Consider the following 144,179-nt stretch of genomic DNA (forward strand, 5'->3'; position numbering starts at 1 on the left):
ACTTAACAAACCTTAAAACTGTAATTATCACAGCTCACCATGCAGCACTGTTTGTCGAATTAGGAGGATCTGGTGAACCATTCAACAGGCATTCTGTAAAACAAAGGTATTGTGATCCAAGATAATGCAGAATGATGAAAAGCAATGGAGAAGCACCTACAGGTTTTATTGTATTCGTTGGACAAAAGACAAGACACAGATGATTGACAGGTGCAGTGTCATGCATTATATGTTGCCAATGTCGAGGCTCTTGATTTAGCCAATCAGAGTACTGTCTCCCTGAGAATTACAACCTGTGCAAAAAAAAAAAAACCCAGGTTGGGCTCTGATCCTTCCTGTCAAAAAATACAAATAAATTATTTTATTGACATTCCAGATTGATAAAGTGTAAAAAAAAAACAAAAAAAACATTCAGTTCTTCAGTATTATTTCCAAACAGTTTAAGTCCATAAGTAAGAGCTGTTTCATTAAAATTAAACCATTAAATATATAGCTTTATAATTTTACAATATTATGCAGAAAACAGAATGGTAGACATTAGAGTTAATGAAATTTCTCACATATAAATCAGTTTTAAATGATTTGAAGTTATGAACTTTCAACTGAGAACCGTTGTATATTACTTAATGATATAAAGTATCTTCTTTATTCTTTATTATACAGTAAAACCCTATTGTACGAGCAACTAATAGTATGAGCAAACGGAGAATCGAGTGACCGTGCTCGCAAGATTTTACCCTATTTTGCGAGCACATTTTGAAGGCACGAGCAAACCCACGCTGCCGGTTCCCAGCTTTTAGCCGAGGGTCGCATCAGTCCCTTAGTTGATGACGTATCGCTCGGTCGCTCTCGTTGTTCAGGGCAGCAAAAACTTTACTTTTTTTACATACATATGATAAGACATTTCTAATCCTAATGGGACTAGTCTCTTCCAGGATCACTCCACACTTATGTAGAGAGCACAATGGACCTCTAAAAATATTCTCAAAGATCTTAACGTAACTGCTTCTACTTCTACTATCTGCTTCTACTTATGGGACGAAGGATTCCCTTCGTCCCATAAATAGCATAATATTCACCCTTAGATATGATCTAATGCAAATGGTAGCACATAGAAACCATGAAGATAACTGTGGATGTTTTTCCTTGCATAGCCTTTGGACTGCTATTATAAAGCAAAGGGTTATTTGCACTCGTCTTTCTCATTTAACAGTCTTTTTCAATTTCTAATAAATACAGAAATGACTCTGATGCTCATACTCATATGCCTGCTAGCAAAATTACCACAGTTTGATTAGATTAGACATCTGCTGTGGTGAAGGTGTTCAATGGCAGGTAGTTGGGTGCCAATGATGCATTGGGTGGTTTTGACCACCCTTTGCAACCATGATGGAGTTGGTCAGATGATGCAATGGTAAAAACTTGTTAAAATCCCTGTGGACATTTGGACTTTTTTAAGACTCTGCAAGAATTATAAATGGTGCCAAGACAGCTCCTCAGAGATGTGGACTCAAGAACTTAAAGTTGGAGACCCACTCTACCTCAGTTCAGTTGATGGAGACAGGGGAGTGTTTCCAGCTGTTTAGTTCCTCCCCAATGAGGACGAGTTTCTTTTGGATTTTGGTTCCTCTCAAAGCTTCTTCATCATATCTTCTCCTAGCTTCTTTGTTTCTTTGTTGCCACTAGCTAGCTCGTTATGGACAAATTGAAATATTTCAAATGAATGTTTACTTTCTGTGCAATTGTCTATAGATAACGGCTCTATATAATAAAAAGTAATTGAATTGAATTGAACCAAATGAGATTTTAGAATGAGCTCTTATGATTTCAAAACACCAGCTGAATGAATATGTTTTGGATGAATGATTTTAGAATTGATCCCTCGAAAGCGTTTCCAGTGATTTCACCAATTCACACTGACTCTGGCCCAACACAACCAAAGACACATTATGTTGTTTCTTAATTATTTGCCATTTGTCTACATGCAACATACATATTTTAAAACAACGATGCTTAACACCATTAAGTCTCCAATAGAGTCATTCTGATTAAATGAAGGCAATACAATAGCAATAACTAGGAAAGACGTACCCTAATGCACAATGTTACTTAATGAATGATCCCATTTTGCGCTTTCTATTGTCATTATCATTATTAATTAGCAGCTCTCACAAGGTTTTAATTTCAAGGTCAGCTAATTCTGTTTATTTTTGATTGAAGATCCTTGAAGAGAAAATTGGGTACATGTGAATGTGGGTACCAGTGAGTGAGTGAGCAAGTGAGTCAGCTGGTGGAAGGGTTTAGAAGACACTGTGGCTGAGAAGTGTGGGGGATTCTAATTATCACATCATATCATCGCATTGCTGTTCTGTGCGCTTTTGTGACTATTAGTGATTGAGAGAATTGTTCTTTGCACATTGCTGTGCGTCTACCGAAATGCTCCTAATGTTCACTCCATGTTTTTGCTTTGCTTTCGCTAATTAGTGTAACATCTTCATATTATCTGTTACAAAACGCATTTCGAATGACAGATAGTACAACAAATTTTATTTCGATGATCTAATTAGGCTAAATAAATGAATAATCCATCTTATGGATGCATAAAAGAGTCTGGTGATTTATACTCCTTTATCCAATGAACAGTGTTTCTCGGAATGAATTAGCACTAAGAAGAGAAATTGTTCTTTAGATGGTGATGCATGGGGCCAGTGTATTTCTCATTTAGCAGTGATTAATGAATACATGCTGACCCACATTCAGCTTTCAATGAGGTCTGAGGAAAACTAAAAGTGCTGGAATTAAGTGGGAATTAGGTGTTTTTTAATTACTATCCTTTTCTGGATGAATTTTAATCTTTAGATTACCTCCCTGCCTGCCTCTCTCTCTCTCTCTCTCTCTCTCTCTCTCTCTCTCTCTCTCTCTCTCTCTCTCTCTCTCTCTCTCTCATTCTCTTTATGGCTGAGACACGTTCAATCGAGACTTGCCTAGTCTACAAGCTGCTAATGTGTACTTATAGCATTATGGATAATGATTACAGATTAACATTGTTGTAATTATGTAAAAACCAAAAATAAGCATAATTAAATATACTATTATTTTTGCATGTTCACTTATTGTGAATACAAATTTTGCTTTTGATTAGTTAAAAAAAATAATAAAAAAGTCAAAAAAGTGCTTCATCTGATACAGGCATAATTCCTAGGAGATCATGGAGCATCACGGACTTAAATAAATATGTTTACACAAAGATTCCCACTTACAGGTAACTTAGAAAAGACATAAATACTGGCATGTGTAAACTGTGATGCAACACCACTTGCCACCCCGATTTCTATATAGTGAGCGATAACCCCAGATTTTATGGTAATCATTTAGTTTACTACTATTACATTACATTACAACAAAATTTGTTTGCTACTATATTGCTTTACTCTATAGTTTATGCAACAATGTCTCTTTCTAGACAGGAAATGCTCCTCCATTTTTTCCACCAGTACAGGGCTATTTTACAATGTGGTGGCATGCTATTTCATATCTGTATGCATACTATTTAGTAAACCGGCACTAAGGGCTAAGTATTTTACAACCTGTGGACACATAGACAACTACCCAAGTAGCAAAGGCTTCTGGGGCTGAATTTGGAATGAAGCCGGCACAGTTGGCATTCAGTTGGCACTGGCATGAGGCATGTGAATCCAACATGGCCTGTTTATGGTGGAGATGGAACCGTCTTTAAGGCGGCAAACAAGATATGGGCCAGTCATTATGTGTATTATTTGGCCCAGACGCAAATTATAGAACTGCGGGCCACATACGTGTGGACAGTCGTATCCCACAGTTAAAATGTCATTTTAGATCTTTCAGATAGTAAAGCAATAATATTTTCAAACACACAGCTGTTTCATCTTTTCCTGCATGCAACAAGGTTTCATCAAACAAAATTTTGTTGATGAATAATGTAATAAAGTAATTTAAGATGAAAAATGTATGTAAATTTAATTATAAAACCCTTTATATTCTATAATAACATGAAACATATTTCAGATTTTCTCTAAACCTTTTTAATGCATAAGATAAGGCCAATTTTTATTTTACATATAATTCTTCTCTCTTAAAATGTCTATTATGGCAAATGAATAAAAAAAATAAGTAAATAAATAAGTACATTCTCCACCAGTCTAATCTAAATCTACCAATCAGGTCGAGTCTAGAACAGTGGACGCTAATGCACTCTTGAGGCAGCACTTCACCAACCATCGTGGATTTCTCTACTCTGGAGCAAAACGCACAAAGTTTGGTAAGTGATAACTGGCCTTGTTTTTATATAGTTAGTATGTGTTGCTGTTTTTGGATTGTAGAGTTAGTATGAGTTAACATCATGGAAAGTTAAATGTTACATGTATGTTTTAGCAGCTGTGAGGCGTAACTACCTGACGTCTGTGGCCACATAAAAGAAAATCGATTCCTGGCTATATGTGTCCCCGGATAGAGATGGGGGCAGGAGAGAGAGGATTCAGAGAAAATAGCATCAGGACAGTACAACAGGTTAAGTTGTGTGCACAATGCCACTTGTTCATGAACTTAATCATAGATGTTTAAGAGCTTTTTGAAACATCACATTGACATTAAAGGATTGTTTTTTGTTTGTTAAAATGTCAAATCTTTTGTTTTAATGCTAAGAACCGAGTTCTGGCAAAAAGACCTGGTCCAGTCATGTACCATAATTCATTGCTGTATTTGGGCCAATTAAAAGTGGGTTGTGTGGTCTATCACTGGGTCAAACCAATTTTGCTCTGTGGGTAATTACTGTAAATTAGCTTTGCTATTTATTAGTTTAATTGTACAAACCAAATGAGATTGTAGTATATATATAGTATTCTACTGTATAGACATGTTTTTTCACCTGATTATCATACCCATGTGGGTTTCGTAAAAAAAAAATTCAGTAGAATTACAGACCCCAAACCTGATCCAGACGTGCACAAGGTATGATCTACAAAGACATGGTTTGCCAAGTTTGGAATGGAAGAACTGGCACAGAGCCATATATATTTTCATAATTAACAGTATTTCCCAGACACCATTAACCAAAGTGACTTACAGAAGTGAAAAGGCACCACATTTTATATTTATCTCATTCATACAGCTGAGCAGTTTCGAGTTAAGGACCTTGCTTAAGGGCCCAATGTGATAATGCTTAGATTTGAACTCACAATATCCTGTCTTCATGCCACTCCTCCTCACCAAACATCACTGTGTGACCGCTAACACTTTTGTAGCAGAATGGACAAATCATCACAACCATTCTCCAAAATCTAGAAGAAAGCGAGAAGACTGGAGGTTATGAAATGAGATGTTCAATGAGCAGTTTTTAAGAAACATTTGCCTGTAACTTGTATGTAGTGTAGTATCAGTATGTGGGAGTGTATTTTTAACACATTTTTGGACAGCACTGACTTGGGTGTAGCTTTGATTATAGGTGAACGCCCCAATGGTACACCGCCACAAGATGCTAGACCAGGGGTCACCAACATGGTGCCCAGGTCGCTCGCAAAGACCACATGAGTCGGGGGCCTTTTCTAAAAATAGCTCACCATAACGTCATTTACGTGATCTGCATCTAATTTTTTGTTGCTATTCTTTTTTAAATCGCACTTGCATTGGTGTGAATTTGATGACAATATTAAAATATAGATAACTAGATATAGATAAATATCATTAATTATTAATAATAACATATAATTAAAGGGAAATTGAGCAAATTTGTTATTTCGACTTGTGTGTATCAAGCTGGTAGCCCTTCACATTAATCGGTACCCAAGAAGTAGCTCTTAGTTTTAAAAGGTTGGAGACCCCTGTGCTAGACACTATTTAGTACACTAATGGGGTCTTGCACCTTTGGCATGAGAACATCTCCATCTAAATACTTTTCTCTTTTGCTTCACGTGTTTCTTTTGTGTACTCCGGTTTCCTCTCTCAGGCCAACAACCTACATTGTAGTCTAATTGGCATTTCCGATTAGTTTGTAGCATATGAATCGGTGTATATATATGCACAATCGTGCCCTATAATGGGTAGGCGACCCCACCCAGGGTGTCTGTTGCCTTGTGCCCCAAGTTCTCCACAACTCCAGGCTTCCTCACGACGCTGTGTGGTATTTAAAAAACGAATTCAATGGATAATGCGATGTATGTCCTGTGTATACAGTAAGCATATGGTATAAATTATGTATCTTTATCTTTACATTTATTTATCTTTAAGGGCATAGTAGTCATTAGTAGACAACTCATGTGGTCTTCTTCTCTGGTTCCTGGTTGTATAGTGTTGTGTAAGAGCCTGTGGTGGCGTAGTGCTTCCGCATCATCATGTAGCAGGCAGTGTGGAAGGCATGCACGGGTTAATGCTGTGATGGTAACCGTGGGAAAGCGGCAGAGCAGCTCGCACATCACTACACAAACAATTCGAGCTGGACCCCTGCTCTTTCCGAGATGGTCCCTGATCGCTTCTGTGCCAGTTGTTTCCCCTCCACACACTGTTATCGGTCACCTCTTTGGTGAGCAGTACTTTCCTCATTACTCATTTGGATGTCCACAGCAGAGAGCTGTCACTTAAGGAGGAGGGGGTACCGAAGCCCACCCGAGACGCGTGTGTTTCCGAGGCGGATGTGGAGATGATGGAAAGCTGTCGCTTTTGACTGGATTTCGAGCTTCTGGATCTGGGACGCGATCTGGACTCATGCCACGCATTCTACTTCCGCGGAACAGACATTAAACCCACGACCAGTTTCCAATTTATTTATTTATTTATTTATTTATTTATTTATTTATTTATTTATGTATCCCTCTATCCCTGATCCAATGGATCGGATGTCGGATCGGATCTGAGCGCGCGCGTGACTTCCAAACACTGGATCTTACTTTTCAAGGTGAGCCTTCCAAAAAGTTTGACATGAAAAAATATGCTCAATAAAAGTAATTACGTGGGGAAAAAAATGGCGAAATCCTTCGACGGATCGCTTCTGAGCTGTTTTGCACCTGTTGTCTGATTCATTCTAACCTGAAATCAGACTGAAATCAAAATCATAGCGCGCGCGCTCTCTCTCTCTCTCTTTCTCTCTCTCTCTCTCTCTCTCTCTCTCTCTCTCTCTCTCTCGCTCTCACACACACACACACACACACACACACACACACACACCTACACACCTACTCACACACACACACACACCTACACACACACACACACACACACACACACACACACACCTACTCACACACACACCCACACCTACACCCACACATACACACCCACACCTACACACACACACACACACACACACACACACACACACACACACACACACACACACACACACACACTCACTTGTTCAGGTTTTGCATGCCATCTGATTTGGTTTCATTCCAAAGAGAAACTGCAAAAAAAAAGATTAAATCTCTTCTTGCATTTTTAATCCATATATGTTTTAATACAATAAATACAAATCAAACATAAAAATGTATTTAAATGATTAAATAATAGAGAAATAATATATCTACTGATACTACTACTTCTGATAATAATAATAATAATAATAATAATAATAATAATAATAATAATAATAATAATAATAATATTGAAATTATCATATCATCATCATCATCATCATCATCTATTTATTAAATGTCCTCGACAAGACTTTGCTAGTGGATGGATGTGTTTGAATTTGATGATCTGATGGAAATACAATGAATGAATAAATCAGTAGAGCATTGCTAATAGAATACACACCAGTATCGATTTCAGCACAGCTCACAAATCAGATTGCTGATGAGTGCTGCCATTTATACATTTCTGCAATCCAGAGTAAATAAAATCACCAAATTACAAAATCACGAAGCACAGGCTTGTTTTGACATTACGCTTGTAGGACTGTTTTCAGCAAATGTCACTGAAAGTGTGTGTTTTCTACTTAAAGATCAATCGTCACAAATCTCTAAAAGACACCGTTTCAGGTTCAGTTTCCAGACCTAACATTCAAACCAGTAAAAAAAAAAAAACATTCATGTCATTCATGTCAGACACATGTCTTCAGCCTCACTGGTGATTACAGTTGATGCTGATTCCCTTGCGAGCCCCCAGTAAGTGCGTCTGTCCGTAATAGTAATAGTGACTCAAGAGGCACTGTGTGCTGCGTAAGTGCTTTAAGGGAGCGCCTTCGCTCACAAATCACTATGGAGCAGCCAGTCTTGAGGCACTGCTGCAACTACACTCTGAACCGCAGAGTATGATCTGCTACTCTAATCATCCAGCTCCTGTAATGAACTTGCAGCTAGTGCGTTTTCATTTGACGGACTGTGGACGCGAACAAGTGACTACCTGCTGAAGAAATCGCCCTGGGATTTAACTCTTGCTCCATGCTCCTTCGGGAGAGGAGCCGAGACAGGAGGTGGTCGGGCTGAGCTGCCCGGTGCCTGCTTCTTTTTCTTTCTGATGGAGGATACCGATCCGAAGAGGGGGACGAAGGAGGGAATTATTTGGGACGGTGATGAAGAGAATGGGACACTGCAGTACCCCGAGGAGTGCCACCAGAATGGGTAAGATGAAGCAGAATGCCAGGGCTGAGCCTGAAGGATACTTTTTCTACCAAGGTGTTTTTAGAGGAGGTGGTAGAAGGTTACTTGACTATGTGCTTATGTTGTGCTGCTTTTATTGTACGATGTATTGATTTTCTTTTCTTTTTAGAGCTATTGTATATATATTTAATGAATAAATTTAATATCAATATTTTTTTTCTTCATTTTAATAGGGTTTTCAGTTTTACCTTTATATTAGCAAATATACTAGCAAATATTGACATTTGATTCTTCTAAGTGTTTATTATTAAGTTTTGCCTTTTACAAGCAGCTTATACTTGATATTTTTTATATTTTTTATATTTTACCATACTGAATAAGTTCCTTTCTTCTTGTCACTCTTCAATAAAAAAGGGCAGTTTCTTCAGGCTGTTATTTGTAAAAAGTTAGGAAGGTTTTTTTTTTAAAAAAAAGTCAGCACTGTTATCTGTTAAAGTTTAGTCCCTAGTCGGACAAAATGCTTGTAATCATTCTCTCTCTCTCTCTCTCTCTCTCTCTCTCTCTCTCTCTCTCTCTCTCTCTCTCTCCTCTCTCTCTCTCTTAATCTCTTTGTTAAACACACACCATCGCTTTTTCTTTCTTCTGTTGTCTCTTGCCACTTTTTCCACCTAGTCACAATGTGTTTTAGCAGTGCTGGGTTTTATTTTAATGTGGAAGGTGTTCTCACTGACCTTTTGTGCTTTTGCACAAAAAGAAATGCGATTTGAAAGGCTTTGCTCTTTAGTGGAACAGCAGTTGGATTAGTCATCCTCTTCTCAGCTCCAAGGTGTTCTCAAGACACCGCATGGGGGCTTCGTTTCAGTCTCCTCCTGTTTAGACATGCTGTATTAAAAAACGTAAAGAAATGGTCAAGCAGTCCCAAAGTACATCGCACATCATATTAAAATCGAGTATTCACTCAATTCTTTTCAGAATTTGGTTTATACCAAAGGATAACAGTGATTACAGCAAATGCTTTGGAGTTGCTTGTGATCTCAAATACTCTATTATTCACCAGTTATAATCTACAGTCGAAACAAATTCAATTGCAATCCCCTGGACAACTAGAGACATCGAGATAATTAGCTTAATTAAATGTGCCACATTGGACTGCTCAGCTGGGGCTGTTATAATTCCAGTACTGTGATTTATTCTGTCCTTTAGCTCTATTTGAATAAGATGTGCACAGTGTGTTTATTGAAATTTACATTGGAAAAAAAAAAAAAAAACCTTGGATGCTTTCAATGTAAAGGTTTTTTCATGTGGAAAATATGGACAGACTGGATAATTTAAAGGCCTGAAGCTTCAGTCGGTGCCAAAAAAACCACTGTTATGACCAGCCAAGCACTAGGGACCTCAAAGTGTAAGTTTAAAAAGAATTGCTGAATTGTTTTTGAAAACCTTATTCATGCTGCCACTTTGTTATTTGCTGATTACATCCAGTAAGTGGCGATTAAATTAATAGGTTGTAAATGAGTTGAAATGCACTCATTAATGAAACAGTACAAGCAGCTGGAAAATAGGCCGTCATAATCCATGTCCATATTACTGCGTCATTAATAAAAGAATATTATTGAAATAGTATGCAGACCCCGATGATGAAAGCTTACTGGAAGGAATAGTCGGTTTTCTCACCTCAGTGGAAAAATACCCGATCACTAAGCTGATTTCATTTCACTCGCTGATTTACAACCACCCATTTCATTACGGTTCACTTGGCTTGCTGTTGGGTTCACGACTGCTGGTCCCCCAGCAGCATCCATCTTTTACAGTCAGCAGCATGCAATCAGCTGAACGACCTTCAGTGGGCTGCACTTTAAATCTGGCCTGCTTGTATTAGCTCTGGTTTTCTTTTTCTCTTTTACAGCTGAATGTGACCAGGCGCAGGCTGTGTATTCACACCGTGTATAGGCTCCGATCCCAAAGTGCAGTGTCTCTGCTGAACTAGGGGAAATTTCATGCTGGGTGTCCTGGTGGTCCATGAAAATGTTACTGTGCCTTATGCATAAGCTTTAGAGTTGGCCAGGTTTTGTGCTAGGAAGTGAAATCTCGAAAATTGAGAACTGATTCAAGCTAAATAAATTTAGATGGATTTTTGCTGCTCATAGAGGGTTTTTAGCTCTGGTAATACGGGTAAAGAATTAAAATTTTGTATAATATTTTATGGTTTTTAAATATTTATTAGCTCTTTGGTGATACTGCAGCCTATGTTTCATTTATATAAAAGTAAAGACTCTCTGAATTACTTTTGTTATTTTTACACAGTGTTACACATGTCTTACACTGGCTGTGTTTATGCCGACTTTAACTCAGGGACATGATACACATTGAAATGATCAGCCTGATATGAATTTTGTACATAAAATGAATTTGTACTAAAAGAATGAATGGAATTTCTCTGTTTTGAAGATTAGACTCAATCTTTGGTCAATACATTTTTTAAAATGTAATGAAATTTAAATGTAATTATATCAAAGTCTTGTATAGTGATTTCCAAAATATCTGTACTTCCTTTTGCAGAATTAATTGTAATTGTAATACCTAATTGCATAATTTTTTACAAAATAATAACTACATTGAAATTGTAACAGAACACTACGCAAAAAAGGAATTTCCAGTTTTCTCCTCATTCAGTGCAACACACTATGAATGCTAATGAGCACTGGATGTGGCATGCTTTTTTGGAATGAATAAATGTTGGCACATTTATATCTCTTGTTTGTTTCCGGATTCTACTGAGAGTTTGCTGCAAGCAGAATTGCTAACTTTCAGTCTAACGTTTTCCATTGTTGTTTAGGGAGAAGATGCCCTTCCATCATGTGACGGCAGGGCTGCTGTATAAAGGCAACTATTTGAGCCGCTCTCTGTCTGAACGCAGCGATAGCGACCAGCTGGCTAGTATCTCTGCAGAGGAACTAGATGGTGAGTAAAAATCAGCTTTCTCCGAAGCACATATAGCACATACAAGCAATGCTCTCATTTACTGCAGGAGTGTTCAGTGATTTTATGAAATAATCTATGGGTAAAGATTTTGGCAGTTCTGTATGATCTACTGATCAAATAATTGAATATATATTATACTCAGTCACCCCAGATAATGGCTTTTGTCAATTCAGAGAGGAAATGAAATAAGCCTGGCAAGCCTGAACGATTAATGCATGTATAGACCACTAAATCTGGTAGGACCTCTGGAGTGTTGAGCTTTCGCAATTTGTTTTAAATTAGCAGCATGCAGAGTTCTTGTACTATCCTAATAGCCAAAAGTATATAGATTCCTGAGTACTGAACATCCCATTACACAACCATGGATGGTGTAGGTCTTCCCTTTTCAGCTATAATTATCTTTACACCTCTGAGATGACTAGATTTTGATAATATTTCACATGCAGACACATTAAAAGTAATTTAAATTTGAGTGAGCAGCCGTCACAAAGTTCTCAGTTTTCACCCATCCCATAGGTTTCAATGGTATTGAATTCAGGTCTTCCACACCAAACTTGGCCAATCCTGTCTTCATCGAGTTTATAGGAGTGTTTCATGCTGGAATAGTGTTTGGGCCTCTTGGTTCCAGTAAGGGGAAATTGTAATGCTACAGCATACAAATACATATGCAGTTTGGGGAAAAAAACCCTCTGTGGGTGTGGTGCTCAGGAGTCCACAAACATTTTACCTTATACTATATATTTGTATATCAAAATTGTAAAAATATGTCTTTAGTTAAGTCAGTTGTATGTTAAATACAAATGTGCTATTGGAAGAGAATCAGTAAATAGAAAATGTCACATTATGTTATTACATATGATCACTGTGGATACACAGTTCCATGTTTCCACCTCTAAAAAACACTGAAATATAATCTTTTTGTATTTTTTTTTATATTTCGATTTAAATATACTGTGTGAATTTACATTATATGAGGAATTGTTTGACACATTGTATGTGCTTTAAAAAAAAAATCCCATTCCACATGTAGTCCCCATTCGCAGTAATAATAATCTCTGGGATAATGTTCCATAAAGCTTTGGAGTGTGCTTGTGGAAATGTGTGCTCTTTTAGCTACAAGGGTGTTAGTAAAGGCAGATATTAAAGTAGGTCCTGGGTGCACTTAGCATTCCAATTCATTATAAAGGTGTTCAATAGGGTTAAAGTCAGAACTCTATAGCAGGCCACTCAAGATCTTCTTCCACTCCAACTCATGTAAACCATGCAGTATGTTCATGGAGTTTGATTTGTGTACCGGATCATTACTTCCTGAAAAAGGTTTATAACCTAGTTTGAATGAAAGAAAAATTTTATGCTACTGCACCCAAATACATCCTACACAACTGTGTGCCACTGACTGTGTTAACATGGCTGGGAAAGTCAGGTGCCCCAGTTTTTTGCCCATATAGTGTATTTCTAAAGATTTATTTCTAAGGTTGAAGTCGTCCTGGATATTTTTTTGCAGATAACTTCCCTTCTTTCTAAATATTAAAGGCTTGAAATGTGAAAATAATTTCTTCATAGAGCAGGACGTTTTTAACCTCATATTGTTTATGTTTTAATAATAATTTGTCTGAGCATATGAACAAGTAATATTACATTTATTTTTACTTGAATTTGCAACTATCAACATTCAATAATCATATTCAGATGATTTGCCACTTTACTCCAATGTTTTTACACTGTTTACCCTTTTACAATGTTTAGACTTTGAGAATGTTTGCATGGCCCTGCCATTTTATTTCACCGTGAGTCTGCTCTTGTATCAGCATTTACAATTTCATTGCACGACCACATCTATATCTGTCTGTCTGTCTGTCTGTCTGTCTGTCTGTCTGTCTGTCTGTCTGTCTGTCTGTCTGTCTGTCTGTCTGTCTGCCTGCCTGTCTGTCTGCTTGGCTTACTTGCAAAGATGAATATTTAATCAGTGAAGTAGAGCTCTCCTAGCTCATAAATCCAAATTTTAACCCCAGCATACATAAACAGAATATATTAAAAAAATTCATGAAATAAGAAATTTAGGAATGTACTACAAGAATAAATATTCAGAGATTGTACACCTTGAATCTTCAGAAAAGGCATTTTAAAAATGATTTATGAAATGTTTCATGCACTGGTGGTGTTTTTCATTCTAAAAAATGTTGTTTTTTCTGCTAATATAACAAACGTGATTATTTGCAGAAGTCAAACTGATTTATAAAGCGTCTCATGAAATCACGATAGAGCTATCATCTTTTTCTCTTATTTACTTATACTGATCTGAATTTACTGGTGTTCCCACTGCGCTTGGGGCATTTCTGTACTTTATTCCTTAGTCTCTTTTTAATTTTATAGAAATGTGCAGCATCAGCCTGATGTCACATCACAGCTCAGCATTCAGATCTTATAAATCAGCCATTATGGAGGAGCTGCATTTGTCAAAATGAGAGTTGTGTTCAGATCAGCCTTGGATGCAGAGAGACACTCAATAGCCTGACTCATCGGTGGCACTTATATATATTTATGAGTAGATATGCACAAAAATAAGTTGAATGTCTTAGTGGAGACACACTTGTCTGAACAGTAATGCACAGAATATTTAACTGGTCAGCTATAATCACTGGTTTTCTATCAGAGGATTCTGAGGTTTGCTGTGAAGTTGAATTCAATTATATTTCAAGTGCTTGTGATGATGCAGGATAATCAGTATAACTCAGGATGTTGCTATAAATAAGACACCTAACATTTGGTAATGGTCTTAAAAGCTGTGTGGATAATTGTTTTTTTTGTTTTTTTACATTTCTCACTGAAATAGTATACTGAGTAGTGTGTTAGATATATACTTAGAGTAAAACTCAACCCTGATTCAGATTACAGACGTTTATGGTGAAGTAGATGTGTTTACAAATCATGGTGCGAATTTGTTGACATTGTTACAGTTATGTTCGATAGAAAAAAATCCGGGATGTTTGTCAGGATTACCTGCTATTTACTGAACTGTGAGTAGCATGTTCGAAAGATCCTTCTTTTTAATCTATAAAGTTATTACATTAATTTTGAATATATTGTAGTAGATACAGCAAACTAAGTAATTTAATGGTATGAAGATTTACTTTGAACAAAAACAAATATATACAGTATCTCATGAAAGTGAGTACACCCCTCTTTTTTAGCAACCATTTTTGTATATCATCTAAGCAACAATACTATAGAAATTAAACTTGGATATGTACAGCAGTACAGATTTACTGTCCTCTAAAAAAACTTAACATACAGCCATTAATGTCAAAATAACTCAAAAAAAGTGAGTGCACCCCAAGTGATAACAGCTGTACGTCGCTTAACCATGCAAAGCCACTTGTCCTATTCATCATGTTCATGTTTTTGTCTGCTTGAAAGGACCATACAAATTTGTGTATCTTGTATTAGAGCAGTTACAATTTTGTGCTTTGAGTACAATTCTCTCATACTGACCACTGGATTTAAAAAAAAATGGAACCTCATCGCAAAGAACTTTCTAAAGATTTGAGAATTAGAATTGTTGCTCTCCACAAAGATGCCCAGACTTTAAGAAGATCAGTAAATCTCTAAAACTGAGTTACAGTAAAGTGACCAGGTCATACAGAGGTTTTTCAAGACGGGTTTCACTCGGAACAGATGGCGCAAGGATCAAAGAAGTTGAGTCCTCGTTCTGTGCGTGAGGTGCAGAAGCTGCTTTAAAAAACAGACGCATGAGTGCTGCAGCATTGCTTTAGAGGTTGCAGAAGCCGAAGGTCCACTTGTCAGTGCTCAGACCGTACGCCGCACACTGCAGCAAGTCGGTTTGCATGCTCATGAAGCTGGCTCACAAAGCCTGCAAACAGTTTGCTGTAGTAAACCTGTCCAAGAGTATGAATTACTGGAACCATGTCTTGTGGTCTTAAGCATGGTGGTGGTAGCATCATGGTCTGGGGCTGCATGAGTGCTACTGAGGAGCTGCAGTTCATTAAGGGAAACATGGATTCCAACATGAACTGTGACATTCTGAAGCAGAACACGAGGCCCTCCCTTCAGAAACTGAACGGCAGTTTTCCAACATTATAACGACCCCAAACACACCACCAAGATGATAGCTGCCTTGCTGAGGAAGCTGAAGTTTGAAGGCGATGGAGTGGCCAAGTATGTTTTCAGACCTATACCCTAATGAGCACCTGTACAGCATCCGGCAGCTCCGTGATGTCATTATGGACTAGTGGAAGAGGATCCCAGCAACAACCTGTGCAGCTCTGGTGAATTCCATGCCCAGGAGGATTAAGGCAATGCTGGATAACAGTGGTGCTCACACACAATATTACATTTTGGACACGTTCAGTTAGGGTGTACTAAATTTTGTTGGCAGTTATTCAGGCACATTGACTACTCTAAAATATATCGATGTTTCATTTTTATAGTATTGTCCCTTAAGAAGATATACAAAAAAAATGTGAGGGGTGTACTCACTTTTGTGAGATACTGTAAATAGATAGATGTTAATATTTATTTTCATTGAAAAATCCTGCCTTAGCATAAGTTTAAGCTTTACTCACTATTGGTATATGGACAGTTAGTTTCTTCAAACATTCAACTGAAATACTTTGCCATACCTCTTGTAAAACCTGCCAAAGGTGTTCTTCGATAGTTGGATATTTCTTTCTGACCTTGTGATCCAGATCATCTCAGAGTAATTTAATAGGATTTAGATGCAGTGACTTGGCAGGCATTTCATAATATATAACACTCTAGCTGACTGTTGTCTATTTATATAATGTTTACAGAGCTTGGACATTGTTGGTTACAGTTAGCTGCAGTCTAGATGGAATTAAGTGGTGTTGAAATATGGAATGGTTGCCATGTTGGTTCAGTTTTCCTCTTACCTAGAATAAGTTTCCAACCTTCCCTGCTCCAAAACAACATCAATCATTTAAGACTTCATGATTAACATCTTCTCTTCTGTCTGTTGTACATAAGTTTCTTTGTTAGAGCTGAAAATGTCAAATTTGGACTTGTCTATCTACAGAACTTTCTTCCAGTCATTCACTGTGCAATTTTTCTGTGTTTTTGCTTTTTACCCACTTTTTTCAAAATATATTTTTTTTAAACCATAAAAGACAAAGTGTTTTCAAGTCAGTAGACATTTAGGACCAAGTTTATGGTGAGACAATGAATAGAACGTACATTAACAATTCATACAGAAATAAAATAATAGCTTTTTTTTTTGCAACATACAGTGAAATCATGAAGAGCAAGTAGACTCAGAGGTTAGATGCCTCTTCATCCAAATATAAATTCCATAATTAATTTAGTATGGTTTATGGAGATTTCAGTTGGGCAATGGACTTTGTTCCAAAGCAGCTTCACAGAATTAAATACATAAATAAATATAATACTAAAGAACATACATCTTCTTTATTAATAATTATATCTCTTCCCAAATGATATTAATGTCAGTAATTACTTACTGTGAATAGTCTTTCATTCACCACAGACACCTATCTGTTTTCTTTTGGAACTACTTAAAATCAAATATGTACAAAATGTGAACAGCAGAATACAGAATAAAATATGTAAGTATGACTGTCTAGCCATGCAACCAGCACACCTTCGAGCTGTGCACTTAATGTGTGTGCTGCAGTTTGCTGTCATCCTGTAGTGTTCAGAATCATTCATTATATGCTTTTGACCTTAAAATAAAGGAAGTGTTGGTGTTTTGAACGGTATAATTTTAAACCCACTCAGTCAAGCCATTTCATCTGCCTTTTTTAAAAATGCATTTCGCATCATTCAGCAAGATTTTTCTAGCTAACCAGTTAGAAACGTTAAAGACAAAACAAAAAGCATATGGACCTTTCAAAAGACTAATGAATTTCCAAAGAAATGCTAATGGTTATCATTATTTGCTAATGACTGACTTAGTAGTTAATAGTAGATTGAATATTAAGTTGACAAATACAAATGAAATTTAGTAATTTTTTATGTTTTTAAGTTTATATATATATAATTAATTGATTAATTGACATTGTCTGTTTCACTGCTAGTCTGTTCAGAAATTATTATTTACGTGACTCAAAAAGTGGTGAAATTGGTACTAATGCCACATTAATTCTTGTATTAGATTTACATTTATGCCACTTGGCAGACTCATTCATACAACTTGAGCAGTTAAGGGTTAAGGGCCTTGCCCAAGGGTACAGCACTGGAGCTTGGTGTTGCTGGGATTTAAACTTATGACCTTCAGAACACAAGTCCAACACTTTAACCACTCAGCTGCTACTTCCCTTTTTTAATGTTGCATTAATGCTTGTGAGAATACCAAACACACTTACATACTGCATACAGACTGACAGACTGTATTTGAAGATGGTGTCCTTGATCCCAATACAGTGGTCCCCAACCCCCGGTCCGTGGGTCAATTGGTACCGGGCCGCACAACAAGAATACATAACTTTATTTCATTATCTGATTCTGAACGATGTTTTATTTTGGAAAATGACCGGATTCTCTCCGCCACATCTGTCTATGACTCACCCTTGATGCATGTCATGATGCCTCGGTCACATGTCTGACCTCCAGCCGCTACCTTCTTAAAGGGGCTGCTCCGGCCGCTAACACATAATACATTAACGATAAATTTTAACCCCCAAGCTAGCAAAATGAGCAAAAAACACCACAGTGGGTTCACGTTTATTATTATATTTAGTTTATATATAGTTTTTATGCCGGTCGTATCATTTTATTTTGTTGTATTCATCAGCCACTCCGTGAAAACGGACTCAGGCCAGTCCGTGAAAATATTGTCTTACATTAAACCCAAAAATATTGGGGACCGCTGTCCCAATAGACTTATTAAATAGACACATCAAGTGGCTTTTTTGTCATTTGAACCATATACAGCTCCTACACAATTCCTGGGAAGGTGGTAGCTCATGGATCAGTAGGTTAGAAGTTCAATCAAGATAAATTGAACAGTGTCAAAAAAATGTGAACAGAATATTGTGCAAAAGAACAAATAGCAGCAATCCCGGAAGATGTGCAAAAACGACATGTAAACATTTTGCGGTAATAATTAGTGTAAGTGGTACTGAATCATGTGTGTGCGAAGTGTATGATGTGTGTTGAGTCCGGTTTGTACTGATCAGTCTCACAGTAGCCTGATGGCTTGAGGGAAGAAACTGTTGCACAGTCTGGATGTGGCGGCCCGAATGCTTCGGAACCGCTTCCCTGATGGCAGGAGAGAGAAAAGTGTGTGTGTGACGGGTGTGTGGGGTCGTCCGCAATGCTGTTAGCTTTGCGGATGCAGCGTGTAAATGTCCATGATAGAGGTGAGAGAGACTCCGATGATTTTTTCAGCTGTCCTCACTATCCTCTGTAGGGTCTTGCGGGAGGGAGATGAGGGAGGGAGATGAGCTTTCCTCAGCCTTCTCAGGAAGTAGAGACGCTGATGGGCTTTCTTGGTGATGTAGCTGGTGTTAAGTGACCAGGTGAGGTTATCCGCCAAGTGAACACCAAGGAATTTCGGTGCTCTTGACGATCTCCACTGAGGATCCATTGATGATCAGTGGAGAATGGCTCTGTGTTCTCCTGAAGTCAACAACCATCTCTTTGGTTTTTTCCACGTTCAGAGACAGGTTGTTGGCTCCACACCAGGCTGTTAAACGTTGCACCTCCTCTCTGTATGCTGACTCGTCGTTCTTGCTGATGAGACCCACCACGGTCGTGTCATCGGCGAACTTGATGATATGATTCGAGCTGTGCGTTGCTACACAGTCATGAGTCAGCAGAGTGAACAGCAGTGGGCTGAGCACACAGCCCTGAGGGGCTCTAGTGCTCAGTGTGGTGGTGTTGGAGATGCTGTTTCCGATCCGGACTGACTGAGGTCTCCCAGTCAGGAAGTCCAGGATACAGTTACAGAGGGAGGTGTTCAGGCCCAGTAGGCTCAGCTTCTCAATCAGGTGCTGAGAGACGATTGTGTTTAATGCTGAACTGAAGTCTATGAACAGCATCCTTACATAAGAGTCCTTGTTGTCTAGGTGGGTGAGGGCCAGATGAAGGGTTGTGGAGATAGCATCGTCCGTGGAGCAGTTTGGACGATATGCAAACTGCATGGGGTCCAGTGGAAGCTGGGTCTTGATGTGCCTCATGACGAGCCTCTCGAAGCACTTCATCACAATGGGTATATGCCATATGCCATAATTGTAAAGTCCTGCAAACTGTGCAACTATGACACCCTTTCAAACGAATAAAATAAAATAAGAAATAGGCACAGTGTAAAGCAGTGCAGAGGTGCATTCTTGGCATTGCAATTTTTTTTTCTTGTTTATGCTGCTTGCATCTTTGCTTACAAGTATGCACTTGCTGTACACTGAGATGAGAAAATGCCACACAAATGGCAGATTTATGCCTGGACCTGGAGTGTTGTTCTGTTTAATTTTTTATTTTGTTCTTAGTTTTGACATTTACAGTTTGTAAGTGTTTATGTTGATATGTGGGAGCCACTTTTCTGAATGCTGCATCAGCTGAAAACAGGAAATTCTACTGATTACCTACTGAAAGTCCCTCCTGATCACCACTTCAGCGATGTTAATGAGGTATTTTGCGTTTAAAGGTGGTATTTAACAAGTCATGCTATTAGTAGAGTGAATAGATTTGACTACACAACCTTCCGATTCGAAGTCCAACATCTTAACCACTGAGCTAGTGCAAGTATGACAGAAACTCACTTCTACTGATTCCTGCTCTATAGTTACTATATCAGCACTGTACTTCTGAGATCCTGGGAACAATATTACTGATCGTCCACTAAACACTGGTTTAAAAGAATTCCTTCAGCTGGGACATATCCTGGCCTTTAATGCTGGATTAATTTGAAAATAGTTTCTTCATATATATATATATATATATATATATATATATATATATATATATATATATATATATATATATATATATATATATATATATATATATATATATATATACAGTGAGGAAAATAAGTATTTGAACACCCTGCTATTTTGCAAGTTCTACCACTTAGAAATCATGGAGGGGTCTGAAATTGTCATCGTAGGTGCATGTCCACTGTGAGAGACATAATCTAAAAAAAAAATAATCCAGAAATCACAATGTATGATTTTTAAACTATTTATTTGTATGATACAGCTGCAAATAAGTATTTAAACACCTGTCTATCAGCTAGAATTCTGACCCTCAAAGACCTGTTAGTCTGCCTTTAAAATGTCCACCTCCACTACATTTATTATCCTAAATTAGATGCACCTGTTTGAGGTCGTTAGCTGCATAAAGACACCTGTCCACCCCATACAATCGGTAACAATCCAACTACTAACATGGCCAAGACCAAAGAGCTGTCCAAAGACACTAGAGACAAAATTGTACACCTCCACAAGGCTGGAAAGGGCTACGGGGAAATTGCCAAGCAGCTTGGTGAAATAAGGTCCACTGTTGGAGCAATCATTAGAAAATGGAAGAAGCTAAACATGACTGTCAATCTCCCTTGGACTGGGGCTCCATGAAAGATCTCACCTCGTGGGGTCTCAATGATCCTAAGGAAGGTGAGAAATCAGCCCAGAACTACACGGGAGGAGCTGGTCAATGACCTGAAAAGAGCTGGGACCACCATTTCCAAGGTTACTGTTGGTAATACAATAAGAGTCATGGTTTGAAATCATGCATGGCACGGAAGGTTCCGCTGCTTAAACCAGCACATGTCCAGGCACGTCTTAAGTTTGCCAATGACCATTTGGATGATCCAGAGGAGTCATGGGAGAAAGTCATGTGACCACATGACTTTCTCCCATGACTCCTCTGGATCATCCAAATGGTGAGATGAGACCAATGGTGAGATGAGACCAAAATAGAACTTTTGGGTCATAATTCCACTAAACGTGTTTGGAGGAAGAAGAATGATGAGTACCATCCCAAGAACACTATCCCTACTGTGAAGCATGGGGGTGGTAGCATCATGCTTTAGGGGTGTATTTCTGCACATGGGACAGGGCGACTGCACTGTTTTTAGGAGAGGATGACCGGGGCCATGTATTGCGAGATTTTGGGGAACAACCTCCTTCCCTCAGTTAGAGCATTGAAGATGGATCGAGGTTGGGTCTTCCAACATGACAAATACCCGAAGCACACAGCCAGGATAACCAAGGAGTGGCTCTGTAAGAAGCATATCAAGGTTCTGGCGTGGCCTAGCTAGTCTCCAGACCTAAACCCAATAGAGAATCTTTGGAGGGAGCTCAAACTCCGTGTTTCTCAGTGACAGGCCAGAAACCTGACTGATCTAGAGAAGATCTGTGTGGAGGAGTGGGCCAAAATTCCTCCTGCAGTGTGTGCAAACCTGGTGAAAACTACAGGAAACCTTTGACCTCTGTAATTGCAAACAAAGGCTACTGTACCAAATATTAACATTGACTTTCTCAGGTGTTCAAATACTTATTTGCAGCTGTATCATACAAATAAATAGTTAAAAAATCATATATTGTGATTTCTGGATTTTTTTCTTTTTAGATTACGTCTCTCACAGTGGACATGCACCTACGATGACAATTTCAGACCCCTCAATGATTTCTAAGTGGGAGAACTTGCAAAATAGCAGGGTGTTCAAATACTTATTTTCCTCACTGTATATGTATATATATATATATATATATATATATATATATATATATATATATATATATATATATATATATATATATATTCATTGTTCTGTGCTTGAGTCTACTGTTCCTTTTTTCTGTTGGCCCCTCTTTTTTACACATATACATACACAAGTACACACACACACACACACACACACACACACACACACACACACACACACTCAGAGTGTTAAACAGAAATAAACATTGGCCACGGAGGGCTGGTGGAGGCTTTGAGGTGCGAAACAGCAGCTGCAGCAGAAATGGTTGAATTGATTTTGTTAACTTGAGTCTGTGCCACTCTGTGTACTACTCAGAGGCTGGGATAAGCTGTGAAGGATGAAAGGTTCAATGGCGGGAGAGTGCGGAGTGTTGAGTTGTCTGTTTGTTTGTTTTGGCAGAAATCCGTGAGGCCTTTAGGGTGCTGGATCGCGACGGCAACGGCTTCATCTCCAAACAGGAGCTCGGCATGGCCATGCGCTCACTCGGGTACATGCCCAGTGAAGTGGAGCTGGCCATCATCATGCAGAGACTGGACATGGATGGTGAGTTACGGATTCAGATGCACATACAGTGAAACCTTGGATTGTGATCTTAATTCGTTCCGGAAAAGTGCTCGCAATGCGATTTATTCGTAATGCAAAGCGAATTTTACTAAAGGAAACGATGTAAACTCAGATAATCCGTTCCACACACCCAAAAATATTCATCTAAACATGATTTTTAATGGTATTTTATGTACAAATTATTGTCCCTAATGTATCTGAAACAAATCACCTTCTATGAGAAAACACGTAGTCACTATAGTAAATAGTATGTTCGCATGGATGCTGCCTGTACGAGGGATACGTGCCGAATTAGGACGAATATGCAGGAAGCTAATCTAAGCTTCAACTGTTTAATGCAGCGAGAGAAAGAACCATCGTCTCAGTTGAGCATGAGCCGTTCACCTGATGCTCGATGTTCGCAATGCAAATTGAATCTGAATACAAAATTTGCACGTCCTACAAAGCATTCATAAAGCAAGTTACTCACTATCCAGGGTTTTACTGTATTATGTTTGGCCTTTATTGTCTAGATTTCTGGATTGCAAAATACTCTTTCATCCAACAGTTAGTGAATCAACAATTTACCAGTGGTGGACGAAGTATACAAAGGCATGTACTTGAGTTAAAGTAGAGATACAGTAGGTAAAATATGCTATGCAAGCTAAAATAAATATTGTTGCTCTATGAGTAAAAGCATAGCAGGCAACACAGCATAACCGAATTGATATACAGTTAGCATTCAATAAATGCATTAGCCTTTACTATCCTCATAACGAGATGAGTGATCGATCTGCATACACACCTTTATCTTTTGCATGTTTCCCCCCTACTTTTTTCCTCTTTCTTTCTGAATTGGGCTCCTGAGGGTTTAGACCTTTTTTTGTCATCCATAATTTTAATTTGGATTCAGCTCTTCTTACTGACGTGACGTCACTCCAGGTCTTATCAGTTCTCCCACTGGAAACCCTGAAGACTGAGGTGACGTCACCCAACCCCCTCCTCTCCTTTCTGAGTGTATGAGTGAGGGAACTTCTCCGGGCGGTGGGTGCACACTCCGTGTCCCGACCAGGTACATTCACCGTGACATGATATGATAATTAAAGCGACCGTGCAAATGAGCTGCCTTGAGTCCGCCACTGCCAAGCGGCAATCAAAACAAGTTTAAAACAGAGTGTGTGCTCGTCCCTGATTGGTGGATTGCTGTGTGCTTGACCAGTTAAACGTTTTTCCCACTCGTAAATAAAAAGGAAGGCCTGATCTCACTAAATGTAGTTGAGTAAAAAGTAAGATATTTGACTTTGAAATGTAGTGAAGTTAAAGTTAAAGTCTTACCAAATGGAAGTACATCGGTAAAGTACAGATACGCGAAAAAAAAATACTTACGTTACTGTCCACCACTGCAATTTACAAATTACACTATACAGTAGTCCCCTGGAACTCCGCAAATTTTGGACGCATCCCCACAGTCCCTATGGTACCTTAAGCAAATTCATCTAGTCAATGTAACTTTAATACCAAAATGTTATTCCTAACGCTCCTCAACATTCAGTCCCGCTACCGATTTCTGTGAATTTTTAAGATAATTCTCCACTTGCTGTTAGTTAGGTTTCAAATGAAAACCCACGAATTTTCCCAGCTGCGAGTTCTGAACCGCGAATCATCAGGGGTTGAGTGTACATTCTATAATGTGTTACCACCTGACAATCAACCCCTCATTTGCTTATGGGGTTAAGTTAGATCTATGCAAACCATGTCTTCGTAAAGCTTGCTTTGTGTTCAGGAACAATGTCATGCTGGAATAGTTTTGTTTTCTAGTGTTGTGTATGTGGAAATTTGTAGATTTTCATTTTGAATAGCAACAGTTATGCAAATAATTAATTAGACATTAAAGAGAAAACATGTCAAGAGTTAGAAATAGAGACTGAATAACACAATTCACACACCAAGAGAACCCTTGACAAAGGCTTCCTGCTATAAACACAATAAAATACATAATTTTATATTTATATAACAAGAGCTACATGCCATGGTTTAGACTTGCAGTTATTACAGCATACAGTACAAACTATATTTAATAATTTGTTTCTGAGGCTCGGTAAATGCTCATGTTGTGCTTTTATTAGTGCAATTGAATGCACATATTTCATTGTTTACTATTTATGTATGATTGCATTACAGCCAAACTTAATAGGTTGAATAACTTTGTTAGTTTCTTAGTAAACAGTCTTTACCCGGCTTATTCTCGCTCCATATGGTCATAGAATTCAATGTTTGTCTCTGAGAGCTTTTGAGATAATGTGCTTAATACCAGCTCCAACACTGAAAAACAATTCTGCAGTGTTTTTATAGGATACGATAGCGTGTGTAATGTTACTAAACATTTCAGTCATGTTCAAATCTTTTTTTGAGGTTGAGCCAGGTATCAAAAGAAGGTCATATTAGAAGTGCTAGCCTCAGAAAGTCTTTCCACTGTTACAACAATTTCTCCACAACTGACATGTGGATTACAGATAAAATACAAATAGTAAACAACTCCAATAATAAATGCAAGTCATGAAAATATAATTTTATTCTTGAATGGGAACTAAAAGGGGGGGGGGGGGAATTGTTTTGCTAGCTTATCTCACAAAAGGGCTGGAAATAGCAAACCAACCAAAACAGCAACATGCATTCTTCAAGCCACAAGTTAGACTGAAATGAGAAATCTCTATACCACTGATTTATGCTTATGTCTTAGTTCCTCTGGCTTCCAGAGTAATAAACCCACTATTTTTAATTTTATCAAAATAATACAAGATTGTCCCATGGTCATAGTAAATGATGGCAATGCAGTTATTGGACTGTAATTTCACATGCATTTATTTGATCTCTTAATTTCTCTAGAGCAGAGGAGACTAAACTTTCTCCTAAGAAGGGCCAAAAAAAAAAAACCCTATACATAATTAAGAGATGTGGGCTGCAAATAAAACTCAAATGTAATATTAACAAAATGAAAAATGCAATGGTTCCCCCTCATTTATATTTTCATAATACTTATAAATAAATAAATATAAAACATTGTAAGGCTGTAATTTGCTTAACTTGTGCATTTTTTCAGATTACTGAAACTTAGAGTACAATAAAAACAGAAACAATCCCATCTATAGTACAATAGAGTGTCTATTACAGCTATTTAAGCTATAAACAATACAGCTACATGTGTGTAATATCAGTGACCTCTAATAAAAGACATTTAGCTGGTCCTTTTTTAAAATATTTTTAATTAGGATAAGACAAATTCACTAATATACTCTACACTTAATTTCAATGTATATTTTTAAAATAAAAAAAAAAAAATAAAACAATACAAATATGTAAAATTATAAGTAAAGATCTGTGTCAATGCCCCCCCCCCCACCCCCACCCCCTAATATATGGCATGGCAGGCCAAATCAAAAGATCACCTGCCAACTAGTTTACATTTACGGCATTTGGCAGACGCGCTTATCCAAAGTGGCTTACATTTATTTCATTCATACAACTAGGATTAAGGGCCTTGCCCAGGCACCCAGGAATAGCAGATTGGTGTGCCTGTGATAAGAACTCATGACCTTTGGATTCAAAGTTCATTGCCTTAAGCACAAAATTCCACCTTCCATAGGTCTTGGGGATCTTTGGGAATCTCTGATCTAGAGCCAGGAGAGTCTAAATCTAAAGCTCTTAGTGCAGGATTAATTACCTTCCCTTGTAAATGGAGAACCTGAAGTGTTATTAGAGATAAAAGTTCTGTGGCAGTGAAAATATCCATTTCATTTTTGAATGTGTAAGTCAATATTGTATCCATGCTGTTTACATGTAAGAAAGATAAGTAAGTAATGTAAGTAATGGTTAAAATACTCGGGTAAAAGTTGAAGTACTGATTAAACTTTTTTACCCATGTGAAAGTAAAGAAGTCTTGGCTCTGACATGTACTTAAGTAAAAAGTTGTTTGTGTCGCCATTATGAGGGAAAAACCCACAAAACGCCACCTAGAGGGTTAATTGTTTAAAAAATGGCGGATTTTCTGTTTGATTTGAGACTTGGCGCATAAATAAAACAAAAGTTTACTGATTAAAAATATTTTTATCTGGAGTTTAATAATTAATTTTACATCTAAGTAAAGAAAGGACGTCGTAGATAAATGTATTTTTTCCCGAAGGTTTTAATTTCGCCTCTTTTATATTTAGAAATGTATTTATGTATTTACTTTTTTTTTTTATAAAAATGGTAAAAACAGAAATGCTGAATTGATGGCGCGTTAATAACATTTAGTGCCGTTTACAATAATTTTAATTTTGACAGCCAAATATATATAAATACAAATATATATAAATACATTAATACAAAACAAATTAAAAATGTTACCGAATAAATGTATCCAGGCGGAACATCCACATATAGAACACAAGCAGAGAAAATATGATGATGATCATGAATGTGTCTGTTCTCAGTCATGTTCTCATCACTGACTCCCTCTGTCTCATACACATTAACCCCAAACTTCTTACTGCCTTCTGCCTGCTGATTCTTATCTTCGTAAACTAGTCTACATCTGTGGTGAGTGAGGGTCAGGACTTTATACACCAGCGGATTGAAAAAGACACGCAGTAAAAGGAAATCGGTTGTTCGGCTGAAATCGGCGCGCAGTGAAAATAAAAAAAATATATTTCACCAAATCAGTGGATTAAAACTAAAGTAACGAGCCGGTTTTGAAAATGTAAGAAGTAAAAAGTACAGATATTTGTGTAAAAATGTAATGAGTAAAAGTAAAAAGTTGTCTAAAAAATAAATAGTGGAGTAAAGTACTGATACCTGAAAAATCTACTTAAGTACAGTAACAAAGTATTTGTACTTCGTTACTTCCCTCCTCTGATGTCTAGTGATGGTCTCATCTTTATTTTGATAACATTCTATGTATGTAAATGCAATCAAAATAAAATCATTCTCATTCTCACGCGCACACACACACACACACACACACACACACACACACACACACACACACACACACACGCTCAACTGTGTTACTGATCTGAACAACCTGGACTCAAACACTCTCATACTCATTACACACATCCATGTATTTATTTTCACCCATATTATATTACTTCATTATCACAAACTGTTTACATGCTGTTTTTGCACATCCTTTTGACTGCTGCTATTGCTGTTTTGCACAATCCTTTTGTTTACATTTTGTTTACTTACAAGTAGACTCCTGTACTCAGTTCTTTCTGCACACTCGTGTTTTGTTTATTTGTTCTACTCTGTCTTGCACTGTTTGCACCAGGTTACACAGGATGTTTAACCTGGTGCAATAGGATATGTGGCGAGGAAACTTACTAGTCCTTAGCTCTGTGTTTTCTGTTATGTAGCTTTATGTTGTTAATTGTAGCACCAGGGTTCTGGAGGAACGTTGTCTCATTTTACTGTGTGCTGCTTCAGCTATATATGGTTGAAATGACACTAAAAAGCTTCTTGACTTGACTTGACATCTTGACTTCTATAGGTGTGTGAGAACCTAAACTACATTCACATTTATGGCATTTGGCAAATGCCCTTATCCAGCGTGATGGATTACAATTGATTATTTACTGAGCAGTTGAGGGTTAAGGGCCTTACCTAATGGCCAAACCAAGGGGGTTTGAACTCACAACGCTCTGATCCAACATCTTACCCATTACCACTTTCATAAATAAAAAAAAAAACTAAAAATAATTAGTAAATTGCTAGATGACTCTGAATGACAAATATCAGAACTATATGATGGACTGCTTTCTCATTGATGTTGTCTATCACTGTAGATTGTCAGGGATCCTGCTGTTCTCAACTTTATATTTTTCATTGCATCCCTCTGTCCAACCAAATCTGCCATTTTTACCTTCATTACATTGCCCTTGTTCTTTCCAAAATATCATAAGCCATACGAAATAATGCATTTGTGATTTCATTTGCTATTTATTTTGAAATACTTTTTTATTGGTCTTCAAGCTAAAGTCATAACAAACATCAATACAAAACTTATCTGCTCATATCACACCTGTGCTGTAATTAATACATTGGTTTCTGTGTCTTCCTAAAACCAATATAACCTGCTTTTTAATATTTTCGAAGCCCTCCATCGTTTTGCTCCAGATTTTTTTTTAGCTTCTTTATTCTTATCCTTCACCCAGACCCCCAGCAGGCTTTCTGTCATAAGTGGAGATCCTTCAATGTTGTGGGACTGTGGGATAGATAAACCCAGTCTATCAGTAACCATGCTTCTAATGCCTCTTAATAATTTTAACTGCCAAACTTTTTCTGGCACGTGACTTTGTTCAAAGGTAATATTCATACTCTTCTCATTAGTGATTCTCCTGAACACCACATAAAAATAAGCTGTTTCTGTAGGATTTTCCTGACATCATCACTTTAGTTTTATCCATTTTCTGAAACCATTGTCCATTAACATCTAACTATGCAGGTACAAGAACTAACTGTTAAGATGCAAAAATTAAGATGCACTTGAACTTGAGTTCTGTTGCTATATCACAACAAAGATGGAATAAATGGTATGTCATTATGTATTAAAATTTTATTTTTTATGTCAAACCAAAGTGTGTTTTTTATATCCAATGTGTGACAAGAATGAAGAATCAATAAAGTAAAAAATAAATAGTTAAGTAGAATGATAGATGGATGAATTGATCCATTTTGGGTACCATTTAAATTCATATCAGAGTGTGTATACATTTTTATGTTTATTGAATGAAAATAATTTAACCAAATTATACAGTCAATAAAAAGATGGAAAATGGATAGATGGATGACTGAATAGATGGACAGATGTGCTAATGGCTGAATAATCTTGCTATGAACTGATAACAGGGCTTGTGCTAACTTTTTTTTTTCACGCTAACACTAGCGCTAGCTTAAACAGCTCATCTGCTTATCTCCTAAACTCTTAGCTTAGTAATAATTAAAAGACATATGGTCTTCTGTCAATCAGTGCAGTAAAATGGCTGAGTATCTCAGTGCCTGTGGAATTGAGTACAGTATAGGAATGAGACCAATTTAACTGCAATTGACTCAACTCTTAGGAAGCGAGAGCTGTGATTAGGCACTTGTGGCACAACGGCCGTTTGGTTTGAAAAGTTCTGCATTAGAAGAGAAAGATGCTTTACTGGCATTTGAAGAAAACACCTCACATTTGTGTCTTTTTCACTTTATAGACTTTTCTGCTGATGATTCATCCGAATGACACACTAAAGATGCATAAAGTCTGGGCTAGAGGTTTAAGTGACTGAACGAAAAACTTGTTTTTTTTAGTCATTTTTGTCTGTATGTGTGTTTATATACTCTTTCATGCATGTGACTATAAACGCTATACAATGTAAAACTCTCTGCCTAATTTATTGCATATCTACATGTTTTGCTTTTTTAATATTAAGAATTGATCGCTCTCAAAATCATTAGGAATAGTGTTTTGTCATATGAGACCACAACCCTCACATTTTTTGACCAAACACACTACTAATTTAGAAGAAATGACTCTCGACACCCGCTGGAACATATACTGGTAAGTCGCTGATGTTTTGATGGTGATAAGATTCTCATATGCAGATTGTGGTTAAGACTCAAGACCAGAACAAATGCCCAAATCGATACAGAAATGGTTGCTGGATTTGAAAACCTTATCTTTTTTTTTTATCTACAATCAGTCTATACCTAACATGCTTAGTTTGCTATTTATCAAATAATTGTGTGGGAAATGCAACTTATAGCGCGTTTTTTTTTGCAGGGGACGGACAGGTGGATTTTGATGAGTTCATGACGATACTGGGCCCCAAACTTCTCTCGTCTGAAACACGGGAAGGCTTTCTTGGGAACACAATAGACAGCATATTTTGGCAGGTATGTACCCATTGCTACTTCCTGCAAAAGGATTTCACCTGTTCTTGTATATAATTGTTATCCATGAAAGTATCCAATATCTGAATCTTACATGTACTTGATAAACCAACATTGAGCCATTATATAGTTCAGTTTCAGTACTTACTGCTGATACATGGTATGTGTAGCATAGACAGGCTTAGTAATGGATGTGTTAAGATGAAGAATGCTGGGATAGCAAACATGCAGATGATTACTCATGCAATGTAGAAATATAAAGTGCAGGCTCATGTAACCTTGGCTGGTTGCAAATGCAGATCTGCAAGGTCATGACCTCCTTCACACTTTTCTGTGATGAAACCCAGTTATTGTATGTTACTTATTGAGCAAATCCAGATCAGCCATTCAAAGGTAACAATTTCAGCATTTTAATTAGTAAATTAATATCTGCTTTGGTTTTGCAAAAGAAAAGTGCCAGAAAGTCACATGGAACACAATGATTTCCACTGTGTCCAAGTGCTGCGATTGACTCTCCTCTTTGTGCTTCCTGTGAAGGGCATCTGACTCATCCAGTCCTGGTGTTAATGGGCAATAGGGTGTACTGTGACTAATTTTCTCCTCCATTTAAGCGCCGACTACTTCACTATTCAATGTGCATTCTTTAGTCATGGTGAGAACTTAAAGACATGTCCCAAAACAGAAAAGGTCCGTTTCTGGTGTCTGCTTTTACTTACACCAGGGCCACACTTCAAAGACAGTGCAGTACATTCTTAAACACAGGAGATTGCTAAAGCTGATTATCCTCTCTCTTGCTTAAGAAAAAGGGTACGTTCCCTTTCTCTTATCTCACACAAGATATGCTAAGACACAAGGTACAAACAAACCTACCTTACATAAATAAGAGAGATGACAGAACAGGCTAAAAATTAAATAAGCTCCTCTTTAATGAGCGACAATTGTTCGTACAGACACTGTTTTTTTCATATATATATTATATTAGAATACATCACCTTATATAAAGTAATGATATAATTTTTCATTTTGGCACAGTGATGACTTCATAAGTCTACACGAGTCTGTGACGGGCTTAATTATGGTTTATGAATGAATCCCTGAGTTTCTTGGAGGACGTGACTGTTAAGTATTTATAACCTCTGCTGTACTGCATATCAAGTCTGTTCTTTGTTTCGCATGCTGATCTTATAGCTTGTGAGTTGCCACACCACTGTGATTTAATTCACACTATGTTTTTAGTCTATGTTCCACTTTACCTGTTTTTGCTGTCCTATAAAATTTCTGCTTATCATATCATATCATATCATATTGTATCATATAGCATGTAGCAGCAAAGTTTTTCCAAGTCTAGAGCTCAAGGTCAGTCTAAAAACCAAATCATTGAAGCCAAACATTTTTTTCTGCAAAAAATATTGCTTTAAGGTATAGTGCCATTCACTACCATTCAAATGCCTTATAACTTTATAGGTTTGAAAGTACTTAAGTCATCTGGTGCAAATAAGGTGCACATATATGCTTTATATACTGTAGTTATGTGGTAAATAAATTAAAGGTTAAATAAAAAAATGCAAGATGTGTACAAAAGTCAGCTTAAATATCATGTGTAAGCATTATCTACTAGTTTTAATCTGAATTTAACCCAACCTTATGATATTATAACATTTTGCCCGGTGAATTGAATAACACTGATTATCTCTTTATTATTTATTATCATGGCAACGTTTAGTGGGTGGGATATTTTAGGCAGCAAGTGAACATCTTGTCCTCAAAGTTGATGTGCTATAAGCAGGAAAAATGGGTGAGCGTAAGGAACGAGCGAGTTCGAAACGGACCAAATTTTGACGACTGGGTCCAAACATCTTCAAAACTGCAGCTCCTGTGGGCTGTTCCTGGTCTGCTGTGGTCAGTGTCTATCAAAAGAGGTCTAAGGAAGGAACAGTGTTAAACATGGCTTATTTATGCATGTGGGGCAGGTGGTCATAATGTTATGCCTGATCGGTGGCCATCATTTTATGCCTGGTCGGTTTACCTTATACTGTTTGTCAAATCAGAACCCCCACATTCTAACATGACACCCCCATGCAGTAAAATCTTGGTATTTGGGCTTAGTATTCATTTATTTGTTTTAGTGTGTGGATTGTAATTGAACTCTGAGGGAAAGATCTATTTGCTTGATGTTTTTTAATTGCCAGCTTTAGTGGACTTCAGTGAAAATATGCAATAAAAGAATATAAAAAAAAAAAAAAAATCCTTTGGTGATTCATTGAGATTTAAGGCCTTTGTAATACACATTTTCCAGAACAGGGTTAAGATTCTTGCTCCAGGGCCCAGCAGTAGCAGCTTCTCAGTATTGGGATTTAAACTCACAACCTTCCAATGTCTTTACTATTGGGCTACAATTTCCAATTGTTTTGTATTATACAATGTCATATTCATATTTTCTTGGGGCTTAAAAACCCATTTTATTACAATCCTTAAACAGCAGAAGAACAGACTTTTGAACAAATTCCTTTCTTACACATGACAGAAGGCCTCATTCTGAAAGTCACATCTGTTGTGCTACTCGACAAGAAGCCTGAATAAGAACTTCTGTGACACAGTTCACACCAGAACTATTGGCACCCTATATTTATGAAAATAAATGAAAGTGAATATTTAAAAAGAAACACAGGGAAAAAGGGAAAAAAAAAGATTTAATATACAGTATAAGGATGCTGTATAATTTAATGTTTTTATAGTATATATTATATATAGTGCAGGTTTTTTATTAAATAAAGAATTCTAAAATTAGCTGTATCACAGGTTTTCATAGGGTTTAAATCCAGCAACCATTTCTGTGTTTATTTGGGTATTTGTTCTGGTCTTGAGTTTTAACCGCAATCTGCATATGAGAATCTTATTACCATTAAAACATCTGTGACTTACCAGTATATTTTCCAGCGGGTGTCGAGATTTATTTCTTCTCTATTAGCAGTGTTTTATTGGTTTTGGTCCATATGAAAAAACACCATTCCTAATAGTTTTAAGAGTGATTCATTCTGAAGCTGATTTCATCATTTAACAGGTTTGTCTTTTAGACAAAACAGCTGCACCAATCCAACATGTATCCCATCACCCTTTGCTTTCTTAATCCTCCAGCATTCTACCTATTGAAGATTTAGATATCTGCCAAGGTACAAAGAGTAAAGCGAGTTTTATATTATAGAACTATGACACATTTATGTAATTTTAGTTACAGCATGCCAGGCTTATTAATTGCTCCCATAGGGAGAGACCATGCCTAGACTGTATAATAAGTAACTGCAACTATTTGGTTGCAATTCAATGGAAGATAATTATGTCTCTTACTGAACTGTGATGAGGAAATATAGCACACAACAAAGAGAACATTGTCTGCATTTTCTGCACTAGAAAGACTATGTGACAGGTGTATCTCGTCTCATTTGCAAGTCACTTCCGATGAAAGCATTATCCAAATAAAGTAAATGTCAAACAGATAAACATAAGTATATTTCATATCACTATGTAAACATAGTTTGTCTTGCTTTATCTTTCAGAAGGAATGGGATGTGTACTTTTTTCTAAATGAGTCTAAATACTTTCAAAATCATACTTTTCAATCTTGGTCTTGGAGATAAATACATTATATGAAATGTGTGGAAAAGAACACAGTCTTACTACAAAGTGCTTAATATGTTTGTGCTGTAGAATATACAATTTGTTGTTATGAGCCCACAGGGGCTCGGGCCTAATGGGTGTTCAGGAAAAATAATTAGGGATGGTAAGGGTCATCAATCTGTTTCGGTGCATCAGCATAAAGACTAACATTATGATGCATCGATTTAAAAAGTGTGCATTGGTTACATGTTGGCATTTGTATTGTGATGCATCGTTTTGAACGTATTTCCATTGGTAAAAAACTATTTATTAATATACAATTATTAGTAGATGCACTATGCTTTTATTATTCAGAAATGTACTAATAATTTGTGACCATTAATTTATATGTAGATCGAAAAACTCGCTAAATTGTTTTTCAAGCGCGTTTCTTCAGCATCACTGCTGCTACGTGAATATGAAGCGTTATAACACTACAGAAACCCAGAGTCACATAGAACATACATTAACATGGCAGAGGAAGAGCTGCATCTTCCTAGAGATAGACTTGGAAAAGAATGTCTACAGAACTATCTGTACCATATTGAATTGCATAGCATCATATTTGATCTATTGCATTATATTGTATTGAATTGTGTTGAATCAATCGAAATCAGATTAACCGGTATCGCAATGGTGTGAATCGTATTACGTTGCATAAGTAACTGCTTTATATGTATCCTTAATGTATCATATCATTGCCTAAGCATCAAAATGCGCATCAGCCTCAGTTCTAAAGATGCATATCCCAAATTTAAATGTTACAATTTGTTTGCATAAAAATGATAGAAATAATTAATAGGATAAGAAGTGAGAGGTATTTTTATTGCATTTAATGTTAAAGGTAGAAAATGAATGACACATTGACACATAACACTTATTTTCCTTCAAAACTGATTGGCTGTTCTTGGTTGCTGGTTTTCTATTAAAAGTACAAACAGTGATACTGTATATAGTATATAAAAGTTTTCTTTTCTGACTCCTATTTTGTCTCTCTTTCAAAATTAATTTTGAGAATTTAGATTTAGAAATCCTCTTTGTGATGTAAAACCCAGTTTCGGTGATCTGACTACAGGAATAAATAACACTTAGTACTGATTATAGGTACTAATTAGGAGCCTAAATCTTTGGATAGCAGGAGGTGTGGAAGATCATAACAACACCAAAAGTTTACTCGAGCACTGTAGTGCAAGCTCTAAACTAGGCGTATAAGATATGGATGATATGATCATATCTTCTGGATCTATATGAACTCTGCATGCCACATTTTGGACTAACTAGAAGTTTTTATGCACCTACTAGGGACATCCAGATAGCAGGGCAGGAGGTCAACCTATTAGTAACAAAAGTAAAAAAAAAATTTAATTAGTTACTGCATTTTATGTTGTGATTTTTGATATTTGACAGTATTCATTTTTCTATAGTTATAACTATATAATAATAATGAAAATATATTTTTTTTAGGGTACTTTAATTATTTTTCTTTTCTTTTTCTTTTTATCTTTAATATAGTGGAGGCTGCTCTAAAGGTGCTCTCTGATGGTGTTGTGAATTATCACAAAATACTATATTTTCCAACAGTTTTCCAAAAGAAATCAATAAAACCATGTGAAAATTCAAACGCCAATGTGGAATTTCTGTAAATAGTATTAAGTGGAAACTACTGAGTACACTTATTTTTTGCTATGTACAGTACTGCGTAATTATAAAGAAATTGTTTCAATTTTTGTTTAATGCTTTCAATATTAATATATATTACAGTACTTCTCCTTCTTTATTTAATGCTACATACTTATTAGGCCTAATCCACATTTCTGGTAAACATGCTCATTTTCCAGTGATAGTTTAATTTACACTAAGTATTTAGAATGTTTAAGATTTCATATTTAACTGTCTTATCTTGACCTCTGTGAATTTGAAATATACTATATTTATATAGATAACTTTTTACATTGCTCAGAAACAGGCACAGGAATCTGAGTGACATTCACTAAATTTTATAGGATCTTTATAAGATCTAATCAATCTATTTGGCAGCTGACTCTACCAAGCAATTACATACAGCATTCTATTGTGTCAGCATCTTTACAGTTTTTTTCAGTTGCTTTGGAGCGTTTCTCACTTCAGAAATTAAATTCTCAAAACTACTTGTACCTCAATATCATGTAGTCACTTGTACACATGATAAAAGCAATTCTAGTTGTTTTGATCAAGCTTTGGTACATTCATTTCTTTGATTGTTTACAATTGTCTGCTGTGTCTTGCCTTATCCTTTGTTAATCTAAATATATTATACTTGTTTCACCTAAATAGTTTTAACCCCAAAACATCTCGGCATCAGTTCATTGCATAAATTAATGAATGCAAATTGGTTAAACCAGTTGTCACTATCTGTCATCTAAAAATTTCAATTAAACTTTTTTCGTTCTCTAAAACAGGTCAAAGGTGAATCTTGTGAACGTTCAATTGGAGAGTGTTAACAGACAGAGCAAAACAAAGAATGATAAATTCTGAAAATGGATGAACAACTAATAAACAAATGAACACTTGTATAGTACAGTAAACGTGTCAATCCTATATTGTCTCTTGCAATCAATATCAATCAAATATGCAATCAAATAAAGGGAGTCAAATTTTGTTCATTTTCAGTGACTGTGATCCAAACCATAGTTTAGAGCAAGAAATCCTGAAACTGTGCAGTGTCATACTGACAACATGACTAAAAATGTTGATGATTTTGTTTGTGAACAATGAAAAAAGGACTTTTCATTCTGATGAGAATGAGATGTTCATTGATCAGGTACTACTGTAAGAAATTTGAGGAAAAAATAGGCTTTTGCAAGAAATCTAATGTTTTTTGCTGTTTGTACAAATTGTTTTGAGAAATGCTCAAATTGATGATTTACAAATTGATGATTCGAGAAATGCTCCAAAGCAACTGAGGAAAACTGTAATCCAAAACAAATTTTACATTTTGTTACCTAATAAATGTATCCAGGCTGAAAAACCACCATATAGAACACAAGCAGAGAAAGATGATGATGATCAGGTGATCAGAAATGTCTCTGTTTTCAGTCATGTTTGCATCACTGACTTCCTCTGTCTCATCCACGTTAGCAATTTTTGTTGCCTTCTGCTGTGCTTGTTCTACTATCTTCATGAACTAGCCTACATCTGTGGTGTGTGATAGCCAGAAAGGGTACACCAGTGGTATTGTAGGTTGAAAAAAACGTGCAAAGACAGAAAATAGGTTGATTGGCTTAAAGTATGGTATGAAAATGTAAGAAGGAGAAAGACATTTGTGTAAGGAATGTAAAGAGTGAAAGTTAAAAGAAGTAAAGTACTGATACCAGAAAAATCTACTTACGAATTAATGAAGTATTTGTACTTCATTACTTTCCAACTCTGATTGTAATCTAAACTGTAGTTTATATCAGGAAATACTGAAACTGTGCACTGTCATACTGACAGCATGACTAATCATATTTTGATTTTCAGGATTATGAACAATGACAAAAAGGCTTGTCAATCTGTTGGCAATGATATGTTCATTGACGCTAATACTTACTTTTGAGAGAGGAATAAAGGATTTTAGAAAATTACTGACTTTTGCAAGAAATCCAATGTGTTGTGCTGTTTGTACAAATTGTTTTGATAATGCACTGCTGGTTTGCAAATTTTAAAGATGAATTGCAAAATGCTCTTACGCAGCAGATAAAAAACTAGAATACGGCTGGTAATATATATTGTTGCTGTGTGGCAAGGCTGCCAAGTAGCCAGTGGACATTTAGGCAGAAGGACTGATGAGAACCTGCTAAAGAGATTGAGACAAAATGTTGAGACAAATTTTTAGCATGCTACTACTCTCACATTTCATACTCTCAAATATAATAATAATAATAATATTAATAATAATAATAATTATCAACTTTATTTTATATAACGCCTCAATATTAATATAAAATATTTCGTACATGAATCACACCCATCCCTGTATATATGGTCTTCATACCCTATTTATCACACTGCTATTTATTGTAAATAGGCCACTTATTCACTTCTGTTTGGATGCTAACTGCATTTTATTGGCTCTGTACTTGTACCTTGCACAATGACGATAAAGTTAATAAATGTAATCTAAAAGTAGCATCTCAAAGCACTTTCCAAGCAAAGACTCTGCCTGTCTAATCTCAGTTGGGAGAGAATTCCACAGCTTTGGTGCATGTAAGGGAAAAGCCAGATCAGATGTAAATATATGTACAGCAAATAAATAAAAAGGCTATAGCATTAAAAAATGCGCAGACACTGTTGTGAAAGTTCAACAAGTAAATAGTTATAAGGTGAAAGTTTGTGCAAAAGCTGAGTACACTAAGTATATATACACATATGTGTAAAATATTAGTGCAGATGTGGCACAATATGTGGAGAGAATTAGGGGTATGTATATACATTTACAATATGCAATATGTACATTGTATGTACAACTGTACAGAAGTTATATACAGTGTTAACACAGTGTTCTAATGTTCTAGCATATATTTAGTGATGGTTTGTCTGTTTCCAGTTTAACTTGTTTCCAGATTGAATGTTTATGCTTTTCATTGAGCTTGAATTTCACCAAAATACTTGATACCCCTTTTTCTACAGTGTAGAGTAGCACTGACAAACACGTCTACTATCTACTTTCATATGTGTTATTTCTGTTATTTCATACAATTTGAAATCTTGACACCAATTGAAAGTCCTTGGAAAAAAAGATTTTCTGATATGAGTGCTTAAATATCTTTTTCAGCACCTCATTATATTACTTTTGGTATTTTATCTTTTGGTCATTCTTAATATCTAGAACTATCTTAGCTTAGGTTTTGACTAAAAGAGCTGCTGCGGTGTTGATGCGTGGCTTTCAACTTGCTTTATGTCATAACTCTCTTTATGTCAGGGATTCACCCTGCCATGCCCCCCTCTGTAGCTGTCAGGGATTCACCCTGCCACGCCCCCCTCGATAGCAGTCACGCTGCTTCCCAAGATTACCGACAGCTGTGGCTCATGAAAGATCAGACTACATAAACTCACGTTCTTGAGTCACAGGCTGTCGGTCGTTATATTGTCAAGCTGGACAATCGCGTGGCTGCTCGGCCGCCGGCTATATATCCGAATTCCACTTCCGACTTGGATTACTCATTGCCGAAGGCTTTATGGATTATGCTTGGGACATTCGAACTCATAGCGGACAACGCGTATCGAGCGGATGTCTTTGTTTGTTGTTTTCAACGGCTTATGAGTGTTTTTGTGTTGTACGGTGTTTTGAAATAAAAGGACAATGATCGGACTATATCGGCTTCCGCGTCTGCAGCCTGACACTTTAAAACTGTTTGGAAGTGATAATAATGGACATAAAAATCCAGCACTCATTTGAAGTAAAGCATTTAAGGCATTTCAGCAGATTAAATAAAGGGTGATTTGATGCTTACAGTTCTTCTCATAGCTCTTTTGCCTGTTGGGACCTTATTTACTAAGATTTCAAATACCACAAACTGATTTGTGCTTGGACATTAATTACATGTACAAAACGTAGGAGTGTTGCCAATATATTATTAATAATTTGTTAACATTATAATTGTAATATCTAAATTAGATTTTTGTGAGCGTGTTGTTATAGCCATGCCAAGTTTAAAGCTTCCAAAGACTAAGCCGAAATTAAGCCGTAAGCACACTGTTGTGTTTAACGTAACATGTAAGCCATCATCCCTAATAACCAATCAAACTTTATATAATTTCTAAAATAGGTTTAAAACATATTTACTATTTGTTTCATAAAAAATGTTGTCTTTTGATTATGAGGAAGTAACCATTTAATAAAAAGAAATTTAACTAAATGCAAAGAAGCCTATATATAGGTTTAATTGCCTCGGTTATGAATCCTGCAACAATAACCTTGATGAAGAGCATAGATATATACAGTGAGGAAAATAAGTATTTGAACATCCTGCTATTTTGCAAGTTCTCCCACTTAGAAATCATGGAGGGGTCTGAAATTGTCATCGTAGGTGAAAAAAAAAAAAATCCAGAAATCACAATGTATGATTTTTTTTACTATTTATTTGAATGATACAGCTGCAAATAAGTATTTGAACACCTGAGAAAGTCAATGTTAATATTTGGTACAGTAGCCTTTGTTTGCAATTACAGAGGTCAAACGTTTCCTTTGGTTTTACACCAGGTTTGCACACACTGCAAGAGGGATTTTGGCCCACTCCTCCACACAGATCTTCTCTAGATCAGTCAGGTTTCTGTCTCTCACAATGGACATGCACCTACGATGACAATTTCAGACCCCTCCATGATTTCTAAGTGGGAGAACTTGCAAAATAGCAGGGTGTTCAAATACTTATTTTCCTCACTGTAGAAGGTATAGGTTTTGTAAATCTGCTTCAAATGGACATTCGGTGCAACCCAGATGAGGATGGGTTCCCTCTTGAGTCTGGTTCCTCTCAAGGTTTCTTCCTTATGCCATCTCGGGGAGTTTTTCCTTGCCATAGTTACTCATCAGGGACAAACTTACTTACAAAGAACATATTTATTTTAATCACCACATTATCTGTGTAAAGCTGCTTTGAGACAATGTTCATTGTTAAAAGCACTATACAAATAAAAATGAATTGAATTGAATGGAATAGAAAGATTTTATGCACTGTGCAGTTCTATAAAAAAAAAAAAACTCAACATCTACACCTTATGGACAAACCATCCCATTCCACACTTACGCCCCATTTGTTGTTATAACAACCTCTACTCTGTTGGAAAGATGTTTCACTAGACTTTGGAGTGTGGTTGTGGAGATTTGCGCTTATTCAGCCACAAGGATCTTAGTAAAGTCATTTAGGGGCATTTTCACGCTGGAACAGATTTGTGTCTTCTAGTTCAAGTGAAAGGAAAATGTAATACTACCATATCTGAAGACATCCTACACAAATGTGTGTTTAGGGAAGTTTGAGGAAGGATCCAATATGGCTGGAAATGTCAGGTTTCCAAATACTTCTAGTTATAAATAGTTACTGTAATCATGGTGACCTTGTTAAGTTGTAATATAGGTTATAAAATAAAGAAAACTAGGGTTGTCAAAATGAACGCATAAAAAACGCTTTAGCGCAAATATATTTTAACGGCACTAATTTTTATTAACGTGCGATTAATGCAGCACGCGTTTCTGTTTGACCATTTGTATTAAAAATTAAAATAAATAAATATTAAAGAGGCAAAATAAAAACCTTCAATGCAACAACACAAAAAATAACTCCATTAAAAAATTATTTTTAATCACAAAACATTTTTTTACTGATGCAGCAAGTATTAAATCCAGCATCAAAATCCACCATGATGGACACCTCCGGCAATTAAAACTGTCCGTGTGGAAACATACTGTAGCAAAAGTTCTGTTTGTGTCCTGGTGGTTTTCGTAATTTAAAACACCATAATTACTTTAAAACATTTACAAGAATATTTTGTCTTCATGCTCTATGTTGAGAGATTAAAAACTATAAACTATGAAAATATTTTAATCAATTGACAGCCTTGAAAAAGTTATCTTTGATATTTTAAATGAAAATACAGGAATAAATGTAGTAGATTTTAAATGTTGAAAAGATTTTAACATTTAAAAGGATAAAAGCAAATTAAAAAAGAAAAAAGAATGACACCCCTAATCAGAAAAATGTTGCAGTAGAACAGCGCATAAACTTAAGATACTAATCAAGAGCTTGTTAATTTTTAATTAAAATTTTTAATGCTGCTTTTCTTGCACTGAGCTTCCTTCTGTTTATTAATGTTTAACTAATAAAAGCAATATTACATAAAACACTATGATGATGTTGTAGAAAAGCTGGATTTGGAACAGTTATGTAAATCTTACCCTCCTCAAATTACTGTAGTTTTATTTAATGTTCACACAAAAAGCTTACAATTTATAACAAGCAGTATAGTGAAAATGTGACCTCAATGACTTTCACTGTGGCAATATGTTGTTGGTGCCAGAAGGGCTGGTTTGAGTATTTTCTCAAAACTTCTAATCTCCAGAAATGTTCATGCAGAGCAGTCTCAAAGTTAACACAGATTAGACAAGAAAACATTCCATGAACAATGGCAGAAACACCTTAATGAGCTGACCTTGAGGACCACTCATTGCAGTGATAAGCGGAAAAGTATCTTACAAAACACAACACATAAGACTTTCTATCTATCTATCTATCTGTCTGTCTGTCTGTCTATCTGTCTATCTATCTATCTATCTATCTATCTATCTATCTATCTATCTATCTATCTATCTATCTATCTATCTATCTATCTATCTATCTATCTATCTATCTATCTATCTATCTATCTATCTATCTATCTATCTATCTATCTATCTATCTATCATGATCTGTGTTGTGGTGAACCAGTGTAAACCAGGGCTTGAGTGAGCCATCTAAAAGTTTTCAAATTATTCATATTTTTCTATGTGTAGACTGCAAACACACAAGCACTCTCTGGCAAATAGCACACACACACACACACACACACACACACACACACACACACACACACACACACACACACACACACACACACACACACACACACACACACACACACACACACACTAATTTACTGTAGCCTACAACTACCTATGACTGATTGATGGAATTAAGGATTAAGAAACAAGTCATAGCCTTACTGGCTACTATCTCACCAGGTTTGCTGAGCTTACTTTTCATAAAAGGCTGAGGAGCTCTCTTGGTCAACTCCTTGTATAGCCGTATGAGGTATATCCCACTGGAGGGAGACCCAAAGGAGAGGACAAAAGACCCCCTCTGGAGTGATTATATATCCCAGTTGAATTAGGAGATCCCCAGGCAGAGCTAAACTCTGTGGCTGGGGATGAAAAAGTCTCGAATGACCTTCTCAGCCTGTTGCAGATTTTACACTAGAAAAAATCCAAAGGAAAATTACTGAATGAAGAACAACATACAATTATCTGCCTTTTTGTTACATTTGAGAATTTGAGGCTTTAGGAGGTTGGCGGTATTTCATCCCACTGTCTCATCATCGCAATGATGAGATGGCAAAAAAGATATTGGGCCCCTGAAAAAGAAAATTTATATGGAAACTATTTCCTAAAATAAATCATGTTTTAGAAGCCAAAAAACAAAGACAGTCAAATATTTTGAAATACACATTGCGTACCTTTAGTAAACCCAGAAAGGGTGAACCAAGGGTGGCCAATTTGTTTTCTGCTTGTATAATCGTTTCATTGATTAAGTAAGACAGTTATAGACTCCTGGTATTGTAGCTAAGATGCTCTAACAACATCCATGTGTAATTAGTTTATTCCTATACAACAATTGCGATTGATTCATATAAATAATGGTCTATAAATGTTTTCATCCAGTTCCCTTCCACTGAGCTGTCAATGCGTGGGCCAGCTTTTGTCCAACTTTTCCAGTTTTTCCGAGTGTATATAGTCAAAAAATACTCATTAGTTTGATCTTTGGAATAAAGTCTCCTTATGCTTCAAAATTATGGTCCTTGCAATCTCCATTCTCTTCTTGGACTTTGACCAGAGAATCTCAGTAATGAATTTGGTTTGAATGGAACCTTTCATGGTCATATGCTTGGGTTGCCAATGACACATTTAAAAATATTTGCTGTTTTGCCTTTTTTTTTTTTTTTGCTGTTTTACTTAGCATATGATTTTTTGATTTTCATTTAGACAGCAAGTTCTGAAGTGTCGAATTGCCTTACAATTTCTTGCCTTTAAAAAATTCCTGGCTTTTAGCAGTAACAGCATTTTATGTAACAGCCATTAAAACTCTGACAGTGGCAGCATAGTGACGGTAAACGCTAACACTGCAGCTGATCAGAATTCATATATCTCTGGCTGGACCAGCATGACTACCTTGGCATCTGCTAGATTACAACTGAACACGGTGACATGGCATAGCAGTATGCTTGTATTTGTGATTTTTCTGGTGTCAGTGTGTTGAATAAGACATGTCTGTAGATTGGACTATTAAAATGGCTGAAGGATGCAGTGACTCACCTTCTCTATAAAGACTGCAGTCTCAGTGGGCACACACCGACATGCAATGACTGACACCTCACTCTCCAGCTCATGACAGAAGAGGCCTAATTGTGCTATGGGGGCGGTTTGGGGGGGGAAAAAGGATAAAATGAAAAAAAAAATATGCCCTGAATATGAATGTAAAACATCACTGTAGAAGCTGGCTAATGATGCAGACTGCTGCTGCCTTCTTTAATACAGTTTAATCCACTTCAGACAATCAAATCAGATGAGTCTTGCTGATTCCAGATTCCAAGTTGGATCAGTATGAAAACAATATCCGACTGGTGGCTCTTTATTTTTTTGTAACTACCCTACAAGGCGGAGGCTGCAAAGCCAAGGCATTTTCTTTCTCTAATGAAGCATTAAGGTGATTGGCAAACTGTTTTTCTGCTGCTGAATTAATTTAATGCAGGGCTCAAAATCACATGCGCTAGGACTGTCACTCTTTTTAAAAACAGCCAGAACAGAAATGCCAAAGAGTATTTTAATATACAAAATATGCAGTGTAAACCTGCTGTCTGTAAAATGTGTGCTACAGGGTGAAGCAATAAAGGTGAAATATTACACATGTATGCTACATATCTTTATTAACCTTGGTTGTTAGCTGGAGTATTAAAGGATTTTATCTGCTTTTCAAAGCCTATCTCTTCAAGGTTTTGAATTTCGAGTTGCTTATTTGAGTTATTATAACCATCCTGTCATCTTGAGCCAGTGTGTCCATTCTCCTCTGACTTCAACAAGACTTTTCAGCTCTCAAAATTGCCACCTGATGGATTTTCCAAAACCAACTGACTAGTAAACTATAGTAAAATATGAGAAGTAAAAAGATTATTTCAAATTAATTAATTATAAATGTACTAAATTCACTAACATGGCAGCTTCTGCTTAATTCTGCTTGCTTTTAATTGTGTTTACCGGTCTGCAAGATACAATATATCATGTGGTATTTTTGAGCATTGCTTCTACAGGTTCTCAGAAATTAACAGGGTCCATGTGATGCAATAGAAACGAATAGTGAGGACAATAGTGCACCTATGATACTACGTCCACATATATTATTGATAAAAGCATTGTGTCTGGCTCTGGAAAAGCAGGAATTAAATACTTAATGCCAAGGTTTTGAACCGAGCGTTCAGCCTTGCATACACAGCAGTGCTGTAGCCTACTCTCCATCTGTCCATGAGATGGACTACAGATGAGGAGGTATAAATTTGCATGTGCCGGATGGTAATGTGCACTGTCTTTAGTGTGTTAGGAGAGAATAGTGTGCATAAAATTAAATTAGACACCAAAGGAATTCCAATGGTTTTTTTTTTTTTTTTTTGATTTCTAATGTAAAAATACACCAATGCAAAACATTTTCCTCAGTTTGACTGATAAACATTAAATGACAGAACTACTTTAGTTTACAACTGTTTAGTGGTTTAGTGCAGATTCAGTAAATACCATGTCAGGTTTAAAAAACACATGGGATTTTGTAATAATACAGTTTGTAGCTGAAGATTTAGTAGTTCAATAATAAAGTCTTTAAAGCACTAGTTTCTAAAACAATAGAAATTTGTTTCACATATGCTTATTGATTTAAATAGGATGTGCAACTAGCCCATGAAATCCATGGCAGCGAGTAATCTTGTAGTTTTCAGTGCACAAAGCAGACCTGCTTTCTATTATAGAAAGCGGTACATTGGAAAGGTCACATTGATTTGCAGTCTGGTGGGTACTGCTTCACGCGATGGAGGTCCTCTGTATGTGCGAAATAAAGCAAAATTCAAAGAAAAGGTCAGACGAGCATGGAGAGAGTGAGCCAGAGGAAACCATTCAAGTGCTCATCCTGACAAACACATCTGGGGTCTATTTGATATGACATCTATGTCAGTTTGTAAAGCACTGACACAATCCATCTGGCTGCTTGAGTTCCACACCACAGTCATTGGTCTGGTGTGCACCATGGATACGGTGAGAGCTGATATCCGGTCCAAATAAGTTTTCCAATCCTCCTGATTATTCCAGGACCATTTCTGTTTGTTATTCAAAGCATTTTTCTTCACTTTTACTTGGAAATGTAAATTCTTGGTGCAATTAAAGGGTGTTAATCAGTCCTGGTGAATTTCCTTAGGCATTGTTAAGGGACTGAGTAAACTTAAGTGTAAACTTAAGGAGAAGAGGAAATGCTCACAGAACGTTTCTGTAAAAAAAAAGTTCAGTATCTATTATTCAATTTTGTATTTCCTACATATTTACAATATAACTGGTTTTCATATAAAGCCATTTGCTCTGTACTTAACAACTTTGTTCTATTGTTCTCAAAGGTGGTTGGCAAGCTTATTGAAGATAGACCAAACCAATAGTGTATTGTAGTTTGGTTGAAACCCATGATTGTATGTACTGTGTGGAACATTCTGCTTTTGACTCCCATTGAGCAGGTTTAAAGTCTGCATTTGGTGAAATAATTGGTAAACAGCATTCAGTCAAAACTGGATAATTGTCTACACTTTGTAGCAAGACTCTACACTTTTTTCAAAATTTGACAGTCTGACACTGGCACTAAGTTACCAATCTGAGTGCTTTGTACATATAAACAGGAACGACTGTCTAACCTTACCAAGCTATTTCAGGAAATAGTCAATTTCCAATATCTTTACAATGATCACTATTGAATATAGTTTACATGCTGACAGGATTATTTATAGTTAAAAAGGTTTAAACTTTGCTACTCTTCTCTAGCATTTAACAAGTACACACGCTAGTGTAGGCATCCCCATAAGCCACATACCAAAGACCTCTCTGCTGAGTGCCTGTAAAAAAATTATGTAGGACTGTAAATCTTTGGTATAAAGTGTAAAAGATGACATCATACTCTGATGTATTCTGTGCCATAAACATGTGGGATGTACAGAAACACTGAACAGTAAGCACACACCCCCATGCTTCTGATCTTATGGATCATTTTCAGTCATTCTAGAAGTTTATGTTTATTGAACCAGATGGTCCTATTTTTGATATACAGGGTGTCTGAAAAAATCTTAACCAATGAGACTAAAATTAGTGTACATATATACGTTTTCAGAACCAAAATCAGACTACTTTATTAATCCCACAAGAAAACTGTTAGGTTGCAGTTGCTCACAGTACAATTCAAGTAAAATAAATAAAAATAAAAGATAAGAAATTTCAATTTAATTAGTATTTGCTATTTCTTTTAATCGTTTCTGACTTTACAAACAAGCTGTAGTTTGACAGAGTTAGATTTTAAATAATACCTAATAAGGGCACTTTCAATGGAGGAAACACTGCTTTTCAATGTGCTTGTTTATTGAAAAGTCCTACTATAGTCCTCATCCTTATACAAAATTTTAGAAATGTAAAAGGAAGAACAGTCTAAATGTAGAGCTAAGAGAACAGAACGTTTTTCTTAAATACGAGAAATGTAGCCATGCTACATTTCACTGAATCACATTCTGAGGTGTGCAGTGGCATATAGTCAATCTGTTGCATATTAATGTGTGATATATTTTACTCCATTTAGAATATACAGCCTATTTCTTAGACTTATCGTGACAACATGGTATGACATTTATTTTATAATGGTAAAAAGGTACATTTAAAAACTTTTGAACCATAGGGAGATAGGTGCACAGTGCTGTTGCATAATGAGTACGCTGTTGTGAGATTGTGATCAATATTGTAGAGAGCTGCTGTTTTACCAATATAAATATATATATGTTTTTTTCTCAGTCAGGGGTAATAAGAGCTTAGCCAGGCAGAATGGCACATTATAACTCATGCACTTGTGGATGTTTTTCAGTGGGCTTTGTCAGATTGAAGTACTTTGCATACTGTACGTTAATTTGTGTCTCACAAAAGTGACTACACCTCTCACATTTCAACCATATTATTATATAGTATATCTTTTGAAAGGACAATACTATAAAAATGAAACTTGGATATATTTTACAGTAGTCAATGTGCAGCTTGTATAACAGTACAGATTTACTGTCCTCTGAAAGTAACTCAACATACAGCCATTATTGTCTAAATAACTGCAACAAAAGTGAGTAAACCATAAGTTATAACAGTTGTACCTCATGTAACCATGCAAAGCCAAATATCATATTCATCATGCTTAAAAATAATTTTGTGTGTCTTGTAATAGAGCAGTGGTCTTTTTGGTCTATTTGGTCCTTTAAGTACTTTAAGTTCTCTCATACTGACCACTGTTGAGGCAATAAAAAGATCGGTAACACCCTGAAACTGAGTTACAGTTCAGTGACCAGGGTCATCCAGAGGTTTTCCAAGACGGGTTCCACTCGGAACAGTAGGGTCTTCGTGCTATGCGTCAGGTGCAGAAGCTGCTTCGAAAAACATTCGATGAGTGCTGCAGCACTGCTTTAGAAGTTGCAGAAAAAAATAGGTCCGCTTGTCAGTGCTCAGACCGCACACCACACACTGCAGCAAGTCTGTTTGCATGGATGTCGTCACAGAAGGAAGCCTCCTCTGAAGCTGGATCACAAGAAAGCCACAAACAGTTTGCTGAAGACGACCTGTCCAAGACCATGAGTTACTGGAACCATGTCCTGTAGTCTGATGAGACTAAGATGAACTTGTTTGGCTTAGATGGTGTCCAGCATGTGTTAACGCCCTAGTGAGGAGCACCAAAAAAAAAAAAACTGTGTCTTACCTACAGTTAGGCATGGTGGTGGTAGCATAATGGTCTGGAGCTGTTTAAATGCTGCTGGCACTGGGGAGCTGCAGCTCTTTGAGGGAAACATGGATTCCAACATGTACTGTGACATTCTGAAGCAGAACATTCTGATGCCCCCTTCAGAAACTGGGCTGAACAGCAGTTTTCCAACATAATAACGACCCAAATATAATATAACAAAAAAGTGTATTGCATTAATTTGATTTATTCCATTTTTCTTTTATCAAATATTATAAAATATGACTTTCTATATTATTTATCCAAGTAGGCATTTTATTTAAAATTGTTTGAAAAATGTGACTGTTCAAAATTGGTGATGATAAATGTTCATTATAATAAACTGCGTTATTAAAAAAACTACAAACAATTTGATCTTTTGCATTTCTTCACCGCAACTGTACCGAAAATGAACCGAACCGTGATTTAGAAACCGAGGTACGTACAGGACCGTGATTTTTGTGTACTGTTACACCTTTTATATATATATACACATATAAGAGGTGTTGTAAGGATCAGTAATCTAAATCATTAAAGTTATGAAACAACTGATTTGGGTAATTTTCTAGGCAGTCCAAAGACGATAAAGTCCATGGTTTTCTGATTTAAAATAAAAGCAAATTCTGAAATAACCATGTTTAGAATAGATTTTGTTTTTAACTTTGAGTTATTTACTCCACTAAATGTCCACTAGATTGTCTGTGATCTCTGAACATGTTGCTGTAGTTTGCATCATATTATTTATCATTTACACAAATGGCTCAAGGTGAGGTTTGACTTCCAGATCAGGACTGGATGTTAGATTGGAAATATTGTGCACTTTTGGTTATTGATTGTATTGTGAATTGTGAGATTTGGATTACTACATGTTGTGTGATAAATAAATAATTTTCTCTGTTTTTGTGTGTGCTCAGAAGCAATAAAAATCTTTTCTCATTGATTTGGTTTCAATATAAAATCAAAAAAGAAATTAAGGTATTTAGTTTTTTTTAATTGCAAAATAAATAGTTCTTTTCATGGGTCAAAACAGGTGCACTGTCCTTTACTGAGCCATTATGGACCGGTTTATTATAGTTAGAATATTACATTTACAGCATTTGGCAGACAACCTTATCTAAAGCAACTTACAACTGAACAGTTGAGGGCCCTTGGCAGCTCTGGGATTTGAACTTTTGAACCTTCCAAGCCAAAGATCAATGTCTTAACCACTAAGATATCACACATATACAGTATGTAGTTCAACGATATATTACATACTCAATCCACCTCATTTGTGTGGCCTTCTGTCTTTTTCTATAAAACTGGAGGGAAACCCTAAATGGTGCAACTAGAACCTTAAAACTGACTGATCCTTTATCAGAGAGCTTTGGGTGTAACCCTTTTAAACCAAGCTGTAAAGACTAAAAAACCTTCCACTTTATATTTTGGTTTGTTGTTTTCAGAGCTTGAGGATTATTAGTAGCTAAGCTGTGTAGTGTAGTGTTGAACCTCTATGAAATAGGAGAATCCACTTTTGTTTTATGACATTCAAAGGAAACTAGAAATTCAAGGAGTTATCATAAAGGTTTAAACTCAGAAATATACCGAGGTATTTTTTATCATGGGTGTTGAAATAAAATTGGTTCTTACTAGTACATAGTAAGAGGTGTAAAACCATTTGTATAGTATGTTCATTTCATTGTGTTTCTGCTCTAGTGATATATTGTACCCATTCCCATACTTTCTGGAAATGAAAAGTCCTGGAGTCTCGGAGCTCCTCTAAGTCAGTGAATGATTGAGTAGGTGTGTTCCTCAGGTGCTCATCACTGTTTTGTACTTCTGTCAGCATTTTTGCTTCAAGACATCACTCACTAAGTGATGCTAAGTCATTGGTCACTACAGTAAAGATCCTGGCAGTCTTGGAAATATCTGGAAACAAGGCAGTTTGTCTTCCATTACATATACATAATGTAGCAATTGCACTTTTTCTGAAGGCCTTTAAAGTTGATATAATGCTACAGTCAGCAAAATCGGAGATCCTCTATATGCTGGACATTTCTGACTGAAGCAATGTTATTAAGGCTTGCTTATTGTAACCCTCTGAGTTATTAAAGTAAAACAAAAAAGTGTAGGTGTCCCTGCTGATATTCCTATTTTTCTCTGTGTGGTTTGAGGTATTGTAGAATGAAAAAAAATAAAGAAAAAATGATCTGTCAGCTAAAAATAGATGAAGAAAATCACACTGTTGGCTGGTAAATGGTGCTGCAGCCACAGAAAAAAAGATGCAAGGGCAGTAAAATGAAATTTAAACCTGTAGGGATATTAATAATACAGAAGAATGCCATTTCAGTATGACTGTTTAGTAATAATTTGTGTAATAAGCAATAATGTACCTTAATGTAAATCGGTAAAAATGAAATTGGATTACAAATGGCAGTAATTGTTAGGTCAATGATTTTAATGAGTGAATCATTCACTTGTTCAGTGTTTTTCTCTCTCTCGCTCTCTCTCTCTCTCTCTCTCTCTCTCTCTCTCGCTTTCTCTTTCTCTCTCGCTTTCTCTTTCTCTCTCTCTCTCTCTTGATCTCACTGTTTCTCTTTTTCACTTACTCACCCACACACACATCATTTGGAGAGTAGCCACAGCTTTATTGCACTATAGTGACAGAAGAGATCCGGGTGGTATGCTGGTAGGTTGTTAAATAGACCAATGCACTGCATGAGGCATATCTATCGATAAACCTTTGACTGTTTCACAGGGACTTAATGTAGGCCAATATGAATGGCCGTAATCCCATTAAAATCAGCATTCAAAACAGTCAATAATGTGCTATCACAGAGCATTAGTTCCAGAGTTAGACACCAAAACCTCGCTTTTACATTTTGGGCTATCCAGTCAAGCCACTGACTGCTACATTTGCTGTTGCTTACCACACTGACTTGCGGTATTGACAGAATATAACATTATAGAATCCTAATTATTTTATATAATACAGTATATCCATTTATGCTGGAAATAAAATCCAGTGATTTTTTTCTACCAAGAAGACAAGCAACAGACCTTTTACATTTTTGTATTAAAATATCCCAAAAAATTAAAAGAAAATCTAAAGAATAATAAAAATAGAACTGTTTCAATGTAATAGATGAAGATGGGTGTGTGTAGGCATGCAGGCACACACTAGTCATCCACAAAAGCATTGTAATTCTGCTGTAGTGCACAAGGACTGATAGATTTTGCTCTTTGATTTACACACTATCATTTTTTTTTAAGTATGAGGCTGAGGAAGTGCAGGGAAAACCACTGAATAGGGTGATTATGTGCAAGGTTCAGTCCAGCTGTGTGTATTGTACTTTAGAGATTATAATAAACAGTGAGAACAGATAATAGTCCAGCGTGTCTCTCTACCGACAGCTGTAGTCATCCTGTAGACACGATGTCATTAAGCCATAGAAGGTCACACTGACATATATATCGGTGCCCCATGTATTTCCCTGAGAGCAGAAAGCTGACATTTTTTTTTTTTTTATGTTGGTTTCCTACTCTGCAGTGGAAGAGATGTTGCCGAGTAATGATATTTCTCCAGCTGAAGGTCACATGCAATCAAGGTTTATTTTGTCTGAACGTTCATCAGGAAGCCATCTGAAAAAAACAGTCTTGCTATTCATATCCTGGATCTAAAAAAATAGAAGAAGTAAACATAAAGCACAAGAGCAGTAAACTAGAAGGCAAACAGGAAACTTTTATTACAGGGCTAATTCTTCTAATTTACTCTTTTTTTAAGCTGCTTTCTAAGGTAGGTCCAAGAATAAACAGTATAGACCTTTTACTAGAGAACATTGCTACTTTTCTTATCTGTTTGTTTAGTGAAAATATTAAACAGTGAATCAGTATATATGCAGAGGCTAACCTCAAAGTGTTCGCAAGTCTAATAAATTAGAGTTGGAGAGGGCTGGTCAAACTCATAACTCAAACTAGTGGTATAAACCTTTTAATATCAAACAATATATCATTGAAGAGTAATAAAATAATAACGGTCTCAGCATGCATACTCTGGCTATAATAATTTATTTGCTTGCCACCTTATGTAATACCTATTGAGCCCCATAAATAGGATGGTTGGCCTGAAATCCATTTTCACATTGAGTAAGCTGGACTATTTTACGATATTGAAAACTTATTTTTTTTAAAGATTGGCTTGTGTCCATTTAATGGTCCATTGTTCGGAACTGGCTTTCTATTAATGCACAACTACTGGCTGGTGTTAATGTTTTCCTTCCAGTTACCAAACAGATATCTGTGGTAGGAACTTCTAATAAACACTCATATTAAAAACAGCTGCAAGCTGTGAGTTCCATGATGAACCCTCTACCGTGCAAGCTCCAACTTTTAATTATTTAATTATTATCAGGGCTAGGCTAAGGCTAAATCCTTGCCAATGTACGGTCTCTCTCAAACAAAATGGATGAACTGCTGCTCTGGATAACATCACACAAGCGGATTAAGGAATATAATGTCATGATTTTTACAGAAACATGGCTCTACTACAACATTCCCAGCAGCGCCATTAAACTCCGGGGTCGCAGTGTTTTCCGAGTGGACAGGACAGCAGAGGACTCTGGTCAGCGCAGAGGTGGAGATCTGTGCATTTATGTTGACAAATAATGGTGCATGGACTCTACTGTTACTGAAAGTCATTGCTCTGTTCATTTAGAGTATTTGATGATTGAGTGCAGACCCTTTCATTTACCGAGAGAATTCTCAGCCATTGTTGTGACTGCGGTGTACTTTCTTCCGGATGCTAACGCTAAACTAGCTGTGGAGGAACTTCACATAGCAATCAGCAAACAACAGTGTGCACATCCCGAAGGACTACTGTTGTTGCTGGAGATATCAACCACTCCAACCTGAGATCTGTTCTACCAAAATTTTACCATAATGTCTCCTGCTCTACCAGAGGGGACAAAACATTGGAACAGGTATAGACAAACATACCTGTGGCATACACGGCCATTTCCCTCCCCCACTTGAGTCAGTCTGATCACCTTTCTTTGTTCATGCTACCTAAATACACACCACTGATCAAACCTGGTGAAACCAGCTGTGAGGACAGTGAAGGTATGTCCAGAGGGAGCCATTTCCTCTCTACAGCAACAATTTCAGGATACTGACTGGAGCATGTTTGCCTCACAGGCCACACTGGACTCTCACACAGACATGGACATTTACACATCATCTGTTTTGGACTATATTAACACATGCATTGACAATGTCACTACCGTCAAGCACGTAAAATGCTTTCCTAATCAGAAGCCGTGGATGAACTCTGACGTCCATCTCCTGTTGAAAGCAAGAGATGCTGCTTTTAAATCTGGCAACGTTGAGGACTACAACAGAGCCAGGTCCAACCTGAAAAGAGGCATCAGGAGAGCCAAGCTCACATTCAAACTCCACATAGAAGAGCACTTCCACAACTCTAACCACAGACACATGTGGAAAGGCATCCCGACCATCACGGACTACAAATCTACAGCTCAACTAACCAGCAGGGCCTTCCAAATGGACTAACTTAATCACTTTTTTGCTCGGTTCAATCAAGGCATAGGACATTTTACCTCAACCACAGACTCTTCTACAGCTTACAGCCCACTTTCACTCTCAACAACGGGCGTCTATTTAGCGTTTAGCAGAGTGGATGCACGCAAGGCAGCTGGCCCGGACGGAATACCGGGACGTGTTCTCAGAGCATGCGCTGGACAACTGGCACAGGTTTTCACTGACATTTTCAACCTGTCACTGGTTCACACAGGTATCAATCATCATACCTGTGCCTAAGCACTCAGCTGCTAAATGCCTGAATGACTTTCGCCCAGTTGCACTCACCCCTATCGCTATGAGATTCTTTCAGAAACTGGTCCTGAATCACCTCACTGCGAACCAATCACCTACACTGGACCCACACCAATTTGACTATCATTCAGCCCTCACCCACCTGGATAAAAGCAACACCTACATCAGAATGCTGTTTATTGACTTTAGCTAACAGACCTCAATCAGTTAGGTTGGGCAACCAGGTATCCTCAACCCTCATTCTGAACACTGGCATCCCGCAGGGCTGTGTTCTGAGTCCACTACTCTACTCTCTGTTAACCCACGACTGTGCTCCTTCGCATAACTCCAACATCTTCATCAAGTATGCAGATGACACCACCGACGAATCGGCCTACAGGGAAGAGATCTGTAACCTGACAGCATGGTGTGCCACCAACAACCTAAACCTCAACCTCTCGAAGACTGAAGAGTTTATTGAGGACTTTCGGAAATCCAACAGCAGGAGACATCTCCCAGTCAACATCAATGGAACTGAGGTAGAGCGAGTCTCCAGCTTTAAGTTCCTGGGAGTTCACATCTCTGAGGATCTGTCCTGGCACCAGAACACTTTAGCTCTGGTTAAGAAAGCACAACAACGCCTGTACTTCTTGAAAAGTCTCAAGAAAGCTCATCTGTCCCCAGGGATTTTAAAGAGTTTATACCGCTGCATCATCGAGAGCATTCTGACCAACTCCATCACTGTATGGTACGGAGGCTCCATTGTGTGTGAATGTAAAGCACTCTAACGGGTGGTCAAAACCGCCCAACGCAACACTGGCACTTAACTACCTGCCATTGAACACCTTCACCACACCGCACATGTCTTCGCAGAGCTCACAACATTATTAAAAACTCTTCACATCCCAGTCATAAACTGTTTAACCACCTTCCATCAAAAAGGAGATACAGGAACATACGTACCAGAACCAGCAGGTTCAGGGACAGCTTTTTTTCATCCACTATCACACTACTGAACTCTACACTACAAATCTTTTTTACTCCTCATTACATCCGCACTACTTGTATCTATATGTATATTTATATCTTAATATCCTTACTGTTCATTCTGCCCAACATTTCACATTCATGTATATACAGTATGTGTATATAATGTGTGCATATATATATATATATATATATATATATATATATATATATATATATATATATATATATATATATATATATATATATATATATATATATATATATATATATTGGACTTGTTTATTCAGCTTGCACATTTCTTAAAATCCATAATCTTATAACCTTCCATTTCTGCACATTTCCTCTTTAATGCCAAAGCCCATCTATCTATCTATCTATCTATCTATCTATCTATCTATCTATCTATCTATCTATCTATCTATCTATCTATCTATCTATCTATCTATCTATCTATCTATCTATCTATCTATCTATTACGTCGCAATTATAGAAGCCATCAATACTTTACAAAAAATGCTATATAACAACTCGTGGCATTACAGAGCGAGAGGCATTTTGCATGTTTAAGGTGAATTGCATTTTACTAAAGCAAGCTACAAACCTCTACACTACAACCGCAACTGCCACCTACATCATCTGGAGCAGTTCAAAATCAATATTTGTTTAATAACATGACAAAAACATAAAAAAAAAAAAGTTAATTAAATACAACCTACTACAACCTATAACCCTAGTCATAATGCATACTCATAATTTGCACCACTCCTCAGAGGCTGTAAGCCAGTTATACCGCTCTTAGGAACTGGTTTGGAAGTGGCGAGCAAACCCTTTCCCACTGAGACAAGCTAGCTTCAGGGTTGGCCGACCTCTCCTCACGATGACTAGCTTTTCTAAAAAAGTGAAATGGATTTTTAAGTATTCTCGGAACCAAATCAATTTCAGCCATCTGTACTCAGATGTATTAATGTGTGCAGAGTGCTCAGACGTGTTTTGCTAGTCGATCCTAGCTGTAACAGTTTCCCTTTGAACAACCAATCAGAGGACAGAAAGTAGATCTAGTAAGGACTCTTGCTGCTGCATTCTGGACTAACTGAAGTTTATTTATGCACTTACTTGAACACTCAGTAAAGCATTACAGCAGTCTAAATTAGATGTAACAAAATAAAAAAAATAGTTTTCCTGCATCCTTTAACGACATCATATTTCTAATTTTAGCAATATTGCAAGGTGAAAGAAGGCGATACTGGTAATGTTATTCACATGAGCCTCAAAGGACCGACTATATGGTTAATAACCACACCAAGGTTTTTAACTGCTGTACACACTGAAACAGAAAGATGATCCAGAGATGCTACGTTTCCTTTATTTCAACAACATTTTCTAGTCTGGCAAGTAGGATAGTATGATCAATGGTGTCAAAAGCTGCACTAAGGTCGAACAAAACAAGTAAAGACACAAAACCCTGATTAGAGGCCAACAACAGGTCATTTACCACTTTTTACTGTCTCTGTGCTATGATGAGGCCTAAATCCTGACTGATACATTTACAAAAATCTATTCCTAAGTAGGTCTGAGCATAACCTTTTCTAGAATCTTAGAGATAATGGGGAGGTTTGATATTGTCCTATAGTTTGACAGCTGACAATGGCATGGTCAGGTTTCTTTATTAGGGGGTTGATAACAGCCAATTTGAAGGATTAAGGTACATAACTAGAGCTGATGGAAGAGTTTATTATTTTTTAGAACCGGTTCAATTACTTCTGGAATTATCTGTTTGAGGAATCTTGTAGGCAAGGGTTTAAGAATGCAAGTTAATTTTGATAAGAAAATAAATGAAATTAAGTCATTCTCTTGAATAGGAGTAAAACATTGTAATTGATAGTGTGTTATAATTACATTGCTGTCTACAGGGTTATTTATAATATAGTTTGGATTTATATTAATCGTCTGGATTTTTTGGCTGATGTTTTCAACTTTACTATTGAAAAGGTTCATAAAATGATTGCATGTTAGTGTAGCGCTTTTATTTCCTGTTAATTTCACTACCGTACTGAATAAAAATCTAGGAGTGTGCTTGTTATTTTCTATGAGGGTGGAGAAATATGCTGATCTAGCAGCACTAAGAGCTTTTCTGTAACTCGGGAGACTTTCCTTCCATGCTTTTTGAAATACTGTTAATTTGGTTTGATGCCATTTACGTTACAATTTCTAAGTGGTCTGTTTGAAGGTGCGTTTATGATCATTATACCACAGTGCTATTTTTTTCTCCCTGATCATTTTTAAGGGGAGCTACATGTGTCCACCACTATGAGTAGGTCCTATAACATTCTGATTTATTTCTAATTCATCTAAAATGGACACATCTGCTGTTCTTAATAGGTCTTCCTGATTATCAAAATTAATATTAAAGTCGCCAACAAATAATGTTTCTCTAAAGATGTTGCTAGATTTTTGATGAAATCTGCAAATTCTACGAGAAAATCAGAGTAGGGTCCTGGGGGTCTATAAATAATAACTAATGGAATTGACTCACTAGACTTGCTTTTGGACACTAAATATTTTATGTTGGTGTAAAGAACTTTAAATGTGTTACATTTGTGTTTAGTTTTTTGTGTGATGCTTAGATTATTATTACAAATAGCTGTGACACCGCCTCCTCTGCCATTTAGACTGGGCTGGTATATGTAACTACCCAGGAGTACTTACCTCATTTAATGCTAGATATTCATTCAGCTTCCCGTGGGCTCACCACCTGCAGGAGGGACCGTAAGGGACGGTGCTGTGAGGATTGGGCAGCAGTCGAAGGCAGGGGCCTGCTTAGACTGCTGCCCCCGAGACCCGAATTACGGATAAGCGGGAGAAAATGAATGAATGAATGAATATTCATTCAGTTTAAATCACGTTTCTTTCAAACACATTACAATAAACTCCTGGTCGGTAATAATTTTGTTTATATTCAGAATTTTTGATGTGAGAGATCTAATATTCAACAATCCTATCTTTAGATCAGAGGTGCTGGCTGTGCATTCATTTGTATTTAATTTAATGTTAATCTGGTCACCGTATGTTACGGACTAAAAGCCGCTACTTTTTTCCCACGCTTTGAACCCTGCGGCTTAAACAATGAAGCGCCGAATTTATGGATTTTTCTGGGGTTTTTTCTGGTTTCACAAGCTTCAATCCAAAAAACTGAGCCCCATAACATTAGACCAATAAAATTGCCGAACGGGTTAAGGTGAACCAATGAAATTCTTTATATTAAATCGCGCTCCCACTAAATCGGGCCGCACCACATCATAAATATGGATGAGGTTCCTTTGACGTTTGACCTGCGTTTGAAAAGCGAATCATTCGGCACGCTGAAAACAACCGAGCATGAAAAAACGCACCTTAGCTGTGTTGTGAGCTGCACGGTATCGGGAGAAAAGATTCACTGATGGTGATTTTTAAACGCACAACGATGCCAAAAGAAAAACTACCGAGAGAAATTGTTGTGAAAGGAAGGAGGAAGACAGTGATAACAATGACTTTCTTGGTAGGCTACTGTTTAGATACAAGCCGTGTAACAGACACTGTCTTTCATTAAAGCCTGTGTAAAGTGCACACTTATAGACTTATAGACAGGTGCGGCGTATTCATGTTAAAAATAAAAATATTTGTAAAATTCAGTGGGTGCAGCTTATATTAGGGTGCGCTTAATAGTCCAGAAATTACTGTACTTAAACATTTTGGTTTCGCTCGGGGGACAGGTTACGACTTAGTGCTCGGTTTAGTCTGTTTGTCTGCTGCCTGGCCTTGGCTCTGGATAGTCACTGGTTATCTAGTGCTCTTCTGAGACTATAACTTATACTGCAAGAAAAGAGAGCAGCACCTTCCTGAGTGGGATTGATACCGTCCCACCCTAACAGGCCAGCCTTGCCCTCAAAATTGCTTCAATTATCTATGAAGCCCACATTGTTTTTGGAGCACCACGCTGACATCCAATAGTTCAGCGACCATAACCTGCTGTAGATATGGATTGCCTGGGTTGAAGATCCCGCTGTAGAGCTTTGACTTCAACCCTGTTGAACACCTTCAGGATGAATGCTGACTGCACCCCAGGCCTTCTTACCAAACATCAGTACCTAACTTTATGAATGCGCACTAAAAAATCTAGTAGAACACCAGCAAGGAAAAGTGAAGGTTATTATAAAAGCAAATGATGACTAAATGTGCTCTGATACAGTATGCACTGTCAGCTGTGAGGCCTTCTATAGAGAGGTGTGTGTGTGTGTGTCTTATCAAATCATGTCCAATCAATGAACTTTTGCACAGGTAGACTCCAGTCAAGGTGTAGAAACATCTCAACAACAATCAAGAGAACTAACAAGGCACCTAAGCTAATTAAAAAGTGTTGTTACAAAGGGCCTTTTTTTCAGACAGTTCTTGAATTCTGTTTTCACTTTGTCATTATGGGGTACTAAGTGTAGATTAATAAGAAAATAAATAATTTAGCATTGGACAAAGTTTGAAGAAGAAATCTAAGACAACTTTGTAAATCAGCAATATATGGGTAAAGTGATCATAGTCAAGAACAAGAACAATGACATTTCATTAATGTAATGTTCATAAAAGAGACAAGTGTAATGTTTTTTGTCAGGATATAGATTAGTTTACAAAACTGAAGATGAAAAAAACTACTAGCGCACTTTCTAGAGGCACTAATATGCTAATTCACTGGATATTTATGTGTTATGATAATTGAATTGCAAGCTAGTTCACTTAATCAATGGTGTGCAAAACTAAATCATAAAACTGGAATACAGCCTCTGAGTAAATATAACCATTTCTCATATCAAGTTATAGTATAATTATCCTGATGATGAATGCTGATGACAAAGTCCAAGGCTGCCATTCACTTAAAAAATGGGTCACACAGAATATGTAATCATAACCATGAGAGATGTTTTTGCAAACCAAACTGCCTTCAGGGTTGGAAACGCAATATGAGAAAACATATTGGCCTTATGGCTCTAAAATGACAGTTTGTGGCATATTTATCTGTAATGGTCTTTTTATTCCAAACTTTGTCTTTGCTTCAAGTTTGCTTAAAGCCTCCCTGCTACATTTTAATGTAATTCTTTTGCAATTTTGCCAATTGCCTTATCCTTTATATGTCCCACTGCACCTTTTCACACTGTTTTCACCTCTAGCTAAGCAGCAGAGTGCCGAAATGAAATGGGTGCAAGGTTCAGTCAGAATCGATGTAATAAAATGTCCTTCTATGTTGCTTGCAATAGCATGGCAGAGTGGTCTTGAATTCCTTGTGAACGGTTAACTGAATGTGCATATTATACTTTCAGAACGCATTCGAGAAACAGTTTGGGAAGGAGAAACAAATCTACATATCAAATATTGGTCACAAATATTTGGTCATTTTCTGAATAACAAAAGTATAGTGCAGCTACCTATAATTATATATAACTAAATAGTTTTTTACTGGTGCAAATATTTAAAAAAAGATGCATCGTGATCCAAATAACAACTGTTACTTTTATGACGACGCACACATACGAATCGTTGAATGTTACCATTGCTATATATACTGTATGGTGAGTGGTAAATTCAAGGTTGTACAAGGTTTTCCTGATGTTGTTCTCTGTCTGGTTTTTTTTCCAGTTTGACATGCAGCGAATAACATTGGAGGAACTCAAGCACATCCTATTCCATGCCTTCCGGGATCACCTCACAATGAAGGACATTGAGAACATTATCATTAACGAGGAGGAGAGCCTGAACGAGAATTCAGGGAACTGCCATGCAGAGTTTGAGGGAGGTGAGGCGAATCCCCTTGCCACATCATGTTTCTGATTAAAACGTGTTTTTGTGCGTGTGTGCATACGTAGTTGTTACAACATATTATTATTATTATTATCATTATTATAAGTTATCAGAAAATAAATTATAGCACATTATAAGAATGTATGGAATGCTTACAAGGAATCATTTCCAACTTGAAAATTTAGGTGAATTTTTTAAATAATGAAATGATGCTGGTAGCACGTGATAGAGCTTCCAGCTATTGCAGGGCGGTTGGGGTTCATGGGTCAGTCTTATGATCCCAGGTGCCCACAGTATTTAAAAAATGATCCAAGAGCATACAGTGAAAGGCCCACAAAGTAAGAGCTTTTCAGGACCATTTCAAGAAATGCAGCAATGCAGCAATCAAGGAGCAAAACACACATTCACAGAACTTGGATACTGTGGTGTTATCCAAATGCTTCTGGCACTGTGGATTTTGCCAGTTCCTGTGCTCAGAAGAACCATACTTAAGGGCAGTCTTTAAAGTCTTAGTGTATGTCTTCAGTTCAAAATTTTGATGTGTGATGTCAGAAGCTTGCTGACCAGCACCCTCTTGAACGTTTGTGGTTAGTGCCCTGATTAAGTTATTACCACACAGCTGGTGGGTTTCAGGACATCTATTTTATTATTGTAATACTATGTGTTCAGGCTGAATGCAAGGTGGCCTGCTGGAATCATAAACCTTGGGCTCTTAAACTAAAAGGGGTGAGCAGTGTCTGAGTCTGTGTAGCTGTAGCCAGTAGGAGCTAGCTGGATTCCAGGTAGCCATATGGAGCTAATGTGGTAAATGTGGTCTGTGGTATGATCCTTCCTACCGTGTGAACCTGAACAAAACTGTGGTGTTGAAAATGCTACTCAGTGAAGATGCAAAGGGACACACAACGAAAGCACACCCACACCTGGGGTAGATCTGCTTCTATTTGCTTCTAAAACTTGAGCAACTAAGCAGAAATGCAGGTGATGGCTCAATGGTAATGAAGAGACACACCTGATCTTTCTCTGGAATTTTAGGTTGGTGTATGGTAATTGGAGGGATAAACATCTGTGTCCTCTGATCCAGAGTGAAGCCGTTTTTCACTATAAGGTTGGATGGGCAAAGATGTGGTCAGGAGAATAAAGGGGAAGTGGAGGGCAAACACGATGGCCCAACAGATGGACACACACAGCCCAATCTCATGATCCAGTTATATTACTGTTATGTAAAGAAAAGAAGTGCATTATCCGATGTTTGGATATGTTTCTGCTAGAAAGTTCATTTCAACCTTTGAAATTAGGCCTCATGCTTGATTAGCAACTGTAATTCATTGTATTTCAACAATGTTTTTATTGCTACAAACATTATCTTTCCTCTTTCTTTCCTCTTTCCACATCTCGATGGTCTATGAAAAGTTGTAGAAAGTTCCTCGGTGTATTATATTAGTATAATATAGTAAAACAGTAAAAAGGCAGTAAAAACGTTTTCGTTTACATATACATCATCAGCACAATAGACATTTATTTCCATATTCTTAGTTAAATGTTTTTTTGTTTCTGCCATTCTACACTCCTGAAATTTACTGCTCCATGTTTTTTTACTACAGATACCAAAGAATCAGTCAATTAGTCACCCAGTCCATCATTCAGTGAGTGAAAATAGCTTTTTAGGCTGAACAAAAATAGCACAAAATAAAACCAAAGTAACTAAACAAATGTCAAGTCACTACCGGATGCAAACTTTTCCATCAAACACGTGTCCTGTTCAACTCTCAACACACACTCCCACTCACAATCAACCTTATACTGATTAATCACACCTGTTTCCAATTACACACTAAATACCACTATAGGACAGGATTTGCATTCGCTCAGCCCATGGGAAAATATTATGCACGGTTGATTTTGTTTTCTGCCGTATACTAAGCCTTTGTTTTTATTTCTCACTTTTGTGACTCATGTTTACGATATTTGGATTTTGGACATCCTGTTTATCTGTAATTGAATCCGCCATATTTACATCGTTACATGACAACTTTTTCTTGCACTATTCTATTGTTGTACAACTTTATAAAACTGCAGAATGAAAAGAAACTCAGCTTGAGGCTAAACATTCTGGCGCTTTTCCCAGGTCATTAAAACACAAGATTACAAATTAAAGAATTGGACTTCTTTAGGCAGAACGCTAAGGATTTTTTCCCCTCGTGTCACACCAAAGGTCGCTCTAGCCAAAAGTCATAAAAATATCATTTTAACACATAAGGCCGCCTGAAGCAGTTATGAAATTGTGCTCTCCGGTTCTGCAACACTTCACATATACAACTCTTACCTTAAGCATAATTGTCAAGGCAAACTTTTTAGTTCTTTCTTTTACAATGTGCATGGTGTAGATTAGCGGTCCCCAACCTTTTTTGGGCCATGGACCGGTTTAATGTCAGACAATATTTTTATGGAGCGGCCTATAAGGTGTGGTGGATAAATACAACAAAATAAAATGATATGACCGGCATAAAAACTGGTATTTTCTAAATATAATAATAAACGTGAATCTACTGTGTTGCTCGCTTGGGGGTTTGAATTTAGCAGTAATGTATTATGTGTTAGCGGCCGGAGCAGCCCCTTTAAGAAGGTAGTGGATGGAGGTAAGACATGTGACCGAGGCATCATGACATGCATCAAGAGTGAGTCATAGACAGATGTGGCCGAAGAGAATTCGGTAATTTTCCAAAATAAAACATCGTTCAGAATCAGATAATAAATAAAACGCCAATTGTGTATTCTTTCTGTGCGGCCCGGTACCAATTGACCCACGACCCGGGGGATGATTTAGCTCACAGCTACCAGATAAAGCACGTGTTCTCCATATTATAAAATCTGCATCCAGAAGAATGCAGGGTGGACAAATGTGCATAAACATAATTAATTATTTTATTGTTAATGAACCCTATGTCCTCATATAATCTACTCACACGATACACAGCATGCATTGCTCATTACATTGTCATTCAAACACATGTTGACATTCATGTTTATATATTTTTTAATGATCATATATTATGCAACTTTAAACAAAATTCTGATCTTTCAATCTTTTGCCATCTGATTATATTTAACATATTTGAGCATTACACAATAATGCAGCTTGTTCTAATTATTTAAGGGAAATTGATGGGAGAAGTGATCAGTTACATACACCACACATGAGGATTTCATTATATTTATGCCTTTTGAATTCTTGAGTCTGATTGGTCAGAAATGAACGATTCATTTCCAGTGAAAATTGCCAGCTGAAACGTGTACAGTATAATAGACACGGCACATAATCAAAGCCTGATAAAAAAAAAACCTGGTTTGTAATAATGTTGTGATGTTTTCATTGAGGATATTTTTATTAAATATTTATGGAAACTCTAATGTCACTGCTTTCTATCAGTCAGATGAAAGGCTCTTCCTTTAAGTTTTCCACAAAGCCAATGGCAAAAGAGAAACCATTCTGCTGCGTGCCCTTATTGCCTTAAAGAGTCTGTGAGGATATAACTGTTTATAACTGCTGTAAAATGGGTGATACTATTGAGTGAATCTAACTCGAGTAAATAGGGGTATTAATGGGAAATCTATGACACTTTTAAGTAAATAAAACTTGTATTTGTAGCTAAATTGCTGTGCTAAAAATGCACTAAGCACTTTGGGATGTGCAGTTATAAGAAGGATCAGTTTTGGGAGTGATTTGCTTGTGATAAACTTATGTTTTATTCTGTTATTCCATCTATAATTTATTGTCCTGTAAAACTGTTAATTACCTATAAACCAGTAATTGTTCTATCAGAGGGTTGAAAAATAAAACAGAAAATCAAAAGGATTTGTATAAATTAGTCTCCCACACACATATGCACACATTCCCAGCAATCAGGCCATCACAGTAATCAGGCCACAAATTGCCTAAAGGCAGAGATACAGAGGAGGTAGGGGCTGATTATGGGCTGAGATGCCTTTTAGTTTATCCACAAAAAAATCATTTTCAACCTGACACAATCATGTAGCCATTGTTGAAAATGTCTTATCATCATTATTCCCAACCCTGCCATCTTTCTAGTTATACTGACCAGAGAAGAGTCTTTGGTTTGTTTGTGGCCATTGGAAATGTTTGACTGAGTCAATTTCTCTTTTTTTTGTTCATTCCAGTCCATCCAACAAAGAAGAACCGACAGACGTGTGTGCGCAAGAGCCTGATCTGCGCCTTTGCCATGGCCTTCATCATTAGTGTTATGCTTATCGCCGCCAATCAGATGCTGCGCAATGGAATGGAATAACGACGCCACTGTGAGCAGGGGTGTGTGGGCGGAACCGGCATGTGCATGTCCGTCAAAGACGTCATTCCCTTCTGCCTGAACACAAAATAAGCCTTCGACCTGCATCATTTGGACTAATGAAACCAAACACCTCGTCATAAGAATGGTGGAGTGATTTTTTTCTGTCAGAAACGGCAGCCAGCAGGGGCCATGCTTTACTCAAAACCCCTCTCCACCTCACTGGCAGGGACTTTAAAGGGCTGACATGTTCTCTCGTTTTTTTCCCCCTTTTTCTCTTCCCATGCCGCCTCTCTTTCCTCAGTGCAATAACCTCTAGAAGCCTCTCCGACATCTCATTTTCGTCTCCCATTTTCATCAAGGATGTGCTGAAGAGCTGCTTCCAGGCACAGACATACTTGGCAAATGGAACCTGTCCCCAAGTTATCAGTATTAGCCACTTGTCTCAATACTTTTTCTTTACAGCTTTGAGAGTCTGTAGGGCGAATCTTCTGTTTATAATTGATGAGGTCTTCTGCTTGAATATTATTCTTGATCCTATTTAAAAACCAGAGCAGGGTTGTTTGGCTCAGGCCACGTTGTTTGTCCTTGCTGGAAGATCTCTGATGATTAGCTTATCTTTTATGGCATTATCACACTTCGCCCAAACACTTTGACCTGTACCCGGGATTAATTCTGGACATGTTTGGTGGAAGGTGACACACACAGGGAGTTATTTCCAAAAAGAAAAGTGTAGAGAAATTGTACATATTGTACACATAAAACTGGTGCAATAAAAGTATCTGCATCAGACCATTTACTGACCTGAAAACTGGCTTTGGATTTGATATATTGTCCATTACAATCCACTGATGCAGTGAATCTATTCCGATTTGCCTCCACTATAAATGCGAAAAGAATCATTGTCAGCGTCATTGACTCCTGATTGGGTATTGACTTCTGGATTTACCATGTAGTCTGACTTATTCCATTCCCAAATTTTATGGACGGTAACATGAGCTGCCTTAAGACCTACAGAGATATGATTTCTCATCAAATTCGACCCCAAACCCCATCTAAACATTATGAATGACCTTTTCACGATTGTCAGGATTATTCACAGAAGCTCAGGAACATCAAATTATATATATATATTATATATTATATCCCATACACTGTAGCTTTGATGTATTATTTATGAAAGACTTCTGTTTCTTTTACTCTTTGAATAATTAAATAATATTCATAATTTTTGACTCATTTGGTTTAGTGAGATTTTTCTTTTTTACCTATCAGAAACTTTTCAGTCTAATCTATAAACCAAGGCATGTCTTTCCCCATCATTCACACTGTAGGACAACCAGCCCCAAGAGCAAATCACTTTCAGACTGCGCAGCCTGTTCATGCGAACAACAGATGACCATGTACACGTCTGCTAGTTCATACACTGGTTCAAACCAAAAGTCAAAACAGTGCAAAAATGTCCCAGTCTACATCCTGTGTTGGTGTTTGACAGTGATTTAATGCATCCAGATCAAATCTGTTCTCTGAACTTCTCCTTTCACTGAAATTAACCATCAGTAACTACTATAGTGATGTTTCATTGCAGCAACATCATTTCAACTGAATATAAAGTAGGATTCATTTCTTTTGTCTTACACATTCTAAAGCCATTCTAACAGATTTTTTTTTTTTTGGTTTTAATAGCCGTTTATATTTGACTGTATGTTCTCGGAACATCTAATTGCAGAACGCTACTGTGGATTCCGTGGACATTCGTGGACCTTCTGAAATGTCATCCATAATCGCAGGCATTTTTTTTCAACAATGAATGGCGAATTTGCTTGGTTTTGACAAGCCGGCTGGTTCTGTGCCTGATGCAGCTCATTTTATGTGTAATCTTTTTTTAAGTTGTTGTTTGTTTCATGAAAACACCAGACTTCTGTATGTGCAAGTAGCGTTTGTCTTTTTTTATAGGACTTCGCTTCATAATGCATGTGATCGTGTAAAGCTGTGTGCACAAATGTCTGATGTAGTCACCCGTGTTATAAGTGATATAAGTGTATGCATGACTGTGGACAGGTCAGTACTTTTTGCACAGACAGCGTCAGTGGGCACAGAGGGGGCGGTTGAACCCAATACCAATGCGCCAGCTCTCAGCTCCTCCAATAACCACTGACTAAAGCCATATTAGTCTGCACAGATGTACTGGGAAAACACGCGTGCTTTTTTTACTCCTTTAACACAGAGAACTGCTGATGTTTGTGTGAAGAAACACCATCACTCTTTTGCACGGAAATGGTCACCCTCAAACGAAGAATTTCTCTTTTTTTTTCTTTTTTTTTTTTTTTTTGGAAGTCAAACATGTTATAATTGCTCCATCTGGTGGTTCATGTGTGAACTACTTCCATAGCAGTGTTACAAGAGTATTGTGTTTGTTTTCATGTTTAACGTCTCGGTTGGATTACAACACTGTTGTATTGTAGCATTTGACTATAGAAAGAAGAAACAGGACACTCCATATGTGTTTACACAAGTAGATTATTTTTTATTACTACTGTTATGGAGTAAGGTGTGCAGAACCAGAGCTATAAGCAGTATTCAGAAGGGAATGTCATTCTGAATGTGCTCCATGTGCATTATAATTTACACTGATTGTTTGCATTATTCATAATGGATTTTTTACCCCAGACATTTGAACAGTCTTACACTGGAGTTTGTTCTTTTGTGTGGATAAAAAAAAATAATTGAACATGAATAACTTGATGGAGCCAATGATTCAGAATTATTATTATTATTATTATTATTATTATTATTAGTCTGTAAAAGTAATAATGCTAAGAATGAAAAAGATTAGAGTTTTTCATTAAGAATAGAAATAGGTCAGTGGATTAGCGCATTGGTTCAATGGCTTGCCAGCTGTAAAAGTTGATGTGTCGATTTGTTACTGGTTCTGGTTACTGGTTCTTCTCTCTACTTTTCTCTGCTCTAATTGATGCCTCCTCGCATATTCTATTAAAACTGCCATCTTTAAGGACCTGCTAATTCTGTAAAGCTGCTCAGAGACATTGTAGAGATTGAGAAAGCTTCAAGAGCGAACAGACACTCAGATATCGATGTGGATTTTAGATCATGAGGCACGTCTAGAGTATATGTTCTCCACTTCGACTTTTACATACAGCATGTAAGTGCGCTTTCATCATGCACTTGAGAACACACTGAAAAAATCCCAATATTTAAATTTGTAATAGCAATAGAAGGTGCATTCTATGTATATCTGATTGACAAACACCTACCCATCAATTGAAAATACAATTGTAATGGCATACATGTCAGCATTTAAGCATGGCCTGTGTGTGTGTGTGTGTGTGTGTGTGTGTGTGTGTGTGTGTGTGTGTGTGTGTGTGTGTGTGTGTGTGTGTGTGTGTTTGTGAAATAATGTCTCCAGTGAAGGTAATTCCGCCCGTAATGGCACCATGTTGTGTACAGAGCATCATCAATGATTGTCATCACTTTTCAGCAAACGCGTCATTAACAAAGGACATCTCATTAGGAAAATATTTTTGCCATCGATTCCTCTGTCGACACATTCCAACCCTGCATCCTTTCCTCATTTCCTCACCAAGAGGAGCCAAGATGCGAGGAAGGGAAGCAAGGAACGGAAACGAGGAAGCACAAGTAGAAATGAGAAGAGCCCTGTATCTATCTCAGAATCACACACACACACACACACACACACACAGACAAGCCAAATACGCATGCAGAATACATAGAACATATATAGCCTAGGAATTGTTATAAGATTCTCTAGATAATATTGTAAATAGGAAAGTCTGTATAGAATAAACGCATAGCAATGATGCAATAAAAATGTTTTATAGAATTTTAATTGTCATTGTTTCTTTTCTTTCTTTTTTTGACTCATCAATGTATGTAAACCTCTGAAGCTTTAAAAGTTCATGAAAGTGTTCAATTTGGGAGCATCCTGCATTACAAGCAATCCTAATCAAACAGACTGAATGGACATTTTATTTTATTTCAACTTTGATGTTTCTAAGATCTCATCATCCTCCCTGCTTCCATATCTACTTTTCCAAATTCACATCCATCCCAAAGCTTATATCAACTCTAATCAAAAACATGAATCAGTCTCATTATTTACTTTCCAGACTTTTTTTATTAATTTAATTTTTTAGTACTTTATTTAAAATAAGGCTTTTTAAACATTATTAACATCATTAGTGTTTTTTTTTTGTATTTTAGTTATTGTATATTCTGTATTTTCTAAGTGTGTTTGCCCTTGACGTATAAATCGAATATTATAATGCACATTCCCTTTTCTCAAATTTCTCAAATGCCCACTTGGTGGCGCTACAACAGGATCCAGTTATACACCACCTTAAACTGATGGGTGCACTGTTTCTAAACACTAATTCCAAGTGAAAAATAATAGATCAGACAGTGGATTTTGATTGAATGTTTATAACTTTTTATTTAAGCCTTTAACCCTCAACAGCTCAGTTTGTAGAAATACTTGTAAGTTGCTCTGGATAAAGATGTCTGCCAAATTCCTCCAATGTACAGAAATGATTGATATAATTGTTTGTGATAGTTTACTGACCAATAACAAGTAACATCATATTAGTTTCTATTGTTACCCAAAAACATTTTGAAGTGGAGGTGATTTTGGTGTTTAGGGTGGACGTGACCATGTTTGACTGAATTTTAAATAACAGGTGTCAGAATGTGTTTGGCCTCGTCTCTGTGCTGTCCTTATTAGCATGCACAGTCCATGGCCTTTGCAGCTAGGTCTTATTTTAGTGTCACTGAAGGAGGACTTGGGGCTGAAAATGTACGCTTCTGTGAATTCTGTAAAACGCAGCATCCCATGATCGCTCTGTGACTTTTTCACACAGTTTATTAACAATTATAGTTATTTATACTATATTACAGACTGCTACACTGACTCAGGACTACAGTTCGCTTCTGATCATCAACACTGCACCCCACAACATCGTATATCTGCTATAAATGGACATTCGGTGCAACTCAGACGAGGATGGGTTCCCTCTTGAGTCTGGTTCCTCTCAAGGTTTCTTCCTTATGCCACCTCGGAGAGTTTTTCCTTGGTTGTTAATGATTATCTTTCAGGGTTATTATTTGTTTGGCAAAGATAATAAAACTTACACAAGCAGAGGAGTTCATGGTTTTATTTCAAATTTTATTTGAATTTTATGGAAGACTGTATGGTAGAATTGCCATCACCAAACCATTTGGTCATGACCACCAGCAGTAGTCACATACTCATTTACACTCACTGGAAAGTTCAAAAATATCTTAACCAATATACTGTATCTTAATATACCTACACTCATTGTACTGCACTGTAAAGGTATTTCCTATTTGCATATTAAAATATCATGCTACTGAGTGTTTAAGTCACCTAACAGATTCAATTACCTTCTTAAAAAGGTCTTATTAATGTGGTCAAAGCTGTAAAAGATTGAAATCACACACACACACACACACACACACACACACACACACACACACACACACACACACACACACACACACACACACACACACACACAATATCCAGAAGAAATAATAAAACTCAAGCAAGTGAGCTTGTACACCTACCATCGAATTTTCCACTGGGGTAATAAATGTGTTCCAGACAAATCAACAGAAATACAGAAGTCCATGTTTTCCATAAATGCCAAAAGAAGCCCACTTAAAAATGCAAAAAAAGAAACAAAATGTAGTTTGTAGCACCCTGAAGAAAGAGTTTTACTTGATATGGAATGCTGTTATTATAACTTCTGTATTCTTCCATAGCATGTCTCTTATAAAATATTTTTTGGCCTTGTTATATGTAATTAAAGTATGACGGAGATGGCCTCTCTGAGGAATACACACATTTTTATTAAAACCACTTCTTCTGTAAAGGTTCTGAGGGCTAAGTTTCTCTCGCATGTATTGCACACTCTAATACTGTCAGCAGTTCACAAAATCAACTTCGATGAAGTCAAATGAGCACAAAGATGAAAGCAGTCCTAGTTCCTTTCAAGAATTTGGACTTCTCGTCTTGTTCCAGTCTTATTTTGAGAGTCTGGCTCATTTAAAGTTCCTGCTGCTGCCTCATCGTGTTTTTGATGTTCCACCTCTGGCCAGTGCAGGCCTGCAGAATCAGCGCATAGCCGAAGGACAGGTTGGACTTTACCACCTCTAGACAGCGACCTGTGGCTCGGTTCATGATTGCATCATTCTGCAAGTACAATTAAAACATGTTTATGTTAATAGAAGAAGAGCCTTTATTTCACATATACATTACAGCACAGTGAAATTCTTTTCTTCCCATATCCCAGCAATTTTGAGGAAGTTGGGGTCAGAGCACAGGGTCAGCCATGATACGGCACCCCTGGAGCACATAGGGTTAAGGGCCTTGCTCAAGGGCCCAAGAGTGGCAGCTGGGATATACCCAGGCTTGAAGCCCCAACAGGTCAGGTGAGAATAAATATTTTGTTTCTTATAATTGTATGTTTGTCCCTAATAGGCAAGCCAGTGTCAACTGTGGCAAGGAAAAACTCCCTGAGATGGCATGAGGAAGAAACCTTGAGAGGAACCAGACTCAAAGGGGAACCCATCCTCATCTGGGTGCCAACGAATGTCCATTCAATATAACCATATGATCTTGTACCAATTCCTACTATATATCACTTCCATTTCCTAATCAATCTCCATTATACTCTTAGTCTAGGGTTGGGCATGTAGACTTTAATTTCAGACCACAAAGACTGGGATGTTGAAGTGGTAGCTCAGTGGTTAAGGCTCTGAGTTACTGGTCAGAAGGTTGGGGGTTTAAGCCCCAGTATTACCAAGTTACCACTCTTGGGGCCCTTGAGCAATCTCTTAAGGGGTGCTGTATCATAGCTAAATCTTTGTTTTTGAGCCCAGCTTACTAACATTGCTGCGACATGCAAGAAAGAATTTCACTCGCTGCAATGTAGATGTGACAACTAAAAAAGCTCCTTTACCTTTCACTTGTATGAATTCTCCTGTTCAGCACTAACAGAGGTCTTTTTTGAAGATCTGCTCACATGGAGATTAACACATTTATTCACCAAATATAATAGACTAAATATTTGCCTAACTGCAGTTCATGTTTATCCTCCCTAGAGAACATTATCAACACTTTGGTTATTTCTATCCTTAGTAAAACAGTGATCACTGTGCCTGCCCCTCTTTCCTCCATGGATCTTCCCACTTCGAAATTCGAAATAAGAACAGGAGCTTTGAGGATGTATTTGGACTGTAGTTAATGTACACAGTCTGCTACACTGACTCAGGACTACAGTTTGCCTCTAAACCCCATCACTGTACCCCGCAACATTGTATATCTGCAATAAATGGACATTCGGTGCAACCCAGATGAGGATGGTTTCACTCTTTAGTCTGGTTCCTCTCAAGGTTTCTTCCTTATGCCATCTCGGGGAGTTTTTCCTTGTCACAGTTGCCACCGGCTCACTCATCAGGGACAAACTTACTTATAAATGTTAGGCAGTAGTGATGGAGGCGGAAGCCGAATCACCAGCAAACAGAGTTTTTAATGAAAGTTCAGCAAGGCAAACACACAAAGTCCAACGAAAAACAATAACGGGCGCTAGAGTGGAGTGAGTGAGGTGTTTATATGGGTGTGAGTAACGAGGGACAGGTGTGTGAAATCAGAATGATGGCGAGGAGCTCCGTGAGGGCGGGGCGCACACGGGAGAAGAAGCAGGGTGCTCCCTAAAATAAAGAACATTTTTTATCACCACATTATCTGTGTAAAGCTGCTTTGAGACAATGTTCATTGTTAAAAGCGCTATATAAATAAAAATTAATTGAATTGAAATGAAAAACCTGGACCATTATTTTGAGGGATTCTCAGAAAAGTATCAGGACTTTTTTGAATTCTGTTTTTTTTTTTTTTTTTTTATGGTGCGTGTGTACTCACACCATAAATCAGCAAGGTATCAACCCTTGTGCAGCTTTCACTAGCAAAAGGCCACTCTTGAAGTCTGTTTTTTTTATGTAACATTGGTTCAACAACTAAGCAGCGGAGCACCAGACCACCTTAACCAACACTTAATGGTATCTTAATGTAAATGCTTAATCTCTACAAAATTAATTGCTTATTTTCCTGAAGCCTGGCATTCATTTGGTAATTGATGGTAAAGTTTGATTTGAATATTTGACAAGGCTTTACCTGTACAAAGTTCCATGTCTTTTGGCCTATATTGGACACTTTGTCACAGTTGACAAGCTGAGGGGTGCTGCTGGTAATGTCATCAATCACACAGGAGGTGTCATCTCCAGTGCTTCCCAAAGGACCCACAAACAGATATCCCTCCTGGGTATAGCGACCAAGCTGCCAAACACAAACACAGAGGTCTGTGTATCGCATGTATTGCTTTACAGTGCATTCGGAAAGTATTAACTTTTTCCGCATTTTATGTTACAGCCTCATTCCAAAATAGATTAAATTCATTATTTACCTCAAAATGTACTCAATAAGTATTTACAGCCATTGCCATGACACTCAAAATTGAGCTCAGGTGCATCCTGTTTCCCCTTATCATCCCTGAGATGTTTCTACAACTTGATTGGAGTCCACCTGTGGTAAATTCAGTTGATTGGACATCATTTGGAAAGGTACACAACTGTCTATACGAGGTACCACGGTTAACAGTGGATGTCACAACACAAACCAAGCCATGAAGTCCAAGGAACAGTCTATAGACATCAGAGTCAGGATTGCATCAAGGAACAGATCTCTGGAAGGGTACAGAAAATGTTATGCAGCATTGAAAGTCCCAATAAGCACAGTGGCCTCCATCATCCATAAATAGAAGAAGTTTGAAACCAACAGGACTCTTTCTAGAGCAAAGCCGCCCACACAAACTGAGCGTTCGGGGGAGAAGGGCCTTACTCAGAGAGGTGACCAAGAACCCGATGTTCACCCTGAAAGAGTTCCAGCATTTCTCTGTGGAGAGAGAAGAACCTTCCAGAAGAACAACCATTTTGCAGCACTCCACCAATCAGGCCTATATGGTAGAGTGGCCAGACGGAAGCCACTTTTCAAGGCACCGCTCATCACCCGGCCAATACCATCTTTACAGTGAAGCATGGTGGTGGCAGCATCATGCTGTGGGGATGTTTTTCAGCTGCAGGAACTGAGTGACTAATCAGGATAGAGGGAAAGATGAATGCAGCAATTTACAGAATTTACAGGTTCTTGATCAAAACCTGCTTCAGAACGCGTTGGACCTCAGACTAAGGCGACATTTCATCTTCCAACAGGACAACAACACTGAGCAGACAGCCAAAGATAACGAAGTGACTACGGGACGACTCTGTGCATGTCCTTGAGTTTCCCAGCCAGAGCACAGACTTGAACCCAATTGAACATCTCTGGAGAGATCTAAAAATCGCTTTGCACCAACACACTGCATCCCACCTGATGGAGCTTGAGAGGTTCTGCAAAGAAGAATGGGCGAAACTGCCAAAAAAAATAGGTGTGTAGAGCTTGTAGCATCAAACTCAATACGACCTGAGGCTGTAATTGGTGCCGAAGGTACTTAAACAAAGTATTGAAAAAAAGACTGTGAATACTTCTGTACATGTGATTTTTATATATAAATATATATAAATATATATAATATATATATATATATATATATATATATATATATATATATATATATATATATATATATATATATATATATATATATAAATAAATTTGCCAAGATTTCAAACAAACTTCTTTCATGTGGTCATTATGGGGTATTGTTTGTAAAATAATGAGGTAAATAATGAATTTATTCCAATTTGAAATAGGAACATAACAAAATGCGGAAAAAATGAAGCGCTGTGAATTCTTTCCGAATGCACTGTATTTTCCTGAACACACATCATTAAAAAAAAGCTATCTATATATTACAATTAGCAACAATCAGGAAGAAGTTTTTTTAATAAAAGAAAAACATTATATTACATATGTTTCTTAATAATATTCAGTAGTAAAATTCCATTTTATGAAGCCCTGTCTATTTCTTTTTCCACTGCTGAACTGATACCACTGCTGAACTGCTTCAGATGAAACAGAATATGTTAAAAACTGTGTCAAGTGAAAAAAAAAACCCTCCACAGATGTAACCCATTTTCAGACTGCAGTCAGTGGAGGTGTGTTTTAGGTCAGATTTGTTTTTCAGCACTACAGCGGGGACTCTACCTGTGGGTTCCAACCATGGCAAGGGTGAAGGGTTGCTGTGTGGTTCTCTTTCACACCCTGATCCACACACAGATGGGTCACGTTGGAGTTGCGAATCTGCCATCCAAACAGAGACACACAAATGCAAAAAACTAGGAAATAAATTACTGTATGGTGTTATGACTCTCCTAATTCTTTTAACCTTTTACTCTGCCATATGGCGTTGAGTGTTGGGTAGAGGCAAACAATAACACGTGTAAAATCCTTGCTCACATCAACGTTTGCTCCCAATCCTGAAGTGGCAGCTTCACAATAATAGAATTATACTCACTCTCATGTTTTACTCACTTCTCCGTAAAACAGAGTGTTGTTGTATCGCCTCATCTCTGGGTAGATATTATCAAGGTACCACTCAAAGTTTTTACACTGCAATCTTTTCCTCAGTGCCACACGCTCTGATATGTCCCCATAATCAATGCCATGATTCTACATACACAGAGAAGTGTATTCTCAATATCCAAAAAAAGCATGTAGAATACTACTGTAATGTTGATTTCTAAAATTATTTAGAAAGACTTTTGTGAACCACTTCCTTACCTCCATTGGAAGGTTCCAGGCCAGGTAGACGTTAGACTTGTACTCGTCCAACCATACTTCGGCCACCCGCAGTGCATTGCGCCTGGTGTGAAAAGCAATGTTGTTGTGGTACGGTTTCTTTGTCCTGGCAACGTGAGCCACCCGAGAGCACGGCAAGACCTCCATACTGCCCCCACACAGCCAAACCTTGATCCACCCACAAACATATCGGCTTTTATCTTAAATTGTTTATGCTCTGCATAACTGATCAAATCTAAAAGCCATTATTTAGTGCTCTATGCAAAACATGGAACATTTTGGGATACTGACCCTGATTCCGAGCTCTATATTTTCTCCACCATAGACATCCATGCCGGAGTCTAGCAGACCCAGCTCTCCAAAGTAGAGCCGGTTTGCCACAAATGAACAGCCAATCATTGCAGGTGTCCTGAAAGGAATTTTTTTTTATTTTATATTTTTGATCTAGTACATTATGTAAACATAAACAGTGGATTCACTAATTTCAAATGTTTTTCACATTGCAGCCTGATACTACAATCATTTGAATTTTTTTTTTCTCATTAATCTACACTCAGTACCCTATAATGACGAACTGGGAAAAAAAAAAGAAATATCACATGTACATCATTGATTACATTACTTGTGAAATATCACAAGTATTCAGACCACAACGACACTTAAAAGTTAGTGCAGGTGTCTCTCAATTCTCTGGATCATTCCTGAAATGTTTCTACACATTGATTAGAGTCTACCTGTGAAAAAGTTTATTGATTGGACATGATTTAGAAAGGTAAACAACTCTCTCTAAAAGGCCTCATAGCTGACGTCGCATATCAGAGCAAAAACCAAGCCATGAGGTAAAAATAAAACTGCCTGAAGAGCTCAAAAACAGGATTGTTGCAAAGCAAAGATCTGGGGAAAGCTACAAAAGTTTCTGCTGCACTGGAGATTCCCAAAAGCACAGTGGCCTCCATAATTCTCAAATAGAAGGAGTGTGGCATAACCAGGATTTTTCAAAGGGTTGGTCACCCGGCCAAACTGAGCAATTGAGGGAGAAAGGCCTTAGTAAGGCCTTGAGGTGTCAAGAACCCGGTGGTAACTCTGACTGAGCTCCGGAGATCCTGTGTGGCGATGGGACAAAGTTCCAAAAGAACAATCATCACTAGCAGAGTGGCTATGTGTGGCAGCAAAACCACTGCACTGAAGGACTCTCAGACTGTGTGGAAAAAGATTCTTTGGTGTGACGAAACCAAGATTAAACCGTTTGGCCTTTTAATCTCTTTGGCCTGAATGACAAGTGTCATGTCTGGAGGAAACCAGGCACCGTTCATCAGTTGCCTAAAACCATCTCAACACTGAAGCATGATGGTGGCAGCATCATGCTGTGTTGGTGTTTTTCTGCAGCAGGGACTAAGCAACTGGTCAGGGTTTAGAATAAGCTGAATGGAGCAAAGTACTGAGATATCCTCAATAAACACCTGTTCCACAGACGTAAGACTGGTTTAATTTCCCCCATGACAACAACCCTATGCACACAGTCAAGTAAACACAGGATTGGCTCTGACTATGACTAACTCTGAGAATGTCCTAGAGTGGTCCAGTCAGGGCTCTGAATCCTATTGAGCATCTCTGGAGAGACCTGGAAATGGTTGTCCACCAACAGTCTCCATGAAGAAAAGCTTGTTGTATTATACCCAAAAAGAGGCTGTAATGCCAAAGGTGCTTCAACTAAGTACCGAGTAAAGTAAATACGTATGTACATGTGATATAAAATTTTTGTATTGTTATTTACAAAAACATTTGAAATTTTTTAAATTGCTGTTTTCACTTAGTGTTAGAATTCTGTTTGAATTTTTTTATTATAGGCTACTGAGTGTAGATTAATCAGAAAAAACTAATTAATATGAATGATTGAAGTATCAGGCTGCAACATAACAAAATTTTAAAAAGTGAAGGGGGTCTGAATTCTTTCTGAATGACCTGTATATGAATTTTTTTTTTTTTTTGTAAATAAAATGGCTTTCATAATTTGGGCCTATATTATGAGCCTTAAAAATTATAAGGTTAAGCGGCAATCAAAACAAGTCACTCTACCCTGATTGGTGGCTTGTTGCATGCTTGACCAAGTTTTTTTCACTTATAAATAAAAAGGAATGACTTCTTCTTTAGCTTCTTTTTGCTTCTCCCATTAGGGGTCTTCACAGCGGATCATCCGTCTCCATACCCCTCTGTCCTCTACATCTGCCTCTTTCACACCAACCACCTGCATGTCTTCCCTCACCACATAAACCTTCTCTTTGGTCTTCCTCTTTTCCTCCTTCCTGGTGGCTCCATCCTCAGCATTCTCCTACCGATATACCCCATGTCCCTCCTCTGCACTTGTCCAAATCATTTCAATCGGGCCTTTCTCACGTTGTCCTCAAAACGTCCTACATGCACTGTCCCTTTAATAAACTCGTTTCTAAAAAGGTACGACTGATTTTGCAAAATGTACTTGAGTAAAAAATACAATGTTTGACATTGAAATGTAGTGAATGGAAATACTTCAGTAAACTACAGATACGTGAAAAAGCTACTTAAGTATCGAATTACATTTACTTCGTTACTGTCCACCACTGATTACACACCTGCTGCATTTAGAACTTTTTATCTGTTCAGTCCACTGACTGAAGGGTTACACAGGTTTTTCAGCCTCTTTTTTCCCCAATCATCATTGAAAATGGATCACCACAGAACCACTGCTGACTAAATATTAAAAAGATTGTGATTAGTTCTTGATACAGCAGTGACACACACACAGAACTATGTGAGGTGTATGAGCCCAGGAATCTACCACTGTGTGGCTGATTGCTTACTCCGTCTGACTTTCAGAAGTGGAAATCTACATTGTTGTCAGAATTTACTTTTCTATTAGACCTTACATTACAATTTAACTTTCAAATGAGAATAAAGTGTTCTGTCTAAAGAATCAACTAGGATCATGTATACAGTCGCTTTCAGAAGTAATGGAACAGCAAGGTCTATTCCATTTTTGAATATAAATTAATATAAGACAACCGAAAATCAGAATTGCTGATGTCAGCTCCTGATAACACTTGTGTTAAAAGTAGTAGTTGCTGTCGCACAATTTTTAGATGCATAAGAATAATTAGAATTCCTATTTAGGTAATAAAAACATTCTTATTTTGTGATGTTTAGGAAAGGCTACTACCACATCTCCTTTCATGTGTTGTTTATTTTCGGGGGGTTTCTTCCTTCACTCTCCTTTTCAGAAAGTAAGATTTACATTTTGGATCATAAGCAGATCCTTTCTTTCTCCACACTTTGGCCTTTTCATTGTTTTGATTGCAGATAATATTCCAAAAGCTTTGTAGTGCTTATTTTTATATAAATATATATATATATATATATATATATATATATATATATATATATATATATATATATATATATATATATATATATATTTATTTACTTATTTATTTATTTATTTATTTTATTTTTTTTGTAAAGAGAGTATGGTCTTTTAATCCTTCTTGTTAAGTTTTTTGTGCATCTTAGGCCTCTATATTTCTGTCTTCTTCTAATGGGTAGATTTATTTAGCGCTGACTTGTGGAGGGTGTTGGTGCAGTAACTGACAATGTCGTTTTTTCCTTGCCAAATTGTTTGATGTCTACAACAATGTTTTCTTCTTCCCATTATTGCCATTACATGCCTGAAGAGGTCTGATTTTGGTCTGGTTTTCTCCATTTCTTCAGCTTCAAAATGACTTGCTATTTTCCCCCACGGGCAAATACTAGTTTCTAATTCTCTAATTTGTTGTCAAGATAATGGAAACATAAATATAAAACAAAAAATATAAATTTACACCTGATCACACACCTGATGGGTGCAGAGGCGTCTCCCAAATCCCACCATTGCTTTGGAGGACTGATGTACATGCACCACAGCTCCCAGTTAAAACCATGGCCAGAGTTCTCGTAGCGCTCCAGGCCGAATGATTTATGTTTAATGTTGTCAATTGAGGGTAGGATGATCCTCCTGGGGTCCTGCTTAATTCTGGACAGAACTGGTTCAGCCCTAATATGAGGAATAGAAACGATGTCGTCATTAATATCCGAGCTAGATTTTCTCGCTTCTCAAAGTCTAGACCAGCAATTCTCAATGTTTTATTTAATTTTTATTTGAGACTCCTTTTTAAGGATAATAAGTGTCTTTGTGCCCCCTTACTCACTGCTGATCTCTACAGCTATTACTATAAGCTATGAGATTTTTTCTGATTAAGCAATACCCAGAGTACTGCTTAATCAGAAAAAATCTGGTATGTTAAAAATAGATGACAATTATTAAACATTTACTATTAAACACTACACACTTTTTGCAGCTTTAAAAATATATATATAAAAGTCATTATGAATAAGTAGAGATACAACTTTTTGAAGCTTGAGAATCACTGTTTGGTCCACTTTTTGTCACCAGGACAAGATTCGTTAAAAGACTTTGCTAATTAATAAAAAAAACTAAGAGATTTATAGATAAAACATTCTTACCAAGCGGGAGTAAATTCAACGTGGGCATCGAAAAAGCCTGTCACCTCCCCTGTAGCTATTTTCCAACCCTCAATGCGAGCACGGATGAGGCCCTCTCGCTTCTGATTGCGAACGATTTTGACAAGGCCTGGGTATCGTTTGTTGACATATTCTTCAAGTGGACCTTTCAGTTGTTCTGTCACAAACACATGCACATAGAAAAACAATAAGAATTTGAGAAATGGTTTTCTTGAACTACAGTGGTGTGAAAAAGTGTTTTTCATGATTTTTTTTTTTTTGCATGTTTGTTACACTTTAATGTTTCAGATCATCAAACTTATTTAAATATTAGTAAAAGATAACACAAGTGAACACAACATGAAGTTTTAAATGAAGGTTTTTATTATTGAGGGAAAACAAAATCCAAAACTACATGGCCCTGTGTGAAAAAGTGTTTGCCACGCTGTTAAAACTGTGGTTTATCACACTTGAGTTCAATTTCTCTCGCTACACCCAGACCTGATTACTGCCACACCTGTTCACAATCAAGAAATCTCTTAAATAGGACCTGCCTGACAAAGTGAAGTAGACCAAAAGATCCTCAAAAGATAGACAGCATGCTGAGATCCAAAGAAATTCAGAAGCAAAAGAAGAAATAGAAAGTAATTGAGATCTATCAGTCTGGAAAAGGTTATGACGCCATTTCTAAAGCTTTGGGACTCCAGCGAACCACAGTGAGAGCCATTATTCACAAATGGCAAAAACATGGAACAGAGGAGAACCTTCCCAGGAGTGACCAGCCGACCAAAATTACCCCAAGAGCGCAGCGACGACTCATCCAAGAGGTCACAAAAGACCCCGCAACAACATCCAAAGAACTGCAGGCCTCACTTGCCTCAGTTAAGGTCAGTGTTCATGACTCCACTATAAAAAAGAGACTGGACAAAAATGGTCTGCATGGCAGAGTTACAATACGAAAACCGCTGCTGCTGCAAAAAGAACATAAAGGCTTGTCTAAGTTTTGCCAGAAAACATCTTGATGATCCTCAAGACTTTTAGGAAAATACTGGTGAGACAAAAGTAAAGATTTTTGGAAGGTGTGTGTCTCATTATGCCTGGTGTAAAAGTAAAAACGCATTTCAGAAAAAGAACATCATACCAACAGTAAAATATGGTGGTGGTAGTGTGATGGTCTGGAGCTGTTTTGCTGCTTCAGGACCTGGAAGACTTGCTGTGATAAATGGAACCATGAATTCTGCTGTTTACCAAAAAATCCTGAAGAAGAATGTCCAGCCATCTGTTCGTGACCTCAAGCTGAAGCGAACTTGGGTTCTGCAGCAGGACAATGATCCGAAACACACCAGCAAGTCCACCTCTGAATGGCTGAAGAAAAACTAAATGAAGGCTTTGGAGTGGCCTAGTCAAAGTCCTGACCTGAATCCTATTGAGATGCTGTGGCATGACCTTAAAAAGGCAGTTCATGCTCAAAAACCTTCCAATGTGGCTGAATTACAACAATTCTGCATTAATGAGTGACCAAAATTCCTCCACAGCGCTGTAACAGACCCAGTGCAAGTTATCACAAACGCTTGATTGCAGGTGTTGCTGTTAAGGGCGACCCAACCAGTTATTAGGTTAAGGGGCAAACACATTTTCATGTTATTTTGGATTTTTTATTTTCTCTCAATAATAAAAACATCCATTTAAAAACTGCATGTTGTATTCACTTGTGTTATCGTTTACTAGTATTTAAATTAGTTTCATGATCTGAAACATGAAAGTGTGACAAACATGCAAAAAAAAAAAGAAATCAGGAAGGGGGGCAAACACTTTTCCACACCACTATATGCTTGTCCTTTGCTTTGGTGTGTGTTTAAACAATATATACTTCTTCCACTCAAAAAAAAACTAAACAGCAACTTTGAATGAAGTTGTCATCTACATAGATAGTGCTAGATATCCTACATCACTATCATACATCACAATGGGAAAGGTACAGAGGGATGGTCTACTTGTTTGCCCTCCTCATCATCTGAACAAAAAAGATTCTCTAGCCATCACTTTTGATAGATTGCTGGCCCTCTGCCACTGGCTCATGCCTGGAGTGTTCTGGAAATAGAACTGTCTCCTGAAGAAAGACTAGCACTTGTAGAATGATGGATCAGACACGGGCGTCGTTGTTCACAACATGAGCAAGGAGCACTGTGAACGTATGTCCTAGTTTATCAGGGATGACATACTAAGTCAGAAATAAGCTGTAGGACTGTTTTCACTGAAACTGATTAACCTCGCATTCTAAAAGTTCCTAAATCTGCATTCTATACAAATGTAAAACCTGGACCTGAACGCTTCCTCTTCTGCACTGTTCATTCTGATTTCAGCTGATTATCATTAAAGATCATGAACAGTTGGATTCAGAGTGAGATCATAAAAATCAATACTTTAATCAATACTTTTCTGAATTTGTTTAGTCCACAGTGTCTTCTATTTTAGGCAGAAACTTTACAGGAAAAAAAAGGAAGGTACTTTATAACCAAGCAACATATTGATGTCGTTCTCCTGTAATAATATAAACCCCACCCATATGACACCATGGCACTACTATGAAAATTCCACTAAATAAGACAACACCACACAGACCATAATACACTACTTTTTTTGGTTTTGCATATATACAATGTGCACCCGTAAGCCGATTTTCTTCTAAAACTGTTCAATTTGTGCTTGTGACAGCAAATACCGATTTTGTTTACACAGTTACATGGAGATACTCATGATCCATCGCTTAGTTTCTCACCATCATCACTGTTATCGTCTACTAAGATGATCTCCTTCAGCAGGTGAGGTGGGGTGTGGTTGACGGCCGAGTGCACAGATCGCAAGATCACCGACAGCGCCTCGTTCACAAAGATGAAGATAAGTGAAATCTGAGGCAGGTCTTTAGGATAAAATATGTTTTTGCACCTTGAGAAAAAACAAGAAAATCAATCTGTCATTGTTGCGTATAGAAATAAAGTAAAAGATGCAAAGATTTTTATTTCTCACAAATATAGTTATATACGGAATACAACTTGCATTGAAATGCTGCTGCTCGGGCATTTGTGCATTAGATAAAAGCGACTATGCATATAAAATAAGAGAAAATATGAGAAAATGTGAGAAATTAAAATAAAGAAAATTTATTTTTTGATATAATCCTGCATTTTCTTTTCCTCCTACAGTTTTGGTTTGCACACTTTCCAGTCCCAGAACTTGTGGGAGTGATGTGAAATCTATTTATAGTGTCTGCTTGGAAGGAGCTTGTTTTGGACTATGGTGTTGGTGTGCATGGCTGACTGTCTGTTGTGATTTGCATTTCTGCTCTTAGCCCGCCGATGAGGTTTAAAAAGGCATGTCAGCGATGCTGCACAAGTTGTCTGCATAATATATCAGGAAATATTCAAAGGTATCCGGGGAGACAGAGTGGCCTTTTGAGTTATAAAATTGGCAATTAATAAGAAACGTTTACTGTAAAAACAAATATGTTGAGATTAGATTTTGATCATGATCAGGACCCTGATATTATAACTGCCAATGAGAAATATCTCATTTGGACAATTTCGTCCAATTAAGTCACATTATACTGCGATTTGCTCAGATTCAGGCAGTAAATCTTACAGTTAATGAGTTGGAATGTAATTTCGCTCATGAACAGTGGTATAAATCACAATGTCAACCCAGTATTAATAATCTCAGATCGTGACCTAAATAAAGGTGTATATACAGAACATCCAGCTGGATCTGGTACAGGTACAGAGAAGAGCCTTGCTTACTTGCTGGGCCGAAAGTCTGGGATGGACCTGTCCAGGGAAATCCTGTCACTCAGGAACGCATTGTAGCCGTACTTCTCCTGTAAGTGTTTGGATTGCTTTTCCTCCTCAGGAGTCAGTGTGCCAGAGCCACCTTTGCCCTGGCCTCTGAAGCCCTCAATAAGCCCAAGAGATTTGGACAAACCTGTTGATCAGGAAAAGAGCTCGATTTTCTTAACAACTTGCTCCTCACTAAAGACAGAGGCATACACAATAAATACAGAGGAAATAATTGACCATTTAGCTGTCTGTAGACCACATCTTCCAACGAGCCGAGCCTCTTGAGCAGGACCTCATGACTGACACTCGAGTCTGAATAAGATCCGTTAAGACGAGCGTGACCGTTAACGACCTTGCTCGGCCGGACGTCGCACTTGCCCCAAAAAGTGAAGAAGCCCGCCACTGCGAACGCATTCAGTACCACCAACACCTTCCATCTTCTCATCATAAAAGCCATTAAGGACAGCAGCGACCTTAATCGAATCTTGAAGAAAGTATGGCAGATACATAACCTGGCACACTTTAAAAGAATCTCAGAAACATCTGGATCAGTTGAATTCGTGTGTCATCTAGTGGTATGGCTTACCATTTCGCCCTGATGAGATGCATCTTGGTCCTTGAACTAGACGAGTTTCTTCAGGTTTAGCCAGAGATTGAGATGAGAGCTTTCAGATCCCATGGGTCAATCAGAAAATCAGTTAAGGATTTCTGCACATCTATGGGAATGAAACTGGTCCTAATGAAGGATCTGGTAAAAGAGTTGAAGAAGGGTCAGGCACGCGAGCTCCACCTGAGGTTAATGAGGATGATGATGATGATGATGATGATGATGATGATGATGATGATGATGATGATAATGATGAGGATGAGCAAAAGCTTCCGACCGGTGAAGTAAGGACCTGAGAAACGTGTTCCTCTCCTCTGGGTTGAGAGCATCGGGGTGAAAATCGCTGCGAGAACAAACGCGGAGCTCGGAACAAATAATCCACTCCGAAACGCGTCTCCATCATCTCGCCACGTCTTCAAAACATCCGCGTGTTAAGGACTAATAATCCGATTTTTTTTTTTTTGCCTCGAACTGCTCTCGGTTACACAGAGGAACCTGCAGCGTCCGATTGCATGGCTCCGTCCCAATCCGCATACTGCCCTCCTAAATAGTGTGTCAATATTGTGCGACTTCTAGTGTAACTATGGAAACCCCTGGTGCTGTAGTGTAGTGTAGTGTAGTGTAGTGTAGTGTAGTGTAGTGTAGTGTAGGGTAGAGTAGAGTAGAGTAGGGTAGGGCTGAGTAGTGTAGTGTAGGCTGCTAATCTGAAATAGCATACCATTTAGAGTGAAGTGTGTCATGTGCACGTTCCCTGAAGTGAAAATGACTCATTAATTACCCTCGATCAGATTTTCTGAAAATGAGCAAAAATAAATGCAGAGTATACTTTTGTATTATATGACAAGGTGTGCAGGATATTTCTCAAATAGCACACATTCACACTTTAGTCTACGAAAGCAGGACTAAAACTCTTTTTTTTTTTAAGTACCACATTCCCCAAGCTCATTTATTGTCTGTTTTATTATATATTTTTCCTTCAAATTTCCATTCAAACACTAAGCTAAGTATTAAAAATTGTCTTTCCATAGACTTGACAGATCTGGATTTATGTCTGATCCAAATATATTCACATTTCATCCATCTCTTGTGTCAAACATCTGTATGTAGAATAGAATAGAATAGAATAGAATAGATAGATAGATAGATAGATAGATAGATAGATAGATAGATAGATAGATAGATAGATAGATAGATTCAAGATTAAAAAGTTAGCAACATTTCCTGCTGTTGAACATTATCTTAAGAACCAGTAGGAGCAAAGACCAAAGAAACAGCTGCCTGTGTGTATATACCTATACATATAAAATTACTATGATTTTAGCATTTTATATCCAATTCAATTCAATTAAATTTTTATTTGTATAGCGCATTGGACATTGTTTCAAAGCAAAGCAACTTTACACAGAAAATGTGGCGATTAAAATTGAATATGTTCTTTATAAGTAAGTTTATCCCTGATGAGCAACTGTGGCAAGGAAAAACACCCCGAGATAGCATAAGGAAGAAACCTTGAGAGGAACCAGACTCAAGAGGGAACCCATCCTCATCTGGGTATATCACTCAAATGCTCCTCATCTTTGTACCACATGGCTTGTGGGAAAAATGTAAAAACCACTGGTGATGGATGACAAACTGTACATATTTGCATTTGGTCTAAACCACGATTGTCTCCACTGTTTAAGCCCAGCCTTGCCCTTAACATTAAGGCAATGTTGTTTTCAGAGCCTCACTTTGACATCCAGCAGTTGAGCGACTATTAATGGCTATAAGCTCCATAGCCATGCAGCACTGGTATAGCACCCAAGCATACTGTATTGGCCACTGCTTTCACCTCATACCTTAATAATGTTACCCTTAGTAACTTCTGATTGATAAAGGTATTCATCATTATCTTCCGATGTGAGAAAAAACTATGCTTACCTTAAAAAGGATTGTTTCTCTATAAAGATGCTTTGTGACCACAACATTGTTAAAAGTGCTGACCAAATCAAATTGAATTGAGCTGAAGTTCATTCAGATCTTAAGCTTACCTCTTATGCCTGGTACTCTGGCTCTAAGTATATAGCTAGCTAAAGCTTTACTCCGAAACATCTAGCTTGCAACTGTTTCCACTGGCTTGCTCATTAGAGAATCTACATTCTAAAAATCCCTGCTTAAACACCCACGACTCAACAACAAGGTCCAGCAACATGACCACAGTTAAGCTGTAAGTGTAGAAACCCACACTTGTTCCAGCAAACCCTGTGCACAAAATGAGCTCCATGACATGGTTTGGAAAGGATGGAGTATAAGTGGAATAATAAAGTTTAACTGGAATGCTAACTATGTTGCCCTTCTCTCTCTCTCTCTCTCTCTCTCTCTCTCTCTCTCTCTCTCTCTCTCTCTCTCTCTCTCACTCTCTCTCTCTCTCTCTCTCTCTCTCTCTCTCTCTCTCTCTCTCTCTCTCTCTCTCTCTCTCTCTCTCTTACACTCTCACTCTCATGCTCCTGAGGTAACAATGATCTGTGATCCTGTCCCTTTCTTCATTCCAGATCTTCCTGATTCATGCCGATGCCCGACCTCTGGATGAAGATCTCTTCATTTGGAAACCATTTTGTGATCCATGAAGAGCAACTCAAAAGTTTTAAGAATTGAATTACATTTAATGACCGATCGATGAACAGTTCACTGAGAAGCAAACCTTAACAATGACAAAACTTACAGTAAATGAATGGATATTCAGTGCCACCCAGATGAGGATGGGTTTCCCTTTTGAGTTTGGTTCCTCTCAAGGTTTCTTCCGGATGCTATCTCAGGGAGTTCTTCTTTGCCACTGTCACCACTCAATTCAATTAATTTTTATTTGTATTGCGCTTTTAACAATGAACATTGTCTCAAAGCATCTTTACACAGATAATGTGGTGATTAAAAGTAAATATGTTCTTTATAAGTGTAAGTTTGTCCCTGATGAGCGAGCCGGTGGCGACTGTGGCAAGGAAAAACTCCCCGAGATGGCATAAGGAAGAAACCTTGAGAGGAACCAGACTCAAGAGGGAACCCATCCTCATCTGGGTTAACCAGATGACCTGCTCATTAGGGATAGACTTATAGGCACTATATATAATATATATTTTTAGAACCTATTTATCTACTTTGGGACAATGCTTATTGTTAAACGTGCCATACAAATAAAACTGAACTGAACTGAATTGACCCATCCAGAAATCTGATATAGCAATATATATGCAAAGTACATATGTTGCATACATGTTCATGTTTGGATTTCACAGATATAGAAATATACTGTATGTCAGATACTTGTACATATTTGCCACATATATTTCAAAATATTACAAACATTACTGTTTTTATAAATGTAACACATAAATGTGCCCAAATAATGTTAAATATTTATGATATCCATGTAGCCACATCTACTTCTATCAAGACTCAGCTATCGCCCTGCTGCAGACTTGCTTTTATTTGGAAACAGTTGGCAAATGGACTAATAGTTTTTAGGTTTTTAGCCTAGTGGCTGATGAACACAATTCTCCATAAGCACACTCCAAAGTCTAGTGGAACAGCTTCCCAGAAGAGTGGAGGAAATTATAAGTGCAAATTGGGACTAAATGTGAAATGCAATGCTCAAAGATCACACACCATACTTATGACCAGGTGACCCAATACTTTTGGAAATGTAGTGTAATTTTGGCCTGTACTTCAGTTTCTTTCCACCAATTATAAAACATACATGTCAATAAGTCAGTTTGCTAAGCAAAAGAATGTGTTGCATAATGATTATGTAAGAATGGCTGACCTATATGACAGTGTTTGTGCTGTGTGGTGGTACAGACTGGGTTCTGCCTATAATTACTTTCTGTCCGGGGGGTTCAACTAGGATTATGATTTTCATACTGTAGACTAGTTCTTGAGTGTGTGCGATGCTAAAAATAGAATTTACCTTGAGCACACAGTGATGCAGTTATAAGGAGATACATCAACTCACATGATGCATTAAACTAATAGCATCAAGCACCAAGCTAATACACTGCAAACAAAACAGTTGTGCCACAGTGACAGTGTATTATTACCCACATCTAAGAGAGTCCTGATTGCAAACATAAACAGGAAATTACCACAATGGAGCCATATAGACTTAGCAAAGCGGATAATCAGAAGTTGATAGTGTTAAAACATAATTTTCTTAAAATAGGTTCTTTGTGGAACAAACACACCCAAAGAACACACATCACTTCATTTTAGGAGATAAAAGCAGACGTGCAGGAAATTATGTGGTTTTACAGTCTTTGCTTTATAAAACAGCACTAAAATCTCTAAATATTTTTTAAAAAATCTGTGATTTCTTCTATAAAGGACTCTGAATAATCCAATGACTCAGTAGCATTTCCTTCATTAGTTATTAAGCATCCAGAATTGTTGGTATTATAAGATCTGTACAGTAAAATTTCAAAATCTTTGAACCCAATACATTTTTACATTTAGATCCGTCTCTAATCTGCTCCCACGACTTCTCCAAACTGCTCTAAAACATCCGAATAGAGAGAAATACATGTCAGAAAGCTATTTGTAGATTATATTACATTATACTGGTGACTAGAATCATTCCTGCCAAACTGGTCATCAAGATTACTGTTCTATATATTGATTCTTTCATTAGAAATCAGATTCTGGATCGCTTTAATCGGTAAGCCATAATTTAAATAGGCAATATTTTCTTCTTTCATTTTTAATACTGGATAATGTCACGTGTGAACAAACAACAGAGAATTTCAGTGAACAAAAATGTAATACCACAAAAAAAGTAATATTTGTTGTTTCAGATATTATCTGCCTAATTTCTCAGTTTTGTGAGAAATGTGCTTGTGCTGCACTTACGTTGTGAGTGTGACAAAACTTTAGAAACAGCTATGGCTTACCATTTGATTAAGATAACCTTTATTTAACCATTCAGACAAAATTATTATTTTTTTTTAAATCAAGTCAGTTTACTGATAAAAATATATTTAAATATACAGTATAAACTTAAAGAAAAGAAAATAGGCGGATTAACCTTAAAATATGCAGATAAATGTCAAACACTATAGGGCAAAAAAGCAGGAATAAAATGTCACCATTACTCATATGAGGCCTGGAACATGGAAAACAATCTAAAGCTCAAAAATGCGCTTCCATTCAACAAACTGTATGGTTTGCAGTGACCAGTTTTACATGCACTCAAAATATAGAAACTAATACAGATAAAATTGCCTTGCTATCCTCATGGGGTTCAGCATCTTGTCTTTGAAGGTCTGAAATCTTCATGAGGTGTCAGATAACTGGAGCTGGTCCAATTACTAGGCAATTATTATAAGTCTGGGTCTGGGGTTCAAGCCCCGGTATCGCCAAGCTGCCACTCTTGGGCCCTTGAGCAAGGCCCTTAACCCTCTATGCTCCGGGGGTCCCTTACGAGGGAAATATTAAAGTCCGTGACGTCAGAGTGACGTGGGGCCGCCTTCCCGTGGGCTCAACACCTGCAGGAGGGACTGTAAGGGACGGTGCTGTGAGGATTGGGCAGCAGTCGAAGGCGGGGGCCTGCTTAGACTGCTGCCCCCGCGACCCGAATTACGGATAAGCGGGAGAAAATGAATGAATGAATTATTATAAGTCCAGAGTTTTGAGATTTTAAAGAGCATGACAGATTGTAGGTTAATAAAAGACTGGATAGATACATGGGAGCTCTACCATTCTACTTTATTGTTGGCGTAATGCACGCTTTATAGGTGTTTTCCTGCTCCATCTGCCTCCCTGCCCTGTTAATGCCTTTAAACATCCCAACCTAACCTTATCCGCTGAGGACTTTGATATTTTTCCTGCTTTGCTCAGAACATCGTTTTACCTCCCTGCAAATCGATGGCACCACCAAATCCTGTGCTTTTGAGTGTTGCTCTGCCTCTCAGTTCTGCTGAGAACCTTCTTTCCCTGTTCCTACTTTGCTTCAACCCCTGCCTTGCTTAAGGTCCCGCTCTGCCTCCCTGCTCAGCTGAAGATGTCACTCGACATTTCTGCCAAGCTAATGATCTCCCCCTATACCCTGCACAGATGACAATGCTGCTCTGCTTGCCTGCTAAGCTGAAGACACTGCTCCAGCCCTCTGGCCTCACCGTGGTTGTTGCAACTCACCAGCCTCATCATTGTTAAATAGATATGTCTGCACACAAAAGATTCCCTGTAACATCACATGACAATTCTTTTTGTCTATGTATTGTTATGTGTTTGCTTTTATGCACCTGTTAATAAAAGGTGGTGCTGAAACAATTATTGATTCAATTATTCAATCACTCACTAATTAAGAGGCCTGTCCACATACTGTTCCCCTTTGGGAACTCGAGCTGCGTCGTAACGCTTTTTGACGTCCCATTCTAGATCTTCGCTCCTTGAACCGCTCACTTATGAGGCTCAGGTTCAGGATGCTTACCCTCAAGGAGGTCGTGACTCAGATCAGGTCCGAGGACTGGTTCGTCACGATAGATCTGATCCTCCACGACCTCCCCGAACCTGAGCTTCATAAGTGAGCGGTTCAAAGAGCGACGATCTAGAATGGGACGTCCCAAAGCGTTACGACGCAGCGTCTCGTTCCCTCGGGGAACTAGGGTTACATTCGTGACCTAGAGACGTTTTCCAGGAAATGTGTGTGCTGTTATTTTAAAAGCTTTAATCTAAAGTTAATTATAGTGCTGTTAAACGTTCCTACATACATGCAAAGCTACATACTATAGTTACAGTAAGGACAGGTACAGTTTAGTACCTTTTTCTTTTCGAGAGTTTTGAGGAAACTGATCCTTTGCTTTCATTTGTGAACAGAATCATCTGAATTGAAGGTGAGGATGTTTCAAATGACAGAGATTTTGTAATAGTGCCTTTGTAGACTTTTGCTAAATTCCACCTGTAGTTTCTATATATTTCTGTAGAAATCTCCAGTTAGACCATCACAATATTTTTGGAAATTTACGAGGTGGTATAAAAAGGTTTTGAGACTAGCTCTGTTTACAACAAATGACCTTTTTTATGTTTACACACTATAACCTTTAAAATAGTCACCTTGCACAGCAATACAGTGCTCCCAGTGTTCCTGTAAGTGAGATCATGTTCTCCGACGATCATTATGCACGAGTTGCTGAATGGTTTTAACATTTCCGTGGGTTAAGGTCTTGATGACCACTCAAAACACCTCGATTGACTTATTGCAGCATCACCGTATGTCAAATGTCTGTGGCAGATTTGCCCAGTTTTATGCAGAATTTCACGTTTGCTCTTAGTTCTAACTTGCCTCCATGTAAAAATCGCACCAGTTAGCACCGTTTGTCTCGAAACTCATGTGCGTAGATTTTTCTGTCATTCTTGTTACTCTATCTTAGAATAAATACATAGACAGGACCTGAGCACTTAACATTTATTTTATTTGAACACACATGCAAAAGAACCATGCACAGTTCAATGTCAGTAAAAATGTCGGTACATTATGGGATCTAATAAACGACACACAGAACATTGTTGGGAGTTCCGGCTTTTGAAAAAACGCCATTGGTTTGAAAAAAGGGTGAACAATACATTTCAGAAGAAAATGCCATCCAAATGACATACAGTATAGTCTAAAATGATGTAATGATTTAAAATGCTATGGCTTTAACAGTCCAGACCAAAACTGATTAGAAACAGAGCAGTAACATAAATCAGCCCTGAAACGTGTGTGGCCTGACTGGAAAGCTTCACTTCAAGAGCAGACTTTTTTCATTTTCAAGGAAATGTTCTGTCAAAAACACAAATTGATCGTTTGCCACTAAACTCTACTCTGTGTGTGTGTGTGTGCCGATAAGACAAACAGGAAAAACTGTCTGTTTTTGGTTTGTTTTAGTGTTTTTTTACATAAATGAATCATCTAACAACAAAGGACTGATTTTTTTGGCTCCATTGTCTGTATTAAACATTAGTTTATAAGAAAAGAATTTAACGACAGGGATAAAACCGTTACTTTCGCTCACAACACGACAGAGCGTGGCACAATACACGTCAAAACAGTCAGGAAAAAGAAGTAAAAGGACATTACTTTCACAGTGACAGATCACAGATATCATGTAGACACTTCAAGGACTATACATACAATATAATGTAACACAGGACATTAGCATGTAAAATAAATAAAAGGAAACAAAAAAATGTAATTCATAGTGGCAGCTCTGCAAAGAAGGATCTGCAGTTGTAACAGGGAGGTTGTCAGTTCAAATAGCTGTGCTATGAGAGAGCTCCTTAACAGTTCAGCACGATATTTCGAATGTATTCTATACATTCTGGGATTAAAAACTATGTACTCTGCTTAAATGTAGTGGTATTTCAGATCATCGGATTGGCTGATTGGCAGCCTCAAACTCACTGTAATTAGAATCAGACCAACGTAATTAGAACCTGCGATCCTTCAACATCCGGGTTCATAATATAGGAAACCTCCATATCCATAACACGTCCCATTTGCCTTCTAAAAAAGAAACTCACATCAGTGGCTGTATCTTCTAACACACTGCATTTATTTCTAAACACATCAGAATGCAAAATGCCATTCAGTCACTAATAGAACACTGAGTCAGTCGAACAAATAAAAAAATTATCAAAAGGTGACACAGTCCACGTAGGAACATCTGCGCTTAACTTGCGAGTTCCTATCTAGATAATTGTCTGGCTGATGATATAGACTGAGAAGAGAGAAGTATAAAGAAGTAGCACTTGGTTGATTGCATCTAAGAGTACAACAGACGTTATCTGTAAGGACCAGAAAATTGCCTTCAAATCCTACTCTGTAGACTTTAATGCAATTGTAGTGGCAATTGTAGCATTTCCTGAATAACTGTACGCTCATCAAGAACATCGGCAGCTGCCCTACAGTACACATGCAGCTAAATAACGTCTATGTTACGTCTAATAAACGTGTCCATAACATATAGTAAAAAATAAACTAGAACTGACATGGGTTCACATGCATATAAAATACAATAGTACAATAAAAGAAAAACATGTGTATGATAATCAGTCATGAATAAATAATAACAACATCAACAGGAAATGAGGAGCAGCAATACATGCAAATATTCTGGACCTATAAAACATTAAGGCACCAGAGGTATCAAAACTCATTTCTGAACTTCGCTGTTTTGACTTTTCAGTGTTCCAAAGGCATTCATAGTGAGTGCATAAAAACATATTGGAAAGAAAGAGGGATCTAAACCGGATTGTGTCTCAGGCTTGTGAATTGGTCATCTTCTGCAGCAGGGGGATCTGTAGATGGGGAAGATGAACAAATTATTATTGACTCTTTGGCTCACAGTTATTCAATGATCATTAGAATTATATTCGATAATATCAAGTTTCTGAGAGGTCGGAAAAACGAAATGCAAATGCAAATGCAAATGATCTTAAGAAAATTATATTTGATAAAAGATTCACTCAGAGCCACTATTAAAACTATTAAAACTGCTTAACTCCAACTAAGTTGATATACATTCATTCCTAATAATTCAGTAAGCACTTCATCCTGGATCCAGACTCGACGGGAATACATCCTGGAGTGAATTCTAGTTCTACATACACATTCACATCAAAGGATCATTATAAATGCTGCCATTTAATATCATTGTTAGTGCCATATCGTTGTTATAACATGTTCCTAATTTGGTGTACGAGAACGGACGGTCAGCATCATGAGCAGCTTTAGCAAACCTTAATATTTGACATTAAATATTATGACAAAGACTGTTAGCGGGAACCGAACACATCCGTATACCAGCGTGCAGCTGTTGACGTGGCCGTGGTGAAATTGGAGTTCGCGGCTTCCGCGTCGAGCCACAATACACCGATTCTCACCTTGAACAGATCCACTCCTGTAAGGGCGTTGACGGACACAGGCAGCTCGGCTAGTAGGCGACTCACTTCCCCGGTCATTTTGCTGCCTTCTCCGCTTAGAATCACAATCTCATTGGTTTTGGACAGAGGGGCAGCCACTTTGGCAGCAATCTGCAAATCCACACACACACACACACACACACACACACACACACACACACACACACACACACACACACACACACACACACACACACACACACACACACACACACACACACACACACACACAGAAATCAGAAATTTTATTCACCAGAATCAGTATATAATTATTTCTATATATTATTATTTTATGAACTTATTCAGTTAATTCTCTTTACTACTAGTCAGTAAACACAGCTAGAGAATTCTAATGATCAGACCCACAAATTCACAGGTTTGAATTAAAACCAAAAATGTTTTCTGCACCTTCGGCAGCGCCTCTAAAACCAGAGCGGTCTGCGCCGCGTCTCCATACTGATGATAGGCTTCTGCCTTCAACCTCATTTTCTCTGCCTCGGCTTTGCCCACTGCCTCAATAGATTTGGCCTCGGCCTCTCCGATCTTCCTGATCTTCTCCGCCTCTGCGTCTGCGAGCAACACCTTCTTCATCCTTTCGTGCAAAAGGAAACGCTCCTTTTTCATTTCAGACATTGCCACATCAATCACACGGAGTACAAACACATTCATCAATTTAACTTACTTCTGGCCCTCAGCCAGCTGCTGCACTTTGTATGCCTCAGCCTCCGCAGGGCGCATGACTGTAGCGATCAGCTCCTTCTCCATCCTGACGATTTCTTTCTCCTCGATGGTAATCTGCTTCTTCCTCTGCACCACCTCGATCTCCATCTCCTCCAGACGGATCTTCTGCTGCTCCTTCGCCGCCTGGAGCTCGTACGCCAGCTGAGCCTCGGCTTTCTGCTCAGGCACAAACACACGGACAGTGTTCGTGTTTAACTTATGTTCATTCTGATAGGTCAGAAGGTGTTTTTTTAATTAATAAAAACAAAAATATTAATTAACATTAATGTGCTCCTCTTTTTCTATAACTAGGTAACCAGGGACGTCTCGAGTGAACACTCCACTTTAATGGTGTGTGTACGTTTATTTAACCTTTTTTGAAGGTTAGCACTTTAGTCATTTTTATTAAGTGTCGTTTAAAAGTTTACAGAAAAGGGAAAGTCTTCTGCAGAATGGAGTGCAATGCTGCTGTCTCAGAGACAGCAGCGAATTAAAAGATGAAAACGTGAACTTTGTGGATAATCAGCATGTTAATATAATTAAATATCATAAAATAACAGCAAAAAAAAAAAATGGATATATAAGGATTATAAGTTATGCTTTTTTTTATGAATACAAAAATGCACTTAAAAAAAAAATCATTTCTTACCTAATTGAAGCGCAAGGTCTGGACCTCAGTATGTCACTTTTTTTTATAATAATAATAATAATAATAATAATAATAATAATAATAATAATGAAATAGATGCAGTGCATAGACAAAGTATTTACAGCGCTTTATTTTTTTGTTGTTACAGCTTGATTCCAAAATGGATTACATTTATTATTTTCTTTTCTACAAACAATACCCCATAATGACAAAGAGAAAGGATTTTTGTTTTATCTTTGCAAATTTATTAAAAATAAAATTGTACAGAAATATTTACAGCCTTTTTTGCAATACTTTGTTGAAGCACCCTTGGCACTTATTACAGCCTCAAGTCTTACTGAGTTCGATTCTTCAATCTTGGCACCTATTTTTTGGCAGTTTTTCTAATTCTTCTTTACAGAACCTCTCAAGCTCCATCAGGTGGGATGGGGTGTGTTGGTGCAAAGCCATTTTTAGATCTCTCCAGAGATGTTCAATTGGGTTCAAGTCTGGGCTCTGGCTGGGAAACTCAAGGACATTCACAGAGTCGTCCCGTAGTCACTTTGTTATCTTGGCTGTGTGCTCAGGGCTGTTGTCCTGTTGGAAGATGAAACGTGACCCCCGTCTGAGGTCCAGAGCGCTCTGAAGCAGGTTTTCATCAAGAACGTCTCTGTACATTGCTGTATTCATCTTTCCCTCGATGCTTATTAGTCTCCCAGTTCCTGCAGCTAAAAACATCCCCACAGCATGATGCAGCCACCACCATGCTTCACTGGTAAAGATGATACTGGCCAGGTGATGAGCGGTGCCTGGTTTCCTCCAGACATGAAGCTTGGTATTCAGACCAAAGAGTTAAATTTTTGTTTCTCATGGTCTGAGAGTCCTTCAGGTGTCTTTTGGCAAACTCCATGTGGGCTTTCATGCGCCTTGTACTGAGTAGTGTCTTCCGTCTGGCCACTCTACCATACAGGCCTGATTGGTGGAGTGCTGTAGAGAGGGTTGTTCTTCTGGAAGGTTCTCCTCTCTCCACAGAGAAACGCTAAAACTTTTTCAGGGTGAACATCGGGTTCTTGGTCACCTCTCTGACTAAGGCCCTTCTCCCCTGATCGCTCAGTTTGGCTGGGCGGCTCCGCTTTAAAAAGAGTCGTGGTGTTTCCAAACTTCTTTCATTTACGGATGATGGAGGCCACTGTGCTTATTGTGACCTTCAATGTTGCAGAAATTGTTCTCTGTCCCCATCCCCAGATCTGTGCCTCGAGACAATCCTGTCTCTGAGGTCTACAGCCGAAGTTCAAGAAATTGTCTGTAGACCTCAGAGACTTAAAGTCTACTTTAAATTTCAAACACATTTCTTTTACAGTGTCATTATGGGGTATTGTTTGTAGAATTTTGAGGAAAATATTGAATTAAATCCATTTTGGAATAAGGCTGTAACATAAAAAATGTGGGAAAAGTGAAGTGCTGTGAATTCCTTTTTCCAAATGCACTGTAGATAAATGGATGGATGGATGGATGGATGGATGGATAAACAGATAAAGAGATAGACTTAACCGATACTACAAGGGAAACTATAGAAGGATATTTCAGACAATATTTAAAAGAAATTGCAAATTGTATAAAATTTTTTTTAACAAGGGTTAGGGTTAGGGTCCCACCCCTGACACTTGATTGACATCTTTCAAAGCAAAGCATCGGAAATGTACAATGCAAATTTTAATGGCAGGCTACACATGCAATGCAGAGAAAGTGAAAAAGCAAACGTAGTCATTAATATTGCTATTTATATATGACATGGTTATTACTTGTAAGAAACGGGAAATACAGTTGCAAAGGGACTCTGCTTTTCCATTTGAAATTTCACTGCGTTCGCAGAGGTGAAAAACGCTAACGATAATGCAAGATTTGCAAATGCGTTTGCATTATTGTTCGAAATATCCTTCCATAGTTTCCCTTATAGGATCAATTAAGTCTATCTGTTTATCTGTCTATCCATCCATCCTACAGTGCATCTGAAAAGTCCACACAAAACGCAATTGCAAATACAATTGCACTGATGAATATACACTGTGTATATACACAGCTTGTGGAATTTATAACCTGACCTTGGTGTTCACTTCTTGGTTAAACGACGCTTTCTGCAGCTCCAGCTCCCTCTTGGAGTCGGCCATTTTGGTGTCAGCGAGGAACTTCACATCCATCATTTCTCTCTTGCACTCAGCTTCCTGGGCAGAGCGGACGAGGGAGTGTGTTTGATAAAGGCCATGATTGAATAGAGAGAGCCGTATGCTGTGACTGTTTAGCTAAAAAGCTCTTACTCTAATTCCTGCATCTCTTTCAGCCTCAGCTACGCCAATGTCTGCGTCCCTCCGCACAGCAGCCGTCTGCGTTTTCCCCAGCGAGCTCAGGTAGTCCAGCTTATCGTACACATCCTGCAGGAACACAACAGGAAATACACTCAGCTTTTGGCATTACATTTATTTTAACCAGTAACACCTGAACTCTATATCATTTAGAATCCAATTATTTATACCTAAAGTAACTGAGATTCATTGATGCAGTAGGACCCTGAGATTTTCACGCCACTACCAACACTCCATTATTTATTCATAAAAACTGATGCAGCCTATTTCACAGGCCATTTGTGTTCATTTTCCAAATGAGAATATTAAGTTGTCTACAGATGATAAGCAGCAAAACTCCTTGGCCTGCAGACAAATAGATGATGTATGACGCTTGAATTTAATTTGACACACGACTCCTAGTTAATGCTGACTTTTCAAATAACAACCAATAAGATTAGGCCTCATATAAGATGTAGCAATGGTGCATGCTTTCTTCAGTCTGCACCAAAAGAAAAAAAAGATAGGCAACAATTTAAATAGTAGCTAAGTTAAGTAACACTTATACTATTATTGGAATCGGTGCATCGGCATAAAAGTTAACGATGTGCTGCATCGATTTTAAAAAGGTGTCTGACTGAGGCGTGCAATGAGAGTCACATAGAATATAGAATAACGCCCAGATAAATGAGGAGGGTTGCGTTAGGAAGGGCATCCAGAGTAAACCATGTGCAAAATCAAATATGTGGATCGAGGCACGGGTTACCAACAACCGTCATAGGTATTGTTAGCCAACAGGGTACCGGTGGAAATTGGGCTACTGTTGGCCAAAGGAGGAGAAGAAGAGGAGGAAGACGGCTACAGAGACAGCAGGAAATGGAGAAGTGTAGGAGAGTGGTGGTTAGAGTGGGTACTTTAAATGTTGGTACTATGATTGGTAAAGGGAGAGAGGTAGCTGATGTGAATGAAAGGAGAAAAGTACAGATGTTGTGTTTTCAGGAGACCAAGTGGAAAGGGAGTAAGGCCCGGAACATTGGAGGTGGAGGTTTAAACTGTTCTTTCATGGTGTGGATGAAAAGAGAAATGGTGTAGTGGTGATTCTGAAGAAAGAGTACAGTAAGAGTGTAGTGGAGGTGAAGAGAGTTTCTAAACGGGTGATGAACGTGAAGCTGGAAGTTGAAGGGATGATGATAAATGTCATCAGTGCCTATGCTTCACAAGTGGGTTGTGAGATGAAGGAGAAGCTAAAACTTTGGAGTGAATTGGAAGGAGTGGTAGAAGGTGTACCTAGGAATAATAGATTGGTGATTGTGGCAGATTTAAATGGGCATGTAGGTAAAAGGAACAGAGGGGATGAGGAGGTGATGGGTAGGTATGGCTTTAAGGAAAGGATTGTGGAAGGGCGGATGGTGGTAGATTTTGCTAAAAGGATGAAAATGGCAGTGGTGAACAATTATTTTAAGAAGAAGGAGGAGCATAGGGTGACGTATAGGAGTGGAGCAAGGTGCACACAGGTGAATTATGTTCTATGTAGGAGATGCAACCTGAAGCAGATTGGAGACTGTAAGGTGTTGGCAGGGGACAGTGTAGCTAGACAGCATTGGATGGTGGTCTGTAGGATGATTTTCGAGGTGAAGAAGAAGAGGAGGATAGTGAGGACTGAAAGAAGAATAAGATGGTGGAAGCTGAAGGAGAGAGACTGTAGTGTGAGATTCAGGGAAGAGGTCAGACAGGGGGCTCGGTGGTGGTGAAGAGATGCTGGATGATTGGGCAACTACTGAAGAAGTGATAAGGGAGACAGATAGGAAGGTACTTGGTGTGACATCTGAAAATAGAAAGGAAGACAAAGAGATGTGGTGGAAAGAGGTTGGCAAAACAGAATTGGGATTGACAGAGTGATGAGAAAAGTAGGCAGGAGTACAAGGAGATGCAGCGAAAGTCAAGAAAAAGGCATATGAGGAGAGGGACCGAGCTGGAAAGGATGTGCTGCAAGTCTCTTATCCCAGAGACCCCTCATGTTTGTGTTATTTTCCGGTTCTCCTTTTTAGTTATGCTGCCATATAGCAAGTCTTGCTGGAGTCCCAAACTGCACAGTGTCCTTCATTTTTATACAACAATAAGGATACTTAATCTCAACAGCTGCTACACTGACTCAGGACTGATCTGATCATGATCACTGTACACTTCCACAATGTTTATCTGTAATAAATGGACATTTGGTGCAACCCAGATGAGGATGGGTTCCCTCTTGAGTCTGGTTCCTCTCAAGGTTTCTTCCTTATGCCATCTCTGGGAGTTTTTTCTTTGCACAGTTGCGGCCGACTCGCTCATCAGGGACAAACTTACACTTATAAATGACATTCTTATTCACTCTTTATCACGGCATTATCTGTGTAAAGCTGCTTTGAAACAATGTTCATTGTTAAAGGCGCTATACAAATAAAAATGAATTGAATTGAAAAAAATAGCCAGATTTAACCAGATTGTTTAACAAGATTCTGGAAGGTGAGAGGAATGGAGGAATGGAGGAGTGTGCTGGTACAGATCTTTTAGAATAAGGGAGATGTGCCGACCTGCAGTAACTACAGGGGAATAAAGTTTATCAGTCACACCATGAAGTTATGGGAAAGAGTAGTGGAAGCCAGGCTGAGAGAGGAGGTGACCATCTGTGAGCTGCAGTATGGTTTCATGACGAGCAAGAGCACCACAGACACATTATTTGCTTTGAGAATGTTAAAGAAGTATAGAGAAGGTCAGAAGGAGTTGCATTGTGTGTTTGTGGATTTAGAGAAAGCGTAAGCAAAAGGAGGAGTTGTGGTACTGTATGAGGAAGTCAGGTGTGGTGTATGTGAAGTATGTGAGGGTGGTGCAGGATATGTATGAGGACAGTGTGCCAGCAGTGAAGTGTGCAGTAGGAACGACAGACTGGTTCAAGGTGGAGGTGGGACTGCCTCAAGGATCAGCTCTGAGCCCTTTCCTGTTTGCAGTGGTAATAGACAGGTTGACGGACGAGGTCAGACAGGAGTCTCCATGGACTATGATGTTTGCGAATGATATTGTTATTTGTGGTGAGAGTAGGGAGCTGGTTGAGAAGAGCCTGGAGAGGTATAGGTACGCGCTGGAGAGAAGGGGAATGAAAGTCAGTAGGAGTAAGACAAAGTACATGTGTGTGAATGAGAGGGAGGGCGGTGGAGTGGTGCAGTTGCAGAGAGAAGAGGTGATGAATTTGGATAAATTTTAGTACCTGGGGTCAACAGTGCAAAGTACAAAGAGCTGAACATGTGTGGAACATAAACATGAAAAACATGTTTCTAACGATACACGTCTTCCAGTTTTACATTACACACAGTGCATATATGCACATACTGTTTTGCTAATGTAAATGCGTCAATATTTGTTCCTATGCCTTACACCCTTGCAGGGTGGATTTGCGGAATCCACAGAAATTTGCTGTATGGTGTAACAGACTGTTTCCTGTTCAGTATTGTCTCTTAGTGAATCTTATTGTAAGAAGCAATAAAAGCAAATGCTGCCTTGGGTGCAACAAACAAACACAATAAAAAAGGGTCATCATTGGAATTCATAAGCATTTGAATTAGAAAAAGGTTTTATAATGAACTTTTTTGGGTACTATGCATGCCAGAACTTCCGAATGCCTCCAGTACTCACTTTGATGGTGAAGCTCAGGATCTCGATGCCCATTCGGCCCACGTCAGGAGCTGCGACCTCACGCACCAGTTGGGCAAATTTATCTCGGTCCTGGTAGATTTGTTCAACTGTTAAAGTACCTGTGAATGATTTAATAAAACAAAAACCACAATAGGTTTTTTTCAAGAAAACTGTAGCAACAAAATAAAAAAAAATAAATAAATACCGGAATAAATGCAGCAAATATTTCACCTAATATAGAGCGTAAATGTCCCTCCAGGGTTTGCAGTACCACAGCCTTGATTTCCATTACAGTCTTCCCCAAAAACTGCTCACAAGCGATAGCCAGCAAGTCAGGGTCAGTCATAACCTTCACCTAATCGACAAGAGACTAAGATGAGAAGTGATGATGATGCAAATATAAAACAATGTACGGGTCACAATTTGGAATCATATTCATTCCCAGAAAAAAAGAATTTTAGAAAAAGTTCTCTAACTATTATAACACAGAGACGCAGCCATGTAATCTTTATTACATGTCAGTTGCTGCGATCAGATGATATCAGTTAGTGTGTTCGATTTTAAATTTCTGGGTAAGATGAAGTACGACCTCTGGTGTTCAAACAGTGCAACTGCATTAAATGCAGAATGAATAAAGTGACAATATATACTGCACATGAGATAATTATTGTGTACCTGAGCCACTCCGGTGACTGTAATTGCCACTCCTTCTGCCGTCTCCACGCTTTCACACTTGGGTTGTAAAGTCATAATCTCGAGTGTAAGTCTGTAAAGAAAAAAAAGAAAACACATCAGAGTTATACTCTTCAATTGAACACCATTCTGTGCAGCTGGGGATGGTTCCACATGAACAGTCTAAAGATCCATGAAGTTACTGAGCAACACAAGAACTTTGAGGATGGACTTGGAATGTAATTCATATCAACAGTCTAATACAATGGCTCAGGACCACAGGTTGCATGAACAGTTTTGCATTTAAGCACCCATCACTGAAAAATACACCTCGACAACGATGGAACTGTTATGAATGGACATTCGGTAAAAGTAAGTATTATAACAGCTGTAATATTCATCAAGAGGTTTTGAACATGTGAAGTTTGTTTAATTGGACCATGATCTGAAAACATGATTCTGACTGGCTGGAAGGAGATCTCCACGTCTTCATGTATGTGTGACAACTGGGGCTGAAGCTATCGATTATTTTAGTAATTGATTATTCTATTGACTATTCCATCGAGTAATCTGATAAGAAGTACTGATTTCTTTATTAAAAAGCAATACTAAATATACAAGACAAAATATGACGGATCTCTTAAAATGAACAAGTCGCTTGTTTTCTTTTTGGAAAAATATAAATTTTTATCGCTGAAATTGTGAAAACTAATCCCATTTAGTGCATTTAATTGCCATGTTACATCAAAATGCAAATACAAATATATAAATAAAAATACATACACATTTTAGATTACTCAAAAAATAAATAAAAAGGAAGCCAGTTTCCATCACATGGGGGAAAAAAACTAAACAAAAAAAACAAACAAAAACTTCTTTGCCTAATTCTGAGTTGTTGTTTTTTTCCCTCGCAATTCCGACTTTTTCTCTCAAATGCAACTTTATTTCTCGGAAACATCCAACATTTCTGGTGCATCCGCCGTTAACCATGTTGTCGGCGTGAAGTCTGAAGCTATTGGTGTGTGAAAGAGGCTCCTCTACTTCATTTAGTTCTCTCCAGGGATCAGAGGCTCAGTTTAATACCATGCAATTCTATTAATGTGTAGCTCATGTCATTTTCGATGTGTTTGTCCGATTGTCAAAAAAATAAATAAATCTTGGAATTGCGAGAAATAAAGTCAAAATGGCAAAAAAAAAACGTAATTAGGCAAACTTTTTTTTTTATGTGATGGAAACGGGCTTCCATACGAATCTTCTCCTCGCCCCTCCCTTTTTCCGTTCCTCCATGTTTCATTCTGCAGCCTCTTCTGTGTTATCCGCCAGGGCGTTCCATTGTTTAGCGGGTGATGCGTCAGTAATAATGTTGCGTGGGGAAACACGATGCTCTGTGTGTAGTTAAATGGACTAAACAAAACACTGAGGCAAAAAATTTGCCTCAATAATTTTTTGTATTCGAATTATTAAGTTAATCTAGGAATCGTTTCAGCCCTAGTGACAACCTCACATCTGCATTGTGCATTAAAACTGTTCAAAACACACTTAGCTGTGGATTACTCCTTACTTACAGTTTTTGCCACAGTGCATATTTATTGTCTGGAACAAAGAAATCAAAGGCTGATTTTAACAAGCTCGTTTCTGTCATTGTTTCTACAGCAATGGGAAATAAAAATCCAAGTCAACCATCAAATATATTTTTTCATTTTTTTTTGTAAGAAATTTTCAAATCAACACTATGTAACACTCTTATCAAGGAAGAGTCTTAAGGAAAGATATTGGTGCTTTCTCAGTTTTTCATATTGCCTTTGAGAGCTCATTAGGAAAAGAGTTTATAGCTGCTATTATTGTACTTTTTCATATTTTATTGTCATTTATTCATATTTTATTGTCATTTAGTTTGTTCATTAATTTTTATTATGGTTACTTTTTAACCAATAAGTAGAAACAAAGAAAGTAATGAAATGTGTGCAAATGTGTGAAGGCATTAGTTTCTCGCATAAGTCTCTATGAGTCCAGGTGTTTAAAGGCCGTGGACAGGCCGTGGACAGGCTGTGGACAGGCCGTGGACAGGCTGTGGACAGGCCGTGGACAGGCCAGCCTGGACCATGCTGACTCTGGTTCTAGCCTGTTGTTTTTGATCATTAAAAAAAAAAATAATAAAAATAGAAGGCACAGACCACAATTATATCATTTAAATAAAAAGTAACAAATATTTTGAAAATGATGGTGGTAGCTGAGGTAACTGATGAGAAATAAAAAAGAGAGGCTGTAAGAAAAAGAATAAAGAGGCTGTGCTTTTGCTGTAACTTTGGACACTATCATGAAACGGTCTGACTTTGTTGGACATCACAACCCTGGATTATACATTGAGTCTTATTTTTGATTGGAGTCTTTACTTTGATACTGAATTTGTTTGTTCTTGTCTCAATTAGCCACGACACTATGAGCAGGATTACAGGAGCTAAAGTGTTTCATGTAACAAATGTGGCTGCATACTGAAAAATATAAAACCGTGAATTAGTTTCATTAAGAATTGACAAATTGGGAGAATAAAATACTTCAGTATTTGTGTTTTTTTGCTGGAAAACATTCAGCTTTATTGGTAGCAATAACTTTGCCTGATATATAACTGTCCCCTGTAAAATCATACCTACATAAAGAAAGCTAAAACTTTGTAAACTCAAAAGCCATGAAGATGTATTTGGACTGTGAAACTATTATGGATGGATGTTCAGTGTCCCCCAGATGAGGATGGAGTCTGGTTCCTCTTAAGGTTTTTCCTTGTAACATCTCAGGGAGTTTTTTCTTTGCCGTTGTAGCCACTGACTCGCTCATTAGGGTTAAACTTATATGAACTTGTCCATTGTTTAAAGCAATATACAATTAAAACTGAATTGAATTGCAACACTGTAAATGAGCGCGGTATTTAAGACAGAGATGCACTTGTTTGGGGAAGAGCAACATATGGCTGAAAAAGTCAGGTGTCCTAATACTTTGGTCGTTTTATGTTTGTTAACCACCAAAATATGCGAAATAAAAAAAAACTTCAGCAACATAGACATGTAACATATCAAAACACCCAGCGAGTTGATTTGTGGGTATTATACTGACACCATGTGACCGTGGAAATACGTAAACTTGTTATATTACTGCAATATAGACATGTGACATATCAAAACACTCACCAGACTAAGAAGAACTGCTTAATGCACATTAAGACAAAAGCATGACATTGTAGAATTTAGTATCATCAAACACCACTCAGATTTCTATTTCTAAATTATTAATTAACTAAATTCTAGTTATCATTTATTCAATAAAGATGTTTCTGCCAAAGCAATAGCTAATCAGAAACCAGAGATGCAATTTAGTCCAACTTAAACAAAACAAACAAACAAAAAAAAAAACAGGAAACACCAATAAAATAATAAAAGTGCTACAACAGTATCAGGGAGGCAGGTGTCCATATCTCTGTCCTCATTAACCTGAACACATTTTCAGCCTTCCATCGACTCCAAGACAGTTTTTTTTTTTTTTTTTTGGCTTACAAAAACTGTTTTTTTTTGTTTTGTTTTTTTAAACACTCTCTCAAAAGAATAAATGAAACGCTATTTTTAAGGCGTAGTTTGGACAGAGAAAGTGGAAATATTGAAAAACGAGATTTTTTGTCAAGAGACCCATTCATCTAAAAACAAACAAGATGGTAGATTACACTGTACTGCGGGTGATGTGCATGCTATCCAGGTTTGACAGCATTGTTAATGATAACTATCACCCTGTACAATGCATCCGAAACAGATTGCATTCTTTTTTTCGAAGGGGACCAAATGTCCACGGCATGAACTCAAAAAAGAGCAAGAAGCAAAAAAAAAAGTATAAAATAAAAAATCCTGACAGACATGAGCCAAAGAGTCTAATGTCATCATTTTAAAAAAATACGACAAGTTTCAGATCTTTTAGTGTAAATGGAAAATTCTTGGGGACCCCCCCCCAAAAAAAAAAAAACACCAGTGCAGACGGAGAGCATTAATGTGGATATAGCCTACAACTGCACGATTTACCTGCTTACTGCTTATATTCAGTGCAACAACATTTTGTCTAACAATAAGGACACATAATAAGTCATTTATTTTTCTCTCTCTGTTGAGTCACAAATTCACCAATGATCCCAGTGATACAGTAATCCTTTACCCTTCTGCTCTCCTGATTCACCCTGAACGCCTGGAATTTTTCTTTAATTGGAAACCAATTTTATCAGCTGAAAATGGTTCCAAGTGAACCTAAAGATCAGACCTATGGATGGAGGGTTAGAAATATAGAAGATGGATTTGGACAATAAATGATATTAGCAGTTTTACTCTCGAGTCTCCATTAGTAAACAGCTGATGAACTCTGGATGGAACTATAATGGATGGTGTAACTGGTGGTCCATTTTGAGTCTGGTTTCTTACACCATCTCGGGGAGTTTTTTTTTTTTCGTCATTGGCTTGCTCAATGTATAGGGACTAATTTATGACTTTAAAATGTCGATTTGACGTCTATTTCATTTTTAAAGAGAACGACTTGTTTATGAGGTAAACTATGAGGTGACTGTATGCAGTAAGCAGGAAGCATGCATGACCTCTCTACACTGGAGCTTATTTTGCTTGCTTTGGCTAAGTGTTTCCATAAGATCATCTTTCCTCCAAGCGCCCTAATTAACTTTCCTGGTAAATGCCAAAGTGAGCGGTTCAGCGGATGTTGGAAGTCAGGACGAGTGACGCACGATTTACTTACAGCATCGAGTTACACCATCAAGTCGCATGGCCGCACAGTGACGCTAATTTGCTTAGAATAAAATGTTTATTTGTCAATAATAAGTGGGGTCTTGTTCTTTTCTCTGGTTCTTTGGTGGGGAAAAACACTGTCCTAAAACCTTACTGGCATGTCCACGTCTCCTTTCAGTCTCCTGATATAAAGGAAAAATCTAATCTACTGATCCTACCACCATGATGATATTCAAAAGTTCATTATCGAACCTGATTGGTCAGAAGGTCTCTTCTGGGCTAAACATTTAGATTTATTTTTGTCCATGAATATGTATTAATAGATTTTCAGAAGTCCATTTTCTTTATTCCATAGCTTTTCTCTCATGTTCTCTGCTTTCCAAATCAGATCTACTCAGTTAACCAATTAGATTTCAGCCGTCACATCACGTGTTTCTGAGGTCAATCACCACTGCGCCCTGTTGTTTACAATCCCTGCTGCTGTTGCTTTAACCAATCAGATTTTGACGTGCTGTCCCTCTATAGAGCGTCCAATCGTGTCAGCATTTTCACGTACTTTGATTAAATGGTCAGTGCACTCGTAAAAGCACACAAACCACATTTGTAGCACAAGCTCAAATTGTTAGAGATGATGTATTCGGGTGGTTCAGCTGTGGCTACAGTGAAAGGAGACATGTTGAATTGTGTTCATTGTGTTTCTTGCTTTAGTAATAATATTCATTCTCGCTGCATGACATACCAGTCTGGGATCAACTAAGCATCAGACCATCTCAGAAGACCTCCTGCCGTTCATCTCCATGATCATCAACGGGTCCTTAACATCTGGCCATGGGCCAAATACTATCAAGCAAGCGAGGGTTGTTCCTATCTTGAAGAGATCTGCTCTGGATTTATTAGACATCAACAACTACAGACCGGTATCACGTCTCTCCTTTCTTTCCAAATCTCTGGATTTTAACCAACTGTCAGTTTATCTCTCACAGAACAACCTCCATGATTCAAACCAGTCTGGATTTAAAGCAGCACATTCCAGGAGGATGAGTACAGATGACAGCTTGGCTGACCGAGCAGCATGTAGTTTTTCACAACTCATCCTCCTTGACCTTTTAGCAGCATCCGACCCAGTCAACCACAAGACTCTTATGACTACCCTCAGAAACCTCGGTATTCGTGGAGCAGCATGGTAATGGCTTGCTTCCTACCTGAAAGGTCGCTCATACCAGGTAACATGGAGGGGGTTCTCATCTGCCCCACGCAGACTCTCAACTGCTGTCCCACAAGGCTTAGTGCTTGGTCCCCTCCTTTTCTCCCTCTATACCCACTCTATTGGTGAATTCATCTCCTCTCATCTGAGGGAGGAAAAGAAAAGATGAGTTGAGTGTTGAGAAAACCTCTTACCACTGCTGTGCTGATGACACTCAACTCATCTTTTCTTTCCCTCCCTCAGATACCGCAGCTTCCGCTCGAGCTCGACATGCCTGGCGGATATATCTTCATGGATAAGTGCTCATCAACAAAAACTCAACCACAACAAAACAGAACGATTGGTCATCAGCACCATCTTACCTCAGAGACCTCATCAACCTTGCTGTCTGAGATCCTCCAGCACTGCTCGACTGTACCCCCTTCTCTCAGGGTAAGAGGTAAGTATCTTTAAGCAACGGATGAAGACCCACCTCTTCCTGAAACCCTCAAACTAACACTTTCCAAATTTGCTTTGTTAAAAAACAAAACTCTAAACAGAGATGTAAACTGATTTATTTTCCATTTGTATTCTAGCGTACCAGTGTAGATCTTTTTATTGATAGAGACTCAAAGCACTTTTCTACATCGCTCTGGACAAGGGCGTCTTTTAAATGCTGCAAATGTAAATGTGCCTTTATATCTTTTTATATTGTAACTGTAATACAAGTAGAATAACACTCCAGATGTGCTGTTATGTAAAAGGAATTGCACTTCAGACTGGGCTTCAGGATGTTAATTTAAATGTTAACAGTTCCTGATAAATGTGGGCTACATACACAATTTAACCATCTTTAAAAAGAAGACACTTCGAGCTTTACTGTTCATTATTTAAGTTGATATTGCTCAAAAAGATAATAAGTTATAGAAAGTTATAGACGATGACGTACCGCAGAAAAGTTCCTAAATAGATTTTTTTCCCTTCATTTATAAATACATGAAATCAGTAATGTAGCAATCCAGAAAAGTACTGGGTTAAAAGCCACATGTCTCATGAGTTTATATTTTTTATTGATTGAGGATATCATAAAAAATGAGATTCCTACAAACATTTATCAAAAACTTCCTGTTTGAGAGCCACCTGTTAATCTCACGTGGCCATTCATACTCTATTCATACATTCTGCATAGAAATGAATGGTTGACCATTAAAGGCTTTTGTCATACATGTTTGGGGCTATTGATATTGATTTGGCATTCATATTGATGGCCAGGTAGCCAAACAAGCTCTTGTTTTCCAATTCCAACAACACACACACAAACACACACTTACTTTTCAAGTAAGTGTGTGTTACCCCGCCCCCAAAAATATTTTCCACATCGCTGCTTTTTTTTTTTTTGCAAATCTCAGATAAAAAAAAACTACTTTTTGGACTGTCCATTTTTTCCTTGTTTTATTTTTATTTTGTAAACAAAGTCCAGTTAGCACGAGCTATAAACAGCTGTTTGTGTTAACCTGAGAGCTGCATCACTCCCTGGTTTGTCACAACCGAGCTGCTTCAGCCAGTAAGAGTTTGTAAAGAGTAATAAAACTAAGACTCACACACGTGGAGAATAAAATCCTCCAATATATCGTTAGAATCCTGCACTTATTGGCTACATTTTCCATCAGTCATTTGGTTTCCATAATGCTACTGGTTGAAAATAAAAGGTTTGAAATGATAGGTGGAGCAGAATCAAAACATGACACCAGCAGAGAAAGTGGAGACTCCACCCAAGAATCCGCCTATTTTATTTATTTATTTATTTATTTATTTATTTATTTATTTATTTATTTATTTTTGTGGTCCCAAGCGTTTTGTAACACTATATTCTACCAGCCATATTTGTTTTTTTCACCAGCAAGATGTTTTTTTTTTATGCGAGTTATTCCGAAATATATACACACAAACACCAGCCGAAGTTCTGTGACGTAAACAAAAGAATAACACTATTGTTTGGTTGGAGCAAAAATGCTTTACGGCATGTTGTTCAGTGGACCCTTATATTTACTAATAAACCGGGATTAGCAGCAGTGGATGTGTTTGTGACTCTTTATTACAATAATAATGTAAGTAGTGCAATTTTATTTATGCATGTTGTTGTTGTGTACTGCTTACACAAATTCAGCAAATACATTCGTTATTTGTTTTCCATTGAAAAACAGTGATCTGAAATCGCTGTTTGAGACTTAGAGCTTTAGAATGATGTATAGTTAGTCATGGTTACTCTTCTCCATTTTCATTTCATCTATTGCTAAACATTAACACCTGAAAACAACGGGATATCGGTTGTGCTGGCAACTAATACACAATATTCTGACTGGGTTCTTTTGTGACTCATTGAAAACCTCGTTAAGACTCATATTGGATGAATAGATTAAAGACTTACGCTTGTGCGTCTGTGAGGAACCACCATGCCCAAGCCAATCCACCCACCATATACCTCTTCTGGTCCGAGCCACAACAGCCACCTGGAAAAAAACAACATCCAGAACCTTGAACCATATCTTGCAAAAAAAGAGAGAACTGTGACATTCTGAAGGAACCTTCTGAAAAAATCTTTTTCATTTACTATATTTGCCATTTTACTTATTTAATTGCACATTTTAACCCTCTCCACCCTCAACTTTCTGTTATGGATAAATAGCTGTTTCTATTCCAGACTTCAACATATAGTTTGGGATTGAAAAATGATTTATTATAACATTTTATGTGCTGAACGCTAAAATATTTGACTGAAACACCTTCTGATACTGTGACGCTGTTATCATTTGCCAAAACGATTAAATTTTTTTGAAGTTTTTGATGACCAACAAAACAGTACATATATACAGTACATACATAAAGCACTGTTGCTCTCATGCGCATCCTTCAAAAGAGATCGAATTCAATATATTACACGTACAATTGTAACAGATGCTCCTTACATATAATTGTGCCAATCTGACTATAAAGTGCTGTTTTAAGTGGCATGACACGCCTTGAAATTCAAAACCTTTGAGTGTTTGGAAAGCGATAAAGTCAATTAAATGCACAAGATCTCCTCGAAACAATCTGCATTGGACACATTAAATACAGACAAATCCATATTTCAGTGCAGATTGAGCTCACAGAATAGATTACACCTTTACAGGTATTAAAATCAGGAAAGGTTTGGTGTTAATTACTTGTATATGTATATATTTATTTATGCACATATTCATACATTAGATGAATATGTATGAATATGTGCATATTCATACATTAGATGGCAAAAGGTTGTGTATGAATGATGTGTTTTTAACTCTCTCGTTGTTTTAAAATGAGATTATTCTGCAGTGCATGTCAGTTTGAGGAAAATAAATCGAGATTATTTTCAGATTATCACAAGATCTTCATGATGATCTGGTTTTGATTCAGAAACACAGTCAGATTGAACAGCTAGCAACAGCTCAGCTCCAGCTAATGACTGGATCTCCAACTCCAGTCTACTCAAAAATAATCACATACGATTACAAAACACACGCTTTCTATCTACACGATCTGCAAACATCTAGTTATTCATGCATTATATTCGGTTACTAATAACGGCTAGTATGCTAGCTAACATACCTGATACAACGAGGGCTTCATTCGGTCCTACAGTCAAGCAGCTGCCCATAATCGCATGTAGTATAAAAAAATACTAAATATCGCAGATAAACCGGGTGACAGATCAGGATTGTGTGTTTATTATTATATAGTGTTTTGTTTACTATAAGAAAAGCCTTGAAAGCAAAGCGCGCGCCCCGCCCTGATGCAGAAATGCTTATCTTCACAGATGAAATCATAAACAGCTCTGGCCACGCCCGTTTGTTTATGGCCCCGCCCAGTGGCTACTGGCTCCGCCCATCTCTTACTGCTCAAATATACCTATTCTAAATATTGTTGAAACAATCTGAAAGTTATATTTTCAATTATAAAAAACATTTTTAGTAATACCATGGCGATAATAACGAATTATTATTACTCTTGTTTAGTTTGTCTACAAGCCTCTTTACAGAGTTTTCCCTCAGTGTAGCGACCGTAAAAAAACGAATCAGAAGTATCAAAAGTATTAGAACAGGACTGTTATTTATTCATGCATTCATTTATTTATTTTTGTTATACACTGACAACATTTGAGTTTAAGATCAAAATCCTATGATAAAACTATAGATTCGGTTATTATTTCCTTTTATCTGCATGTTTTAAACAACATGGTACATAATACCTTTGGTGTTACCTTACATTTATGGCATATACTATTATCCAGAGCAATTAACAATTATATAATTTCTACAACTGAGCAGCTCAGGGGTTTAGGGCCTTGCTCAACAGCTCAACAGTGGTAGCTTGGTTTAGTGGTACTAGGATTAGATCTCATAACCTTTTGTTCCAAAGTCCAATGTCTTAACCGGTGAGCTACCACTTCCAATTTTTAAGATGAGCAAAGGTATAAGAGATAGCTTTAAAATAAAAAGTGTTTGCTAAAATTTGGTTGCACATAAGCAGCCCTCTGAAACAAAGGAACCTGTAAGACACTGCAAATTGGATTTAAAGAGTCACCATGTTTATATTACAGATACTCATATCATAACTGTACAGGCATGCGGCACAGCAGGGCAGGGGGGAACGTGTTCCTGTGTCACAGCTCAAGAGTCCCAGGTTTCGATCCTGAACTTGTCTGTTTTAAGGTCTGTGTGGAGATTCTGTGAAGGTTTTCTTAGTGTTCATCGGGGTTTCCTTTCCAGTTTTCTTCCACTTGCAATAAACATGCCAGTAGGAGAATTGGTTGTGAGAGATTATTCACAAGTATCTCATACATACATACATACATACATACATACATACATACATACATACATACATACATACATAATCTCACAAAATTGAGTACACCCCTCACATTTTAAATTCAAATTCATTTGTTACATACACATTCATAAAAACTACATTTTATTATCTTCTTAATGGACAATACAACGGAAATAAAACTTGGATATATTTTAAAGCTTCTACAGCAGTACAGATTTAATGTCCTCTGAAAATAAAATAACATACAGCCATTATTGTCAAAATAACTGGCAACAAAATTTTATGTTTTTTACACCCTAATTAAACATGCCAACACTGTGTCCAAAGTGTCAATATTGTGTGAGAGCACCACTGTTATCCAGCACTACCTTAATCCTCCTGGGTATGGAATTCACCAGAGCTGCACAGGTTGTTGCTGGGATCCTCTTCCACTCCTCTATAATAACTTCATGGAGCTGCTGGATGTTAGATACATGGTGCTTCTTCACCTTCCTCTTAAGGATGCTCCACAGGTGCTCAATAGGGTTCAGGTCTGGAGACATACTTGGCCACTCCATCACCTTCAACCTTCAGCATCCTCAGCAAGGTAATTGTCATCTCGGTGGTGTGTTTGGGGTCGTTATTATGTTGGAAAACCTGCCATTCAGTTCAGTTTCTAAAGGAAGGGGATCATGTTCTGCTTCAGAATGTCACAGTACATGTTGGAATACATGTTTCCCTCAATGAACCCCAACTCCCCAGTACCAGCAGCACTCATGCAGCCCCAGATCATGATGCTACCACCACCATGCTGGATTGTAGGCAAGACAAACATTTTTTTGGTGCTCCTCACCAGGGCATCGCAACACATGCTGGACACCATCAGGACATGGTTGTAGTAATTCATGATCTTGGACATGTCGTCTTTAGCAAACTCTAAAGCAATGCTGGCAGCACTCGTGTCTGTTTTTTGAAGCCAGCTTCTGCACCTGACGCACAGCACGAGTTATATTTCACATATGTACATATTACAGTGACAGTTTGTTCAATTAAATTCTTAAGTGAGGCTACAGAGTGGAACCTGGAACCCTGGAAAACCTCTGTATGACCCTGGCCACTGTACTGTAACTCAGTTTCAGGGTGTTACCAAACTTCTTATAGCCTGGGTATCTTTGTGGAGAGCAGCAGTTCTAATTTTTAAATCCTCAGTGAGTTCTTTGCCATGGTGTCATGTAGCAGATTTATTGGTCAGTATGATATAATTGTACTCAAAGCACCAAATTTTAACTGCTCTAATACAAGCAGAAAAAAAACTTTTCATTTCTATAGTATTGTCCCTTGAGAAGATACTAAAATGGTTGCTGAGATGTGAGGGGTGCACTCACTTTTGTGAGATACTGCATGTATATACATAACATATCATTGAGAAGACATTTTATTTATGTAATGTAGGTGTTTAATTGAAACCTAAAAAATAAAAGTGCTGTCTGTTTTCCAGCTGCATGGTTGCAGTGAGGACTGTGTGGAGGATGAGGAGCTCCGGCACAGAGGCTGCGCTTTGTGAGGCAGCAGCTCTCACTGCACTGCCCAGAAGAAGATGCGTGGGAAAACGGTGGTGCGCATGCGCGTGGTGCGGCTGCACTCAGAGACTGGACGACGCTTCACTGGGGAACTGAGCGCCGGACAAAAGCCAGAAAATGCAGTTTTGAGACTCGAACGTCGCGTGTTTCGCTGGAGAGTAAGTTTTTTACCTTATTCGTGGCTTATTTTGAGCGTTTAGGGTGCATTTTGAGTCTAAAACACGAGCAGCGAAACAACACAGGGCAGCACAAAGAAAGACTGGGATAGCTGTTGGGTTTTGAGCCTTATTTTTTTGTCCTACCCGTTTTCTGACTGATCTCCCTTCGCGTACCCTGATTGGCTAAGACTATCACGTCCCCTGCTTTATGATTGGAAGGTTAAACGGCGAACCAATCGCAGACCAGAGGTGGGCTTTGGCGTAATACGTGTGGGGGAAAAATAATGCTAACTGTAAAGAATTTGTAGCCAACAAAGTCTGAGCGTTGAGCTAAGCTAGTTTTTGGGTTGCTGGAGACAAACCTGACGTTCAGCAGGACAATATGGACTCCAGACTAGCGGGAGGGTGTGAAGGTAGACGTGGTGCTGCGATAAAATGTCGTCTGCTTGTCGAGCTAATTTTACTGACCTAGCAAAGCTCAAGTTTGCCTTGCTAGCTAGCTCACAGGTTCTCCAGTGGCCTGCACAGGTCAGCTGTAACTGATCAACTAACATTCCCTTTCCTGTTAGATAGCTGTCAGGTTTTCCTTGCCTACCTCTCCTCCATCATGTTTTGTGGGTGATCATAGTGTTATTATCAAGCTGCTGGGCTTGAGCTCACACACTGAACAGCCCTTGGATTGTTTATACCTAATTCACCATCTTTTACAGGCCCATCTGGGAGCTCAGGTAATCTGTAATCATTCAAGGTTACCTTCATTTCTAATAAATGATCAGTTTCAGACATTCTGCGGAGGTGTTTAAGGCACTGAAGGATGCACCGTACCCATTTTCCCACTTTCAGTACAATATATATCGATATCAGCTCTGTGAAATCACTGATACTTGATACTGATCTCTCTCAGTCACGGTGTGAGATGGCTCTATGCAAGTTATGTGAGCCTTCCGAGGTGTGACGGTGACGTGCTTTGGGACAAGTCACGTCCTGTGAACATCAGTGCATTGGATCCGGAAGAAAAGGTCAACTCGGATCCACTAACAGTCCAACAATACCAGTAATGGATTAATAAATATCTAACTGAGGTGTTTTATGATGTAAAATCTACAGATTTTTATATTTGGTTTAGAAGATCACACCAAGGTTGGACTAGGCGAGCCAATGCGACACTAATAGCGTTCTTGAAAGATTCATGTCTGAGGCTTAAAATGGAGGATAAGCTCAGGGTGGAGAAACCAGCTGGAGATCAGGAGGCCTGTGTTCCCGCTGCAGCGGCTCCTGCCATGCTTTCTGGAGAATGACGCACACTGCAGTGTGTGTGTACCGTGGGCCCTGACACCAGCTGTTTCGCAGAACTATTTATAAAGGTCACGGATAAATGCGTGATATTTAAATAAAGAGCATGAGGGCTGAGGCAGCCGGGGAAGCTGCCTTTGTTAATGATCTGGTTGGTGTTTAGAGAAAACGGAGGCTTGAAGCTGGAAACCTGTGGAGGCCATCAGAGACTGAATACAGTGTGGCCACGTGATAAGCAATCAGATTGTGCCTGTTTGATGTGCAAGTGCTGTACATGTGGTGATTCTCCAAGGGGTGGGTGAAGTACACGATTCCTGTATCTGAGTAAATGAGCACGCTGCTTAAATATTAGTCCAGTACAAGAACTCCTTCAATTCAATTATATTTTATTTGTATAACTCTTTATACAATGCACATTGTCCCGAAGCATCTTAATCATTCAAAAACGCAATTAAAACCCTATACGTTTTAACCCTAATGAGCGAGCCATTGGCGATGGTTTGAGGTGGAAGCCTAGAACCGGACTCAAAAGGGTGACACCAAATGTCCATTTATTATAGTTCTCTTTAGAAGACATTAGAAAAAGAAACTGTTCATATTACAGTCGAAATCCATGTTCACCTTCTTGAGTAAACTCATGTATCTTTAGACTGTTCACGTGCAGCCATTTTGCATTCTACATTTCTTGGATAAAAGTACAAAAGTATTGCTCTATGAGAACTGTTTTCTTGATGCAAATCAGTGTCCCATTCTCATGTACATAAAGGAGAGAGTTTTCTATTGTTACAGACGCACAGTGAGACCCTTTCTCCACTCACACTCTCGCCACACCCACTGGGTTACATTTGTGACCTTTGCGGTTATTATTTAACAATTTATGCATTCATTTAAAAATAGTAAGTAACGGCCAAAATGAAAATTAAATGCAGATACTTGAAAAATCTACTTAAGTAAAAAAAAAAATTAAAAATCTATTGCCATTTTGTCCATCATGAATTGTTGTCCAGGAGAAGGTCACCAGGCATGTGCTTTTATACAAATCATGTATAACTTCTTGATAGGAATAAGTGATAAATGATTTTTTTTTATATACATTATAGTGGTTTAATTTAATTTCAACAGACTAGAGGTTGGAGTTTCTTATTTTGAATGATTATTGTGGACTTATATATAATATAGGACAATACACGTGCCTTTACATCCATGGTTTTGAATAGTAATGTATATTAACAATCTTTTTTTTTTTTTTCCTGTCTTCGTGTCATCTTGTAGTGTAATAGGGAGTGTGTGACCATTGAATTAGTGCCTATGTGACATGCTGGCCTGTCTGCCGGTATCAGCACCCTCTCTCCAGCTTCTCACCCACACGCAGATGAACACTGGACTTCAGAAATGTAAGTACTCTTTTGACCGTAGTCCTCTTTTAGAAGCCCAGCTGTACAGTTCTCATATGAGCTCTTATTGATGAGCAGCAAGGATGTTATTTTGTAGCCTCAAAAAAACTTTTTAAATTGCAATTCCTGTAAACAGATGACCTCTTGATTTGGCAACACAAGACTTTTTGAATGATTTATGATCTCGGATTAAAATTTCCGTATGGTAATTATGTGCAGGATTTCTCTTTTGTAGGAAAACTCAATATGAAAACAATCTCAGAAATCCATAAACAGTTGAATGATCTCAGATATACATTAGCTCCTCTACTTTCTTTTCCATTTTTCTTAGGGGACACTACACAGAAGATGCGATCTGCACAGTATCCCACGCCAGCAGAGTTGGACGCCTATGCTAAGAAAGTTGCAAACAACCCGCTGACTATAAAAATCTTTCCCAGTAACGTGAAAGTACCTCAGAGGAAGCACCTGCGCCGAACAGTGAACGGTCTCGACACCTCTAGCCAGCGCTACAGCCCCTACCCTACTCAGGTCAGCACCAGGACTGGGCTTCTGGCCATCGTCAAAGTCCCCGTTAAAAGAATCCTGGAGCATCCTCAAGTCCGCTTCCTCCCCGAGATCACCATGAACCCGCAGAACGGACCTTACGGCACTCCAAGCACTTTAAACCTGCCTCAGACTATTTCCTGCATGCAGGCTCTTTCTCAACCACAACTGCTGGCTCAGAAGAACATCACCCATTCTCAGAGCTTGCAGACTCAGAAGCACCTCTTTCATTCTCAGAGCATGCAAGCCCAAAAGCCCCATCCACGCTCTCAGAGCTTGCAACCTCAGCAGCCCCTTCCACATGCCCGGAGCATGCAGGAACAGAAGACCGTGCCTCACCCTCCCAGGTTACTACAGCAGCAAAGCCTGGGCAATCAGCAAGCAGTCCATCCTGGCCTGCCTAGACACCAGACTGTGCAGCAACATGTCCTCATGCAGCAGCAATCAGGTCCTCAGAACCTCCATCACCGGCCTGAAATGCCTCAGTCAGCTGGCCTGCAGCACTCACACAGTTTTTCCCAATCTCAGTCCATTCCTCAAACTCCTTGCCCAGGCCTTCCTGCCCCTAACAATGCCATGTCTGGTGCCAAGCTCCCTGATGCAGATGCCCCACCTAATGTAACTGTGTCTACCTCAACCATTCCTCTGTCTATGGCGGCCAGCTTGCACCAGAAGCAGCCCAGCGACCTGAGCAGCATTGTTCACCAGATCAGCCGTTTCTGCCAGGCACGCGCTAGTGCCAGTGCCACATCAGTGTGTGAAGGCCAGATTGCCAACCCAAGCCCCATCAGCCGCAACCTGTTGATTGACGCCAGCTCTCGAGTCTGTGCTCACAACCCGTTGCCCTCCTGTGCCCTTGCCAGCACCGCCGACAAAGCTGGATTGACGCTGCCCAATATGGCTCCCATGAACATGAGACATGCTTATGATATAAAACAGCAGCCGCCTCAGAACCACTTAGCACAGCAGCATGCCTGGAATCAGCAGCTGTCTCATCTCCAGTCTCTCACAGACAACCCACAGAAGAATCCAGCCCGAGATGGGACAGCAGGGCCTGGCTTTCCCAGCAAGAATATGAGCTATGCTCAGGATGTGTGTTTAGGCCAGTCATTTAATCTGAAGGCCCCTGTCGACAAGCCGACACCATCACCACCCGTCACTGCCATGTCCGGAGCTGTGAATTACACCAACGGGCATTACATGCCCCCACCATGGAACGGCATCTTGCCTACACCCAATAGCGATGGCTCAGGGTCTCAAGAGATGGGTGTTCCCTTTCACACGGGCATCCCTGGGGCGTCCATAGAAAACAGGACTCGAGCATGCCCTACGGGCCACTTGAACCTGATGCCACCCATTGAGTATTTGGGCGGAGAATTCCAGGCGCCGTGCTTTCGAGAGCAGAACACGGGCATGATGGTGAAGATGAGCAGGGCTCAAGAGTCAAATGATAGTCGCAGTGTGCACATTCACCACCCAGGGTACAGATGAGAAATAGTCTTCTTAGGCGAGTCATCCTTCAGTGTTAGACTCAGTGTAAGAAACACATCTCTGCTCCTCCTTTTTTTTTTTCCTTTTCCGGTCTTGCAAGTGATCTACTGTATCCCCCCCCAATACATCATGGTCATCTGTTTACCCAGTGTAACTGTGTGCGAGGTTTCAAAAGGCTCTTTTTTTGTAGATTAGATTATCAGCCTATGGAGGAAAATCTATATAAAAATCTGTTTAAATCCGATATTTATTTGCTGTCACAGCTGACGAAAGCGACGTTTGTCTGTAATTTCTTTTCCGTTCATGTTCTCTGGATCTACACATTGATCGATTGAGCGAGTTGTATGTCAGATGTGCGACACGCTGTATCCCTTCCAGTTTATTTTCGTGTAGTTTACTCGATTTCGATTTGTTGTAATTTGATCCGAAGTGTTGATACTAACGGGGGCCACACACCGAGCTTACTGAAGGAATAATAGAGGTGCCATGTTTCTAAAATGTGAGACTGTTTCCTCTGTGCCATGCTCCGGCATTTCTGGCACAGGGATCAGACGTTCCCTTTCAATGTTTACATGTTAATTTGCACTTGTAACTTTTGAATTAGTTTAAAAAAAAAAAAAAAAAAAAAAAAAGTGCAGATCAACGCTGGGTTATGCACCTATGACAAGACTGTTTCTTGCAGCCGATGCTCAGAAATCGGCCTCAAGACTCCGATTGGACTGTTACTGTACGGATTTCTCAGTGTGATCTGTTTCCTCTCCTATTGTGTCAGCCAACATTGTTTCTCGCTGTGACTGGTGTTGGCTTTCCCCATAAGGTGTAGTTATAGGTATCTGTCCATCTGTCATGAAGTAGAGCCACCCTGGGATCCCTGGACTTTACTTTGAACCTGTGCACATGGTGTATATTATGGTATTTTTGTGTTATTTGTGTTGACTTGAAATACTTGAGTTGCTGAAATGTTCTCTTGAAGCTAGTTTCAGTTTTACTACAGGACACTACAAACGTTTCACGGTATGTGAACCCGATCAGGATCTGCTTCTCACTTTTAATCCCAAGGAAGTGTGTGTGTGTGTAAAGAGCAAGGTGACCAGTCTGATGTGTAAATGTCCATCCAGGCGTGGCCCTTTCAAAATCGTGTTTTTTTGTTGTTGTTGTTGTTTGTTCAATTCGTCCAGGGAAAAACCTTACTTGAGCATTAAACGGATCACTTGCATATTTTATGGCAATATAAAAGAGGACCACAGGCTAAATCTGATGTGATACAAACACTTGCCTCATTGCTGTGCTGTTGTTAACGAGGGCTGTGCTAAGCTTTGTGTGAATGTGATGGTGTGGACCGAACTGCATGTTTGCTCCATTAGAAACTCCCTTCTTTTTTTTTCTTTTGAGCAACTAACGATCCATAAATGTAAGCAAGTTTTGATCTTTGTGGATGAATCTGGAGCAGTCTCAACTCAGGTGCCATTTGATTTTAAGCCTGAAGAATACAACCAGAAAACATGATTTTCAGAACGAATAAAGTTAATTCATATTTGGGGGGGGACTACATCAGGTTGTAGTGACATAACGTAAAGTCCCATAATCGGTTACTGGGAAACGGTGCCCGCTGCTTTTGGGAATAGTCTTGTATGCCGAGTGCCTCCCTTTCTCAGGTCTACTGGTGCCTCCTTACATGTCATCTTCCCACTTCGTGCACATAACAGTCTGCTCGTGTTGTTTTTTTTTCCCTTAGTGACGCGATTGTGTACGTATGAGAGCAGGCCATCTGGTAGCCGAGTGCAGGTATTTTTACCCTGCGACAGGCTTTGGTGTAACTGATGGAGCAAACATTGGGCAGTTTGAAGTTGATATGAACGACATGCAGTATGCTCGCCTCGCCGGTTACCCCCTTAAGAGCCTTAAGTATTTGTTCCTCGGACTGTCTTTGATAACGGGCATAGCGGAGATGTCTAATTATCTTTTAAGCTGTTTTAATGGGTTTTTTTTGTTTTATTTAGTTTTTTCCCCCCTTTTTTCCTTTCTTTTTCTTTTCAAAGAAAACAACTTTCTAAAATGAGGATTGTGGTTTTGTGTTTATCAACTTAACTGTGTATAGCTGTAACAGTTGTCAGTTTTGCATTCAGACCAAAATCATTTGCTTCACAGCTAGCTTATTTATTGAATTGGCTTTATTATTTGCAGTGCAACTTTTCAAAGGTTTGTCTCATTCGTTCTCTCTCTCTCTCTCTCTCTCTCTCTCTCTCTCTCTCTCTCTCTCTCTCTCTCTCTCTCTCTCTCTCTCTCTCTCTCTCTCTCTCTCTCTCTCTCTCTCTCTCTCTCTCTCTCTCTCTCTCTCTCTCTCTCATATATTTGCCAACAGCAGCTCAGTGGCGCAAGCTGAATGGCACAGAGTTTTGTGACTTAAAGCATACAGATTGCGGTTACACGGTCCAGACCTGTTGGTTAATTGTGAATAGATGGTTTCTGCCACTTTGTCATATTTTTCTCTCCTCCCCAAGAAGCTGCTATTTTAATTCCATCTGTAGATTACGTTACAGTGATTGAAGGGTAGAATTCAGTGGTAATCCACGCTCTGCTTTAACACCCCCCCCCCCCCCCCCCAATGCAACATACGTTCATGGATACGTTTTGAAGTTAATTAATACATTTGGTTGTCAATTCCAAAATTCGAAGATCGGGATTCGACACAATCCTTGTTTCACGTGTTGTTACAGCTCCAGGGCACCAAGTCAGGTTGCTCGTTCTAAAAGTTCCTGTTTCTATGTAAAGTGCCTACACTGGGATGTGGACTGTGTGTATATGTGACTGTCTGGGGATATAAATAGGAAACGCGCTGGCACAAGTGCACACTACAAAGACCTGGCACACTGTTCACGAGCGGGGGACCAAACTGCGTAAAACTACTGATAGGAAGAACGCTGCATGTGCCGCCTCAGGCATTAAACCTATTTGAATATAAATTTGAATATTTGCTGCTGAATCTTTAGTCTAGGTGGGTGAACCTACGCTGCTGAACATCTAGTGCCCTAGAAACCTTCTATGGAGTGCTTTAGAAAATTCTTTATCTTATTGAGCACATGTACTCTCAACAGTACATACTGACAGTTTTTTTTCTTTAATTTTTTTCTTTCTTTCTTTCTTTTTGAAGTTTAGGACTCATGCCAACAGTGTTTCATCTTGTTCTACCAAAGAACAAAATGTCGCATGAATGGTAGCAGTGTGCAACTGTAACTTATATCTGTCATTCCAGATGCCCATGTTTTTCAGGAATAATGTGTTGCACAAACATTCCCCTCTAACCAAAATAAAGGTTGACTTGCATTTAAAAGCCGTGTCGTTGCACATGTTTGTATCCTGCTGTGGTGAACATTGGACCGGAGTGGAAACCTTTCAAAGTATTCAAACAGTCAGGTGGGATGCTGGAGGAATTCTTCTGTCTGGAAATGATCGCACCTGCTTACTCAATCATTTACATTTGCTAAACCCTCTTAAACGAAGCAACTTACATTTACTTCATTCATACAGCTGAGCAGTTCAGACATGGCAGCTTGGTGTGGCTGAGATTTGAACTGACAACCTTCAGATCCAAAGCTGTAACCACTAAGGTACCACCTCCAACCAGTAAAAATCTGTAAAATTCCTTCTTCTCACATCCCAGCTTGTTAGGAAACTGGTGTCAGAGTATAGGGTCAGGCAAGATGTATTGCCCCTGGAGCAGATAAAGGTCAAGGCCCTTGCTCAGAGTCTGAATCAGAAATATTTTTTGTTTCATAATTTATTTTTCACACTCCACATAATTTACAAACCAATAAGCAAATCAACGGTGTTTGGAAGGTTAAGAATTCAATCTTTCTTGCGCACACTAAAGCACAGGTCTGTTGCATTAAAAAGATGATTTCATACTGAATCTTAGGTTGCGGGTGGCGGTTTTTGTGACCCACAAGGTAAGAACGATCCTCACAGCTTGGACTCGTAGAAACGTGTGAATCGCCTGAAACAGATTACCATGCTTTTATATGTAAATATTCACATTATCAAGCTGATTTATTAGGAAACCCTGTTTATTCATGCAATTACCAGTCAGCTAATGATTGTGGAAGGAGTATAATGTGTAAAATGGTTGTGATACAGTTTAAAAGATACTGTTCACATCAAAATGGTGAAAATGCGATCGCTGATAGTGGATTGTTGGTGCCAAATGGGATTATTTAAGTATTTAACAAAGAGTTGGCTTCCTGTAATTTTCTCCACACAGCCATATTTAGGGTTTATTGAGAAAAACAATCTGTGAGAAGCACCAGGCAGAAATGTCTTGATGAGATGACTTATATTTTAAGTATATATTCTAAGTTAATATGTATATTCTATTTAAAATTTCTTATTTTATTTTACTTTAATCTTTAATTTTACTGTAATTAAATGCAACCCAACAATTTCCCAATTGGGCCCCAATGATGTATTCTGATTCAGATATGTCCAATGCTGAAGCAGTTCCTAGGCTATAACAAGGAAAGGACCATATATGTGATTCATTTCTTGAACAGCTTTAGGAGGAAAATCTCACCTGTTCTTGCTAAATTTTTGTACCTGCTGTAACAGATACTAAAATCAGAATTTGAATATACTTCATTTTTTTTGGCTTCTCCCATTAGGGGTCTCCACAGCGGATCATCCGTCTCTATACTACTCTGTCCTCTACATCTGCCTCTTTCAACCCAACCACCTGCATGTCTTCCCTCACCACATCCATAAACCTCCTCCTTGGCCTTCCTCTTTTTGTCCCTCCTAGTGGGTTCATCCTTCGCATTCTCCTACCGATCAGAATCAGAATACACATTATACCCAATCTGCCACTGCCATTTATTGCTGGGAGTCTCGGAAACAAACTTGGCTGTACTTTTTTTCTTTTTTGTAAGAAGGTGGTTAAGGCAGTCCTCGAAGTGTGTTATGCAGCATGAGCAGCAGTTACAAAAATATGGCTGGCTTGCTTTATATTTCTAGGAGGAAACACTACAGGTTTGGTAGTTTTGACTAACAGTAGAGATTTTGCATGTGACCAAATCTAGATACATTTGTTAAAGGCATTCTATCGCAGTGCATTTGAAAGTGTTGATGCAGGAATAAATAACTGCTGATTAATCATCTGTAGTAACTGGAATAAACACCAAAGGTCAAATGAAATTACACAAGGTGTTATTGCTTCCGTCTTCAAGTACTGCATGGCTTTTGGCTCTGCATAGTGATCACAAAGGTCCTTCAGGTCACTTTAAAGACACAAAGAGCCGTGGTGTTCAGTGCATAAAAATGCATTCTGTATTGCTTCAGGTTTTTATGGCTATTGTCTTTAAGTCAGTTTATGTACCATAGGAAATACGATTTGTCAGTCACATGACTTGTCCATTTGTCCTTTGGGTAAATCTGTTATTCCTGGTATGTGTTGGTCAGATGTTGAGTCTGTGAGTTGCTCCAGCTCTGAAGGCTGTTTCATAGCCTCCTCTGACTTGTCTGTACTCTCTCTGTTGTTATTTCCATTCCTGGGAGAAAAAAGTATAGAACACACAGTGTAGATCAGTGTTTTCACAAGACAGATCAAACGCACCTCAAAGAAGTCAGGAATAAACACCATCGTCAATGTGCAGCTTGTATAGCAGTACAAATTTACTGTCCTCTAAAAATAACATACAGCCGTTATTGTCAAAATAGCTGGCAACAAAAGTGAGTACACCCTAAGTGATAAAACCTGTACGTCATGTAACCGTTCAAAGCCACATGTCCTATTTATCAGTTGTTTTGTGCTTGTCAGGACCATACACATTTGTGTATCTTGTATTAGAGCAGCTAAAATGTTCTAATACTGACCACTGAAACTTTTGTTGCCAGTTATTTTGACATTAATGGCTGTTGAGTTATTTTTTAATGACAGTAAATCTGTACTGCTATACAAACTGCACACTGACTAATATATATATATATATATATATATATATATATATATATAAGTTTTATTTCTATATAATATTGTTTCTTAGAAGAGATACTAACTTTTGTGAGATACTGTAATAGAAACAGCAGAAGGAATGCACAGCGCTCCTGATTCAGATTACAAAATTCTGCATACTTTTTTATAGTGGGGAACTTGCTATTACAACATATGGACAATAAAAGAAATAACATCAAAAACCTTAATATCATATCAAGGATTATTTTAATTTTAATAATAATCCAATTATTATTAGCCTTAAAATCATGTGGGCCGTCCCCATAAGTGACCTGTTACTATAGAAACAATAATATATGAACCAGCACATTATTGTTAACATGTGATTACTGTCGGTCAAAGTGCTGCTGTAGAACATTATTCAACACCTTCTGACCCATCAAGACTTCAACAGAACTGTAGTACAAAGAACATACAGTGTTCTATTGGCTATATAAGTTAGGTCATCAGGAATCAACGTAGATTTTTACAACGATGGAAATCACAATCCACCAGCATGTTAATATAATAATTATGTACTGGTTTTCTTCATTTCAATGGAAAAATTTCACCTTAGACCTAAAATGTCTGTGGAACATTCATAAATTAAAGAAAGTATGTCTTCAAGAATTAGCCCAAATATTAAGTGTTTAAGAATAAAATGTATATTTAAATAGCTTGTTTCTGTTTATGCTGAGCGTAAATTTTATTTCCCAATAAATTTGGGCTGAAGGGGTTTTGAGAACCCCTGCTGTATGTGTTACTTTTACACATAGATGCAGAATTACTTTGGGGTTGGTGTTTGCGTTGCATACTTATGATCCGCTTCAAATTTCCTCTCTCTGTACAGGGTGCTTTTCTTCATCATGTAAAGGAGAACCATGTCACAGAAAAACGCCCCCTGTGGGAGATAGAAACAAGAAACCTCACATGACATTAACCAGATGCTTTTACCTTAAGTGACTTCTAAGTGAGTCTAAGCACAATCTGAACACAGTGTGGGATTCGTATACAGCACTAGCATAGACGCTTCGCTGCTAAGATTGTCAGGTACCTTTTAAAGAATTTTATTTAAATTCCTCTGCGTTTAGAGATACAGAGTCTTGAAAATAAATATATAAATTGAGAGCAAACTCTATTAGACAAACTATCAGAGAACAGGCTATACAACTTATCGGATGTTTTAGATTGGAATACTTACGGCCCCCATTAAAGCAAGGCCCGAGCCTATGTTTATGATTGTTGGAATTATATTAAATTTTCCAGCCTGGGAAAAAAAGACAGAGCGTTAAAACTGAACTGCGTTAAGTACAAATACCTGAGACTGGCACAAAGATAAGAACTGGTAAGAATTTCTGCTGCATACCTTGCCATGAACCATGATATTAAAGCGAATCCCATAGACCTTATAAAGCGTCCTGTGGGCCTCTCCGTCATCATTTTTGAAATAGTGTGCATATCTAAAGAGAAAGTTGTTAACAAGCGGCAAATCTGTTACAGGAGACTTCTCACAAGGTCAGGTTTTTCCAGCATTTGGTAGATGCCCGTATTCTAAGCAACTTACATTTGTGTCAATAATAGTCCCATTGGCAGTGCTGGGATTTTTACCTCATGACTAACATGATGTCAGTCTAACATTAATAAACACTTCTCATAGCGTAGCATGGTGCAGAATGTTTACCTGAAGTTGTACCCCGATGAGATTGCATTAGCAGTCGCATTCACATCCAGGCGAGTGAAACTGTAGCTCGGGTGGCACGCTGAGAAGCCTTTATCCAGGTCACAGTTCCACTCTATCAGGATTCCTATTGCTCCTCCCTACATAAAGAGGAGGCTACTGTCGTCATACAGCTTTGAAGTATGTTTAAAAAATGCCTCGCTAATTTACACAGAGCTAGTCATGTGTCCAAATATCTGGTAGCAAGTCACAAGAAAGCCTTTAATACAAGTGTCAAACTCAAACGATCTCTTTTGATAGATTTTTTTAATGAGCAAGCTAGCGAAAAGACTAAAAGCACAAAGATTATTATTCATTCTTTGTGTATTTTTTTATCCGATCAAATATTTGAGTAGTTTGCTACTAAAGACTCTGTGTTAAGTCTATGTAGGCCTTCGTCGATCATCAGCTAACAAAAGAGAGAAGGTTGGTAGCCAGTGCTCAAAATGAGTCAAGTCTTATGGGGGGTCCCCAGTTTTTGGGGTGGTGGTGGTGGTGGGGATCTTTCTGTCAGATTCAGCTATTTACACTGTAAAACAAAACATTGTGAAAGTGTTTAAGGACCTTTTTTATTAGTTAAAACATCAAAATGATGGCAAAGTTATTAGGCGATGTCAGGGAAAGAATACATGTGTAACTTTTCCACCTAGAACAGACCATAGTGGCCTTCCTGTCTTGGTTGCAGTACTAAAATAATCTTGGAGACCCCCCTAAATGTATTTTTACTTGTTATTGGGGGTCCCTAATGCCTTATCCTAGATACCCTCCCCCCCCTTTATCCTAGATACCCCCCCCTTTATCCTAGATACCCCCCCCTTTATCCTAGATACCCCCCCCCCATTGTCATGGCTGGGTCTTCCAGCATGACAATGACCCCAAACCCACAGCCAGGGCAACTAAGGAGTGGCTCCGTAAGAAGCATTTCAAGGTCCTGGAGTAGCCTAGCCAGTCTCCAGACCTGAACCCAATAAAAAATCTATAAAGGGAGCTGAAACTCTGTGTGGCCCAGCAACAGCCACAAAACCTAAAAGATCTGGAGAAGACCTGTATGAGGAGTGGTCCGAAATCCCTGCTGCAGTGTCTGCGAACCTAGTCAAGAACTACAGGAAAAATCTGACCTCTGTAATTGTAAACAAAGATCTCTGTACCAAATATTAAGTTTTATTTTTTTTATTATTGTATCAAATACTTATTTCATGCAATAAAATGGAAATAAATTATTTAAAAATCATACAATGTGATTTTTGTAGGTTCCCTGGTGGTCTAGTGGTTAGGATTCGGTGCTCTCACCGCCGCGGCCTGGGTTCGATTCCCGGTCAGGAAACCGACCCCAGCCGTTAGGATTGCACAAGCCAGTGCACTCCTAGTGCCGATCCCAAGCCCGGATAAATAGGGAGGGTTGTGTTAGAAAGGGCATCCAGCGTAAAAACATGCCAAATCGAACATGCAGATCACGAATACAGATGATCCGCTGTTTCGACCCCTAATGTGAGAAGCCGGAAGAGGCAACAATGTGATTTTTCTGGATTTTTTTTAGATTCCCTCTCTCACAGTTGAGGTGTACCTATGATAAAAATAACATATCTCTCTGTTCTTTGTAAGTGCGAAAAAAAAAATCGGCAGTGTATCAAATATTTATTTGCCCCACTGTAAGTAACTTGTGTCTTATCATCACACTTGTGTGCTTTATGTTGTCATATCTTAATTTTATTCTCTACTGGTAAGTTAAGATTCAGACTTTTTGACTAGGGTAGATCTAAATTCTGATATTGTTGATTAGAGGTCAATGTTAGATTTTACAGATACTGATAGCTAGTTTGGATCGTACTTGCCGATAACCGATAAATCAAGCGATAATTTAAAACGGATACTGGATTAAAAAAATAAACAATCCATGTCAAATTGTATTGAACTTTAATCGTTGATTAAATGTTTATTAAATGTGCTAAAGAAAATAAATATAATAATAAATATATATTAATAAATCTAATTATATCATTAAAAAATTATTTGTAATAAATATACCATAGCGCTCTCTGTGCAGCGTGCTGCCGTGTAGTAACAAAACAGCAAGTGGTGCTAGTGATTTGCCTCTTGAGGTCGCTCTCTTTATGACAGCGGACCGTAAGCCGGAAAAACTATCAGTATGGATTTTTGCCAATAGTCGATAGTTCCAACAATTAACTATTGGTGTCGATTATTCGTCAAAACCTTAAAATTAAATTAATCAATTAATCAGCGATCCGTTTATCTATGCTAATAAGTTGGCTAATCAAAACTAGTCTCCCTGAGGGTGTGAACTGTGGGCAGGGCTTACTCCTGCTAAGTCTCAAGGTGTATTTATTGATAGATGCTTCAAAGCACTGCTGTCGGTATGGATAGGGGGTTTGTGTCAAATGCCGAAAATGCTTTGTGCTTTTAGTAAGAGCTGTAACCTGAGATAGAGAAAGTGTGGCACGTATACATGAAGGCTGAACATAAATCTTTAACTTGAATGCAGCAAATGGCACAAACTGATGGCCCCAATTTCTATTGGTTTCTAAGTGAACTAGAGTTGTGTTGATCTTCCTGCCTGCCTTTTGAATATTTCTGCATTTACATTTGAAGCATTTGACAGACACTCATTATTATTTAACCCAGTTGAGGGATGAGGGCATTTAAGAGACCTGCAGTGCCAGTTTGGAGGGGCTGGGATTTGAACTCATAACCTTTCAATCAAAAGTGAAACATCTTAACTACTCTCTTTATATCTTACTTATTTTGTTGATGGAACAAAATAACCATATAGCTCTCACCTGGAAACATGGATAAAGTAAGGTACATAACAGATCCATAATTAGAATAAAGATTTTAGGATAAAGTTTTAAAGATACACTATATGCACCTTTCTCTGTAAAGATGATGTATGTTGCCATCACACTAATACGTGGTTCTTCTACAAAATGTTGTCACCAAGTTAGAAGCACAAATTTATATAAAATGCCTTTGCATGCTTACGCATTACAATTATCTTTCACTGAAATTGTAATTAAATTCCAGGATGATAATGCCCCGGTGCACAAAGTGAGTTCCTACAAGAAATGATTTGTCAAGCTTGTAATAGAACACAAGTGTCCTGCACAGTAAGCTCTGACCTCAACCCCATTAAACATCTTGCACAAATCCCTACAGACATACTCCAAAACCTAGTGGAAATCCTTCCCAGAAGAATGGAGGTTACTATAATAGTTAAAGGGGACTATAAGTCACAAATATCGCAATTTTGTGTATTTTAATTTCTCCAAGATGATGTCTTAGAAGGATTTTTTCCTTCTAACGCTGCAGTGTATAAAATGATCAATAATTATAAGCCTTTAAAGTTTTAGAATCAGTTCGAATACTTACCAGGATGGCCACATCTTTAAAATCATGTCCAGTCCTCTGAATAATATCGCCGAGCTGGAATATGGGGCAGTAAGCGTGAGCAAGCTTATCGTATGAACATTTCTTCAGATACGTGTCATCTGCCGTTTCCAAAACATTTGATCTGAGGAAAGAGTTTTAAAATTCATTTAAAAATAAAATTCATTTTAAAATAAACAGACTAACAATGTGTCACAAAATGATAATAAAATGCAAAACATGTAGCTCTATTAAAGGAGAAAATGGGTAATAGACTCTAATAATTATGTAATAATGTATTAGAACTGATCGGTGAGCCATCACATAATCGTTACATTATAAAAAAAAACTTAACCATCAGATGATTGGACCAATATGTAACAGAGGTACACTGATCCATCGTTTTTGCACTGATAGTTGACTGCTGGAACTATCAGCTATCGGCAAAAATCCATACCGAGTTTTTAGTTTATTTTAGTTTAGTTTTTCTGGGTTGCGTTATACGGTGCGAGAGCGGCCTCTAAAGGTAAATCACTGCACCGTCAGTTGCTGTTTGTTCGAAGTTTCTTGTTTTTTCGAACTGTAATTGTTTTTATTTGTTTGTGGTGTTACTTTTTGTTTCAGTTTGAATGCATGTCTTTTATATTCCTTAATATTTGTAAATATATTGATTATATTAATATTTCTTTCATTTAGCACATTTTCATGATACTGCAGTGTTTTTTTTATGTTTGTAATAATTGCCAAAAATAATGTTGTTGTTTTTTTATACAGTATTCATTTTAAAAACTATCAATTGATAGGGTTAGGGTTAGGGTTATCGAGAAGAATCAAGTTAGGGTTAGGGTTATCGACAAGAATCGGGTTAGGGTTAGGGTTAGGGTTTATCGACAAGAATCGACAAGTACATTCCAAACACTATCGGTCGAACTCTAATATGTAATACTATTCAGTTGAGTTATATTTCAATACACTCATCCAGCACAACTTCTAGGGGTCTTTATTCAAAGTAGTAGCACTATCTGGTCTTAGAAAATGCAAATGTTTGCTAAAAAGAAGTAAAACGAGGACACACTGCCTTGTACACACATAGTCAGACATTTAAATTGACGTCTATGGCTTCTGTTTTAGTCCAAGGTGTCACTTGAGATTTCTTCTGGCAATGCATCATATATTCTATAATTTATATAATTACTAATGTTTAAAGTTTATAAAAGAAAATTACTCACTTTGAGAAGTCAAACTTGGGGAATCTGATGAAGTTCTTTATGTATATGGTGAAGTTCTCAGCTTTTCCCAATAAAGGCACACTACAAAAACACAAAACTTCTTAAAGCAAAATGTTCAACAACAAGCACAAAAATCATCATCTTGATGTACAATTATATAAAGATAAACTTATCAAAAATATCAAATAAAGGTTTGGCTTATTATTATTTGGAAAATACTAATGACCTCAAATTTCAAGGACTCTCTGCTTTTCCTCATGTATCAGGTACAAATAAATATGGCACTTTTAATAAGACAGCAATGTCATTCATTAATAATCAGTGGTTTGTTCTCTGAGCCTGTGAAACGCTGCTACAGGTTTGAGATCATTTATTCTTACTCTGGTCGGCCGCTTCGTTCAATGGGGCACCAGCCGTATATTTCACAGGTACCTGTCGAGTTTGTGTCTTTCTTTAAACAGCGTCCTGTTTTAATCCCTGATGGGAGCAAACACAGTCAGAATGTTTCGTGCTCATCATTAATGAACGGATTTATTTGAAACTCCGGAGTAGTACGCACCATGGCCTGCTATTACGGTGTCTCCTTTTGTGCAGTCTTCATTCCCATGGCAACGACCATCAAGCACCTTAACACTCTATGAAAAGAAAAAACCAGTGCGCTCGATTGATTAAAAATATACATGAACTGATGTGTCATCATCTCCGAAGCCTAGAGCGAAAGGGTTTATAGCTGATAGGGTTTATATTTATAGGGTGTTTGCATGACCTAATAAACACTATGATTGAATAAAAGCCTGACTGTGACCATATGAGGAAATGTAAAAGGCTGTTGTCGGAGCAGCTACTACCAATTGGCTTCTTGGGTTTTGCTTGAGTAAAAACAAAGCATGGTGAGTTATTTAAGATGGTCTTCCATATACAGGGTAATTTATTTGGTCCTAGGCAGGAGGTGACAGCCAAAAAATAATGTGTCTAAGAGGAATTAAGTAGATTAAAAGTTAGGGGAAATGAGAAAAACAAAAAAAACAAAACGCACACTTTATGTATAATTGATACTAACACCAAAGCAACTGCTACTAAACATTAAACCTTACACCAGCAACAACATTCTCTATACTCACAAGGGCCAGTTAGACTTAATTCTTTTACAGCATTTGGCAGATGCCCTTATCAAGCGAGACTTACATTTTATCTCCTTCATACAAGTGAGCAGCTATGGGGTTAAGGGCCTTGATTATTGGCCAATATGTGGCTGGGATTTGAACTCATAACCTTCAGATCCAAAGTCCAATGCCTTAACCACTAAGCTACCACCTCCCAACATATACACTATAAGGACAAACGTGTGCGGACACCTGACCATAAGATTAGTACAGTGGAACCTCGGAGCTCGCGGCCTCAGCGCTCGCGGCCTCAGCGCTCGCGACTTTCATTCCGACCGGCGACTTTCAATCAGATCAGCTCATGAGCAACCGTGAGCTGCTCAAAAGGCTAGTTTTAACATTTATAATCAAGGTTTATCTCATTAAAATTGTCTAATAATTAAGTGTTATGGAGTGAAATAGTGTTATTTACTCATTTAAATCGATTTCCCGTTTTTACTGGGTTGGAAGGGGTGTATCAAAAGGTCGCGACCGGTCTTGGTCCCTAACCCATGCGAGCTCCGAGGTTCCACTGTATGTGCTTTTGAACATCCCATTCCACATTGAGTCACTGATATAATAACCTCCACTAAATTATGAGTGCTTGTGGAGATTAGTGCTCATTCAGCCACAATCGCATTAAAGTCAGCTACTGATGTAAGTGATGTGAGGAGGCCTTGGGTTCAGTCAGTTATCCCAAAGTGTTCAATTAGATTGAGGTCAGAGCTCTAAAACAAGGCCACTCAGGATCTTCCACTCACTTCAACACGTAAACCATATTTTCACGAAGGTCGCTTTTTGTTCAGAAGGACATGAAAGAACCTCAAATGGCTGGGAAAGTCAGGCATCCCATTGTGTATGTCAATAAGCCATAATTCTATTTTAAAACTGAAAGCTTTGGTAGGTCAGTGAGTTTTGTTTGTGCCTTACCTCAGCACAGTATCCTAATTTCTGGTTTGGGGTTGTGATAAAATTTGTGGTTATGAACAGCACTGCTTCACCCTGAAGAAATAAACATTGGGATAAAAAAAGTTATTATCAGTAGTGGACAGTAAAAAAGTAAACGTAATTGTTACTGTACTGAAGTATCTTTTTTTGTGTATCTGTAATTTACTGAGGTATTTCCATTTGGGGAGACTTTCATTTTACTACATTTTAAAATCAAATCTCTTTTATGAGCGGATAAAAAGGGGTCAAACACGCAGCAAGTCACCAATCAGGATTGAGAGCACGCTCTGTTCTGAACATCAGTTCAACAGCAAGCAGAACATTTAGAGAGGAAAAAAGAATGGAAGAAATTCCTGACTCGAACTCACCACAACACCCATGGCCTGATTTGCGTGATCTTTTTTAATTCGCTAAAACGAAGGTTTTGTGCTCATGATAATTGTTAGAGATATCAATCCGTTTTTGACTCAATAATATCATTCTATTAAAAGATCAATGTGCTGAGAGTAACAGAGTCTTTTCACATGAACTGAGTTGATTAAGCAAAGCGTCTTGTGACGATAATAATAACAGGAACATTATAGCCATAATAAAATCATAGTACTTTTGATACTTAAGTAGATTTGAAGGCAAATACTTAAAAAAGTTTAAAGGAAGCATTTTTACTTTAATATTTTATCTAGTGTATCTCTACTTTAACGTAACTACATGGTTTGTGTACTTCATCCACCACTATTATATTATATTACACTATACCACAACTTTGTTTGTTGTTGTCCTGAACCATGTTAGGTGTTTGTCCTGCTCTACCACAAATGTGTGCAGGACAAAAGGTATTTGAACCAAGCACCTTAACAAACACACACACACACACACACACACACACACAAAGTCTCACCTGTTGAGGGATGACATAATCTTCTGGCCCCCAAAGCATGGGTCCAGAGCCCGATGTGTTTGTGTAGACAACCCCTTTAACTTTAGTGATGACCGAACTCTGCAGCGATTCTTCAGTCTCCTGATAGCCTTTCTTAATCACAAACACCCACCTGGACAGTAATCACATGAAGCAACTCCAATAACCACACACACATACACACACACCTTATGTCCAAGTTCAGTCCACTTCCCAAATAAGGAAGTGCTTTGTTTTCCTAAACACCCCCATTCTGCATTCTGACGTCATGACTAACTTGTCTTGAGATCATGTTATATAGGAAGCTGGGAGAAGTCGACCCTGATACGTTGCTTGATGAAGGACATGATGTTAGAAAGCAAGAGGAAACCTCTGGCACGCGCAGACTGCTGAAATGTAAGCTTTCTTCTCAATAAAAGCGCTCATTTCCTTACCCGATGATGTAACCGATGACTGAGAGCTGCAGGAGTCGATAGAGGACGCCGACTTTCTTGTTTTTGGCGATGACGTATTTCTCGGTCTTGTAATCAAACGCGGAGAGGAAAACACCTTTCAAGTCCAGCGGTGCCATTTCTGTGCGTGAGCGCGCGCTGAACAAGCTCATAGGGGCTGATGAGACGCGCGCGCACACTCACAGACACGCGCGCGCGCGCGCGCGGGCGCACACACACACACACACACACACACACCTCTCTTTCTCTCTCACACACACACACACACACACTATCTCTCTTTCTCTCTCTCTCACACACACACACACTCACACACACTATCTCTCTTTCTCACACACACACACACACACACACACACACACACACACACACACACACTATCTCTCTTTCTCACACACACACACACACACACACACACACAAACTATCTCTCTTTCTCTCTCCCTCTCTCTCTCTCTCTCTCTCTCTCTCACACACACACAAAAAGTATTGAACACGCCAACATTATTTATCAGTTAATAAGGGTTCTATTGACATAAAATTGTCACCAGATTGGTAACGACCCATGTAATTCAAACATGCAAAGAAATCAAACCATAGATGTCCATAAATTAAGTTATGTATAATAATGTGAAATAACATGGTAATGGCAGCTTCAAGATGCCAAAAATTATTAGCATGCATTTTTTAGGTATGATTTAGACCTATTCTTCTACACAAACATCGTCTTTAATTCTAATTTAATTCTAATTTTAATTCCATGGGCCTCTACTATGAACTCTAATCTTCTCTGTCTCTGAAACCAAATGAGAGTTTCCTTGATTGTATGTTTGGGATCAGTGTCTTGCTGAAATGTCCACCCTTTTTTATTATCCTGGTAGATGCCAGGAGACTTTTTTATCAAGAATGACTCAGTAAATTTTTCCATTCATCCTTCCTTCAATTATATAAAGTTTGCCAGTACCATATGTGGATAAACAGCCCCAAACCATGATGTTCTCACCTCAAAACTTCACTGGTGTTATGGTGTTTTTGGGCTGATGTGCAATGCCATTTATTATTATTTGTATATATATATATATATATATATATATATATATATATATATATATATATATATATATATATATATATATATATATATATATATATATATACACACACAGCTTTTACACACATACACACATTTTAAATTATTTTCACTCCTCTGTCATAACTCTTGTGAGGAGCACTTGGTTATGGCCGGTTTATGGTAAAATGACGTTCTTTCTACTTCTGGATTATGGCCCCAACAGTGCTCACTGCAGTATTCAGAAGATTAGTAACCCTTTTATTTCCAATGCCATCAGTATGTTTCGCAACAAGGTCTTGTGAAGGTCTTGCAAGAGCTCTTTGCTTGTTTCTTGTGTGACACTTTGGTAATGAGACACCTTTATACAGGCCATCAGTTGGGACTGAACCAGCTCATATTAATTTGCACTGACAAGACGCAGGATTGCTTTCTAATTAATTATTGATGTCAGCGGGTGTCTTGGCTTTCCATGCTTTTTTTGCACTTCCCTTTCTTCTTGTGTTTAATACTTTTTCAAGGTGTCATTTCACATTATTACACATAACATAACATAAGTTTATTAGCATCTATGGTTTGATTTCTTTTGCAGTGTGGACTACATGGGTTGTTAGCAACATGTGGTGAAAATTTCATGTCAGTAGAACCTTTAGAAATATATTTCCTGAGAAAAATGGTGACATGTTCAATTCTTATTTTACCTGCTGTATAAAAAAGTTATGCATGAAATTATGTCAAATTGCCATCCAAAGCTAAAACATTCAACACAAAAAGCAAAATGATCCATGAAGCAGCCAACAATATCTCACAGTGTGTATCAGGTGCTAACTACAATGTGTGCTGTGTTGAAAAATTGACATTCACAAAAACTATACTATGAATTGTAAAATTACTGTGTGCTTGGTTTTTAATATTGTTATCTGATTTCGGAAGGTTAACGAGCATCTTTCTTGTGTTAAAGGTTTTAGCATTGAATAACAATAAAAAAAAAAATTAATTGTCTAATGGTTTTTGAGTTTTTTGTGGCATTACAAGTACCACAATATTTCAGCCCCAAACCTTGTTGTCTTCATCAGTTTGTTCAGACTTGGCAATAATGTTTATAGAGTGCAGTACTGTAAATTGTTTTGCTAAATTATGTACTGCAATATACAATATAGCTATATATAATATAGCAGTATACTACCCCTTAATGATCACCATTCTTTGGCTCCTGTGTAGGATAGGCCATGTCCCAACTTACGATATTTAGTTACGATGGGGTCATTGAAACACATCTCCATTGTAAGTCAGAGTCTACTTGTATATACAACTTACAACAATATGATAAGCAGTTGACTAAAAATACTACCGTAATTTCCGGACTATAAAGCGCACCCATATATAAGCACATATATAAGCACCCACTGAAATTTACAAATATTTTTATTTCGAACATAAATAAGCCCCAGGTGTCTACACTGAAACTAATGACCCTACACAGGCTTTAATGAAAGACAGTGTCTGTTACACGGTGTAACGGGTGAAATATGTTGCGCTTCCCTTAGGAGCATAGCGGTATTTTGGGAATAGCCTGGCACTGCATTTTTCCACTATCACTGCATGTGTGCAAGACCGAGGAATATGTCCTTATTATTTTCTGATATTTTTCTTGACTAACCCGTAACGCTGTTGCCAAGAAAAATAAAAAAGCATGAGTTTTGGAAACCTGTCGAGCTATCCCATGACCCAGACTCAACGCGTTACAACGACTTGTATCTAAACAGTAGCCGACCAAGTAAGTCATTGTTCACTGTCTTTCTCCTTCCTTTCACAACTATTTCTCTCGGGAGTTTTTCTTTTGGCATCGTCGTGCGTTTAAAAAAAAAAGTTTTTTCTCCCGAAGCCGTGCAGCTCAGAACACAGGTGAGGTGCGTTTTTCGTTTCCATTCGAAAATTTCATTGGTCTAATGTTATGGGGTTCAGTTTTTTGGCTTGAAGTTTGTGAAACTGGAAAAACCACAGGAAAAATTCATAAATAAGCCGCTTCGTTGTTAAAGCCGCGGGGTTCAAAACGTGGGGAAAAAGTAGCGGCTTATAGTCCAAAAAATACGGTAATCCGATTTTCACTTATTATTCAAGTAAAAGTACAAAAAGTTTAGTCTACATTTGTACTTGAGTAAAAGTACAAAACCAGTCACTTTTGAATATACTGAAGTATCACAAATAAAAGTATTGATCAATGAAAACTATATTCTAATCATTTACGTAATTTAGTGTTTTATTCTCCTGCACATCAAAACATTTTTATAGAGATCTTTTAGAGAGTTACCTATTGTTACAACCAGAAAGAAACACCATCCAGAGATGCTATGTAATCGGAAAGTTTGCTTCTAGCTGCATTCGGTCCTAATAAAAGTACTTCCGTCTTATCTGAGTTGAGCAAAAGAAAGTTATCAAGCATTTTTGGGGTGGCGTCCATTTGTTGCGGTTTTTAGTTTATCGTGGGCGTTTTGGAACTTAACCACCGGGGGATTACTGTATTTCAACTTTTAATGACACCATGCAAACACTTCCCTAATTTTGACATAACCTAACTTTGATTGAGAAACACACATAATAAAGGAGAGTATCAATAAATTACATGCAGTGTTCCAGCACAGCACAACCTCTTAAGTTTATCCAGTTCAGCTTCTGTTGGCATGTTTATGTTGTTTGCATGTAGGCCAGTGCATCTCTCAATGGATCTTGGTTTCTTTTAAGACGTTTTATCATTTCCAGGGTGATGTTCCACTTAGTTGACACAACCTGTGTGATTGACTTATTACTTTGAAGATGTGCAAGTTGCTGCTGTTCGATCTTGGCTGTGTTTGCTGAGCTATGCTTAAAATAGCCCGTTTTTGCATTTTTGCATTTTGCCAAGGCAGTCAAATGGGCTGTTCTGGAGCGAAACTGTAATAGCTCAGTGAAGGCTGGAATATGTAGCCACCCATTTAGCTATCACTGTAGTGAGTCTATTGCTTGTGAAGTTTTCCATCCGTCTCCACTGCTATAAATCTAGTGTGATCGAAGTTTGGCAAGGGGGAGAAAAGCACTCTGAATTAGTTGTATTGCTTCGCGATCAAGTGATATTTTAAACTCAACGTGTTTGCGGACAGATTTTGTCGACAGAACCATTAGACATCGCTTTGTATATGATTTTTTCGTTCAGAAGACCTTTTACATTCTCCATTTCTGTTTGCTGCTGCATGCTTCACTGTTCATTGCCCCATCTCCATTTCTCCAAACCAAAAATGGCCCATTTAATATATCAGAATGTGAGATTTTTTTTATTTACTTTTAATTCTTTTACAAAGTATTGGGAACTGTAGCCAACAAAACCTACCTATGTCAGAGAGCATGGGTGCAGGGCTAGGTGAGTAAGGACCCAAATGCAGGATGCCACAGGAGTAAGGTGAAAACAGGTTTTAATATAAAAAGGTAGAGCAAAGGGGCAAAGGCAAAAACACAATCCAAAAACAGTCAAGGGTCAAGGCACCGGCAAACAGGGCAATACAGGGAAGACAAAACCAAAACAGTCGAAAAAAACCAAAAACCAGCAAACAGAGCAATACAGGGCAGAATAAAACACAAACCAAAAACAGTCCAAAGTCCTAACCAGGTAAGGGAGGCAGAGAAGAACAGGGATCAGGATACAGAGATACAGAGCAGGCAGGGTGGCAAGAATAATCTCAGGGGCTAGGAAACCGGTAAAATAATCTGGCCAGGAGCTAAACTCTTGATTGCCCTTATATAACAGCAAGATGGCCGCCGACCCAGAAGTGCTCACTGCGAAACCGGAAGTGCGCGCCACGAAACCGGAAGTGCATGCCGCGAAACCGGCACAGTGTGTCCTGGAGATCCTGACAACCTAGCCTACAAAACTTGTCTTCCAAAAGCAGTTATTAGTATTAGTAATACAGGTAGGGATGAGTGGATCAATCCTAAAGTATAGATATTTTTTATACTGGCATTGTATCCAAAGGCTCGATTCTCAATTAAAAGTATCGTTTGTTTTTAATTTAGAATATTTAAAAATTTACAATACTTAAATCGGACTGTCAATGGGAACTGTATCTTTAGCTGCTGAACCACTGCTTATCATGACAGCGTTCACTCACTCGGTCAAAGCACTCAGCGCCCGAGTGCATGGCTGCGCCTAATCTGGAGTTATTTCACTCCAGTTAACAATGATGAAGTTGCATGTTATAGTTGTCGAACAATCAATATGCCACTGTGGCAATACCACAAATGTGACAAAGCACCTAAAAGTTATTAGCAGGATAATTTCAGAGAGACATTCAGAGACATTATCCAGAGACATAATTTTTCTATAGGCTGCCCCCCTATTTCATAACTTTTTTCATGGCGCTTTCTAAGTCGGCGCTGGCTACACCGGTGAACAACCTGTCACGAGGCTGCCCAGTCGCTCATTGCTGCTAGGGATTCCGATTCCATCTGCCTTGTCTGCCTGGGTCCTAAATATGCTTAAGAAGCTATCGACCTTTCCGAAATCTGTAGCCACTGTTTAGCGCTCCTGAAAAAGCTCCTGCTTTGCAGGTTCAAAGTAGCCGCCTCGCAGTGGTCAACTTTTAGTTGTCTGACTCGGAGGGGGAAAAAGGCGCTTCCTCGAACTGGGCTGACCTGTGCCCGTCCTCGTTCGAGGATTCATTACCGGCTGACCACCATTTTCCCGACGGACTGACCGGCTCAGGGGATGAGGGCGAGGTAGATCTCCTCATCTGCTCGGATGAAAAGGAGCCCATCCTGTCGTATGTGGCCCCTCAGGCTCCCTCTGCCCTGCCTCAATCGGTACTTCTGGAGCTTTGTGAATGCGCTGCTGTGCACCTCAGTATCGAATGGCCGACTCTCCTGAATGCTTCGGATCAGAAGAGAGACATGTATGATGGTGAGCTTATTGGTCCTCCTAACAGCTCTATAAAGCAGCTTTTTCCTGTCCTCCCTGCATGTGCAAAACACATAAAGTATTGCTGGGGAGATCCGCTTGACCTTGAAACACGGTCTTGCTGGTCTTGAGGTTAAGTATATGGCGAGTCTTGGCATGGGTGACAAGCCCTACCCTATCGAGCCTTTCATCGCCAGACAACTGTAGAAAGGGTCACCATCACCCGATCCCTGAAAGGAGATCGTTTCAGTTAACGACCTTGTTCTCCGTAAGGCCCTGCATCGCAGGAGCGCCAGTTAAGCCTGGACAGGCTCTTTTGGCATTGCCGTTGTGTTAATGCAGCAGCGATGAGATGATAAGAAGAAGGAAGACGATGCCTCGCCAGACGTCCTCTGTGCGGCCGCCTAACACACCTGTTGCTGCCGCGGTAAGAAGAAGCCTCCTATCCCTGCTCCTCTTGATCCTAAATGGAAACGGTCGGCCTGATCCTTGGCCACAGGTGGCTTTCGGTCCGCGTTCATGGGCGGCCAGCCCTCCAGACACCTGTTCTGCCCTCCATGTTTACCTGTTTAAAAGAAGAAGGCTTTCTTTTTGCAGGGTCAGCCCCCCTGCCAGTGAGTGCCGATCTCTATTTCACACAGGCTTCACTGTTTCCCGTGTCGTCCAGGGGAAAGATTTGAGAAAATCTCAGAATGTTGAGCACATGTTTTATAATGCTATCACACGGCTCTCTTGTACGTTCAAAAAAACAGAATGATTGGTTCAGCTCAATCGATCTGAGCGATGCTTCTTTCCATATAAGCATCTATCCTCCGCACTTGAGATTCCTTCGTTTCGCCTACCAAGGCTTGTGTTACAAATTTACAGTCTTTCCGTTTGGGCTCGCACTGAGTCCAAGGACTTTCTGTCTGTGTGCAGAGGTAGGGCTTGTGCCGCTGAAAACAGCAGACCTTAATATACAGTGAGGTAAATAAGTATTTGAACACCCTGCTATTTTGCAAGTTCTCCCACTTAGAAATCATGGAGGGGTCTGAAATTGTCATCGTAGGTGCATGTCCACTGTGAGAGACATAATCTAAAAAAAAAAATCCAGAAATCACAATGTATGATTTTTTAACTATTTATTTGTATGATACAGCTGCAAATAAGTATTTGAACGCCTGTCTATCAGCTAGAATTCTGACCCTTAGTTAGTCTGCCTTTAAAATGTCCACCTCCACTACATTTATTATCCTAAATTAGATGCACCTGTTTGAGGTTGTTAGCTGCATAAAGACACCTGTCCACCCCATACAATCAGTAAGAATCCAACTACTAACATGGCCAAG

The 144,179-nt window shown here is 38.2% G+C and overlaps 5 protein-coding genes across 8 annotated transcripts; 2 read left to right on the forward strand and 3 right to left on the reverse strand.

Moving 5' to 3' along the window:
* The first annotated feature begins 6,357 nt into the window (after positions 1 to 6,357).
* Positions 6,358 to 67,309, forward strand: caln1 (calneuron 1). Of its 2 annotated transcripts, none has more exons than XM_083548950.1 (6): positions 6,358 to 6,925; positions 11,407 to 11,531; positions 22,651 to 22,794; positions 30,596 to 30,708; positions 61,617 to 61,773; positions 65,955 to 67,309. In XM_083548950.1, the coding sequence occupies exons 2-6, from the start codon at positions 11,414 to 11,416 to the stop codon at positions 66,080 to 66,082; spliced, it is 660 nt and encodes a 219-aa protein (XP_083405076.1). In that variant the 5' UTR covers positions 6,358 to 6,925; positions 11,407 to 11,413; the 3' UTR covers positions 66,083 to 67,309. The 2 variants fall into 2 exon arrangements, with proteins under 2 accessions (XP_083405076.1, XP_083405075.1); XM_083548949.1 differs by lacking the exon at positions 6,358 to 6,925 and adding an exon at positions 8,163 to 8,591.
* Positions 67,310 to 71,767: 4,458 nt separating this feature from the next.
* Positions 71,768 to 86,543, reverse strand: galnt17 (polypeptide N-acetylgalactosaminyltransferase 17). Of its 2 annotated transcripts, XM_083548888.1 has the most exons (12): positions 85,878 to 86,543; positions 85,529 to 85,775; positions 85,256 to 85,436; positions 84,241 to 84,407; positions 81,465 to 81,639; positions 80,797 to 80,994; positions 77,223 to 77,340; positions 76,914 to 77,099; positions 76,665 to 76,802; positions 76,338 to 76,433; positions 74,310 to 74,471; positions 71,768 to 72,329 (listed from the first exon to the last, which is right to left on the reverse strand). In XM_083548888.1, the coding sequence occupies exons 1-12, from the start codon at positions 85,878 to 85,880 to the stop codon at positions 72,183 to 72,185; spliced, it is 1,818 nt and encodes a 605-aa protein (XP_083405014.1). In that variant the 5' UTR covers positions 85,881 to 86,543; the 3' UTR covers positions 71,768 to 72,182. The 2 variants fall into 2 exon arrangements, with proteins under 2 accessions (XP_083405014.1, XP_083405015.1); XM_083548889.1 differs by lacking the exons at positions 71,768 to 72,329; positions 74,310 to 74,471 and adding an exon at positions 74,891 to 75,580.
* A 6,772-nt stretch (positions 86,544 to 93,315) lies between these two features.
* flot2b (flotillin 2b) lies at positions 93,316 to 113,687 on the reverse strand. The gene is made up of 11 exons (XM_083548932.1): positions 113,430 to 113,687; positions 112,228 to 112,309; positions 103,857 to 103,947; positions 103,413 to 103,536; positions 103,182 to 103,300; positions 99,489 to 99,602; positions 99,276 to 99,395; positions 96,508 to 96,722; positions 96,234 to 96,417; positions 95,787 to 95,936; positions 93,316 to 95,201 (listed from the first exon to the last, which is right to left on the reverse strand). The coding sequence occupies exons 1-11, from the start codon at positions 113,476 to 113,478 to the stop codon at positions 95,163 to 95,165; spliced, it is 1,287 nt and encodes a 428-aa protein (XP_083405058.1). The 5' UTR covers positions 113,479 to 113,687; the 3' UTR covers positions 93,316 to 95,162.
* A 2,535-nt stretch (positions 113,688 to 116,222) lies between these two features.
* Positions 116,223 to 121,206, forward strand: fam222bb (family with sequence similarity 222 member Bb). The gene is made up of 3 exons (XM_083548776.1): positions 116,223 to 116,370; positions 118,936 to 119,057; positions 119,389 to 121,206. Exons 2-3 carry the CDS (start codon positions 118,979 to 118,981, stop codon positions 121,092 to 121,094), a joined length of 1,785 nt encoding a protein of 594 aa, XP_083404902.1. The 5' UTR covers positions 116,223 to 116,370; positions 118,936 to 118,978; the 3' UTR covers positions 121,095 to 121,206.
* Positions 121,207 to 125,140: 3,934 nt separating this feature from the next.
* On the reverse strand, positions 125,141 to 137,340 carry p2rx8 (purinergic receptor P2X, ligand-gated ion channel, 8). 2 transcript variants are annotated; one of them, XM_083548780.1, is made up of 12 exons: positions 136,842 to 137,340; positions 136,390 to 136,540; positions 135,474 to 135,545; positions 133,961 to 134,036; positions 133,782 to 133,878; positions 133,402 to 133,482; positions 132,176 to 132,317; positions 128,756 to 128,892; positions 128,441 to 128,534; positions 128,276 to 128,341; positions 127,890 to 127,975; positions 125,141 to 126,631 (listed from the first exon to the last, which is right to left on the reverse strand). In XM_083548780.1, the coding sequence occupies exons 1-12, from the start codon at positions 137,009 to 137,011 to the stop codon at positions 126,478 to 126,480; spliced, it is 1,326 nt and encodes a 441-aa protein (XP_083404906.1). In that variant the 5' UTR covers positions 137,012 to 137,340; the 3' UTR covers positions 125,141 to 126,477. The 2 variants fall into 2 exon arrangements, with proteins under 2 accessions (XP_083404906.1, XP_083404905.1); XM_083548779.1 differs by having other exon boundaries at positions 127,863 to 127,975.
* Between the last annotated feature and the right edge of the window lie 6,839 nt (positions 137,341 to 144,179).

The sequence above is a fragment of the Silurus aristotelis genome, assembly GCF_946808225.1.
Source record: "Silurus aristotelis genome assembly, chromosome: 8".
NCBI lineage: Eukaryota > Metazoa > Chordata > Actinopteri > Siluriformes > Siluridae > Silurus > Silurus aristotelis.

Bases quoted from the DNA above. Each gene is read 5' to 3' on its own strand.
- galnt17 (XM_083548888.1), bottom strand. The intron at 74,472-76,337 runs GTAGAGTCCCCG...TGTGTTTGGCAG, and splicing joins GCCATGGTTGGAACCCACAG to CTTGGTCGCTATACCCAGGA. The intron at 72,330-74,309 runs GTAAAGCCTTGT...TTGTACTTGCAG, and splicing joins AGACATGGAACTTTGTACAG to AATGATGCAATCATGAACCG.
- fam222bb (XM_083548776.1), top strand. From the start codon at position 118,979: ATGCTGGCCTGTCTGCCGGTATCAGCACCCTCTCTCCAGCTTCTCACC. The intron at 119,058-119,388 runs GTAAGTACTCTT...CATTTTTCTTAG, and splicing joins GAACACTGGACTTCAGAAAT to GGGACACTACACAGAAGATG.
- p2rx8 (XM_083548779.1), bottom strand. From the start codon at position 137,011: ATGAGCTTGTTCAGCGCGCGCTCACGCACAGAAATGGCACCGCTGGAC. The intron at 128,893-132,175 runs GTAAGTATTCGA...CTCTTTATGTAG, and splicing joins TTAAAGATGTGGCCATCCTG to GGAGGAGCAATAGGAATCCT. The intron at 127,976-128,275 runs GTAAGTATTCCA...TATCTCCCACAG, and splicing joins GCCTTGCTTTAATGGGGGCC to GGGGCGTTTTTCTGTGACAT.
- caln1 (XM_083548949.1), top strand. From the start codon at position 8,488: ATGGAGGATACCGATCCGAAGAGGGGGACGAAGGAGGGAATTATTTGG. The intron at 22,795-30,595 runs GTGAGTTACGGA...TTTTTTTTGCAG, and splicing joins GCAGAGACTGGACATGGATG to GGGACGGACAGGTGGATTTT. The intron at 30,709-61,616 runs GTATGTACCCAT...TTTTTTTTCCAG, and splicing joins TAGACAGCATATTTTGGCAG to TTTGACATGCAGCGAATAAC.
- flot2b (XM_083548932.1), bottom strand. From the start codon at position 113,478: ATGGGCAGCTGCTTGACTGTAGGACCGAATGAAGCCCTCGTTGTATCA. The intron at 103,301-103,412 runs GTGAAATATTTG...AATCATTCACAG, and splicing joins ACATTTACGCTCTATATTAG to GTACTTTAACAGTTGAACAA. The intron at 95,202-95,786 runs GTGAGAATCGGT...CCCCATCTACAG, and splicing joins CAGGAGTGGATCTGTTCAAG to ATCCCCCTGCTGCAGAAGAT.